This window comes from Sarcophilus harrisii, chromosome 3, assembly GCF_902635505.1.
Source record: "Sarcophilus harrisii chromosome 3, mSarHar1.11, whole genome shotgun sequence".
NCBI lineage: Eukaryota > Metazoa > Chordata > Mammalia > Dasyuromorphia > Dasyuridae > Sarcophilus > Sarcophilus harrisii.
In genome coordinates, this window is record NC_045428.1 from 361,756,232 (window position 1) to 361,900,410 (window position 144,179).

Below are 144,179 nucleotides of genomic sequence, written 5' to 3' on the forward strand. Positions count from 1 at the left end.
AACTGAGTTTGGCTCTTTTGTTTGTTTTTTTGTTTGTTTGGTTTTTTGTTTTTTTTTTTTTGCTGAGGCAATTGGGATTAAGTGACTTGCCCAGGGTCACACAGCTAGGACACCTGAGGCCACATTTGAATTCAGGTCTTCCTGATTTCAGGGCTGGTGCTCTATCCACTACACCAACAAGTTTCTCCCTTTCAACTGAGTTTTATAAGAAACTTCTAATAGGAGAAGGAAAGGAAGGAGTGCATGATAGGCTTGGCAGACAGGTATAAAGGCATGGAGATTCTCAGAATGTGACAGCGAGGTGGTCAAGTGGATAGAATCTCGAATCGAAATCTGGCCAGTCACTTTCTAGCTATGTAAATCTGACCATATTAACATCTCTAAACCTCAATTTCCTCATCTATAAATTGAGGATAATAATAGAATCTACATCACAAGATTCATATGACGATCAAATAAGATCATCTCAGTAAAGTGCTTTGCAAGCTTTAAAGCACTATATAAATGCTTACTATTATTATTAAATAGGGGTGGTTTCATTCTTTGTAATTTGAGTGCCTACTAAATAGTTGGTACTTTTAATAAATGCTTGTTGATTGACTGGAGATGGATTAATTTGTATGAGAAATGACAAGAGGGACATTTTTACTGAATTTTACCTGTCAATTTGTCTAACATGAGAACTGTTATTCTGGATATTCTCACAGGTCAGTGGGGAAATGGCAGGACCCTAAGATGTTAAAAGATCAAACTGCAGCTGAAAATTGACTGTCAAAATAATATGGGTAGGCAGAATGAAGTGTGAGGTAGTATTGATGGAATATTGCTTCTAGGGGAAACAGCAGTAAGGAGCTCCCCCACCTACCTTAGAGTGCTTCTGTTATAACAACCTGTTAATGATTCTAAAGTCTATTGACTTTAGAATCAGTGATCTTGAAGTCACCCTTTATCTTAGAGTGCTATTGTTCTAACAATCTGTCCAACAATGATTGTGAAAACCTTCTGGCCTAGCAATATAATATTTCTTCCCTTAGACTTTAGGGAAAATATATTAGTGCTCCTGAGACCCTCTGACCTTAGAGTGTTATTGTTCTGACAATCTGTCTGTCAATAATTCTAAAGTCTTCTGGTCTTAGAATAGTCCTACAAACATTACTGATGGAAAGGTAATCTGCTGGTGAGTGATAACTAAGTTCCTGAGACAGTAGTAAATAGACCACTCCTCAATTTCACCTCTAGGCCATAAAATTAGCATACCAGTGACAAGAAGAACTGGATACATTTGTCCCCTTGCTCCTGGTTCTTTGCGAAATCCTTTTAGAACTCAGCCTACTTCAATTGGCATTACAATTACAATAAACTTTGCCCTTTGACTTGGATATGAGTTCAAACATACAATTTCTTTTGAGACACCTTACCGACCAACCTTACCCCCAACCTTTTTGGGGTTCCTTCTGAACCCCAATAGTATTTTGCCTTAGCTCCCTCACAGCAACCTAAATGAGAGTGGCAAACTGAACTCTGATCAGAAAAGCAAACAAAATGTCACTATAAGACATTTTTCCAGTCCAGGGCAAATTAGGACGTCAGAAAATGAGGTTTGTAGACACTTAAAAAAGGTGTGGCCAGGAGCCCAACAAGTAAAAAGAACAACAAGCACCAGGCTGTGATGGCACCTGGAGCTATCTAGAGCCCAGGATTGGGAAAGGAACTGACTAAATACCTGGAGGCCTGTACTAGTATTAGTAGCAAACAAATTCCATTTAGCAGTTCTGTTGATCATTACCCAATACCATATGACATTTCTGGGGTGAAGAGGAGTGGTCACAATCACAAGAGAACAGGCTCCATAGCTCTATAAGGACCAGACTTCTTAAACCATACCATATTGGAAGCACCCAAAATTTATAGGCCTCCAAGATGACTCTGTGAAAACATTTATTGTTCAGTTGTGTCTGACTTTTTGTGACCTCCCCTCCCCTTCAAGAACCACAGCACATGAGTATTGGTCATGAGAGAAGCATTCTAGGAAGATGATGGAGAACATCAGGAAATTTCAAACTCTTCAGATTTCTTCCATAAAAAAGATAAAATGGCACCTCTGGGCAAATGTAGAGCAGTTAAAAAAAACTAAGAATTGGAATAGAACAGTGGATTAGAGAAGATTCAAGGAAAGATATCAGACCAGGGGGCGGAGCCAAGATGGCGGAGAAGACACACGCGTCTTTCTAAGCTCTTCTCTTACCCTCTTTATCAATATTATATCGAGCCTCAAAAATAGTCTTGACTGCTACAATTCGTAAAGATAAGAAGTAGAACAACTCACCAGCCGAAAAAATCTGCAGTCTCGCCAAAAGGTTGGTTCGGGGCCAGGGGAGATCGGGCGCAGACTGGGAGAGAAATTAGGTTCCGAGGAGAGTCTCAAACCAAGGGTGAAGGCACAGATCTCAGCACAAGCGCAGCCCCAACCCAGTAAGGGGCTTTTCCTTGGGGCAGTTGTGATCCTGCAGGCAGGAGGCGCCAGCCGGTTAGCCTCCAATCTGCGCGGGGGAGCTGTCTTGGGGCCATAGAGCTTTCAGGGCCGGTTTGCATCAGGCAGAGACACTGGGCAGAGTTTGTGGCTGTCTGCGTTCTGGGGTCTCGCTCAGCTGCTAATACTCACAGTCCCACAAGAGGCTCCGGCCTGGGCGGTGACCTTTCACCACTTAGTCTCTGGCCGAGGGCAATCGATAATCCACTCAGCCCCTACTAAGCAGTTTGATAGCTCGCCAGTGCTGAATCCACTTCCTGTTGGGGAAGGGAAAACTCTCACCCAGAGCACTCCCATACCTCGGAGGCGGAAATCGGTTTACATCTTTCCCTGCTCTGCAGAGGAAGCTGGTAACCCCTTGCCTAGGAGACCTACCCTAAAGGCTTTAAAACATGAATAAAAAGATGAAAAGAACAATCGACAGCTTCTATGCAGAAAAAGAGCAGGTCAGCAAACCTGAAGAGACCTCAAACAGCAAAAATGCATCAGACTGTCCTCCTTTACATAATGCTCTCATAGAAGAGACCATTAAAAAGTCTCAAAAGAGGTTAGAAGATAAATGGGAAAGGAAAGAGAAGCCTTACAAGAGAGCAACAACTTCCTGAAATACGAATTGGAAAAGTTAAAAAATTCTCAGGAAGTGCAGGGAAACAAAATTGGTGAATTGGAAAAAATAAAGAACTCGCAAGAAAAGTAGGATCCGTGAATTGGAAAAGACAAAGAACACGCAAGAAAGTAGGATCTGTGAATTGGAAAAAGAAAATAATTCACTAAAAAAAAAAATTAGTGAAATGGAAAAAAATTCCACAGACCAAAACAATACATTCAAAAACTCAATTGGACATATACAGAAAGAAGTAAAAAAAGCTAATGAAGAAAATAATTCTTTAAAAATTAGAACTGAACAAATTGAAACTAATGATTCATTGAGACAGCAAGAATCAGTCAAGCAAAAACAAAAAAATGACAAACTGGAAAAAACCATGAATTATCTACTTGCAAAAACGACAGACTTGGAAAATAGATCTAGGAGAGATAATCTGAGGATTATTGGACTTTCTGAAAACTATGATGAAAAAAAGAGCCTAGATACTATTTTACAAGAAATCATCAAAGAGAACTGCCCAGATGTAATAGAATCAGAAGGTAAAATAGGCATTGAAAGAATTCATCGAACACCTTCTGAAAGAAACCCTAAAATAAAAACCCCAAGGAATATTGTGGCAAAATTTCAGAACTATCAGATTAAGGAAAAAATTTTACAAGCAGCCAAAAAAAAACCATTTAAATACCGAGGTGCCACAATAAGGATCACCCAAGATCTGGCTGCCTCTACATTAAAGGAAAGAAGGGCCTGGAATATGATATTCCGAAAGGCACAAGAACTTGGGATGCAGCCAAGAATAAACTACCCAGCTAAGCTGAGCATTTTCTTCCAGGGAAGAAGATGGACATTTAATGAAACAAATGAATTCCATTTGTTTCTGAAGAAAAAACCAGAACTAAACAAAAAATTTGATCTCCAAGAATAGAACTCAAGAGATGCAGAAAAGGTAAAAATAACTCTTGAGAATTGTATTTCTGTTGTGGATATACAAAAAGAATACATGTATAATTTGATTGTACTGATATAACATAAAAAAGGGAAGTAGATATGGAAAAGGGATGATGGCAGAATAAGGTGGGAAGGAGGGATAAAAGAGAAACCACATCCCACAAAGAGGCTAAGGAAACTTATCATATCTGAGGAATTTAGAGAGGGGGAGGAACATTGTGTGAATCTTACTCTCATCAGAGTTAGCTCAAAGAAAAATAATTGACATTTGTTTTAGAGAAAATTCTCTCTGCCTCATTAAAAACGGGGAGAGGAAAAGGAAAAGAAAAGAGTAATGAGGGAAGGAAGGGGAAAGACTCAAAGGGGAGGAGGGATTATAAAGAGGATAAGTATCGTGATACAAGAGGGTACATAAGTTTAAAAGGGGAAAGAAGGTTGGGGAGGCAAGAATAAGTAAAAGCACAATCTGGGGTTATTAGGATGGCAGGAAATACAGATTTAGTAATTCTAACCGTAAATGTAAATGGGATGAACTCCCCCATAAAGAGGAGGCAGATAGCAGACTGGATCAAAAGTCAGAACCCTACAATATGTTGTTTACAAGAAACACATTTAAAAGCAGGGATGCATATAGAGTAAAAGTAAAGGCTGGAGCAAAATCTATTATGCTTCAGGTGAAGTCAAAAAACAGGGTAGCCATCCTTATCTCAGATCAAGCAAAAGTAAAAATTGATCTAATTAAAAGAGATAAGGAAGGTAACTACATCCTGCTAAAAGGAGCATAAACAACGAAGCCATATCAATATTAAACATATATGCACCAAGTGGTATGGCACTCAACTTCCTAAAGGAGAAGTTAAGAGAGTTGCAAGAAATAGACAACAAAAGTGTAATAGTAGGAGATCTCAACCTTGCACTCTCAGAATTAGACAAATCAAACCACAAAACAAATAAGAAAGAAATTAAAGAAGTAAATAGAATATTAGAAAAATTAGGTATGTTGGATCTTTGGAGAAAATTGAATGGAGATAGAAGAGAATATACTTTCTTCTCAGCAGTTCATGGAACCTATTCAAAAATTGACCATATATTAGGACATAAAGACCTCAAAATTAAATGCAAGAAAGCAGAAATAGTAAATGCTTTCTTTTCAGATCATGATGCAATAAAAACTACATTCAACAAAAAGTTAGGGGGAAATAGACCAAAAAGTAATTGGAAACTAAACAATCTCATCTTAAAGAAATGATTGGGTGAAGCAGCAAATTATAGATACAATTAATAATTTCACTCAAGATAATGACAATGATGAGACATCATACCAAAATTTGTGGGATGCAGCCAAAAGCGGTAATAAGAGAATTTTATATCCTTAGAGCTACTTGAATAAAACAGAGAAAGAAAAGATTAATGAATTGGGCTTGCAACTAAAAAACTAAAAGACCAAATTTAAAACCCCCAATCAAATACTAAATTGGAAATTCTAAAATTAAAAGGAGAAATTAAAAATATTGAAAGTAAAAAACTATTGAACTAATTAATAAAACTAAGAGTTGGTTCTATGAAAAAGCCAATAAAATAGATAAGCCTTTGGTAAATCTGATTAGAAAAAAGGAGGGAGGAAAATGAAATTAGTAGTCTTAAAAATGAAAAGGGAGAACTTTCCACCAATGAAGAGGAAATTAGAGAAATAATAAGGAGTTATTTTGCTCAACTTTATGCCAATAAATTTGATAACCTAAGTGAAATGGATGACTACCTCCAAAAATACAGACTTCCCAGACTAACAGAGGAAGAAGTAAATTGCTTGAATAGTCCCATTTCAGAAAAAGAAATAGAACAGGCAATTAAACAACTCCCTAAGAAAAAATCCCCAGGACCAGATGGATTTACATGTGAATTTTACCAAACATTTAAAGAACAATTGGCCCCAATGCTATATAAATTATTTGATAAAATAGGGAATGAAGGAGTCCTACCAAATTCCTTCTATGACAACATGGTACTGATACCTAAACCAGGTAGGCTGAAAACAGAGAAAGAAAATTATAGACCAATCTCCCTAATGAATATTGATGCTAAAATCTTAAATAAGATATTAGCAAAAGACTACAGAAAATCATCTCCAAGATAATACACTATGATCAAGTAGGATTTATACCAGGAATGCAGGGGCTGGTTCAATATTAGGAAAACTATCAATATAATTGGCCATGTTAATAACAAATTAACAAAAACCATATGATCATCTCAATAGATGCAGAAAAAGCATTTGATAAAATCCAACATCCATTCCTATTAAAAACACTTGAGGTATAGGAATAAATGGACTTTTCCTTAAAATAATGCAGCATCTATTTAAAACCATCAGTAAGCATCATATGTAATGGAGACAAACTGCAACCATTCCCAATAAGATCTGGAGTGAAACAAGGTTGCCCACTATCACCGTTACTATTTAATATTGTATTAGAAACGCTAGCTATAGCAATAAGAGCTGAGAAAAGATTAAAGGAATAAGAATAGGCAATGAGGAAGCCAAATTATCACTCTTTGCTGATGACATGATGGTATACTTAGAGAACCCCAGAGATTCTGCTAAAAGTTATTAGAAATAATCACAACTTTAGCAAAGTTGCTGGTTATAAAATAAACCCACATAAGTCATCAGCATTCTTATATATCACTAACAAATTCAACAGTCAGAGTTACAAAGAGAAATTCCATTTAAAGTAACTACTGATAATATAAAATATTTAGGAATCTATCTGCCAAGGGAAAATCAGAAACTTTATGAGCAAAATTACAGACCACTTTTCACACAAATTAAGTCTGATCTAACCAATTGGAAAAATATTAAATGCTCTTGGATAAGGCGAGCAAATATAATAAAGATGACAATATTACCTAAACTAATCTATTTATTTAGCGCTATACCAATCAGACTCCCAAAAAACTATTTTAATGACCTAGAAAAAATAACAACAAAGTTCATATGGAAAAAACAAAAGGTCAAGAATTTCAAGGGAATTAATAAAAAAAAATCAAATGATGGTGGCTTAGCTGTACCAGATCTAAAACTATACTATAGAGCAGCAGTTACCAAAACTATTTGGTATTGGCTAAGGAATAGATTAGTTGATCAGTGGAATAGATTAGGTTCAAGGGATAAAACAGTCAACAAATATAGCAACCTAGTCTTTGACAAACCCAAAGATCCCAGCTTTTGGGATAAGAACTTACTGTTTGATAAAAATTGCTGGGAAAATTGGAAACTAATATGGCAGAAACTAGGCATTGATCCATACTAACGCATGTACACCAAGATAAGGTCAAAATGGGTTCAATGACCTGAGGCATAAAGAATGAAATTATTAATAAATTAGAGGAACATAGGATAGTTTACCTCTCAGACCTGTGGAAGGGAAGGTTTTTATGACCAAAGCAGAACTAGAGATCATTACTGATCACAAAATAGAAAAATTTCGATTATACCAAACTGAAAAGTTTTGTACAAACAAAACTAATGCAGACAAGATTAGAAGGGAAGCAATAAACTGGGAAAATATTTTTTACAGTCAAAGGTTCTGATAAAGGCCTCATTTCCAAAATATATGAAATTAACTCTAATTTATAAAAATCAAGCCATTCTCCAATTGAAAAATGGTCAAAGGATATGAACAGACAATTCTCAGATGAAGAAATTGAAACTATTTCTAGTCATATGAAAAGATGCTCCAAGTCATTATTAATCAGAGAAATGCAAATTAAGACAACTCTAAAGATACCACTACACACCTGTCAGATTGGCTAAGATGACAGGAAAAATAATGATGATTGTTGGAGGGATGTGGAAAACTGGGACATTGATTCATTGTTGGTGGAGTTGTGAAGCAATCCAACCATTTTGGAGAAGTAGTTTGGAACTATGCTCAAAAGTTATCAAACTGTGCATACCCTTTGATCCACAGTGTTACTACTGGGATTATATCCCAAAGAGATTATAAAGAAGGGAAAGGGACCTGTATGTGACACGAATGTTTGTGGCAGCCCTTTTGTAGTGGCTAGAAACTGGAAACTGAATGGATGTCCATCAGTTGGAGAATGGCTGAATAAATTGTGGTATATGAAAATTATGGAATATTACTGTTCGTAGAAATGACCAACAGGATGATTTCAGAAAGGCCTGGAGAGACTTAACGAACTGATGCTAAAGTGAAATGAGCAGGACCAGGAGATCATTATATACTTCAACAACAATACTAGATGATGACCAGTCCTGATGGATCAGGCCATCCTCAGCAACGAGATCAACCAAATCATTTCTAATGGAGCAGTAATGAACTGAACTAGCTATACCCAGAAAAAGAACTCTGGGAGATGACTAAAAACCATTACATTGAATTCCCAGTCCCTATATTTATCACACCTGCATCTTTGATTTCCTTCACAAGCTAATTGTACAATAATTCAGAGTCTGATTCTTTTTGTACAGCAAAATAATGTTTTGGTCATGTATACTTATTGTGTATCTAAGTTATATTTTAATATATTTAACATCTACTGGTCATCCTGCCATTTAGGGGGGGGGGGGGGGGGGGGGGTAAGAGGTGAAAAATTGGAACAAGAGGTTTGGCAATTGTTAATGCTGTAAAGTTACCCATGTATATATCCTGTAAATTAAAGGCTATTAAATAAAAATAAAAAAAAATAAAAATAAAAGAAAGATATCAGACCAGAGAGCTGACCCTTGTGAAACAAGAGTAAACATTTCCAGACTAGTTCCTTTGAAACATCAAGCAATAAGCCCTGAGACTAGCTGAGTTGGGAGGTAGCCTCCTACTTAGTCACAGGAATTTTCACCTCCCACACTATGTGCGGAGTTGGGTATATGAATCAGGGAAGATTGAGGGAATCCCTGCTGATAAGGAATGCCAGGGCCAGCTGTGCTGTGGATAAGCAGCCCTGTGCAGGGAACCAGAATACACTCAGTGAGTGAAGAAGCAATGGGATAAGGTAGCTGTTAGCTGCAAGCACTTACAGGAGAATGGAATTCTTGGTTTCAGTACCAGGCCAGAGGGCAGAACCAAAGGAGGATTTGACGCTGGAGGCACCAATGCCCAAGACTAGAAGTGAATACACCAACAAACAAAAAAATTACAATAAACAAGCAAAGGAGAGAAAAATCCAAGCATACAAAATTACTATGAAAACAGGGAAGACCAGGGTTCATCTTCAAAGGAAGATACTTAAGTTTAAAAAGTAATCTGAAATGGTCTTGTCCAAAAAAACAATGCATAGAACTCAAAACAAACAAACAAACAAACCTTCAAAAAATCAAATGAGATTGAGAAAATAACTAAATAGCTAAAAGAAGAAAAAAGAACAATATAAGAAAAATGAGATGATTATGAAAAGAAAGTCAAACCAACTAGAAAAGGAGATCCAGAATCTTAAGAAAATGCCTCCTTGAAAATTAGAATTGGGTAAGATTCTTTTTTTTTTTTTGATCATAGCTTTCAGTTAGTCCAATTATTCTTGTTTTCTCTTCTTGATCTGTCCTTCAAATCAATTGCTTTTCTTATGAAATGTCTCATATTGTTTTCTGTTTTTCCATTCTTTATATTTTGTTTTATTATGTTAGTGATTTTAGAAAATGTTTGTTTTGGTAATTTATATAAGCTAGTGGAGGGCTCATGGTCAGGGTCCAGCATATCCCTTATAGTCTCATAACTTCACTGACTTCCCTTGCCCAATTCATATTTTCATATTTTGTAACTAACCTCTCTTATGTTAAATCATGCACATGGCAATTTTTTTTCTATTTACATTTTAAATAAATTAACTATTTAAAAATAGTTTTTCATTTTTCCAAATACAACAATAGTTTTCAAAACTCATCTTTCCCAAACCTTGTGTTCCAAATTTTTCTCCCTCCCTTTTCCCCTCCCCTAGACAGCAAGCAATCCAATATAAATTAAATATGTGCAATTCTTCTAAACATTAAATTAATTTAAAAAATGTAAGCTTCTTAAGAGCAGAGACCATCTTTCTGTTTGTATTTGCAACACCAATATTTAGCACAATACCTGGCACATGGCAAGCACTTAATAAATTTGAATTTAAAAAAAAAATTGGCCATGAAACTTTCTTGGCAAGATCCAAACTGGTTTGCCATTTCCGTCTCCAGTGGATTAAGGCAGAGATTAAGTGACTTGCCCAAGATCACATAGCTAATACGCATCTGAGGCCAGTTTTGAATTTAGGTCTTCCTGATTCTAGGCCCAGAATTTTATCCACTGAACCCCTTACCTGCCTCTAGAAGGACAAAAAAGACAGAATTTTAGACCAATTGGTTACACTAGAGGTAAGCAGAGCTGAACTTTAAGATAAAGTCCTGGTTCTTTGATAAAGTCCAGAATCAAGAAACAGAATGGAAAAGGAACAAACAAAAATAAAAAAAAAACCCTGACTATATTGAGAAGGAAGCTCAAGGTGCAAACTCACAATGACTTGGAAATATCTTACAAGCAAAACTTCAAAGCAAAATGCAGATTGGACACATGCCCAATTTAAAGAGAATCAGGAAAACTATGTTTTGCTCAAAGATATTATAGAAAACAAATTTATATCTGAGCATATATGCACCAAATGACATAGCATCCAAATTCTTGAAGAAAAAGTTAAATGTGTTACAGAAGGAAACAGACAGTAAAACCCTAAATAGGGTGCTGGGGGGAGGGCCTCAATTTTCCATTATCAGACCTTGGTAAATCTAACCACAAAATAAACTGGAAGTTTAAGGATATGAATAAAATTTTAGAAAATTAGGTATGACTAACCTCTGGAGAAGACGGAATGAGAGGAGTATACCTCATCTACACATATAGCACCAATACAAAAAATGTCCATGTATGTGGCACAAAAGCCTTATCAATAAATACAGAAAAGCATAAGTATTAAATACATCTTTTTCTGACCATAATATAGTAAAATTATATTCAATAAAGGGTCTTTGAAGCATAAATTAAAAGGTTAATTGGAATCTAAATAACCTAATCCTAAAGAATGAGTGGATCAAAGAACAAATCATAAAAATAATCAATTAAAATTCATTAAAGATAATGTCAAAGATAAATCAACATAAGAAAATTTATGTGATGTAATTAAAGCATCCCATAGGCTTAGAGGAACACAAAAGTGCGTAGAAGAAAAGTTATGTCTCTAAGTAGGACAAGCATCAACAAAAGAAAAAGCAGATCCAACAAGATTAGTGGTGATGCAAAGATGTCAATTAACATGAGAAATAATATCTATAGAAATAAGACAAGGAAAAAATTGAATATTCAAGCATTAACAATGAGGAAACAAAACTATCACTTTTTGCAAATGACATGATGGTTTATTTAGAGAACCCTAACAATAAAACCCCAACACTCTAAACATGGAAGTCTATTCCAGAAACAAAGAATATTAGTAACAAACTTTTAATTTAAATTTCCCTAGAGAACTGCTATATAAGCAGTTATTTTTGGATGAGAGAATTCTGTTTACCTGCATTTCCAAAGCCATCATTGCCTTTAAAAGTAGTACTTAAAAAAAAAAAAAAAAAAGTAGTACTTAAATGCTAATTAAGAGGGGGGAACAGGAAGGGAAATGTTCATCCAAGACAATCAAACACTTGCAGCTTTTTTTTTTAGCTATAGCTCAATTTGTTAATTGTATTGCTATGAGAGGTCTTCACTTAGTTTATTTCATACAGAAACTATAGCCCAATTTCCCTAATGAATATCGATACAAAAATCATAAGTAAAATGCAAGCAAGTACAATACAACAATATATCACAAAAAATCACATAGTATAATCAGGCTGCCTCAGAATTGGTTTGATATTAGCAAAATTGTAAGCATAAGCAAAAGAACAAAAAGCAAAAATCATATAAAAATCATATTTCATTAGATGAAGAAAGTTTTTGACAAAGCACAATACCCATTCCTATTAAAAACACTAGAAAAGCATAGAAATAGAGCTTCCCTTAAAATAAGAATCTCCATCTAAAACAAAAAATAACTTATCTATAATGGAAATAAACTTGAAGCCCTTCCAATAAGATTACTGGTGATGCAAGGATGTCAATTAACATGAGAAATACTATCTATAGAAATAAGACAAGAAAAAATTTGAATATTCAAGCATTAACAATGAGGAAATAAACTATCACTTTTTGCAACTGACATAATGGTTTACTTAGAGAACCCTAACAACAAAACCCAGCCAGAAGATATAAATTCCATTTAAAATAACTTCGTTTTTTATAAAATAGTTGGAAGCCTAACTGCCAAGACACATAGAAATTTTCACAAATGTAATTACAAAACATTATTTACCAAATAAAGATTGATCCAAATACCTGGGAAATTATTAGTTGCTGTGGATAATAAGCTGAACCAATAAATTATTTATCTATTCAATGCTGTACTGATCAAACCACCAAAGTATTACTTCATAGAGCTAGAAAAAAAAGTTCAACTACAGAAAGGAACAAAAGGTCAAGAATAAAAAGGAAATCAATGAAAAAAGTATGAGGGAAAGGGTCCTACCAATACTGGATCTCAAAATATATTTATACAAAACTGTAATCTTTTAAACTATTTGATACTGGTAAAGAAATAGAGAGATTGGTCAATATACATACAGATCCAAGTAAATGAGCATAGTAACCTAGAGTCTGTTAAACCAAAGATCCCAGCTATTGTGGCAAGGACTCACCATTTGACAAAAACTACTGTGAAAACTAAAAAATATTCTGGCAGAAAATAGGCATAGACAACATCAAGAACAAAATAAGATCAAACTGAGTATATGATTTAGACATAAAAAATGTTATAACAAAATTAGTGAATCACAGAATTAATTGCCTATCATATTTATGAGTAGAAGAGTTCATGACCAAATGAGAGAGAAAGAGGTTTACAAGAAGTAAAATGAATAATCTAGATTATGTAAATTTTTTCACTCCATTTAAAAAAATTACATGTTAAAAAATATGTTTTTCTAAAATTTGGAATGACAAGTTTTCTTCTTCCCTTCCTTCCCTTCCCCCTCCTCAAGAAGACAAGTAATTGGATATAGATTGCAAATGTGGAGTCATGCAAAATATTTCCATCTTAGCCATGTTGCAAAAGAAAACACAAATCAAAAAAAAAAAAAAAAGAAAAAGAAAAAAATATATATACTTTGATCTCCATTCTGACCCCATCAGATTTTTTTCTGGAGGTCCATCATAATTGTCTTGGATTAGCTACTAAAATAGCTAAATCATTCATAGTTGACCATATGTAATATTGTTATTGCATACAATGTTCTGGTTCTGTTCAAAGAACTGCTATAAATATTTTAGTTCACATAAGTCATTTTCCTTTTTCTTTGATTTCTTGGGAATACAGATCTAGTTACTCAAAGAGTATGCAATTTTATAGCTCTTTGGGCACAGTTCCAAATTGCTTTTCAGAATAGTTGGATCTGTTTACCATTCCATTTGCATCCCAATTTTTCCACATCTCCTTCAGCATTTGGCAATATGAGTTTGGAAAGCCCTACCACAGGTCAGGTACCAATAGTCCATAAGAACATTTGCACTGGAGATGTCTCTAAATTCGAGTTATTGCAGTTCTGATTTGCTCATAGTGAACTGTATCTTCTTTGATGAGGGTACATCATGCTGGATGGTCCTTTGCCAGTATGTCCTATGTCTCACAACTGATTCCAAAATTCTTCACCTTAAGAGTGTCCTTTTGCTGTTTCTTCTGAAAACCATTCTCCATAAAATTGTCTTTTAGGTAAACTTAACATCTGTCATTTGAACATTATATAAGTACTTTATTTCCTATGTATGTAAACAAATATACACACACATGTATGAAATCCTTTTTGTATGTATTGTGTATGTATGTATATATATATATATATATGAAATCTTAATAGGTTGTCTCCCTACATGTATCCAAAATGTAATAATCTTCCAGATCAATTGAAAACATGGTAGGAACATTTGGATGAAGATCAACAGAAATAGAAACCAAAGTTAGAACCCACTATAGACCATCTGAACAAAAAGACAAAATAAAGAAGTAAATAGATCCTAAGTCTGGTAGAACTGTAATGTGGGACTTCAATTATCTGAACACCTGCTAGAGCTTCCTCTTTCAAAAGCAGAACAGCTAATAATTTCACAGAAGGAACTACCATTCTGGATCACACTAAATTGGATAAACTAGTTGCTAGGATGAAAATGATGACAACTCTGAGGGGTAGTGCTCATTCTATCTTAGATTTTGTGAGAGAGGAAAGCCAGGCAGATTTGAAATTGCTGAGAGAAAACTTTGGCAGGATTCTCTTGGACTAAAATTCTACAGGAGGTGCCTATCAGATAATAAAATGCATCTGTGACCTCATATATTCATGAGTTCTTTCTAGTAATACAGATGGCAACCCATTCATGCTTGCCCATCTTGTATGGTTCTCATTCATTACCACAGGATTTTTTACCCAACATGTTGGCATCCTTGTTTCCTCTTGACATCAAGAATATACCAATGGGAGCACTCTGATTATCAATCTGTCATCTCTTACTCCTTAATGACATTCTTTATTTCTGTTATTCAGATTTTTTTTTTTTTGCTTTGGCGGGGATTTTTTGATTATATGTTGTAGCCTGCTCATACCAAACAAATGCCTTTCTATTGCTTGCCCTACGATGCTTATTTTTACTTCTTCAGAAACAATAACATAGCATCTTGTGACCATACAATGGCACAGGTATAATATTTGTTTTGAAAAGGTGAGCTTTTGTTATCATGGGAAACTTAGGAAGCTCTCAGGAATGAAATTCTAAAAACACAGAATCCTGATGAGAACAAAAAAGTGGAATTATTTAAATAGACCACTGTGAATGACCATGGAACTCATCCACCAAGTTATGTTTTAAAAAGATCTTTGTAGAAGGGCTGACACTAGAAAAAGAATGCAAAAACATGTCAGAGTCCTGTAAAATTAGTATCAATACCATTAAAGCTCAAAAAAAGACAAAAATGTCAAGGAAAAATAAGAATAGCAAACTAGATTTATTGTTTTGTTCTTTTTAGCTACTTGGAACAGGGGAAGGAGAATGAAAGAAGGCAAAAGATCATGATGGAGAGAAAATTTAATCTGCTCAGCTCTTATTTTGCTTCTGTTTTCTCCACCAAGGATGAGAAAAAATGGAAGGGAAATGGCTAATAATGAATTGAAACTTAAGACAGAGACAAGAATCAAATGAATTATATTTTTGAGTACTTTCAGAATTGGCAGAAGAGATTACTGAGATATCATGTGAGATCTTTGAAAGAGTATGGAGAGATGAAGAACTATCACAGGGCTAGAGATAGTCAAATTATCTCTAGACTTAAAAAGAGAGCTTATAGAGTCAAGGAAATGTATTCTTCAACCTACAGATCAGGTAGTTTGATTTGGTAAAATTTTAGATTTTAAAATTCAAGGGATGGCATGTACACTAAAAAAGGAAAATATTGGTCACAAACAAGGACAAGTCATGCTAGATTAAACATACTTCCATATATGTATATATGTATTATATATATATGTGTGTGTATATGTATTATATATAAGCACATATATGTAGATTTATCAATTTTCAATTAATAGAATGCTATAGCCATAATTTAAATATTATGTTTAACAAAGCATCTAACAAGCCTCTGATACTATTCTTATAGAACTGATGTGGTTAGATAGCAGATAATTAGATAGCTAAATAACCAGACCCAAAAAACAGTGATGATTCATTGTCAATTAAAGTCTCCAAACCATCTTATTCCCTTCTTCCAGTCACCAAAGTTCCTAACCTTGGAGTCATCTTTGACCTTCCATCATCCTCACCTAAATCCAATTAGTTGCCACGACTTGTACATTCTAATATCACATTACTCATATCCAACCCCTTCTTAATTTAGCCATCATGCTATCTCAAGCCCTCAACACTGTTCACCAGTTGTAGATCTTAAAAGTTTTCCTAGTCTGCAAATTAGTTCCCAAGCCAATCCATCCTTCACAAAAGGACCAAAATAATCTTTATAAGGTAGTAGTTCTCACTGTGTAAAAAATCTTTCAGTGGTTCTTTACCCTTCTTTTAAGACCCTTTGTAATTTATATATGAACTAACTTTCCAGATTCTTTAAAAAACAATTCTCCTTCTACAATGCAGCTAAATTGAACTACTACTACTTCCCTGAAATGAACACACTATCTCCTGCCTTGTATATTCTTGTTGGCTGCAAAACATGCCTGGGATGAACTTTTATTTTCTCATCCTTGCCTCTTAGAATTGATCTTCCTTCAAAGCTCAACCCTAAAACCATCTCCTATATTCTTCCCTATGCTGCTCTAGACTAAAGTTATTATGCATGCTTGCTCCTACTTGAAATTTTCTTATGGCACTTTGTCTGAATCTCTTTTGCATCTATCCCTTCCTACCCATCTGGTTTTAATATTAGCAGTGTACTAGTACTTTACATTTTTTAAAAATTATTATTATTTTTTTATTTAATAGCCTTTTATTTACAGGATATATGCATGGGTAACTTTACAGCATTAACAATTGCCAAACCTCTTGTTCCAGTTTTTCACCTCTTACCCTCCCACCCCCTCCCCTAGATGGCAGGATGACCAGTAGATGTTAAATATATTAAAATATAAATTAGATACACAATAAGTATACATGACCAAATAGTACTTTACATGTAATATATTATCATTTTTTCCATCACGTTCTTAAATCGAGATAATCAATAACACAATAAAGCCCGCATTTGCCCATTTCTAGGTATAAACGTTCCCAATGAAAATTCAACAACTGGGCTCCAAGCCGGTTGGAACTGAGCTATGAGGCACGTAACATAGAAATACAAGCTCTTTGAGGGCAGGGGCTGGGGGAGGCCGATCGTCTTCAGTCTCCTCAGCAACTAGCAGTCACTCAGTCAAGTAGTACTTAACAAGCGCCGGGCACGGTGCAAAAAGAAAGCAGAGAGACATCCCAGCATCTACGTTCGGGAGCTCGGGGTGACAGGAGAGACCGGGTTCCCCGGAAAAACTAAAACCCAAACCTAGGCGCGGACGAGAGGAAGACAGGATAAATTGGGTGTGGCTTCGGAGGGAAGGCATTTATATGGAGGAGGCTTGGGGGAAGTCTCCTGCAGAAGGTAGAACTCTCCGCTGAAAGTTAAAGGGAAGCCAGGAGTCAGGGACAGATAGATGAGTGAGAGAGCTGCGAGCAAGAGTATAGACGCCCTTGCACCAGGAGCAAGGAGGAAGTGGGCTGCTTAGGAAGGACTTAAACTTAAGTCCCAAACCCGGGAGGGTTTTTCCTTCCACTTGTGGAGTTTCCTGGTTGCCTTCCAGAATACCGGGCGCAGAACTATCCAGGCTTAGGGGATGCCGGTTTGACAAGTAAGGAGGGGGACTTAAAATGTAAAACTGCGCTAAAAGGGGAAGGGGCGGGGGAAGCCTAAAGGACGGATGTGCTGTGGCTGGAAGGGATCTCACAGGTAGTTCTTAAAACTTTTGTTCTCCGTATCTTTATACTATTGAAAAATGACCGCGGATCTGCCCCAAAAGGCTTTGTTTAGGTGGGTTCTATTTACCCCATTAGAAATAGAAAGTGATTTTGAGTGTGCAGACTCTCTGAAAGGGTTACGGAGCACACTTTCTAAAAATTCTAGAAATTTTACCTTTCTATGTAAAATGTATTTACATACATTTCTATGTAAATGAAGGAGTTCATTTACATAAGGGGAACCGAGAGACCCTGCGGGAGTAAACTAGGTCACCCAGTTAGGGGGAAGCGCCTGGCATCCAGACGGGAGGACAACTCTGGCGCTCTCCCCCGCCCTCAGAGCAGCGGCGGGGAGAAGGCGGGGTCCGCCACTCACGGCTTTCCCAGGTCAAAGGTGACCGGCGTAGGGAAGTTCTCCCAGCTTTTCCGGCCCAAATTTTGGCTACGTGAGGCCTGGGAGAGGCGGAGAGCGGCGACGGGGAACAGGTCCTCAGGATGGGTACCAAAGGAGCGAGGCTCCGCCCCTTCCATCGCCTGTGCCAACGGCCGGAGAGCCTACGGACGGGGCCCAGGGCGCGAGCGTCACATGACGCCAATAGCCTCCCTCCCAGTGGTCGCGCGATTCGCCGTCATATCAGCCCATGCCCCCTTCCCCTGATTGGCCGGCGCCTCGCTGCCTCCCGCTCCTGGCGCCGCCCCTCTCCTCGCCCTCCTCCCCGGCTCCCGGGTAACCGAGGCTAGTGGGCGGCCTAGCGGCGGGCGACTTGAGCGCGGATGTGCGGCAGCGGCTGCTGACGACGCCCGACTGCGCGAGGGAGGCAGACGAGGTCGGGAGGCGGCGGCGGCGGCGGCGGCCAGGACCCCTCTGGAGGGGGAAGGTGCGGGTTTAGGTGTGTGCCCCTGGCGCAGGGGCGGGGTCGGCGGCCGGGGCGTTGGGAAGGGGGACCTGCAGAAAACTGGGGAACGAGCTGGGGGGGGTTTCCGAGCGGGAGGGGAGAGCCGCTCCTCTGGGGGGGGGAGGGGGGTGACGCCGGGCGGAGGTTCTCCTGATTTAAAGTCCTCCCCGCCCGGACACTGGAGGGAGCGGGGAGCCCCGGCGGTCTCGCCCTCCAGACCTGGCGTGGGGGGTGCTGGGCATTGGAGCCGCCTCCGCTACCTGTCGGGGCGGGATGGAGAAAGGGTTTCCAGAGAGCCCCCGGACCGCTCTCTCCTCCTCCCGGGGTGGGGGCGGGGCCGAGGCGGTTGGTTCCTCTGCTCTCATCTACCCGGGGAAAGCGGGAGAAAAATGACAACCGCCCAGTACCGGCGGCTCAAGTTTGGCTGGGCGCTGCGAGCGTCTGGCGGAGCTGGGTGGAAGACCGCGCCTGGGGAAAGGTTGCCTCAGAAGCCCTCCCCCGCCCCCTCACCCCCTCAGACACCTGGGACCAGAAAACGCTCCGGGGAGTCTTGTGGGCTGGGCTGCCCAGTTTGCTGAGCTTTTCAAAGGAAGACCATTATCATAGTTACATTTGCGTTAAAAATACATAGGTTAAATACCCAATGTCCCTTGTGTGATGTACACGCTCTTTAGAATACCTATATGTATTCGATAACAAAGCTTAACACAGTACCTGGCACGTAATGAGCTCTTAATGTTTATTGGATTGAATTATTAAGTACAAAAAGTAAAAGTAAAAATTGAGGGGGTATTTGCTGGCTTTCTGGAAAAGTTCTGGTCTTAAGGTCCCGAGTAAATCCATAGTCATTAGGAGTTGATGCAAAACTGCAAATAAAAATCACATTTTAACATGAGCAGCTTTTGTTGGTAAAGTTGATTTTTTCCACAAGCACTATTTTATTAAAAGAAAAAGTCGTGAGAAAATATGTGAGAAATAGAAAATGAGCTATCTTTGAAAAAATATATATACATACACGTTTATATGTATGTATATATATATTTATGCTTGTGTGTATGTGTGTGTGTGTGTATATATATATATATATATATATATATATATATATTTATATATACATGGACTAGATTCCTTACTGTAGGGAACTACCCAATGGAGAAATTCCCACTACTCCTGCCAGTGAGCACTTTTATGTTTAAAGGAATTTCTTTAAGCAAAAAGAGCTTAACTGGTTTTCCTTGTATGGGACAAAAAAAGATTTCAACTTCCTGGTTTTGAGGCTAGCTCCCTTATCCATTACAGCTCAGCTGTGTCTCAGTATATTTACATAGTATGTGTGCATATATATTTTTATATACACGTGTATATATTTAGTGTCATTAGAATTGATAGAATGTTAGACTTGGAGCTAGAAAGGAGATAGAGAAGAATACACGTATTATGCTAATCAAGTTAGCTAAAAAATTTTATTTATCGAAGTCTAGCCTTAGCTCTACAGAACATATTTAGATATTTATTGTACAAGCTTGATTTCTTTTTTTTTTTTTTTTTTTTTTTAATGTAACATTTTATTGACAGAACACCTGCCAGGGTAATTTTTTTACAACATTATCCCTGGCATTCACTTCTGTTCCGACTTTTCCCTTTTCTCCCTCCAACCCTTCCCCTAGATGGCAAGCAGTCTTATATCTGTTGAATATGTCCTAGTATATCCTAGATACAATGTATGTGTGCAGATCCAAACAGTTTTCTTGTTGCACAGGGAGAATTGGATTCAGAAGGTAGAAATAACCCGGGAAGAAAAACAAGAATGCAAACAGTTTACATTCATTTCCCAGTGTTTTTTTGTACAAGATTGATTTCAACTCTCCTGAGAGTATAAAAACCCTCTGCAATGAACAGAAAACACTTTCTCCTCTGTTGGACTACGTTTGTTTCAGAGTAGTAGAATTTATGAATGCCTGTAGAAGGCAAGGATTTGTGAACAGGGAATAATTAGCAAAACATTACTTCATTTTAAAAAGCAATAATAGTAGCTAGCGCTTATATTGGGCTCTTAAAACTTGTAAAACCCTTGGCTTAGTTAGGTGGCTCAGTGGATAGAGAGGCAGGCCTGGAGTCAGGAAGTCTCATTCCTCATTAAGACCATATTCTGAGTTCAAATTTGGTCTCAGAAACTTAATAGCTTGGGGACTCTGAGCAAGTCACTTAACTCCATTTACCTCAATTTCCTCATCTGTAAAATGAGCTGGAAAAAAATGGCAAACTACTTCAGTGAAAACCCGAAATGGGGTCGCAAAAAGGCTGAGAGGACTGAATAACAAGATCCTTGCACATTAAGAAAACCAAGTAATGATTTTGTTTTTTAAATATTATTCAGGATATTCTGTAATTCTCTTCTGTAGCTGCTTGTCTTTAAGTTCAGAAGTTTTTTCCTCACTCAGTTTAAATTCATTTGTCCTATCATAAATTACTTTAATTAAAAAAAAATGTTTTAAAAGCCTTGCATATCCATGAATACTTAAGGAAGATTTGTTACCTTACAAGTTTTACAGAATTTTGGTGGGTAACAAGAAGTCTATTATTTCTCTTCAGCTAAAGAGCAGAGGGACTTTTATCAGTGAATCTTGATAACTGGTCCCAAATATCCAGCCAATCTTATTTATTTATTTGTTGGCCATCTCTGCTACTTCAGAAGCCTTTGTAGCCATTCCTGTATTGTTTTCCATCTGTGATACTAACTGTTCTTCTCACATACTTCCCAAAACTACATTAAAAGCTAGTAAGCCCGGTCTTGTGGCTTTTTGGCTGACGGTGAGAAATCGAGACCTCTTTGGTAATTTATTGTTTTACCAATAAATTGAATATGCTTGGAACTTTGTGTCTTGGTTTACCTTAATTTTCAATTATAACAGCATTCATTATTTCACTTGAACCTGATTATCCCCATTTTACAGGTAAGGACATTCTAAGCCTAAGATATCTTAGTTACCAATTTGAGCCTTGAAGGAAGCTCTCAGCCTTTCCTGTTAACTCTTGTTATTAGTGCTTCCTCTCTTCTCCTCAATTTGCATTGCATTATTATCTGTATAATAACACAGTGGAATATAAATTCCTTTAGGGCAGAGATTCTCTCTCTCTCTCTCTCTTTTTTTTTTTTTTTTTTTTTTTTTTTTTTTTTTTTTTTTTTTTTTTTTTTTTTTTTTTTTTTTTTTTTTGTATACCCAGTACTTGATACATTACTTCACACTGCTTAGTTTTAAAACTGTTTGAGGAATTGAATTTTGAAGCAGGTTACTTACTCAATAGGTTTCAATCCAGGTAAATGAATAGATATATGACAAAGGATTAGTTTATCTAATAACCTAATGAGTTTTCTTTTGAAACCTTAAAACTTTGCCTCCTTTGTTACTGGGGGAAAAAATGAAGCTATTCTCAGATATCTCCTTATATCATTCATATTTCTTCTGCTACTATCTCCTCCATCATCCCTTCTTATGTAAACATATGGCTCTACTTTTTGCTAAGACAACAATCCCTTCTTTCTGCACAATCAGTCCAATTCTATCCAAGAGATTGATCCCACTGTCATTCCATTCTTTCACTTATTTCAGTCTCTGTCTGCCGGTTCCTTCCCTGATGTCTGCTAACATATCCATATATCCTCGACCTTTAAGAAACCTTCATTTGATCCTTCCGTCCCAGCTAACTATCATTCTATGTTTCTTGCTCGTTGTGCGTAAAATCCTTTAACAAGTCATCTAAAATAGGGTATCCCCTTTCACTCTTAACTTGTTACAGTCCAGCTTCTGAACATTCAATTGAAATTTCTCTTTCCAAAGTTGCCAGTGATCTCTCCTAATTGACAAATCCAATAGCCATTCCTCAGTCCCTAGTTTTCCTGATCTCTCCATATATAGCCCTTGGCAGTGTCAATTACCTTTTTCTAAATGTTACTCTCTGTTTTGGGGAGATAGCATTCTCTCCTTGTTCTCCGATCTCTTGACTATTCTCAGTCTACTTTTCTGGATCCTCATCCCAGTCATGCCTACTGAGTGTTCCACAGAATTCTTTACTACTTGGTAATTTCATCAGCTCTTGTGGATTTAATTATTTCTTTGCTGATGATTCTTCAATCTTCCTATTCAACGAGTTTTCCATCTAAAGTTGACTTTCAGACATTTTGAACTAGATGTCTTTTTTAAAAAAATGTTATTATAGCTTTTTATTTATAAAACATATGCATGGGTAATTTTTCAACATTGACCCTTGCAAAACCTGTTCCAAATTTTCCCCTCTTTTCCCCTACCTCCTCCCCTAGATGGCAGGTAGTCCAGTATATGTTAAACATGGGAGAAATATGTTAAATCCAATATATGTATAAATATTTATATAGTTATCTTGCCGCACAAGAAAAATCAGATCTAGAAAGAAAGAAAAAACCTGAGAAGGAAAGCAAAAATGCAAGTAAACAATAATAGAAAGAATGAAAATGCTTTGTTGTGGTCCACACTCATTTCCCATAGTTCTCTCAGATGTAGATGACTCTCTTCATCACTGAACAATTAGAACAGGTTTGAATCATCTCATTGTTGAAGAGAACCATGTCCATCAGAACTGATCTTTGTATAGTCTTGTTGCCATGTATAATGATCTCCTGGTTCTGTTCATTTCACTTAGCATTAGTTCGTGTAAGTCTTTTCAGGACTCTCTGAAATCATCCTGCTGGTCATTTCTTACAGAAAATAATATTCCATAACATTCATATGTCACAATTTATTCAGCCATTCTCCAATTGATGGGCATCTACTCAGTTTCCAGTTTCTTGCCACTACAAAGAGGGCTGCCACAAATATTTTTGCACATGTGGGCCCATTTTCCTTCTTTAAGATCTCTTTGGGATATAAGTCCATAATAACACTGCTAGATCAAAGCGTATGCACAGTTTGATAACTTTTTGAGTATAGTTCCAAATTGCTCCAGAATGTTTGGATGCATTCACTATTCCACTAACAATGTATCAGTGCCCCAGTTTTCCCATATCCCCTCCAACATTGGTCATTATTTTTTCCTGTCATCTTAACCAATCTGAGAGGTATCTCAGAGTTTTCTTAATTTGCATTTCTTTTATCAATAGTGATTTGGGGCACCTTTTTATATGACTAGAAATAGTTTCAATTTCTTTATCTGAAAATTGTTCATATCCTTTGACTATCAATTGGAGAATGGCTTGATTTCTTATAAATTTGAGTCAGTTCTCTATTTTGGAAATGAGGCCTTTATCAAATGTTTTCTCTTAAACTAGATGTCTTAACTCAAATATCCAGAAGGGAACTCTTCTAAACCTTTCCAAACTTCCTTATTATAGTCAAGAGCATTACTACCCTCTAGGGTGTCTTTTTCAGTTCCTCACTATCTTTCATTCCCCAGTTCAATCTCTTACCCCAAGGTAGTTTGATTTCACCTTTTTAACATCTCTGAATGTAATCCTCTCCTTTGATATTGTCACCACCCTGGTGCAGGCTCTAATCACCCCTATATCTAAATTATAAAAACCTGCTGGTGGATCTGCTTGCTACAAATCTCCCTACTCCAAAGAAACTTTCTTAAAATGGCAGTCCAATCATGTCAACACTGTATCCCCACCTCAGACTCCAGTGTTTCCCCAGTCATCTACAAGATTAAATACAGAATCTGTACAGAATTCAGTGTCTTAATAACTTGGCCCCTTTCTATTCTAGTTTTCTTACACTTTATCCTTCTCATGACTCATGTATTGTGATCTACTTGACATTGTTGTTTATATTCATCAACACATACTATTTCTTAACTCTGATTTTTTTTCCTCTAGAAGTGCCCCATAACTGGAATGTTTTCTCCTCATCTTTACTTCCTTCAAGAACCAACAAAAATGCTATTTACTCCAGGAAGTCTTTCCTAATCCCTCTTAATTTCATTGTCTTCCCTTTATTAATATTTTCCTGTTTATCCTGCTTTTGGTCTATTTGTATGTTTTTGTTTGCTTAATCATAGATTGTAAACTTTATATTCACAGCACTTGGCACAATACTTTGACACTTTGTAGGTGCTTCGTAAGTGCATGTTGACTGAATAGTAAGGTGCAATCATAGATACTAAATCTTAAGCTTTGCAGCCTACAAGAGGAAATAAAGCATTTATGCAGATAGCTATGTTATAAAACAATTCACTAAGAACAAGGGAAGAGTTCCAAATAAATTGCTATGAAAAATGTGAGGGAAAGATCACTTTCAGTTAGGAAGAATCAGTTGAGATTGATGAGGTGGAACAAGACTTGCAACTTAGCAGTAGATAGAGCACCAGGCCTGAAGTCAAGAGGACCTGAGTTCAAAAGCCTCAGAAACTTAACATTTCCTACTTGTGTGACTCTGGGCAAGTCACTTAATCCCAATTGCCTCAGGGAAAAAAAAAAAAAAGATGTGTAACTTTAAGGAAGAGAGAAATTTTTATATCTCTTTTTAAATCTGGGGAGAGAAAGTGTCTACCCTAGATAAAGGAGATTATTTCAAGGAGAAATTTAAGAGTGTCAGATTAAAAAAATCTGGAAAAGTCTATTGGGCCTAGATTCTGTAGCACCTTGAATATCAAAGATGAGTTTATAATTTCTTCTGTTGATACTAAGATACTGAAGGTTCTGAGTATATGACTAATATAATCAGATGTTCAATAGAAGGATTGCATTAAAGATGATTTGGGAAGAAGAAAGACTGGAACTAGGATTGGCAATCGGGAGACCTATAGCTTATGTGTAACGTGGTGATGGCCTAAACTTGGTGGTAACAGTGGGAATGGAATGGAAAAGAAAGGAGAAGTAGAATATCAGGACTTGAAAGATGATTGAGAAGCAGATCAAAGAATGAAAAATGATTACCAAAGTTTATTATTCAACCTGAAAGTAGAAAATTCTGGATTCTGGCACAAATCCTTAGTTTCCTCTCCCTATCTTGTATCCCCACCTAGCACCACTTCCTCCTTCATGAAACCAGATCCTCACCCCAACTCTTTAGTGGGAAAAGGAACCAGCATGGGTAGAGCTCACTCCCTCAGACATTCAGAAGAACCCTAGAGTTTGTAAGCCCCCCTCTTCCTTTTGGCTTTCTCTCAGACACATTTGTTAAAAGTCAAATGTGAATAAAACTACAAGTTTAATTTGAGAAGGAAAAAAAATGAGTGGTTTGCTATTTCCTGAGTGAGTCCAAATAGAAGTACCATCAAAAGAAACGTGTGATAATGGTAAGGGCAGATTTCATAGATTAATTTTGGGCTGATTAAATTGGGAGTGCTGGCAAGGATATTAAGATGTCCAGTAGATATTTGATGTTAAAGGACTAGAATTTTGGCAAGGACCTTGTGTGTATATAGAGTTGAAAGGAGTCTTCAGCATATATAACTGAAGCTATAAGTGTGTTTTAGGACCAGGGTAGTGTATATTTAGAAAAGGAAGCTAAAGACCAAACCTTAGAAGATACGTTCAAGAAACAGGAGGATGAGGCCAATAATGGAAATCCAACAATTAGTGAAGTTAAAGAAAGGAATTTTATATCTACATGTGGCCCATAACATTCTTGACTGCAGCCCAAACTAGATTAAAATGTAACTAGGAAATATTTAACTAAATCATTAACAGATAATATGTGGTTTTCTAAGCCCATATGCAGCCCACAGAGATTCTTGTGTATACACCATATGTTGGCTTTTGTTTTGAGTTTTGACAACATTTGTCTAGTGTCAATAATTACAGAGAATGTATAAGAACATGAGGAATTTTTTTAATGCCATAGAATTTGGTAGTAAAGAGGTTGTGAATATTAAAAGTAGATTCCAAAGAAACTGTTGGGACAGAAATTGGATTGCAAGACTGAAAGCGGTGAGTTATACAACTTTGGAAGGTTAAGTAATGAGAAGAGGGAATGTGTGTCTACTGAAAGTAAGTGGGAAAAGGTTGGATTTGGGAACTTGAGAAAACTAACTTTGGGGAATAAGATGGAATGGCAGGTTTCCCATGCAATAGCATGGACTGAGTTGAGTTGATATTAACCATTTGTAGTGAATCCAGGCAATATAGTTGTGACTTTATTCTCTAGCAGCACAAAAAGTAATAACAAAGTGGTTCCCTGAAATTGAAGATAAAAAGAGTGTGAATATAAGACAAGTGAACAGTAATGGAGAATAGTGTTTAGTTGACTTGGTTAACTGTAAGGTTAAGACTAAATGGAAGGTAAGATTAGGACAGGAGAAATGGTTCAAAATAGAGTTGGAAGGACTGAAAGTCATTGTGAGGATGAATATTTAAAAGTATGAAACAGAAAGATAAATGATGATACATAGGTATGAGGTAGATCAGGAGATTATGAGCTGATAATGAAGTATCTGATTTAAGATTATAGAGGGGGAACCGTTTTGGCCTATGGCAAAATCCAAAGAGTGATTCTTGAATGTAGCTGAAGTGTAGTAATTAAATTCCTTATATTATTTGAGTTGATAGCTCTGTGACTAAGAAAAAGGTAAGCCTTATCAAGGGTGTAATTAATGCCCAAAGTATGAGGACAAGTGGTAGGGTATAGAACAAGAATGTTTCTGTCAGAAGCCTTTTATGTGGGCTCAAAGATAACTTTACGTGTCTGTTAGATCAGCCAAGCTTAATTTTGGAGAGAGATCCATCGGTGGATTGTTTGCTAGGTGATGAATTTTCTAGCCATAGCAACAAGCAAAGACTATCTCCAAGGTAATAGAGGGGTTTAATCTGTATTAACAAAGCAACCCATGTTACAGATCCTTGAAGTAGAAAGAAAATGGGATATTACTGCTTACTGAATAAATTTGAAGAGAAAGGAAAGAAGCAAAGGTGAGACAGGTTTTTGATCCTGGGTAAATGAATGGATAGTGGTGTTATCAGTGGAAATGAAGAGGAAAAGGAGTTAAGTCAGGTATGGAGGGGGAAGGGAGGTAATGAATTAGTTTTAAACATTTCTTTCCCTGTAAAAAGAACAACTCATAAACTAGCTTTGCATAGCAATAGGAGGTTTATGGTTAAATTTAGTTAACAGCACATTTTCAGGTTTTATCAAGATTGTGAGCCATAAATTTGGCAGCACCTGATTTTCCCAGTTCATTATGAAAATTACCATTATATAATACTTGAGTGACGTTTATGTATGCTGCACTATGGGAGGAGCATTGGGTGTTTGAAATCAATATGAAGATTTATGTTAAGATTGTCATATTTGTGGAAATATGAAGTAACTGACAGATTTTGAATAGTCCAATAACTTTCCCCACACTGACATTTCAATTGATACACAAAGAACTAGGAAAGGGCTGTAGATTAGCATTAGCATTGTGATGGCATATATTGTTTTAAATAAAATCAGTTTTAGAGTCTGGTTATTTTATGCACAGAATCCATGGTTTTGTATTCATTTATATAGTATCAAGTAGAAACTTCTCAAAGGAGTGAATCAAAAGTATCAACAGTCACTAACTTACGAAAAGGTTATTATTCCAAAGTTCTTTTGTGAGTTGAATGTTTAAAATTTAGGTGCCTGTAGTTTGTTTAAAAGCAATTTCTCATAATGTACCTGAATGATAGTACTCTAGTACTACAAAATTTAATATCATTTATAATATTAATTCTCTTAGGAAACATGGGTCACTGCATACATGTCTTTGTTCCTACCCTAGTAAGGAGAGGTGACTTCCCTGCCCCTAGATCTTGTAACTGACTAGCCATAGCACCACTGGGGTCTTTGATCCAAAAGCATTGTTTTTAAAACCACAGCCTTTGCCTTCAGATATTGTGCTTCTAAAATCAGTACCCACCACTGAAGCTTGGGAGACTCCATCATTGGAACTCAGGCTTAGGAAGAGTGTGCTAGCCTAGGAAGAAAGGTCTCTGAATTCAGTGTCATGAATTTAAATTCAATTTCTTGAGCTGCAAAAACTCTAGTACAAATTCTGTGTTTGAGATGTTTATAAAAGTTATCAAGTATTCTAATGATTCTTAAATAAAACACAAACCTTTTTATCTGTGTCATTCAGGTGTCACGATGGATCTTGTACTGAATGTTGCAGATTATTATTTTTTCACGCCATATGTATATCCAAGTACATGGCCAGAGAATGAAATCATCCGACAATCTATCAGTCTTCTAGTTGTAACAAATCTTGGTGCTTACATTTTATATTTCTTTTTTGCAACTCTGAGCTATTATTTTATCTTTGATCACTCATTGAAGAAACATCCACTTTTTTTAGAGGTAAGCAGTTCATGTTTCCTTTATTCTGTATATCATTTAAAGCATGGGAATAGGAATGGGGATTAGATTAAATTGATTGTTTCTTGCCTATGAATGAATATACTTTTATTTTAAACTAGACTAAAACATTGCAGTGGATATGGTCAAAGGATTCTAAAAGCTTAATTAGTAAGGTGTAAACAGAGGTGACTTTCACAAACTAATCATGTTCTTATCCTTAAGCAAAACAGAGGGAATAGACTAATTTTTTTATTACTATTATTATTATTAATAGCCTTATAAGGTGCTTTAAAGTTTGCAGAGTTTGCAGTTATCTCACTTGCTCCTCACTGTAACCTTTGGAAGTAGATATTATTAACCTCATTTACATATGAGGAAGATAGGTCCAGTGACACATAACTAATAAGTGTCCAAGGTCAGATTTGAACTGGTCTTTTTGCCTGGAATAGTGAGGTGGTAAAGTGGGTATAATGCCAGTTCTGAAGTCAAGAAAACCAGCCTCAGATACTAGTCTTGTGACCTTGGGCAAGTCACTTTACCCTGTATGACTCAGTTTCCTCATCTGTAAAATGAGCTAGAGAAGGAAACAGTAAGCTACTCCGGCATGTCTGCTAAGAAACCCCAAATAGAGTCATGAAGAGTCTATACCCAAGTGAAATGACAGAGCAATAACTTCATGACTCCAGGCCTGGTGCTCTGTCTACTCTATTATCAGCTGCCTATAGAATTTGGAATTTTTAGAATGGCTTTTAATCACTTTCCTATTAGCACTTTTTTTGTTCTCATTTACTACAATTAGAATTCCAAATATTAAGGAGTGGTATAGGGAAGCTGGTGGAAGGAAAATTTTGACTGTATCATTCAACATTCCTGAAATGGCAGTGTCTAGTAGAGATATTTTAAGGAAGGGAATGTCTTTGAGAAATTAGAATTAGGAGACACATACATTAAGGAAATGTCCTTTCTTTGGGCGGGGTAACATCTTTCTCTTTCTACCTCTTTGTTTCTCCCACTGTTTCTTCTCCTTTATTTCTCCTTTTCCATTTTCTCTCTCTCTCATACATACACATACACGCGCACATACTCTCTCTCTAACATTAAAGTTTAATATAAAATGGGTTGGGCTAAAAATAAATACAATGATACTAAAAGATGGATACTTAAATCACAAATAGAAGTAATTATATCTGTTTCTTTTTGCCACCAGAAATTTAATGCTTATTATAAAAGGTGGCATTTTCCCACCATTCTCCTTGGTACCATTTATTTTATAGGATTAGATTACTATATTACTTTAGATTATGAACATTGAAAATAATGGGTCCAATTTTGTTATTTAAAATCTAAATTTCAGAACCAAGTATGTCGAGAGATTAAGTATACTGTCCAAGCACTGCCATGGATAAGTATTCCCACAGTTTTATTGTTTCTGGCAGAGGTCAGAGGTTACAGCAAACTGTATGACAACATAGAAGATTCAGCATATGGTAAGTAAACAATTTAAGTGTCCAGGAAAAGAGAATCTGAATATAATGTCTTTTAAAACTTAAATTGCATTCTTAGCATAACATTTATTAATTCCAAAAAAGGTAAAGTTCACCAAATCTGAAATACTTTAAAAGGAAAATATACCCAGGGCAATGCAGATATACTATATAGAATTTTTGCTAAATTTTTATTGTCTTTCTAAATAGTACTGTTTAGAAAGAAAATAAAAATTTAGCAGTTGCATAGTTTAGTTGTTTAAAGAGACATGATTCTTGGGTGAAAGGGTCTAAAAGCACTTCTGTTCAATTAAATTTGAGCAGAGTATGTTAATCTAGATATTTTGCATATAAAATTATGAGAAATAAAAATATTAGCAACAGCACTGGCAAAAAGCAAATCATATATATATTATATGAGATAATGGAAAAAAATTGAGGGACAGTGTCTGCCATGAGAACCTTATAATCTATGTAGTTGGTGAGGGGTACGTAAAAAAAATGGCAAAACTTTTATCAAGGCAGTACTCGATTTAGTTACCAAAATAGAGGTATGGAAAATACTTCCCTTAAAAGTTCAGGGGATGGAGAGATCACAGTAGAATGGAATGATATGAAAAGCTTTGAGCTCTGCTTTGAAGAATGAGTAGGATTTATATAGTGGAGAAGAGAAGCCTTTTTATACAGATGAAAGAGTGTGAGCAAAGGTTTAGTGGCAGAACAGCAAGCAAACTTACCCAGCTACAGCAGGGGCTTAGTGCTATAGAAACATGGAGGCCATATCTTAGGGTGTCCTGAATGTGTTTATATTTTATGAGTTTATATTTTATTGGTATTATCTGAGTTAGAACATATTTCAAAGGTTATCTAATTCAGCCCTTTTCTGGAACTTGAATCTCCTCTTCTTCCAACTGATTTATTCTGCCTTTGCTGTAATACCTCCGCTGATACTTCTTGGTTTCATTCTTGTTTTTTACATCCTCAGTATCAAAGTGCTTGGTAAATGCTTGTTTATTGACTGATTGGTAGAGATCTTACTATTTTAGTGGCAAGGCAATGCAAACTATTGTTTAATACCTCAGTCATTCAGAAGTTCTTTATATTGAACTGGGATTTGCCTCCCCATAACATTTCCCATTGGTTCTAGTTTTGTCTTTTGGAATCAAGTGGACAAGTCGTCCATTTCTTTTATAAAACAAATCTTTAAAGATTTTAAGGCAGTAACTATGTTCACTTTGATCCTCCTTTTCTTCACACATACCACTAGTTACTTTCTTTGTTACTCATGTGGACACAGTTTTTGTTTTTGTTTTTGTTTTTAAACAGTCTGGGTTATCATTCTCTAGAGCCCTTCATTTTCAGTAGCTATTGAAATATAGCACCTAGAACAGAACACATATCACACTCCGAATGTGTTCTGATTAGGGATTGTCACTTTGCCTATTTTGGACATACTGCTTCTCTTTAAGAAGCTAAAAATAAATACCATCTTGTCAGTCATACCATAAAGTATGCATAGGTAAGATTATGACATCAAACTTTGAAAAAAATTGTTAAATCTCTTTTTGTAAATTCTGTTACAGCAATGAGTTCTGATTCATGTTTTCTTGATTCTTCGTGTCATTTGTTTACTTTTTTTTAGGGTGTAGTTTTTTTTTTTTAATTATAGTTTTTTATTTACAAGTTATATGCATGGGTAATTTTACAGCATTGACAATTGCCAGACTTTTTGTTCCAATTGCCAAACCTTTTGTTCCAATTTTTTCCTTCCTTCCCTCCACCCTCTCCCCCAGATGGCAGGTTGACCAATACATGTTAAATATGTTAAAGTATAAATTAAATACAAAATAAGTATACATGCATTAACTTATTTTTAAAAAGGTTCAGGTCTTCCATTTCATTCAGGGCCATCTCCAGTCCTTTTAATCTATTTCTGGCCACTGGACCCAGATGACTCTGGAGAGGAAAGTGAGGCAGGTGACATTGCAGAGCCCTTCCTCACTGAATTCCAATTCACTTGCATGTTATGGCATCCCCTCCCTGATGTCATGGTGCTCTTCGAGTACAAAGGACAAACAGCAAAATTGACTTAGATTGAGCTTAAACTCCATTGAATTCCCTAGGTCTTTTTCATATGAACACAGAGAAGGAGAAAGGCCACTGGGCTCCAGGCTCTTGGGGCCATCTTCAGCACCACCTGAACTCCCAGGTCTTTTTCACCTGGACTTTCAGTGTCTGACTCTTGGTTTCTGCTGGGCCTATGCGGCATCATTCACTTTTTGGTTTCTGTGCCTTATTAGGCCTTTTTATGGCCACTCCAGCAGAAGACTCCTCCTATCTCTCATACAGAGCCTTCTTCAGGGCAAGTTAAACACTACTAGGTCTTGAGGCCTTATTGGACTTTTCTCCATTCACTGATATTCTATACGGAGTCACTCCTCAGTCGTTACTCTTCCCCTTTATAGATTCTGAACTCCCAGTTATTGATGTACCAACCCCATTCTTTGTCCCTAACTGTCCACACTCTTGGTCCCATTCACTACAGCCCTATTCCTCCAGTGTCCCCTCTAGTGTTTCAGATTTGCCCACTCCACTGTATTCCCTGGAACCCCAAGAGGTTTAGCCTATAAGGCTTTTTTTGGAATACAATTTTTGTCTTCCACTTTACAGCTTCAGTTTTTCTATATATTTGATAATTATGTATGCCGTCAAGTCTTCCTCCAAGTCATAGAGAAAAATATTTTATGTATCTGGTTGTCAGTAAGAAAGGGTCCAAAGTTCTTCAGTGAAATGTTGTATTGGTTTTTCCCTTTTTTTTTTTTTTTTCATACTAATCTGACAATATTAGTACACAGGATGACTTATAAAGAAGTTATTATAATAATCTAGGTATGGTGTGATAAGCTCACAGAAAGGAAAAATAAATTGGAAAGACATAAAAGTGACATAAAGATGAGTGAGCACAAGGGAATGGACAAGAATAAATAGCACCCTTAGATCAGTGTCAGATAATTAGGTATTTATCCAAAAGATTTCTACATCTTTGAGTAGATTTGTATGAAATGTCATATATTTCCGTTCCTCCAGAGAAAGGGAATAGCGAAATAAATAAAAGGGAAGAAATAATCATGATTTTTTTAGAAAATTGAAAGGAGACTATTTTATACTATAGTGAGTCAGCTAAACTAGCCAGTTGTCTTATGAGATTTCAATTCTGTATTTTGTTCTGAGATGAACATCTGAAAAGTGATTTCTAATCCTAAACAATGAGCCTAAATTTGATTCTGCTACTTTTCTTTGTCTCCATTATTCTAGGTTGGCTTGGAGTCATTTTTAGTATGGTGTCCTTCCTCTTCTTTACGGATATGGGTATCTACTGGATTCATCGGGGCCTTCATCATAAACTTGTATATAAGGTAGAGTTATTCTAAGCAAAGTGGAAAAATAATACGACATTACTTCACTATTATATAAATAAATATATAATTATTTCCAAAATTTTTCCATAGTGCTAATCCTTCATTGGCCATAGATTCTAACAAACCCCATTTGTTTTTTGGGGGGGGATGAATTTTTGTTGTACTAGAAAAGGATTCTTTTTTCTTTCTTTTTTTTTTTTCTTTTTTTTTTTTTTAATAACTTTTTTTTGACAGAACCCATGCCAGGGTAATTTTTTACAACATTATCCCTTGCACTCACTTCTGTTCGATTTTTCCCCTTCTCTCTTCCTCTATCCCCTCCCCTAGATGGCAAGCAGTCCTATATATGTTAAATATGTCGCAGTATATCCTAGGTAAAATATATGTGTGCAGAACCGAACAATTCTCTTGTTGCACAGGGAGAATTGGATTCAGAAGGTAAAAATAACCCAGGAAGAAAAACAAAAATGCAGAGTTTACATTCATTTCCCAGTGTTCTTTCTTTGGGTGTAGCTGCTTCTGTCCATCATTGATCAATTGAAACTGAGTTAGGTCTCTTTGTCAAAGAAATCCACTTCCATCAGAATACATCTTCATACAGTATCGTTGTTGAAGTATATAATGATCTCCTGGTTCTGCTCATTTCACTTAGCATCAGTTCATGTAAGTCTCTCCAAGCCCCTCTATATTCATCCTGCTGGTCATTTCTTACAGAACAATAATATTCCATAACATTCATATACCACAATTTACCCAACCATTCTCCAATTGATGGGCATCCATTCATTTTCTAGTTTCTAGCCACTATGAACAGGGCTGTCACAAACATTTTGGCACATACAGGTCCCTAGAAAGGGATTCTTTTAAGATAGCCCTTTTTAAGAGTTTATAAAATTTGTTCATTTGAAAGTTTGGGTGTTAAATTTGGATTAATTTTTAAAGTGATTCTCCAGGTAGGCATTATTTTTACCTATACATCTAAATTCATATTATATGGTTTAGGGCAAGTCAGTTAACCCTGGGTTTCATTTTTGTCATATTCTAAAGTACTTTTCATCTGTAAGTATTCAATATGAAAAATTGTATTTTGCAGAATAAAACTGTGTTTTGATAATGATTTCCTTTTCTTTTCTGTAGTTTTTACATAAGCCTCATCACGTTTGGAAGATTACTACTCCATTTGCAAGTCATGCTTTTCACCCAATGGATGGCTTCCTTCAGAGTCTGCCTTATCATATATACCCTTTCATCTTTCCATTACACAAAGTGGTTTATTTAGGCCTGTACATCTTTGTGAATGTCTGGACAATTTCCATTCATGATGGTGACTTCCGAGTTCCAAAATGCTTAGAAGCAGTTATTAATGGCTCAGCCCATCACACAGATCACCACCTGTACTTTGATTATAACTATGGCCAATATTTCACATTGTGGGATAGAATTGGAGGCTCTTTTAAGTATCCTTCTGCTTTTGAAGGCAAGGGACCACTAAATTATTTGAAGACAATAACTGAAGAAAAATTAAATGGCCATGCAGGAAATGGTTGCAAGAATGAACAGTTTTTCAGTGGAGAGAGTTTAAAGACTAAGTAGATTGTTGCCCAATCACTGCTAAATAGCAACATCTGGTAAAGAAAAACCTATTCAACAAGCAGCCAAGGGATATCATCAAGTTGAACTCTTCTGTCATTTAAGAGTTTGTACTTTCAGTGCAACTGTGATATATATGATCATGGTGATGGATTCCAGCAGGATGTTGTGAACACCAAAACATGGACTCCACAGTTCCAACACTAGATATTGGACTAAGGTTTCTCTTAACTATCTGTTTCCTGCTGGAAAAGCTGTGGTATGATCATAGGGCCTCAAAAAATGTACAGAAAGAAAATGATAAAGGGTAGCAGGGTTGATTGTATATAATGTACCTTATGCTGCTGTTCAATGAGGAAGACTAATTTTGTTTAAAAACAAAATTTAGTATCATAACAAAGCTTTTAATCTAAAGGAGGAAAGCCTTATTGTGGCAATATTAATTGGTCTATCAAAAAATGGGGTGATTACATGCAGTGTCTTTGTGAAGTTACATATTCTGGTATTTAAAATTGGCAACTAAATAATGTAAGCTAATTAATAGCCAGTGTAACAAGATTTGTCATCCTCCCATACCAAGGAAATTCATTTTGGAGGATAGTGCCATAAGTAAAGTTAATAGGACTCTGTCTTTTACAGTGAAGTGAATAAACAGAATTTTTTTTTTTCCTAAATTGAAACTACCCAGATTTTATTTATATGACTCATCCAGGCTTAAGATGACATAAATAAAACTTTCAGGTGTTTTTAAAAATTTAAAACAATAATCATTTTGATTTAATGCTTGAATCTGAATGTACTATAAAAAAGTGAAATTTGTTATCCGAATATATATTTGACAGTACTAATTTTATATTAAATTGATGCACTGCACTTTTGATATGTGTCAAAGCTACATACCTGCAATTTTCTATAAAATGGACAAAAATTCTAAATAAATAGCCAATGTGGAAGATTGATTTTGCAATTAAGCCATTCCCCCAAAAAAGTTTTAGGTGAATACTGTGCATGGTAAAATAAATATGGTTTGCAAAAACATTCTATGCAACTATTTGTATAAATGTCAATAAAAATTATACATTGTCATCAAACTCATCTAATTAAATTTTCTCACAACATCAAGGACTTAGGAGTTCTGTGGTTTTTGTGTAAATTTGAAGAATAAGCAGCATGAAATGTTAAAGATGTGCACAGATGCCAAATGTTTAAAATGCATAGGCATTCAATTTTGATTGTATTTTTTTCAATGTTTACTTAGCTATTATTTGAGCAGCAGAATTTGGGATAAATCATAAAATTTTGTGCTTGGTTAGAGAAGCTTTGTTTTGTTTTAATCTTCATGAAATTTATATTCTTTCCTTCAAATCAGAGTTGGGAAATGAGTAAGAGAACTGTGGTGTAGCTGTTATGGTTTCTTCCTCAATATTCTCTAACTATGACTAGATTAAAAAAGATCTTTTCACAGTTAAGGAAAAGTAGTCAAAATTGTGTTAAGTCTGGCACTCTCCAAATTAATAATTGGAATATCATTTCCTCATTAAAGCAAGATCAGTAACCTTAATATTCCTACTGTGCATTCACTAATTTGTGAGGCATCTGCCTTTATTAGACTACATTTTGAGTATGGGTTTAATTCTGGGTATCAAGTTTTAAGAATAGTGATAAACTGCAAAATATCCGGAGACCAACCAGGATGGCAAAGGGCCTGGAAATACTCTATGAGGATTTTAGACATTTATTGAGCACCTGTTATGTACCAGATCAAGCGGCAAGGTGGCATAATGGACAGAGTGCTGAGCCTGGAGTCAGGAAGACTGACCTTCCCGAATTCAAATTTGGCTTTTGACATGTATTTTGACCCTGGATGGCTCACAAAACCTTTACCTCAGCTGCCTCAGCTGGGAAAGGAAATTGCAAAACCACTCCAATGGCTGCCAAGAAAATCCCAGAAAGGGTCGGGAAGAGTCAGATGCTACTGAATGACTGAATAGCCAGTCTACCTGACATACCACTATATGCTAATGATTTGAAATGAAATGGTCTTTGCTCTTAAGAACTTTGTATTCCACTAGAGGAGCAGATATCTGTATAAGGATATACAAGACAAAATAGCAATAAATCATTTTTGAGGGAGGGAGGCTAGGAGCTGTGAGGATCAGGACCTGTAACATAATTGATAATACCTTTTGGGGTCCTATATATAAATATATGCAGAATAAATTCAAGGTAGGGAGAGAAGACACTAGCTATATTTGAAAGAAAAGGAAATACTTGGATAGAAGGAAAAGTTTTGTATGCTGTAGACATAAGCACATACTAAATATGTGGCAGTTTGAGAGCATGGGTCAGGGAGAGAAGGGAAGATGAGGAAAAGCTTTGTGTAAAAGTTTTTTTTTTTTTGGTTTAAACTTTTGAAGTGAATTAGAAATTCTAATACATTAAAGAGACTTGGAATGAATTCTGGATCCAGAGCAAAGATACAGAATCGGGTAATATTTGACATGAACAGCAAATAGGTTAATTTGGCAGAAGCATAGAGTATATGCAATAGTATATGAATTTGATGCTAGAAGTAAGAAGAATTCATTGAAATTGAACAAAATGGGGACATGAGCAAACCTGTACTTGGGGGAAAATCACTTTTGACATATGTGGAAAGGAACAAGACACAACAGGAAGCTACTATAGTCTAAGAAGTAGGCAGGAGTGAGAAGAGAGCAAGCATTTATTTAGTACCTTCTATGTGCCAGACACTGGACTAAAGGCCTTGTAAACATGTCGTTTGATCCTCACAACAACTCTTGGAAGTAGGTGCTGTTAGGCCCATTTTACAATTAAGGAAACTGAGCAAGACAGGCTAAATAAGTTGCTCAGAGTCACACAGATGAAGTGTGTAAGGCCATATTTCAACTCAGTTTTTCCTGACTTAAGGTCCAGCATCTATCCATTACATCCATTGTATTGTAGAGATGATGAGTGTCTTATTTATGTGATTATGTAACAGAAATAAGGGAACAGATGCAAGAGATATGGAAATAAAATCAAGACTTGGCAACTACTTGGATATGTTCAGTGAAGGAGAGTGTGAAGTTGAGTATGATTGAAGTGGAGAACCTAGATGGCTGTAAGAATAGTTACTCTCAATAACAACAATAGGGAAATGGAAGGGAAAAAAGGGAGGTTTGGGGGGAAAGGTTAAGTTTTTCTTTAAATATGTTAAATTTGAAACACCTATGGGACTTTCAATTTGAAATACCCAATAAATAGGTTAATTAATGTTGAATTATAGCTTGTTGAGTAAGACCTATACTTAGGGAAAAAGAAAGCAGAGAATCCAGGTTCTTAAATTTTCCTTTCCCCTCTGCCTTATTTCTTTCCAAATCCATCATCAACGACCCCTAGAGGATCAGAGTTGGAGTCAATGCATTTAGGATCTGTCCAGATATTGATTAAAAGAGAAAAAGAGTCATTTTGTTTTTAGGATCACATAGACCAATGAAAAAGGATGATTCCTTCCCATATAGTCTGTCCCATTAATGATATTGGGAGCCAACTAACTACTTTTATCAATGAAACACATCCTTCTGGAATGTGAATGTTTCATGAGTCACAGGATAAAGATCAGGTAAGAATCTTCCAGTAGGGAAAATGCATTTCTCTTCCAATAGAAATCTTTAAAGATAGTAGGAGCCTTCTTCGAGATAGAATGAATCTGGCCTCCTCTTATTTTTGGCAGTACAGAGGGAAACAAAACACTACTTGAGAACTGCTATTGCCACACACCTATTCATTCTCTTTCTTTGGTTTTAGAAGTTTTTCTATCTGGGGAGAAATATTTCCCCTAAAATCACAGTACTTCATTTCCTCCTCTTCCTTGCCACTACTCTCTTCAGAACTCTTCAGTAGCTACTCATCATCTACAGAAGAAAATAAAATTTCCAGGCTCAGGAAAGTAGTGCCCTCTCCCCCCAATATTTCTACTTTTCTGGATTTACATAAAGTGGTTCCATTCTCAGGGGACTTAGTCCCTAAAGAGAGGACAGTTTTCTCATTTTTGCTGGCTGATTATATCTCCAATTATAATCTTTTAAATAAAACTTAGTTTTGGCTAATGTTTAGGGTGTCCCCCCAAAAAAGATTAACAGGGTACCTTTTAGAAAGATATTTAATGTATAAAGTAGAACAAGCATAGAACAAATATTTATTTCTTCCACTACACAAGAAATGCTTCAACCTTTAAAAAAAATCCTCTTTAGTTTCTCCAGAAATATTAAAAAATACTGCTTCTCCCAGTCTAAAACCCTTTCCAAACTTTTCCCATAGGGAAAAAGCAAAAGGTAGAATCTTGCTTTGAAATCTAGTAAAAATGATAACCAAATGATAATGATACTCTGTTCTAGTAGAAACAGTAGGTTACCATCCACCTAGAGTAATTGGTTGCAGGGACACATCTTCCCAAGGTTCTTGGAAGTCTTGAATTTAAGAAATCTGTTAGAGGGAAAGGACATGTCAACCAGAAGTGACTTGGCATGATAAATGGCTGCTTAGATAGATCAATCCTTATAGATATTTGTGTTTCTGGCAGACTGATGCCTAATGACATAAAAGATTCCTAAGCATATAATGACAAATAATTAAAACACAAAACATAGTCCAAAGTTCTTATTACATTTTCCTGGGACACTGATATATGAAAAGCAAAGTGAAAAGTCCTTTGTGGATTGCTGAACCAATATTACCTTATTTTAGTAGTTCTTTATGTAAGAAATTCATTCAAGTTCAGATATTCTGTCAAATCAGAGCATGGTTTGGGCTCATTCTAACAATGATTATGTCTGGGACCTTCGATCAGGTAGATGGTACAGGGCATACAGTGCAAGGCCTGGAATCAGAAAACCTCATCTTTAGGTGTTCAAATCTGACTCCTATGCTTATTAGCTGTATGGAAAAGTTAATTAACCTTAACTGGCTCAGTTTCCTCATCTGTGAAAAAGATCTGGAGAAGGAAAAGACAAAATACCCTAGTACCTTTGCGAGAAAATCCGAAAAGGGGATCACAAAAGGGTCAGACATGACTGAATAACAACACAGTATGAAATAATTGGTAAGTCTCCCTATGAAGACACATACAGGAACTATGTGAACTACAATTACAAAACAATATTGACACAAATAAGGATAGATCTAAACAACTGGAAAAATGGGTAGGCCAAATCAGTATAAAAATAACATTAACTTGATTTGTTTATTCAGTGCCATACTATTAAAATCGTCAAAGAATTATTTTCTAGAGATAAAAAAATACTAAAATTATTCTTAAAAAATAATAAAATTAAAATGGAGGAACAAAAGATAAAGAATATTAAGGAAAAAATTTTTTAAAAGAGTGAAAGAAAGTGGTCTAGTACTACCAGATCTCAAACTGTACTACAAAGCAATAATCAAAACAAGCTGGTACTGGATATGAAATAGAGTGGTTGATCAATGGAATGGATTAAGCACACAATATATTGAAGTAAATGAAATGACTACAATAACCTAGTGTTTCATAAACCCAAAGTTCCAAACTACTGGGACAAGAACTCATTAACTGACAAAACTGCTGGGGAAAATAGAAAGCAGTCTGGCAGAAACTTGTCATAGAATAACATTTCATGTTATATACTGATATTAGCTCAAAATGGATACATGATTTAAACATAAAGGATAAAGCAAGCAACAAAGGTACATGAAGAATGAAATAAAGGGATCTTGGGGAAAACATTACCTATCAAATCTATGAACAAGGGAAGCATTCATTACTGAACAAGAGATAGACAGATTCACAGAAGGCAAACTGGATAATTTGGATTACTTTAAAACAAATTTTGTGCAAACAAAATCAATGCAGTTAAAATTAGAAGGAAAATAGGAGACTGGAGGGGGAATTTGTATAGGAAGTTTTTCTGATAAAGGTCTCATTTTCTTTTCTTCTTTTTTTTTTTTTTGGTTGTTTTTATTTTACTTTATTTTATATCTTATTTTCCAAATACTTCTAAATAAAACAATCTTTTATTTTCCAAATACATGTAAGGATAGTTTTCAAAATTCATTTCTACAGGACTCTATTGTCTAGAGTTTTCTCTCTCCCTCCCTGATTTTCTCCCTCCCTAAGACAACAAGCAATCCAATATAGTTTAATAGTTTGTAATTCTTTTAAAGATATTTTCATATTTGTCATGTTGTTCAAGAAGAATCAGACAAAAAAAAAAAACACAAGAAAACAAACAAACAAACAAAAAAGGTGAAAGTACTACGCTTTGTCTCTACATTCAGTTTCCATAGTTCTCTTTCTGGATGTGGATAGCATTTTCCATCATGAGGCTACTGGAATTGCCTTTAATCACTATATTGTTGAGAAGAACTAAGTCCATCACAGTTGATCATTACATGATCTTGTTGTTGGTGTGTAAAATGTTCTCTTGGTTCTGCTCATTTCACTCGGCATCAGTTCATGTAAGTCCAGGCTTTTCTGAAACCAGCTTGCTCTTCATTTAATAAGAATAATATTCCATTACATTCATATATCATAACTTATTCAGCCACTCCCCAACTGATGAGCATTTACTCAATTTCCAGTTCTTTGTCACTACAAAGATAGCTGCTACAAACATTTTTTCACATATGGATCCTTTCTTCTCTTTTATGATCTCTTTGGGACCCAGTAATGAGACTTCTGAATCAAAGGGTATGTACAGTTTTATAGCCTTTTGGGTATAGTTCCAAATTGCTCTTTGGAATCATTTCACAACTCCATCAATAATGCATTAATGTCCTGGTTTTTCTACCTTGCCTCCAATGTTTATCATTATATTTTTCTGTCATCTTAGTCAATTTAAGAGGTGTGAAGTGATACCTCAGAATTGTCTTAATTTTCATTTCTCTAATCAATAAGTAATTTTAGAACATTTTTACATATGACTAGAAATAGCTTTGATTTCTTCATCTGAAAATTGTTCACATCCTTTGAAGGTCTCATTTTCTTAACTATAAAGAAAATTAAGCCAAATGAAAAGAAGTCATGTTCCAATTGATAGTTAAAGATGTAAACAAGCATTTTTCAGAAGAATAAATCAAAGCTGTCAATAATCACGTGAAAAATGTTCTAAATTACTAATAATTGTTGTTTAGTCGTATTTGACACTTTGTAACTGCAGATTATAGCATGTCAATACTGTACATGTTGGCAAAGATACTAGATTGGTTTACTATTTATTTCTCTAGTAGATTAAAGCAAAAAGAGATTAAGTGATTTGCCTAGAATTACAAAGGCAATAAATGTCTGAGGCCAAATTGGAACCTGGATGATTTCAGGCCCAGAGCTCTATCCATTGAGCCACATATCTAGAAGATGTAAAAGAGCAGCTCAGCTGAATCATCCCCACTAGGGGTAAGCAGAGCCCGATTTTAACATGAGGTCCAGGGGATTCTGGCCTGAGGAAAGGGATGGAATCAAGACAATATATTATATATTTAGCATGTAAAAATGAGCATCCATGAAATATCTAAAACATTTTTGAGATGAGGAATGAAGGAATTGTTAAAGCATCTTGCTTTCCTCCTACTTATCTGACTGCTCCTTCTCAGTCTCTTTTATAGGATCCTCCTCCAGAGAAAGTCCTCTCATTACAGGTGTCCCTGAGGTCTCTGTTCTGGACTCCCTTCTCCTTTATTACTTCACTTGGTGATCTCATCAGTTCCCACGAATTTAACTACCAACTTTATGCTAATGATTCTCTAATATAACCTTTCTGGTTTCAACCTCTTTTTTGATTTCCAATCTCACATCTTCAACTGCCTTTCAGATATCTGACTGGATGTCCACTAGACATCTTAACTCAGTATGTCCAAAATAGAAATCATTATTTCCCCCTCTCCTTCCTCACCTTTCACCTTCTCTATCACTGGAGGGGTCAACTCCATCTTCCCCGTCCCTCAGGTTCACAATGTAGGAGTCATCCTAGATTCCTCATTATCTTTCATCCCTTATAGCCAAGTGGCTGGCAAGTCCTTCCTATACATTTCACCTTTGTAATATCTCTCAAACACATCTCCTAGTGTCCTTTGACACTATTGTCACTCCAGTGCAAACCCTGTTCACTTTACTATAACTGGACCATTACAAATAGCTGCTGGTGGAGTCTGACTGCCTCAGATCTCTGATTGTGATGGAATACTACTGTGGCATAAGAAATGATCAGCTCAATGATTTTAGAAAAACATGGACATATTTGAACAAAATAAGAGTGAAATGAGCAGAACCAAGAAAACATTATATACAGTAACAGCAATATTGTTTTGAGCATGATCTTGATTGTTATTTTGTCTATACCAATACTCAAAATAAGACATGAAGAAATACTCTCTATATCTAGAGAAAGAATTGCTAAATAGACATATGTAGAGAATACTTTTACATAAATATACCTATTTGTGTTTAATGGCAGGCATTTCTGGGGGAAGGGAGAAGAGAAAAAAGGGAAACAGAAATTTACATGATAATTTTGTTGCATATTTGAAAGGAATAGCAAGTTGTGCATAATGGATTTGTAGTTTCATGTGCAATTATCTTTTTTGTTGTATTATGTTATGGAAATTCCTGTTTTTTTCTATATTTTTTTTTTAAAGGAAGTATGGGATATTCAGGGAATGCTATAACCTCTGATGTGAGAGCTTGCTGAGCTCTTTTCAGGGCTATTCATTCATCTTTGCTATTTACCTCTCATCCAGACTCTTACCAGTGACTCCAAGAAGTTGTAGCATGTGCAGCTGCCACACCTCAGTAAAACTTTCAGTAGAGGTAACTGACAGATCTCAAACCTCTTGGTGACTCAGGGTGACATCTTCCCTAAGTATGTGAAGACTTCCTCCCTTGAAATGGGTGGAGGGGAAAAAGTTGACAGAAGCAGGCTCTGTGGAACTGAAAATTTTGTGCAACTATGACTCACTTAGATCCAGTTCATAAGAAAACCAAGACTGATGTCATAGGTCCTCTATCAAAAGGAAAGACAAACAACTGATTTTCGTAAAGTACAGCTCAGATCACAACACCCCCTTACTCAATAAACTCCCGTGGCTCCCTGTTCTTCCTATTATTCCTGCAAATGAACTCTCCAGTTTAGTTTTATAGAAATTCACATAAATGTAACCTGTAGTTCCAAGCTCATTTGCACAAGACTTTTCCTTGGAGGAGATTCATTTCTAAATGATCTATGTGAGGAGAGTTGGTAAGAGCATGGGAGAAGAGAAGTTATGGTTTTCTGACATCTAATTTCAAAAGAGAAAACATTCTGTTCCAGATTCTATTCTAATAGGAGGCCTCTGAAAGGAGAAAAAGACTTTGGATAGAAGCTATTATATAAAGGGGTCATCACTTTGATCATGTCCTTGTCCCCAGCTTGCAGTATTAGACTTCAGGGAATTTCTCCTTGGGTGAAATCTGGGACATTCTTCATTGAACTGAGCTATCTCATTCCCAGTAGGAGAGCTTGTTCACTCTGCATTGTCTATAACATTTGTGTGTGTGTGTGTGTGTGTGTGTGCGTGTGATATGTGCATAAGTATATTTGTATATGTAGTTATATATGTATATACGTGTGTCTTCTCTGATTTCCGTTTGTCATCATCTTGGATAAATGGGTTTATTTGCTACCTGCTATTCATTATGTAATTGGCATCTTCAGGAAAGCAACCCAAGCCCAGGACATATAGGTTGGAACATATTTCCCTAGCAAAGGATAATTTTCAGGAGCTCAGTTTGAATCTAAAAATTGTTTTCCCTAGAATGATATTTTTGGTGTTGAGGATGGTATATAAATATAATTCTAGTTCTCTAACTTTTTTTCTGAGTATACAGTAGTCTGTATGTAGTCTGATATTTACCTATTTATGCTTTTCTGGAAGTCATATCTAGACCAACTCATTATACATGGGCAAAACATAGTACATAGCATACACACATACGTAACAAAAGGATGGGAACAAAAACCTTTAGATTACATGATTTAAAGCTTGAAGAAGACTTAGAGATCATTTGGTTCAGCATTCTCATTTTTCAGATTCAATTCAGAAAACATTTAATTAATCACCTATTCAAGTACTGCCTCTGATATTTACAGTCTTTGCAAATTTGGGAAAGTGTTTTAACTCTCCAAATTCTAAACAAGTCTGTAAGATATTGAAAATACACTAGATTTATAAGTCAGGGGATCAGAATATATACACATATATACAAATGTATATATGTATAAATACAAAAACATATAATATTATCAATATATTATATGTCATAATTCTAGATAATAGCATATTATATTATTATATTACATATTATAGCTATGTTTTATATATTAAAATATTATTGTGTTATAATTAATATATTAATTAAATATAATATAAATTGGATGTATAATGCAATGTATAAACTATTATATAGCATATAATATCCTATTATATAACTACACATTATATAATAAACAATAATACATTGTATTATGTAAACTATATCAATATATTGTACATATCCTATATATTATATAATATATATGTTGATTATATGTATACTAATAATATAATAATTCCCAGACTTAAAATACAGTGTGTTTTCATTATGCTTGTGTCTCTTTGTAACTGTCTTGAGTCACTATGTAACTTTGAAAGAAAGTGGCGTTCTCTTGCCTGTCAGTGAATGATGGAGAAATACAAGCTATCAAGTGAGGAAGTAAAAAAGTAGAAGGCTAACTATTGAACATTTTAATTCTAAAATAACTCTCCTTACATGAAGCCCTTAACACATGGAGTTTCAGTTTACTTTATTTCATTTTTTTTTTTTTATCTTAGATAACTGAGTTTAGAAGGCTGAGTAGATCAGGCTAAGGACTGGAAAGAGCAGGCAGAGGAACTTTGTAGGACCTGCAGCCAATAGGAAAGTTTGCTAGCAGCCTCCCTAGGTAAGGAAACAGCCTTGAAGACTTAGTTGAGTTAGAAATGACACAACCACAGAGATACCACAACCTAAAAACAAGGAGCCATAGGTAACCTTCTGGGTGTGGCAAACCAGAAGTGAACTTGGTAGGAGAGTGTTTTGGCAACTACTTTGAACCCACGCTCCCCAGAGGACAAAGGAGGCTGGAAGGGGAAGTGTAGCAGCTTGGAGTAGGAGGGGAAAGGGCTGGTATGGCCGTTTTGCTCTTTTGGCTCTTGCTTTCCTTTTTCATTAAAGATCCCCCTATAAAAACTTTAAAAAACAAACAATAATAATACCCCCACAACAAAAGGTGCAGGATCCCTCCGAGTCTCGTTTTCTTTCTATTTCCAAAGATTTCCTGACTCCTTCTAGCTATCAGATGATTGTTTATAAACGGGAACAAGGAACAGTTTGAAAGAATAGCGTTCTGTAAAACACAGGGCATTGTTATGGAAAACAATTATATAATTCTTAGACAATTGCACCAATATTGAAATAGTGATCATTTCACAAAGCTAGACAAAATAAACACCATGCATCCCTACTGCATTGCACATTTACCTTCTTTTCAAGGTAAATATTTGGGTTCCAACACTTATGTGAGCCTATAGGTGGAGCAGTTGAGCTTTGCTAAGGGTTGTATCATTAAGGCCAGGAGGGAGCACAGTCTTGTCTAGACAGAGAACGTGCATGGAATTGTGAGATCCTCAGACTGGAAGGAACCTGTAAAGGTCGCTTAATTCATCTGCTTGTCTCCAGGCAGAATCTGCACCTAAACTGGTCTAGGTAGATAGCTGTTATAGATTTGCAAGAATCACACAGCCTCCCTCTTAATGCTGCTAAATGCAATCTGGAGTTTGTGACATTACATCTACTCAGAAACTCTCTATTTGCTTGGAACCTGGATGGAGTGGGAGGGATGACTAGGAAGAGGGGAGAGAGAGAGGAAAGAGAAAGATGGAGAGAGGTAGAGAGGGAAAGCTACACTAGAAGGGGGAAAGATAAAAGAAAGAGAAAGAAAGGAAGGGACAAAGAAGGAAAAGGGAAGCAGAAAGGGGGAAAAGAAATAGAAAGGGGAAGATAGATTAGAAGGGGTAGAGAGGAAAGAAAAAGGAAAGAGGGGGAGTAGGAAAGGGAAAAAAGATAGAGAGGAGAAGATAGATTAGAAGGGGTAGAGAGGAAAAAAGAAAAGAAGGGACAAAGAAGTAAAGAGGGGGAGTAGAAAGGGGAAGAAACCTAGAGCAGGGTAGAGAGGAAAGAAAGGAGGGAACAAAGAAGGAAAGAGGAAAGTAGGAAGAGAAGAGAAGGGGAAAAGACAAGGAAGAAAGAAAGGAGAAGATGATAGAGAACAAGAATGAGAAGGAGCCCTAAAGATTATTATTAACATAAGGTCTCAAAAATAGCTTTCCAAACTCTAATGAGGGAGTGGTAGGGAAGGAGAGAACAAACATTTATCAAGCACTTACCTGACAGGGGTAAACCCTGAAACTGTCCTTGACTTTTGGGGTGAGCCCTGAAACTCTCCTGACAGGGACCCATCCTTTGGGGCAGTTAAGTGGTTTTATTTAGCTGGCTCTACTTAGTCCCTACTTAGCTCAAACTTAAGTGGTCTCATTTAGCGGAAGATCTGGACCTGATATTTCTATTGAGTGGCTGTACCTTCTATTGAGCTGAAAATTAGTCTAGGACCGCTCCTACTTAGCTCAAACTTAAGTGATCTTATTCAACTGGGAATCTAGTCCTGGGGGCAGTGACAACATTGAAGTAATTTCATTCAATTGAAGCTTCAGTCTCAGATTTCCTATTTAAAGGGCAATTTGGGGGTTCATTGCTTTGCAGAGGCTCAAAAGCAAGACCACACCTTGTCAAAGAACCTCTCTCCTTGGCATAGCTGCCTGTCAGGACCCCTGCCTCTGTGAAGACATTTTCTTCTCAGTGTTAACACTTCTGTTTATCTTTCTGCAAGGATTTCTCTGCTAGGACCTTTATCTCTTGCCAGGATTTTGTCACTCGGAAATCAGTCTTCTTAGCAAAAACTGACTTCTGCAGTACCAACAATAACTTCCTTTTGCCAGTCTAATATTTCAGGTTCGTGAATTCTTTCATGTCGGACCTGTGCTGACTAAAGAGGGATTCCCACAACTCTCTGCACTGCTACTAACCACATCATTTGTTTCCCTAACTACATCACTACTATGTGCCAGACATGTACTAAGTTTACGACTATTATGTCATTTGTTCTAGTAAATGCTGATTTTGTCTCTTGATTCTTATGCAAAATTCTGGCTTGGGTTTCTCCAGGTATTACAGATCCTGGTGTGAAAATACATAAATGTTTTTATGAATACATGAAAGTATTTTCATAGAATGGTTTGTCTGGGTATCATGTCAGAATCTGCTCTTATTTTCCTGTCCACATATTTCTTTTAACAAGGAATAATAATTTTTTCTCAGTCAACTAGCATTTATTAAGTGCCTACAATGTACCAAATATTGTTCTAAGCATTGGAGATAAAAAGAAAGGGGAGGGAAAAGGTCTTGTTTTAAGGAGTTAACAGCCTAATGAGGGAGACAGTCTGCAAACAACTATGTACAAACAAGAAATATACCAAGACAAATTGAGGGCAATGCCAGAGGGAAAGCACAAGATTAAAGAGGCCTTTGAAAGATTTCTTGCAGGTAGGCTTTTAGCTGAGACTTGAAGATGGAGGATCCTGATGAAACAGAAAGGAAGTCAATGACAATAGCTCACATAATATGTTCAGGGGACTAAGGTATAGTAAAGACTAGAAAGGTAGGAAGGGACCAATTCAGAAAAAGCTTTAAAAGCCAAACAGAGGATTTTATATTTAAAATCTGGAGGTAATAGGGAGCTCCTGGGCTTTATTGAATAGGGAATGATGTAGCATTTTAGGAAAGTCAACTTGACAGTTGGCTAGAGTCCTAATTCTTCTCCACTTTTCCCTGCAGACTTATCTCCATAGGGCTTTGCAGAGCAGGTCATTGAAAACTCTTTCTTTATTAAGAAAATTCAGACTGCAAATATTCTGCTCCTTGTGGGTTCCCCTCAGCTTCTGATTATTTGGTTCCTTACCAAGCCTCTAAATTTAAGAAGGACGCCTAGGCCTCTGCATTGCTGACTCATCCCCAAAAGACTTTTTCTATGGAGATCCTGTGCTCAGAATCCTTCCCCATTCTTATTACTTTTCATTTTGCTTTCCCATTAGAATATAAGCTCCCTGAGGAGAGGGATTATCTTTCAGTTTATATTTGTATTCCCAATGTTTAGTCCAGTGTCTGACACATTTGTTGCTGTTCAACTGTTTTTCAGTCCTATCAGATTTTTTGTGATCCCATTTGGGATTTTCTTGGCAAAGACACTAGATAGAGTGGTTGCCAGTTCCTTCTTCAGCTCATTTTACAGACGAAGAAACTGAGGGAAAGAGGGCTGTCCAGGCTCACACATCTGAGTCTAGATTTGAATTTAGAAATATGAGTCTTCCTAATTCTAAGCTTAATGCTCTATCCATTGTACTACCTGGCTGCTCCAGGTTTGACAAATAGTAAGCACATGATTGATAAGATGGATTGGAATGGGGAGAGACTTGAAGCAATGAAACCTACCAACTATTGCCATTGACTTAGGCATGAAGGACTTCAGAAGACTGGTAGCAATATCTGAGGAGAGAATGGGGTATGTGTGAGAGATGCTATGAAAGTAGAAATGATGGGATTGTATCACTGATAGGATCTGATAGGATTGGGTAGAGGAGGGGGAGAGTTATGATGGGATACTTAACTTTGGGATCCCAACCTTACTAAATCTGTAATAAGACAGTCTGCCAAACATTTCTCTGGGTTTGATCTGCTCCTACATTCTCTGAATTACTCAGGACTTCCATTCTTAAACTTATCCCATATCCCTTCAGTTAGGTGACACAGGGGATAGAGCACTGGACTTGGAGACAGAAAGATTCATCTTTCTGAGTTCAAATCTGGTTTCAGACACTTTCTAGCTCCTGAGCAAATCACTTAACCTTGTTTGCCTCAGTTTCCTCATCTGTAAAATGAGCTGGAGAAGGAAATGGCAAACCACTCCAGCATCTTTGTGAAGAAACCCCCAAATGGAGTCATGAAAAGTCAGATACGACAGAACAACAACAATTCTACTCCTTACTCTCCATGGTCTCAGCACTGAAACAATATTTCTTGCCTTTATTTGGGAGAAAAGCAATTTCTAAAAGAGATCTTCTAAACATATGACTTTGACATTGAAGTCAATGTACTCATTTTTCAAACTATCTCAGAGGTCCTAGAAGCTGGAAGACTAAGGATTCAAATCCATGTTTCATGATCTTATCTTGGACTGTACCTCAAAATAAAAACAGATACATACATATGCCCTCATACCCTGCCCCTACTGCCATAAGCAGTTCAACCTTAAATCTTCATGGAATGACTTAGAGATTTATTTCCCTTTTTGGAAAGCGTGAGTTCCTGAAAGGTTAAATATAAAGTGTATTTCTCTGTCTCTAATTCTATCTTTTCATTTTTTCATTATAAAATCAAAAATATATTCATCTAAACAAAGGTTATCTTCAGGAAGTTAAAAAAATTTTTAGAAATACAATAAACTTAAATATCTCTATCTGTGTGCATAAACATATATCATGTATACCAATTACTTTCTAACTACAAACTGATACTTCTAAAAACAAGTTTAAAAAAAAGTAAAAATATAAATGCAAAATAACCAATGGTTCTTAAGGAAGAGACAACAGCATAGCCTAAGTAAAAGGACACTGGAAATAAAAAGTCACCCAAGTTCTATCAAGTAACAAGCATTTACTAAATGCTTATCATGTGCCAGGCACTATATTAGACTTTGAGAACAAAGACAAATATAAAACAGGAGTTTGACATATTACCTAACACATAACAATAAATGCAAATAATAAATAATCTATCCTGTTTTATTATTTTGTTATAGTAAAGCATACCACTTTGTGAAATGTCTAAAAGGATTTGGGGTAGGGGAAATCTCACAGGTTGATTGTTTTATATTCACAATCACTTTGGTACAGTGGATGGAGGACTGAGCTAGAAATTAGCACACTTTGGTTCTAGTCCTAACCACTCACTATGTGATCTTCAGCAGATTACCAAACTTCTAGGTTTCAGTTTCCTCATTTGTAAATCTGGAGGTTTGCAAGAAAAGTAATGTTTTGTAATTAGAGTTGGAGAATGAGAGGCAGTATGAGATAGTGGAGAGAACCTCCTTGATTTTTTTTTTTCTTTTTATGTTTTATTGATGCTTTTTTCTAAGATCACTGTTGCTTCCCAATAATTCCCCCTTCCTTGGAACCCTCTTGTATCAAGTATGACCAAGCAAAACATATCAATATATTCTGGATGTCTGAAAATGTATCCCCCCCAGCCAAGAGGTAGGAGACAGATTTCACAACAGTCCTCAGAAGTCCAGTAATTGAGTTGCTCAGTTCCAAAGTCTTTCATTGTTTTTCTTTTTTTTTACCTTAGTTTAATCATTGAGTCAGTTGCTTTCCTGCTTCTGTTTGCTTTATTTTGCATCAAGTCCTGCAAATCTTCTCAAGTTTCTTAGAATTCTCCATAGCTATGATTTCTTACAGGTACAATAATATTCTATCCCATTCATATATCATAACTTATTTATCCATTTCCTAATCAATGGCCACCCATTTTGTTTCCAATTCTTTGCTATTGCAAAAAAAAAAAAAATGTTGTTTGTATATTTGAGATTTCTGTCTTTGGCATGCTAGAGTCATTTGTTAAATGTCATTGTTTCAAATGTTATGAATTTTTAAAAGTCTTTAAAAGTATAATTCCAAATTATTTTATAGAAAGCCTGGTCAAATCAGAGTTTTGCCAAAGGCATTATTGTGCCTGTCTTTCCATAACACAAGCTATTTCATTTTCTCCTTTCCCAATCAGAGAGGTATGAAGTGAATGCTCCAGGCATTTTCTCTACCTGGCTATACTCCATGCCTGGAATGTTCTCAACCTTCATCTCCTGGCTTCCTTTAAGTTCCAACTAAGATCCCACCTTAACTGATTCCTTTTAATTCTTGTGCTTTCCCTAGGTTAATTATTTTCTTTATATTCAACATTTAGATTGTACATATTTGTTTACATGTTGCCTCCTCTCATTAGATTGGGTGCTCTTTGACAGCAGAGATTGTCTTTTATTTTTCTTTATATCCCCAGAATATAGCAATGACTGGCATAGAGTAGGCCCTTAATAAATTTGTTGGCTAACTGAAACCTTAGAGTTATTTTAAATTTTTATTAGACTATTCTTTCTATGGTAATTTCTTTGTAACTTCATTTCTTTGTAAATTGCCTGTTCGTAACCTTTGATAACTTATCTATTAGGAATTATATATATATATATATATATATATATATATGTAACTATATATTAACAAACTATATATTTTTAAAAGTGTTGGACTTGACAGAATTGCAACAATATTGGAGATAGGTGAAATCTCATCTGGTCAGATGTCTGAACAAGAATCACCTTGTGTACCCAATAAATTGCCATCTGGCTTTTGCTTGAAGACCTCTAATGAAGGGGAACCCATTACCTTCCTAAGACAGAACATTTTATTTCTGATTGCTCAAATTGTTAGGAAGTTTTCACTTAAATCAATTCAAAAATCTGCCTCTCTGCAGCAAATGACATTGATCCTATCAACAGAACAATGTTTAATCTATTCCACATGATAGCTTTTCTAATACCTGAAAATGGACATCATGCTCTTCTCTAAGTTTTTTCTCTTCATGTTAAATTTCTCTAGTTCTTTCAACCAATCCTTATATTGCATAATCATGATTTAGATTTAGATATCCTGTACCTGAAATCCTTACTATCTGATTGGAACATGTGGTTGGGAAGTTCAGTTCTTCTCAAAGGTTTTGTGCTCACACACACCAGGGTAGATCCTAGGGACTGGACTTTAGGTTATTGTCTGTCTTTGGTTTGTTGAATCTACCCCAGAGTTCTACTCTGGGTAAATCTCCAGAATAAAGCTTTCACATGAGGTGCACAAGACAGAAAAGGCATATGGGAACCCAAGAACAGGAAGCCCCTTAATAGCTCAGCGGTAAACAGACTTTTAGGGGCTAATTCACCTGGGACCTGTCTGTTTGAGCTATTCAAAGGAGCAGTGGGGTGGTTTGGTGAGATGCAGATCCTCCTTTCTCCCCACCTCCCCCAATCCCAGCAGCATCTGGTTGAAGTAGCCACATTGATGACCCCAGGGAAACTAGGCCCAACCTCAAATCTGGGAAAAGTCCGGTAGATCTTTTTTTATATGTTTACAGGGGTAAAAACAAGACACAATTAACACTTACAGGATAGTGGCCAGTTCAATTGATATGGACATCATGCATGTTAGGCCCCTTTCAGTTGTAAATACCGTGATCCCTTTAAGAATTCAGGAAGAATGACTACAAGATGACCTCAGAAGGTTCTCATCCTTTCTTCCATTAACCATGGGAGCCAAAGGCCTAATTGAGGGGTCTAGGAACTCTACATATGAATGTTAATTCAGATTACAGAAGAGAGGGGAAATTGATACTAACAAAAGGATTGGGATCTCAATGAATAAAATAGTTAAATTTAAATTGTGTATCACTGGGAAAGTTCTATTGCAAGCAGTACATTGCATTGTTTATTTCCTCAGAATCAGGAAGGATTACATTTACAATTGCAAAATTATGAGAAGCAAACATATCCTTATATACAGCATAAGAAAAGGTCATAGAAACCATGTTCCAGACAATATGAAATGGTGCCATAGTCATGGCAGTCATAGTTGAATCAGTTCTATAAGAGGAAGGGTGAAGCTTCAGACAAAAGTCATTTCCCCCTAAATTCTCAGTTAAAATCTTAGGGGCGTGACTCTGGGCATGTCACTTAACTCCAATTGTCTCAGCAAAAGAAAATCTTAGTGGCAACAGCAGTCACTAGGAACCAACTAGAAGAGTTTCTTATGTTCTCAGTAGGATGATGCCATGTCTAACTTTCCTACAAAGTTTTATCAAGTTTTATTCTCTAATCAACACCTCTACCTTGTATGACCTTGGGCAAACCATTTTTTTTTTCTCTTGGAGATTTGGTAGATTCCTCATCTATAAAATAAGGTTCCCTCTTCTTTGTCTAAGCCCTTTGAATAATTTTAAGGTCCCTTCCATCCCTTAAACTCTAAAATTCTAAAATTTCAAAATCTCTGTTATACAAGAAGTTGGAAAATGGCTTTTCATGAAGTTGCAATAGGGATAAAAACCATTATCTCTCGAAATTGGTATTCTGGAAGCTATTTAGTCTGCTGCAATACACCAAAGCAACAGCGTATGAAAATAAGGGGGTTCCTTATGAAAAGTCTTTTAAAGAAGTTTTATTTTTATGCTGAACCAATTAAAGTAATGGTCAAGCTATATATCTTTGTACATCTTAATCCAATAAACATTTTATGACCATGTAGAATGGTCAAACAAATTAAAACAATTCACCCTGCACATTTGGCTTATTTTTTTTTTTTTTAAAACTAGGCAGCTGAATGCATGTGTGGTCACTAATTGCAGTGTAATTAGATTAAAATCAGATAACTTAAATGATACAACTGAGTGATAATTAGCATGAGGTAGCCTAAACTAATTAGAAACCTTAATAATAAATTAGTGTTTTCACTAATATGAAATTAGATGCCTAAAGATGCTTAAGTGAGTACTACATATTATTTTAGTCTAGTAGGAATTCACACAGATAGATTTAAGGAATTGGGTAGAAATTACATGGCATAACATAAATCATGTTATAATAAGAAACCCATCTTTTGTCCAGGCATTTTAGGAATTACTTGCTATGCACTTTTTAGAAGGCAGCATTGTACACTGAAAAGAGCTTTAGACTTAAACAAACAAACAAACAAAACAACAAGCAAAACAACAAAAAAAAGGACCTGAGTTTGAATTCTGATTCTGCCACTTACTGTTGAAGTGACTTCCACAAGTTATTTTATTCCTGTAGGCTTCAGTTTCTTCCTAGGTAAAAGACCGGATATCTAAGTTCACCTTTAGTTAGGAATGCTATGATCCCTTTTAAGTGTTAACAGCAGGATAAATTTGTAAAATTTTAAAGGCTCAGACTTTAAGTTAAGAGCTAAGATCTTTTTTTCTTTCTTTCTAATGTAGCTAGATCTCCTATCACTCAGAGAAGGTCTTGATAAATTTTACTAGATTTTTCAGACACAGGAGAAACTTTTAGAAAACATAGTCTTATTTGTTATAACCCAGATTAACTTTTTTTTCTATTTCTAACCTATAGCCAGAGGGTAATTTTCTGCCCGAGATAGTTTTTTTTTTTTGGAATTCTTTTGCAATCATTACATTGTTTTTTTAATCAATCTCAGATCTAATCAGCCTTAAGTTCTTCAACTTTCACCCAACTTACTTGTTCATTGCCCTCTGGCAAGAGCCTTATTTGAAAAATTGCAGTAGCATTGGTTTTAGAGCTAGAAGAGGTAAATTCTCAAGCATTGATTCTGACACTAACTGTATATAATTTTGAGAAAATAACTTTTTCTTTCTGAGTCTCAATTTCCTTGCTTGTCAAATGGAGATAATGGTATTCAAACAAGAAGAGTTTTATGCAACTAAAAATGCTATACAAGCATGAGTTTTCAAATAGCAATTTGAAACTCTTAGTACTGAGTCCCATCAATGAGGGAATGACTGCATAGATTTTGGTATATGAATATAATGGAATGATATTTTGCTATAAGAAAGTTTTTTTAATTGCATAATAATAATAACATTTTAAGAGAAACATTTTGACTTATTTAAGAACTTGGATCAAGTAGTGACTAAGCAATGATAAAACAGGATTTAGGAGGACCGAAGAAACATATTACCCACCCTGTCACACAGAGGTCATAAGACTCAAAAACTGAGACCAAAGTGAGGATTCATTTTGCTCAATTGTGCATGTTGTTAGAGTTGTGAGCTAAGAAATATAATTGTTGAATGACAGATCCTTCTATCATCTTCTGTATCATAAAGTCTGTCCAAGTTCATGTTTGTTGTTCCCATGATACTATCTATCTATCCATTTCATCCTCTGCCATCCCTTTTTCCTTTAGCCTTTAATTTTTCCAACATCTGAATCTTGTCAGTTTTTGACCTTCCATTAAGTCTGAATTAATTTCTTAAGTATTGACATTTTGCATCTCCTTCATTTTTTGTTTTCTGTGCATTAAAAATTATTTTATTTTTGTGTAATTATCACTGCCCAGTACCTTACAGTTTTCACCTCACCTTCAAGTAGAAGCCCTAAATAATATGTAATAATACACATACATATATATACATATATACATACACACACATATTCCAGCAAAATAAGTTAAACCATCAACCATGTCTGCAAGTAGATAATTAATTCTGTAATTCTATTCCATTACCTTGTTTACAAGTTGTAGGAGCTATGCTTCATCAGCCTTTGGAAATCATTATTGTTTACTGCTTTAATCCAAGTTTTGAGGTCTTTTGGTGTAGCATTTCTTCTCATTACTATTATCTTACATAAGCTGGGCTCCTGGTTCTATTCAATTCACTCTTCATCAGATAATATGATTCTCTAAAGCTATCATATTCATCATTTTTTAGGCACAATAATATTCTACTACATTCATAAACTACAGTTTTTCAGATGGACACCTATCTTCTTCTTCTTCTTTTTTTTTTTTTATTTTTTTTTTATTTAATAGCCTTTTATTTACAGGATATATACATGGGTAACTTTACAGCATTAACAATTGCCAAACCTCTTGTTCCAATTTTTCACCTCTTAGCCCCCCCCTCCCCTAGATGGCAGGATGACCAGTAGATGTTAAATATATTAAAATATAAATTAGATACACAATAAGTATACATGACCAAAACATTATTTTGCTGTACAAAAAGAATCAGACTCTGAATTATTGTACAATTAGCTTGTGAAGGAAATCAAAAATGCAGGTGTGCATAAATATAAGGATTGGGAATTCAATGTAATGGTTTTTAGTCATCTCCCAGAGTTCTTTTTCTGGGCATAGCTAGTTCAGTTCATTACTGCTCCATTAGAAATGATTTGGTTGATCTCGTTGCTGAGGATGGCCTGATCCATCAGAACTGGTCATCATCTAGTATTGTTGTTGAAGTATATAATGATCTCCTGTGGACACCTATCTTCTTTCCTATTATTTGTTGCTATTAATATTCCTATATGTATCTTTACTTCTAATCTTGATCTTCTTGAATGGTAAATACTAGTATCAATGTATCAGAGAATATATAAGATTTAGTAATTTGTAGGATAGTTTAAAATTATTTTTCAGAAAGATTGAACCAATTTACAACTCTACCAAAAATAAGTGTGAGTGGGTCTCTTCCTCTATAATTCCTCCCAACTGCTGTTTTTTTGTTTTTTTTTTTGCTTATCACCTTTTCCCATATGATAAATTCTAAATGGATACATGAAAGGTTATGATAAAAAAAATAGAGGAAAAAGAGATAGATAAACTGTAAAAGACAAACTGGGCCAATTTCAATTATGTAGCATTGGAAAGATTTTGCACAAACAAAATAAATGTGGTTAGAATTAAAAATAAACATCTGGGGAAAAATTGTATAATAAATTTCTCTAGTATAGCAAGGTACATAAAGAAAAAATGGAATTATATAAGAATAAATTTTTCTACATTCTATAAGTAGTCAAAGAATATAAATAGGTAGTTCTGAAATGAAGAAATGCACAATATTAACAATCAAATAAAAATCCTCTAAATTATCAATTAGAGAAATGCAAATTTTAACAACTATGAGGTTCTATAACTTCCTTTCCCACATATTTATAACTATATCTTTTTTTATGTTCCAGGATTCTAATTTGAGTTCACTGTGTGTGAACCATGTGTCCATTGCTGCTCTGAGCTCTGGGCAGAGACTAGATCAAGTCAGATAAGAGAGACATCTCTGAGAAGAATGTTCTTTTTTTTAAGGTAAAATTTTAATGGTATTGTTTTATGCTGCTAAATTTTCCCCATGTACGTCTTACCTCTTTCTAAAGAGTCTTGTCATATAACAAAGCATTTAAAAAATAAAAAGAGAATGAAGAGGAAAAAAAGCAAAAAAAAAAAAAAATCCATAACCCCTCCCCCAATAATATATGGTATATATGGACACCCTCCCTTCCTAACTTCTGTGAAGGAGTTATGAAAAGTGCCTTTCCTAATTCTTCTTTGGACCTAAACTTGTTCTTTGTAATTTTGCAACACTCACTTTTGCTTGTTTTATGGTTGTCCTTTCCATTTTGTTAATATAGTCATTATACATACATACATATGGATATGTATATATACATATCCATATGTATGTATGTATTCATAAATCTCTCTATTTCTCTCCCTCTTTTTCTTTCTCTATGTGTGTATATAGTTTTCTTGGTTTTGCCTAGTTCATTTTGCATTAGCTCATATAAGTTATTCCTGCTGCTGCTGCTTTTTTAATGTGGAGAAAGGCCTTCCTAGCTGTGTGACCCTGGGCAAGTCATTTAACTCCAATTGCCTCAGCAAAAAAAATCCAAAAATCCAAAAACAAAACAAACACGGAGAATGTCAACAAAGACAGGAAATGCAGCAAGATATGTTTAAATATATTAAATGGAGATGCTTCTGAAGCAATATAATTGTGAAAGTACTGAGGGAATAATAAACAAGATATCTGAAATAGGAGAAGATTCCCAGAAGTCTGTAAAAAACCTTGAAACTTAATATTACCAAAAAAGAGTCTGAGAAAACATTTATAATTGCTGACCTATTTTCCTCCTCTCCCATCTACATAAAATCTCTCTTTTTTTTAATTTCATAAAACTATAAATAATCAAAAATATCGTTGACATGGGCATTAATAGGAAACAAACATGTTTTCATAAGCAATATTCAACTATGGGCCATTTCTTGCCCATTTCTATTTTTTGTTTTAATTTTGACGGGTTTTTTGGTTGGTTTTGACACTGTCTTCCTATCTCCACTGGGCTGGAAGTACAGTGGCCCAATACAAAGCTGATCTATATGAAGGCTTTAACCTGCTGTACATAAGTTACATAAGTTAATTATCTCTTCTCAGAAAGCTGAGTGGCTCTCCAGTTTCAGAGTCTTACCACATTTGTGGCAGACAGTGAAGGCCTACCTCTCAGAGGATTTTAGCTTGCTTTCAGCTCAGCACCCCTACTCCAAGCAATCTATTGGCCTCTGCCTTAATCAGTGTAAATTATAGACCTATGATCACAAATATTTACTATTTCATAATTAACTGAAAGAAGTAAAGAATTTGAGATTCCAGCATGCTTATTGTTTATTGACTTAAAACAATAACAAAACTTACATTAAATAAAACAAAATTCTTTTACAACAAATTTTCTCTCTTCCATGCATCAAGAACATTCAATATTCCTTGAAATACATAACAACAGAAATAACTTTGTTCTGTGGCCTTCTGATCCTAAACATTAAACAAGGCATAAAATAGAGATTTATATATTCACTAAAGTTATTTGCCACTGTGGTAGTATATATATAAATGAGTATATACCACAACATAACATTTCTACTCTTTCTGTTAATGTTTGCTTGCATTTTTGTTTTTTTCTTCTCAGGTTATTTTTTACCTTCTTTCTAAACCCGATCTTTCCTGTGCAACAAGATAATTGTATAAATATGTATACATATATTGTATGTAACATATACTTTAACATATTTAACATGTATGGGCTACCTGCCATCTAGGGGAGGGGATGGGGAGAAGGAGAAGAAAAGTTGGAACAGAAGTTTTGCAAGGGTCAATGTTGAAAAATTACCCATGCATATGTTTTGTATATAAAAAAACTATAATAAAAAATAAAATTTAAAAAAAGAATAGGCTTCAACCTATATCCTTGGAGGGAACTCCTGAATTGGGGAAATCACAGATTCATTAAGTGTTTGAATTGAGAAAGGTAGTGAATGAGTGGTTCTCAAGCCTAAAACAAAGCTGAAGGAATAATTTGGTGGTTGGTAGTCCTTCATAGTCACCTTCATAGTAAAGTACAAGTCTAAGCTTCCTGTTCTACTTGGCTATCTATCCTGAACTATCCTTGATATTTCTCAAATAATGCAGATATAATGGGATCATTGTCTACCTTGCCCTGTCCTATTCCAGAGATCTCCAGAACCCCAACCCTAACATGCCAACCTTGAAGGGGAGGGGCAGAGAAAAAGAGTCTTATTTATTGGGGAAACACTAAGTTTCCTAATCCTAGAAATATTGCTCTTGTCTTGAGGACAAGTAATGGTTTCTGATTTTTATCAGTTTTGAATCCTATCCCTATCCACTGCATTCACTTTTCTTTGTCCTCTCTACTCTCTCTTCCTTATCAGGCTTAACACACACAAACAGAGAGTGGATCTGTGATTTTACTGGGATAGAGAGTTCCCAGTTGGGGAATTTTCCTCTACCCATGCAGATTGGCATCTTCTTATAATTTGCAGTCTTATTGAAAGGTTAAGTGATTTGTCTAGGCTCACACAGCCAGTATGTGTCAGTGGCTGCACTTGAACATAGTTCTTTCTGGCTCTGAAGCCAGCTCTCTATTTGCTACTCCATGATACATTTTCCCTCTCTCAATCTATAGAACTAAAAAATAGATGTGAGGAAAGCACTACTACCTTTCAAAAGTCTTTAAAACAGGATTAGTTCTCTTTTGTCTGGTAAGGTTTAAAAGTAGTCCTGTTAGGAGTCAAGGAAATTGATAAGATGATCTTATGGTCCCCTAGGATTCCAGAATGAATTCAGGTTTTGTTTTTCCATTAAGAAATATGTTGACAGGCAGGAAAATTTTAAAATACTGACATTTCCCCACGCACAATGTATGATCAGTTCTGTTAAATTTGTGCCTTTTTCTTCTTTTTTCCCCTTTTCCTTTTAAAAATAAAGTTGTTATCTCTGGGAAAGAGAGAGAGGTACAAGGGAAAATTTCAATGACATAAAAAAAGTATCAATAAAACCTATTTAATAAATTTTATTTAAAAACAATAAACTATTGAAAAAATTACCAAAAGGGAATCTGCTTTCTAAAAGGTTCACTGTGCTTGCAGTCTTAAAAGATGTGCTTACATCACAAAGTTCTGCTGTACTTGAGTTACTCTTCTCATAATAATTTTATATTTTCCACCTCAATACTCAAATGTTCAAACAAGAAAAGCTAGAGAATCACCTCCTTGGAAGGATATAAAGCAAACAGGAGCTTTTCTAGGATGATTTTTCAAGAGAGCCCTGTTCAAAGACAGGGGTAGGTATTAGATAGATGACCACTTACATTCTCTCTAGCCCTGGGGTTCCAGGATTTATGAGCCACTGAAAGTGTCAGACTTTCCTTCCATAAAATGATGGATGGTTATATCTGAGTATACTTTTCTTTTCCCCTTTCCCCACCCCTAGCTTCTTTTATCTTACTGAAGAACAAAGATTAAATCAGCAGTTGCTGTGAAGGGGAAAAATGTCACCCCAAATCAGGAGGTCTTACTGAGACAAGAGGTGATGTCAGCAGACTCACTGAAAAGGGTAATGTGGCAGCCTCTAAGCAAAAGCCACCAACAAATAATTGGAGAAATCAGGAAAGAAAAAAAAGGAGTTAAATAGGAGGTAATGAAACATCAAACAAGTATTTATTAATTCCTGTAATTGGTCAGGTACTGTGAATGGAATAAAAATGAAATAGAAGAGATTTTTACCATTGAGATGCTCCTAATTTAATTTGATAGAATCCCACCCTTACTCCCCCAAATCTAGTACAAAATGAAAGAGCACAATTTCTTTATAACCATGAAATAAGTAGTAAAATTTAAGCCAAAGGAATTACTCTTTAAAAGGACAGAAAACAAGAAATTCCTAGGGGGAGAAGAAGGAAGCATCAGCTAGTTTTTTTTTTTTTAAACCCTCATATAGTTTCTCCTAAATCTGGTCACAGACCAAGTCTACAATTAGACCACGACAAAGGCTATGTACTTGACCGAACTAATCTATTTTTCTTATTTGGTTGGCATTAGAATATAGTGCTAATGAGTCCAAGGTCATAGATTCAGTTCCCAGATGAACCAATTAGTCTCAGGAAAAAAAAAAAACAATATTCAATAAACATAACTGCAACTCTAATTCTCATCAGCCATTTTATAAATGTGACTCATGATCCTAAAAGGAATAGGGCATGAGAGGATTGATGATTCAACTCAATTTCATCAACATTACAAGAAGACAATTTAATATCCCCACCTAAATGTCTCATGCATCAGCAATTGTCCTTACCATAAACAGAATTCTAGAATGTTAATGTTTGGAGGGATTTTTGAGACTTACTTCTCATTAGACAATTTTTCTATTGATTATTACTGTCCAGGACAGAGGGAAAATGAAAAGATTATTGAACTAAGCACTCTAAATTTTAGGAATCCTGGGCTTTACCCAAATCTGTCCATTAAATAGCCATGAGAACATAAATAAAACCTTTCACTTATCTGGAACTTAAATTAGCTATAAATGGTTGCACACAATTTCTCCCTATCAAGTTTTCATAGACATGTTTTAAAGAAGAGAGAAAGATTTGAAAGGTGTTATCAAGGATTCAGTTGTCACCAATTTAGTGGCACAATTATCATCTCCCCGCTCATTGGTATACTTTTAGGGAAAAGCTGAGGCGACCTTTAGCAAAACTTAAACATGAAAGTCCTTCTCAGGGAACAGACAGGGGAATGCAAAGACATTCAGGGGGAAAGCCAGGCTTGTCCCAGGTCTTCCCAGAGCATCAATTCCATGGCCTGAAAGGAGTCTTGACTCTCTGATTCTCTCTCCAAATACATCAGCTTCACAATCAATATAAGACACAATTTAGGAACATCAACCTGTAATGTCCTGAGTTTTAGATCTTGTTTATGGGCAGCCTAAGGGGTGAAGAGAGTCAAATATTTTCTTCTAGGCTATTGGGAGTAGCTACTTTCTTTCTGATCATACAGGTTAACATCCCTGCTGTTGTGATAACCCATTTGGTTGCAGTTTTCTAGGATTCCATATGAAGAACAGAATTTTCTTTCTTTCTTTCTTTCTTTCTTTTTCTTTCTTTCTTTTTGTATCTTCATTCCAATTCAATATTTGCAAATAATTAGATTTTTCCTAAGGATATGCCCACTGTTTTCATGAATTCTAAAAAGTAACTTTATGACTTGAGGAGACCAACAAGGGACCAGTCTCACTGTAAAACTCAGTCTTTATAATCTGATGTCCTGACTGTCCTGGATGATCTTAAAATGTTCTTTCTAGCCCAAGTATATAAGAGCATTAGAGGAACAGCAAATAACAAAAACAAGAGCAAACATTATATAACACTTAAAGATTTGCAAAGTGATCTATAGATGTCTATCTATAGAGATCTATAGATCCTCACAACTATTTGGGAGATTATTATCTCCATTTAACAGATGAGGGAAATGAGGCTCACAAAAATTAAGTAACTTGAACATGGTCAATAAACTAGCAATTGTTTGAGGTAAGATTTGAATTTAGGTCTTCCTGACGCCAAACCTATTTGTGCTAGTAGAAAAAGTGACAAAAGTTGAAAGTAATCATAGAAGTGCCAACGAAATTACTAGAGGTCATGGACCAATATACTTTTAATAGTCCCCAGACCAATGTGCTTAATGACTAGGGGCTGACTGATTGAACCCCAGGTAGCCATGGGTTTCTGTCAGAAGAAACACAAAGAACCATAGAATATTAAAGAAGGAAGCTTCTCATACAGAGGAGGCTTCCAGCCTTCAGAACACTCTATTAGTGGTTGCATTGACTGGGCCTTATTTGTGGTGGTCACATTTAGGACAATAAGAAGAAGTGAAGCTAGAGAGATTAGAACTGGGTCATTGGGGGAAAATCAGATGAGAAACTTGGGACATCAGGTCTTAGAGAGAGCAGAGATTTTGTGACTTGTTCATTCACTCAGACATGTGAGAGAAACAACTCATTTGAGGCAGCTTGATATACCTTAGACTGCTTAAATTTCAAACTCCTAGACAGCTGGTCCTAAGCATCCATAAACAAGTACCTGCCTGAACCAAATGAAAATGTAATTGAAAAAATGGTTGGCAATATAAATAAAAATAAAATATAGCATAATACAGATAATGCTAATTTGTTGTTTTCTCTGTCAGTATGCGCCCTTCAGGGATCCATTTTTATTTGAGTTTGATAGTAGACTAGAGTATTTTTGAAGTCATTCATTTGTTTCCAGCTCTGAGCTTTTATTATTCTATGGTTTAATGGCAAGAACAGTGGAGCTTGATCCTGAAGACTTATATTCTCTATCAAGTGAACACCGTGAAGCAGAGAGAACATGGGATATTGGATCAGAAATGCTGAGTATGAATTATACTTCCTATTCTTGCTAGTTGCCTATTCTAGGCAAATTCCTTCATCTCTCAGGACTTTAGCTTCTTCATCCATAAAATGAAGAGAATAATTCATGTTCTACCTACCTCAAAGACTTAATTAATCAATTAACTAGCAAAGGTGAAAACCCACTATGTGCTAGGCACTGAGCTACTTTCTGAAGAGGTAAGAATAAAAACCAAAATCATTCCTTTTTGTCCTGGTAGAGAATTACATTCTCCAGGGGGGTTGTTATTATGTTAATTAGTTAATAATCATTTATTAAATATTTGCTATATGCTAGGCACTTTGTTAAGATTAAATGTTACAAATAAAGTTAAATAAAGCATGTTCCCTAACCTCAAGAAGTTTTTTTTTTTTTTTAAACTGGGGAGACATCATATATACATACACATACAGACAACAAAAATACAGAGTAAATGCAGGCAATCTCAGAGGGAAGGCAAGAGAGTAGATGCAGCCACTGAGAAGAGAATGGGAAAGGCCTTTTGCAGAAGGCAGGATTTGAACAGAATCTTGTAAAAAGACAAGGAAACAAGTAGGAAAGCATTCTAGTTAGGGACAGAGAAAATATAGTCAGAAATGTTGTGTGTAAGGGTTCTGAATCTTCAAAAGCTTTCTAGGTTTTGGATCTCCCTTCCCTATCCCCCACCTGTCCCTAACACACTTAAGATGAAAACCAAAGAACAAGCCCTGGGACTCCGATGGGCTATAGGGAGGTGGTTGACAGTAAAATGGATTTCAGAAATAAGGTCACTTTTTGGTTGGCCACACACCACAGAAGAGAGAAATGAGTTAAAAAGCTTTACAGATGAAACAACTTTCCACAAAAATCCACAGCCACATGGGGGCGATCGATCTCATGGCTCACCTACATTCCAGGCGTTTTTATACTCAGTTGGAATTAGGGCCAACCCTGGGAGGAAACAGCAAAATTCTAGAATGAGGGTCAAAAGAGAGAGCTCCAATTATTGAACAACCATGACCCAAGACCACGATTTAGGCCCATGGAATTAGAGCTGTAAGAGACTTTAGAGATCTAGTAGAGCCCTCATTTATCTAACCCAGTGCTTAGCACAGTGCCCGACACATTTATTGTGGTAGTTTAATCATTTTACTCTGTCTGAATCTTTACAAACCACCCACACACACTTTTTTTTGCATGTTTTTTGGCAAGGATACTAGAGTGCCATTTCCTTCTCTGGATCATTTTACAGATGAGGAAACTGAGGCAAGCAAGGTTAAGTGACTCGCATGCTTAGGTGAGGTTTTTCTGACTCCAGTCCTGGAAAGACAATTATCCACTGTGTCACCTGCATAATAAATGTTTACTGAATTTATTGGAGAAGGGACTAACCACAGACCCTCTCTGAGTGCTGCTTTTAAAAAGATCTCACTGCCACCAGCCAAAGATAAGGCAGTATGGCCTAGTAGAGAGGGCATTAAATTTGGAGTCAAAAGGTTTCACTCTCATTTTTGCTACTTGCTACTCATATCATCTTGGGCAAGTCATGTAATATCTTTGAGACTTAGTTTTGTCATCTATAAATTGAGGAGGTTGGATTAGATGGCATCTGAGGTCTCTTACTACTTTCAGTCTATAATTTTATGATTACTAAGCATCATTCATTTCTCTCTTGGGTTTAAAATTCACAGAAGGAAAAAACAAAACCAGAGGTCAGAGTGGCTCAGAAACAATCTTGCAATGATTCAGCCCCATGACTGATATTGGGTATTGGTGTCCTTAGACACCAAACATCCATTCTGCCAAAGATGCATCCCAATTTTGGGAGGACTTTGGTAGAGAAAGAATACTAAAATTGCTGCCTATAGCACTGGAACTTAATTTGAAGCTTTTGGTGTGTGTGTGTGTGTGTGTTGAGGGAGTGGGAATATGGGTGATAAGAAAATAAAAACCTGATTTGCCACTTGTGTTGGATGACGGATGATCATTATCCAGAATTCTTTATGATGGACAATAGCTGTGGCAAAATTGATAACTGACTTCCAAAAGTGAAAAGACAAAAAAAAAAAAAATGGAGATGAGGGATGAGGAGAATAGGAGTGTGAATACAAACTCACCAATAAATTGGGCTGTCTACTTAAATTGAACTCATTCCTCTCAACTTCTAAGTCAATCATCCTTTGTTCTTAGCAGTATGATCACTTCCTGTCCAAGTTAAACCATCTTCTCAGATCACTGTCAACAGTGTCTAGGGAGGAACTTCTGTCAGGCTGCTTCTTGATATCTGCAAGAATTAAATGCCTTGGGTGTTGGCGGGGTTATCTCCCTGATGACAGAATTGTACCTAAGCTGGGGGAAAATGGCTATGGCAGAATTTTTGTTTCTCTTTGTCTGTCATAGATAGAAACTTCCCAAAACATTGTGGCAAGGAAGGTTAAGGTGGCAGAGACCACAGCTGAACTACACATTCTTTGTCCAAGAGATGGAAGTGATCAATCTGAAGTAGAGGAAACTGGAATGGGAGTGGGGTAAGAAAAGGATGTGAGAACTGTCTTCAAGCAAGTGAAGAGCTATCAAGTGGAATAATAAGGCTTGTTTTGCTCAACCACAGAAGACAGAAATAGAAATACTGAATAAAAATTTCAGGGAGGCAAAATTTCACTTTAGGCAAAGGGGAGGGGGGGGGGGGAGGAGAGTAGGAAGAAGGATCTTAACAATTTCCACTGAAATCAAAATAGGCCTGCTGGAAGTTGGGAGGTCCTTGTTATTGATGTGTTCAAGTGAAGTCTAGACAACTATGTTTTGGGGGTGTTGAAAAGGGGCGTCTCTTGTTCAGGTACCACTCAGCCTGGGGGCAGTTCTGAATTTTTGATGATATGGACACCTTGGATGGTACTGTGCATGATGAGACATTCATCAATCGGCATTTGGGGAAAGCTGGTATAATAAGTGGAAGAAGCATTGGCTAAAGGAGCAAGAAATGTGGATTCTTGTCTTGGTTCTATCAAGAAGCATCTATCAGACATTCAAACCTTAACAAATCACTCTCTCTCTGAGACAATTAGTGCTTAGTAGTTGATTAGTGGGGCTTCATTTTCCCCAGCTATAATAGAACTCAGTTTCTTAAACTGTGGGTCACAATCCTATATGAGGGTCTTGTAACTGAATGGGAGGATAGCAAAATTATGATTTATTATGTTTGATTTGTATACCTATTTTATGTAACTATATAACAGAGGTCACATAAAAATTTCTCAGGAGATTTTAAGTGGAAAAAGTTTAAGAAGCCCTGACCCAGAAAACCTAACTGGTGACTCAGTTTATGGAATATAATTTCACAACTTTCCTTTTTAATCTTTAATAGACAAACCTTCACAAACCTGAAGATTGTCATTATGTCTGGATTTCTTTTAGTTTTTTTTTCTCTTTATCCTGTTTTATCTTATAATCATTGTTGGGAAGCTGTCCCTAAAATAACTTGTAAGTTATGATTTAATTCCATTCAAACATTAAAAGCCTCTGTGGCAGAGAATCATAAATCTAGAACTAGAAAGGACCTTAGAGACCTAGTTTAATCCTATCATATGACAATTAAGGAAAATGAGTCCTGGGTAGGTGACACAGAAAGATTTAACTTCAAATCCATCCTCGGATATTCACTACCTATGTGATCTTGCTCAAGTCACAATCTCTTACTCCTTCTGTTTCTTCAGCTGTAAAATGGGAACCTTAATAGTACCTACTTCTCAGGGTAGTTGTAAGGATCAAATGAAATGATCTTTTCTCTGTACCATGTAAGGCCCTTAGGAAAGATTTAGATAATGCATAGTCTCTCTCCAAACCATCATCATCATCACTAACATTTACATAAGGCTTTGAGGTCTGCAAAGAACTTCTCCTATAGTGTCTCATTTATTTGTCACAGCTAAAACTTACTACGTACTGATAGTGCTTAATAAATGCTTACTGACTAACTGGCTAACTTCATAATGACTTCATTTTCCCCATTACTCCTAATGAATGCTTGAGGAATTTAATGGACTGAAGTGGAATTCCCAAGATCACACAACTAGCAAGTACCAAATGAGATTTGAACCTGTCTGCTTGATAAGTAGCCAGATAACATGCTGGACCTAGATAGTCATCAGAAACATCTTAGTTCAAATTTGACTTCAGATATTTGCTAGCTGCTTGATCTTGGTGTCCTACCTGTAAAAATGGCAATAATAACACCTGGCTCTTGGGCTTGTTGTGAGAGTAAAATAAGATAATATTTCTAAAGCATTTTGCATACTTTAGAACACTGTATAAGTGTTCTGTATAAGCCTTTCATTAGATTGTGAACTCCTTGAGGTCCAGGGATTTATAGCTTTTTATTTACAAGATATATGCCTGGGTAATTTTTCAGCCTCGACAATTGCCAAACCTTTTGTTCCAATTTTTCCCCTCCTTCCCCCCACCCCTTCCCCCAGATGGCAGGTTGACCAATACATGTTAAATAAGTTAAAGTATATGTTAAATACAATATATGTATACATTTCCATACAGTTATTTTGCTGTACAAAAAGAATCAAACTTTGAAATAGTGTACAATTAACCTGTGAAGGAAAATTTGATTGCTATTATTATTATTACTACTAGTAGTCATAGTAGTAATAGCAGTGCAAAGTCCAGGATTTTATCCACGGTGCTACAATATTTCTCATAAAACTTGTTGTCTTGTAGACTTATTAACTTTTATTTTTTCACATACATGCAAAGATAGCTTTCAACATTCACCTTTGCAAAACTTTGTATTCATATTTTTCTCCCTCCCTCCCTCCTACCTTTTCCAATAGACAGCAGGCAATACAACATAGGTTAATCACATACAATTCTTCTAAACATATTTCCATATTCATAGTAGATTTTAAAAGACATTAATAAATCTTATAAATTAAAAATGTCTTATAGACACACACATATATATCACTTAAAATATGAAATATACAAAATAGTAATGATGACTGTCATTCATACAGTATTCTAAGGTTTGAAAATCACTTTACATGCATGATTTTATTTAATTCTTATATCAGTGACACAAGGTAGGTATTAAATATATTACTATGGAGAGGAAATACTCACCTAATTCAAATATAAATGTTTATATATTAAAGATGAATGAGGAAGATGAAAAAAATCTCCAGAAACATTATTCACCTATTAGATTATAGGATCATAGACAGAATTAGAGGAGACCTTAGAGTTTAAGTAGTTCATGACCACCATTTTATAGATGAGTAATATGAATCTCACATATTTTGAGTAATTTGAATAAGGTCACAGAAGCTATAAATAGCAGAGACAGAATTTGAATCCAGGTCCTTTGACTTCATAAGTCAGTGTTTATTGTACTGTGTAGGCCTTATCTGAGTGCATTTTATATATGAGATAATTGAGGCTCAAAGAAATGAAATAATTTGTTCCATATCATATAAGTACTTAATAAAAGAAAGACCTTGATTCAATTCTCAATTGCAATGCTAACATGTTTCTACCAAACCACTGAAAGTAGAGGGTGGGCAGAAATCATAACAAGCTTTCTGGAAGAGGTAGATTTGGATCTAAGCTTTAAAGAATGGGTAGGAATTCAGCTTATCAAAGGGGTGGGAAGGTAATTGCAGGCAAAGGGAACATCATAAGTAAAATATCCAGGACTTGTATTGGTAATGCTGAATAGTCCAGTTAGTCTAGAGCATAAAGTATGTGTTGGGATATTATGTGAAAGAAGGCTGAAAAATAGAAATGATTTTGGATTATGGAGACCTTTGAATATGAGATTAAGGACTTGGATCTATAAAGCCAGAATGTTCTGTTTTACGGTATCAAAGTTGCTAAGGAAATTCTTTCAAAAAGCAAGACAAGTGTATACCCTTTGACTCAGCAATGTCATCATTAGGTCTGTATCCCAAAGAGACCATAGAAAAGAGGAAAGAATCTAAATGTGCAAAAATATAGCAGGTCTTTTTATAGAGGCAAAATATTGGAAAGTAAAGGGATGCCTAACAATAGGACAATGACTCAACAAGCTGTGGTATGTGAATGTAATGGAATATTACTATGTAATAAGACATGATGAACAGGAAGAGTACAGAAAAACCTAGGAAGACTTGTACGAATTGTTGCAAAGTGAAATGAGCAGATCCAGGAAAACACTGTTCACAGTTTCAGCAACAATGTGATGATCAACTATGTTTGACTCATCTCTTCTCATCAATACAATAATGCAAGACAAATACAAAGGACTCAAAGGAAAATGCTATCCATAACTAGATAAAGAACTGATGGACTTTGAATGCAGATTGAAGTATATATAATTTTTCATTTACTTAATTCTTTTTGTGGTTTTTCTTTCCTTTGATCTGTTTCTTCTTTCACAATATGACTGATATGGAAATATATTTTACATGATAGCACATTATAAATTATATCAAACTGCTTACTATGTTCCAAAGAGGAGAAGGGAAGGAGGTAGGGAGGAAGAAAAATCTGGAACTCAAAATCTTGTAAAAATGAATGCTAAAACTTTTCTTCACATGTAACTGGGGGAAAATAAAATACTATTAAAAAAAAAAAAAAAAGCAAGACAAAAGGGTCCTCAGCTTGTGGTACAGGAAGCTCCTTAACTCTTTTTTGGCTCCATTCACACATCTCTCATCTTGTGTTAGTATCACTGGCTTTGTCTCTACTAAAAATGCTACCATGTCTGAGCACCAATCTGTTGGTATCCCTGACTGTGGCTTCACTTTTATAAAAGCGTTGGAACAACACATGCAACCCCAATCAGCAGCAGCCCTGGATTTATAGATCTGTGAGGTTATTATCTCTAGAAAGTAATGAGAACTCATGTCTGCGGGGGCTGGGGAGTCAGAGTAATGATTTCAAAGCTGGGTATCAGCAGAAAAATTAACGAGATGATGTTAAAACTCGTGCTTCTGTGGGCTGGCTGCATGGGAAATTAATGATCCTGTGCTAGCTGAACCACAAGCGCTCTCTGGGGGCCAAAGTGGAAGTCATTTAAAGGACTGGCACTTTGTAACCATGTGTCACCCATTAATGTCATCCAGGGAGAGCTCAGATGCATCTTGGAATTGATACTGTATATCAGCATTCCTCTATATCACTGTACATGGCTGTTTGGAATGGTTGTGGGGAGATGTTTGGCACCTACTGGATCCTGCTCTTGGGCTATCTCATCTCCTCCCTGGTTAGGTATTGCACTCCTTCCCAATCACTTTTTCTGTCTCACTGTCTACTGGTAAAGTATTGTAAGCATATCTTTCTCTCTCTCTCTCTTTCTAAAGAAAGACAGGATATTTCAATAACAACAACAACAAAGACATTTTTATGGTCCTTTAAAGCCTGCAGATCACTTTACATAGTTGCTCATATTTGACTATGCTGATGACCCTGTGATATAGTTACGATGGTTATTATTATCCTCATTTTACAAATGAGGAAATGAAGGTACAAAGGATGAATAATTTTCCTGGGATCTTATAACTAGCAAGTTTCAGAGATGCTATAAGATTACAGCTCAAGACAATGGAATTTCCCAACTAGCCAATAAGACTCTGTTCTCTTGGCTTATAGGATTTGGAAACATTTGTATTTGGGTTGACCCATGCAAGTCTACACCAAGTCTACTCCAGGAAGTGCAATCATTCCCTGAGCTCATTGCTAAGACAGTACTGTATAGCATAAGGTTAAAATCATGGATTTGAAGTAAAACAAAACCTGTGTTCAAATCCTGCATTAGACACTTAACTAACTGTGTGATTCTAGGCAAGTCATATAAATGCTTTGTGCCTCAATTTCTGCTTCTAGAAAATGGAGATTATAAGATTCAATTTCCATTATATTTTTCTATGAGCCAATGAACCTATGAGAAGCCATTCAAGTAGAAATATGGCTATTCAACCAATCAACAAACATTTATTAAACCATTCTATCTTTCAGGTACTGACAACACCAGGAATACAAAGAAAAAAGTGTAACATTTTCTATGCTCAATTATTTTACAATCTATTTGGAGACCCTATAGGGTAGGATTTCTAAAGAAAGAGTTGTTTACTACTAGCACTTTCTGGGCTATTCTGGGGTAGAGAAGAAATAGCTGTGAGCAGAGCCTAAAGACATAGCATCAGTGGAAGGAAATGACCTAGCCAACTTTTGGGGGGGCTATCCAATAAATTTGCCTGAACAAAAATCATTTGCAAAGAATAATGTTTCTTTATTAGCCTAATAATGCTATATAACTCAACATCCCTAGAGAAGATGGTCAAGAAGGAATCTGCTGGGCCAGGTATGTTTTTCAGGAAGCCCCAGAACTTAGCCTAGAACTGATACAGGGCATTAGGAGAGAGATGTTCCTTTCCTGGAGCCATGATTCTTCCCATGTTGAAAGCTTTTTCAGAAGTTCTGTTAATGTCATCAAGAAATCAAACCCTGCTGTTTAAATGGGGAAGTAAGAAAGAGTCAGTGGAAAGGAAGGAAATCTTTTGCCAAAAATAAAGTCCCCCCCCCCCCCCCCCCCCCCCCCCCCCCCCCCCCCCCCCCCCCCCCCCCCCCGCGATTCTGGGATAGAATATCAAGAAGGACAGGCTGAAAAAAAATCAGTCATTCCTGGTTCTGCATTCTACTTTCTCCCAGAGGCTCCTCTGGCTGACTTTTCAGTCCAGCTGGAAATTTTACCACACACTCAACAGGCAGAAAGCTTGCAGAAAGGAGGCAGGCATCCATGCCTTTATCATAGTCCTTCCTATTGGCCCTCAAAACTTTCAAAACTCCCTTAGATTGCACTAGCAGATTCCCCAGTGGACATAATCACTCTTTACAGATAATTGGAGAGGTAGGGAGGAAATGGTTGTGGTGAAATGTGTAGGAGAAACAATCAGTATGGGAACAGTGGCAAAAGCACTGATGTTAGACTCAGGGCTTGGGTTCAAATTCTACCTCTAGCACTCACTATCTTACGTAAATCTTTTAACTTCTCTGGTTATTTCATCTGGAAAATTGAGGGGGTTAAATGGTTCCTAGGATTTCTTCTAGCTCTAGACCTAAGATCCATGGGTTCCTGAGCTAAAGTCTGTTGCATTGGCAGGAACACTGAGCCCAGTGTTTAGAAATCTAAGCCCAACAAATCAGTTATCTATACAAAGAGTGGACGGGGCACTATGAAATGCTCAGATTTTCAGCAATTTAATGGCTTTTACTATCATTAATCAATGTCAGGTCACTGGATAATGTTCTTGGGAATTGAAGGTTCTATTGCTCCCTCCTCTCTCTAAAGTGCAGAAAATGCAAGTGATATCCACATACCACCAGGCATATGCCCCATTACCCTCTGGGGTTATTTCAAGGAAGATACAAAGACTTCAGCCCAGAACCATAGCATAACTCAGAATTACAGTCTACTTTGTATTCTCTGTTCCTAGCACATGCATTTCCTTTTGTGTTCTTACATGTTTGCTCTTGCTTCTGTCTAGCACACTGTATGAATCTCACTTCTGTCTAGCACAGTGTGTGAATCTCCTGGTCTCTGAATCAATCAGGAGTTACTGATAGAAAAATGAGAAGATGACTGTGTCAGCTTGGAATTCAAAGCAGCAAAGAAAAGGAATATTAGTACATCTACCAGATGTGCATCCTCAGAGATGAGATCCAAGAGAAAAGATGGGTATGATTAGAAAGGCAGATTGGTACCATGGAAAGAACACCAGATTTAGAAAGGAATCCAAGAGAGACCTGTATTCAAATCATAGCTGGGCACTAGCTGCATCAACATGGGTTTTCAGTGTTGGTGAGTTTTAGTTTCCTTATAAATAACAGAGGGACAATAATGCCTATAATATTTAATTTGTGAGGTTATTGCGAGGTTCAAATGAGATACAAGCAAAGTGCTTTAGACTGATATGGAACTTTGTTTATTACAATTAAATAAGTGTTGTCTACCTTATTCTTAGCATCATTGCCATTTCATAATGGTCAACATAAAGATTATTTCAATTTCACCGACAGGTCAGAGACTGAGATTGGGTAAGAAGTTAGACTGTTCTTAATAATGAGACTCTAAACCTAGGTCCTCTGATTGTTCTATCTCTTACCCCACATACACTTTCACTTGCCACTATTTGACATCTTCCTCATGAGATATAGTTCCATAGGGGCAGGGATTTTTGCTTATTATTTTATGCTTAGTAGAAGTATCCACGAGTTTGTGCTCAATAAATGTTTGATGAAGGAATCAATCACATATCATGTCAAGAAAGCATTAACCCAGATCAAGACATCAGGTTAATGAGCATGGAAAGATGGTCCATGAATAAGCTTCACTATGAATAATTTGTCTAGAGATAATTGAAAGTTAAGAATGAGACTGCACAGAAGAAAACTTGATGGAGGTGGATACTGGCACTTCCTACAGTACAAGACAATTTTTTTTTCAGGACAGTGGCAGCTGGGGAGGGGAGGTGGCACTGTTTACCAAATGCTTCTGTTCTGCTCCTTAGTCATCCTGGGCTCTGTGCCCATCACTGACTGGTCTCTTAGCAGCCCCAGACACCCTCCTCTCTGTCTGGTCTACAGACCAGACACAACATTAATCACCACATTCAGAAACTGTTCCATTTTAAATGTCAGATGTCCCCTTAAGTAAGGGTTTGTAGAAAAATAATTCCCTTCTTAGTTATTCTTTCCCATAAAGATAAATGTCCTAAGTCCCCAAAATTCTTATGTACCCCCTTGATAGGAAGACTAGGAATACAGGATTAAGATGCTTTTAAAAAGCAAAGAAAAAAAGCAAAATATTATCAACACTGATAAATCAATCACAGATGGTCTTCAAAAATTAACTGAAAAGCAAAGTGCTCATTTTCAGTAAGTGCCTAGTTTCTTGAAAAAATTGGGAAAATTCCCAAAATGGCCTCCTGTATAGGTGATCTAGTATTCACTGGCTTCAGCTGCAAATTTCATGACTAAAAAAAATCCTGTTTCCACCTTTTTGTTTGTTTGTTTCTCTTCTCCTAGATGAAATGAGTAAAGTGTTAAATTATTAGCAGGAAGGGCATGGCCAAAATGAATCAGAAGGCCTGTATTTTGATATGTTGGTTCTAACTCTCCTGATTTTATATCTCTTGGGCACATCATTTCCCTCCACTGGGACTCAGTTACTTTTTCAGATAATAAAATGCAACACTATTATTCAGTCATGTCCAACTCTTTATGATCCCATGTGGGATTTTCTTGACAAAGATACTGGAGTAGTTTGACATTTCCTTCTCTCCCCCCAAAAAAAATTGAAAGATAGGACAAACATTAAATACTTAATGAGTGCACTATATTAGGTACTATGCAAAATTTAATTACCTATTAAATTCCCTAGAATTTTTTTAGAGCTTAAATTTAATAGGGATTGTATAGATCCAGAGCAAAACTGAAAGTATGTTTCATCTGCTTCCTGCATTTAGGAAACTGAGGTTCTCTCTAGGCCATATAGCTAGTACATGACAGAGATGGGATGTGATTTCTGTTCTGATTCTGAGCCAGTGTTAGTTCCACTATAGGAAGACTGGGACAATATAGATTACTACAATACACGCTATTACATGATATGTAGATTAGACAAGTACAAAACAAATGTCTTCAGAAGGTCACTTGGGAAAGATCAATACCAACTAGAAGGTCAAGGAAAACTTCCTGGAAAAAACTATATTTGAGTTGGGATCTCTTAAATCAGGTGGGTCAACTAGACTTGCAATGACAGGTTGGACTTAGACTTTCTAAGGTCTCTTATAGCTATGATCTTCCATAAGAATGAGCTCCTATGTTCTGGATTCATGCATTGCAACCTGTCCTTTCTCCAGGACTGAGATGTTAGTCAGTAGAATAACTCAGTTTAATGAATTAAAACAGTATTGAAAAAGTGCCTCATCATATCATGGGCTTTGGAGCTGGGGAGGGACCTTAGAGGTCACTTAATGGGCATTTAATTTAACTCCCTTCTTTTGCAGATAAGAAAACAAGGGCCTAGAGAGATGAAGTCCAAGGTGACAAAGAGAGGAAATAGTAAAGCAAGTATTTAAGCTTGGCCATCCTGATTCCAAATTCAGCTCATTCTGTCTCCTTTACAGACCAGATTCCAGTAAGGATGGTATCTAGATCACTGTGTTATACTGGGGGAAAGATTCAACTTGACATAGCTCCAGTCCTTAGAAGACTTCCCTACATGAGAGATTAACAAGGATAAAGTAGGTCAAGTACTGATGAGGCAGGCAGGCACAGTGAACTAGTTATACAAGGTAAGAGGAAGAAAGCACAGTTTTTGACCTGAGGGTGGTTATGTGTGGGAGGGAAGTTGATTTTGGTCAAAAATGGTATTAGAGGTAACTTCACAGAGAAAGTGGCATTTGTCCAGGATATGAGAGAGAACAGAATTTCAATTCACAGAGACTATTAAGAAGGGAAAGTAATAAAAGTATAAGACAAAGGACTTTTTAGTTTCTTAAAACCAAGATGTGAACACCACCAAATAATAATAATAATAATACAATAGCTAGCATTTACATAATAATTCAATGTTTGTAAAGCATTTTATGTTTTAATTTCATTTTATCCTTAAAACAACAAAATATATATGACCTCTGAGGTATATCACCCCCATTTTTGTAGATAAAGAAACAGGCTGAGAGGGGATTAAATTGCAATTCAGGGTCTTGTAGTTTCAAAGAGTGGAAGGCAGGATATAAATATAGTCCTTCTTGACTCAAGTCTCAGACTTTACCCACTGTGCCAGCTAGCTGAAGCACCTAGGTTGCACCCCAAAAGGAAACTAGGAAGCTTTCTCTCCAGAAAATACATTTCCTATCCAGCTTTTAAACTCCCTACTCTCCTCTCTCTTTTCTACTACACCACCAATGTATCTAATCTTGCAAAAATTTTTCATGAGTCCTTTGACCACTGGATTTGGTCAATGATATCTGCAATGGAACAAACTCTTCCCTGACCCCTTTTGATTTCCAGCACAGTGAGACTGGAAAGTAGAAAAGAGGAAATTATTTGCTCTAAAATCCACTTCTTTGGAGTCTTCTGGCTTACATAATCTTCCCCTTACCAGAAAAATGCCAAGCCCAATTTCTTCCTATTCCCAACCACCCTAGCTAGCCTTCCCTTTCTCCCCTACTCTTCAGCTTCCCAGCTGTGATATGGTTAAAAATCATAGGGAATGCTTCTTGAAGATAAATATTTCAAAATCTTGCTCACAGGCTTGCCAGATGGCTACATTTTACACTTCCAACTGTGTTAGACTTCTGACACACTCTGAAACTTCCATCTTGTAGTCTTTTATGCCATTCTCAAATAGGGTTTTGGGGTGGAAGGTCCAAACAATTCCAATGGTTAACTGGAACCAACGTAGCTCAGACCATTCCATCCAGAAATGACACAACTGCAAATGTTCTAATTAGACCACACAATTCTCACTACTCTCCCCCATACCTTGACTTTTTCAAGCCCTAAGTAGAAAACACTTGTTGTAATTCTGTATACTTACAAAGTCCTATCTCTACCTTCTGAATTCCTACTGATTGGTTGTTTAAAGCTCATTTCAAATATCACCTGCTCTAGAAAGCCTTCCTTGATACCAAAGTCGATAATCATTTGTATCTTCAGGATTCACATACCTTTTTTATTGTATTTCTCTTATTCTTCTTTGTGTTATATTGTGTCAGTTATTCTTCATAAGTCACAGAAGAAAGATTTAGAGCAGGCCTGTTATATTGTAGGGCAGTTGATTGTACAGTAGACAGAGCACTAGGTTCACAATCAGGAAAACAAATCTGATCTTACACACTAACTGTGGGACCTGGGCAAGTCACTTTAACTCTGTTTGCCTCAGTTTTTTCATCTGTAAGAAAAGCTGGAGAAGAAAATGGTAAAGAATTCTAGTTTTGTTCTTTCTTGAAGAGGATCACAGCATCAGGGAGGTGACACCATGATGTGCAAGTGAGTTGGATTTAAGTGAGGGATAAAGTCACCAACCTTACTTTCTCCTCCAGAGCCAAATGGGTTCAGTGGCAAGACATAGATCAGACTATTGGAGATATAGTGGGAGATCTTGGTCTTTCCCAAGTCTCAGTTTGACTGAGGCAACACCCATTCAGTGATTAAGGGCAGGTGAGAAATGAGGCAGAGAATGGCCTCTTTTATCTAATTAAAAAAATCAATATGAGAGGGGAAAATCCTCAGGATTTCTGGCCCAAACAAAAGCAATTGCCATTTGCATGCACTCTGAGCCAATTAGGACCCAAGTGAGGCTTGGTCTGGGATCTATTGTTGTTGATCAGTGGCAGAGTGATTTGGATTTAAGCAAGGTCCTTAAAGGAAAAAAAAATCTAGCCTATAAACTTGAAAATATATTTTGATGTTTCAGCAATCAAAATTTTTATCTCTTTGGGCAAAGCACCTTGAACAGAGGGAAGGGAAAGGAAAGAAGAAAGAAAAAGAAAAAAGAGCTATGTTGGACAACTGATTTGTTGCCATCTAGTCCCAGTGGGACAGCTCCTAAAACTACTCACAGAAGTTTTGTTTGTCCTTTGTCTATTACATGCCAGGCACTGTGTTAAATGAAATCCACTGTGATCCTTCCTGTGAAAGGCACAATTATTATGGCTATTTTATAGTCGAGGAAGCTGAGGAAGGTGATTTGCCCAGGATCACATAGCTAATAAGTGTCCGAGGACAGATTTGAACTGAGAATGAAGGGCAGCAGCTTCTCTGGCAAGAGAAAGATTTTATAAGCTACTTTTCTTGACTCCAATCCCAGCACTCTATATACTACACCATCTAGCTATTTCATAGAAGATTTATACCCTTATAAAATACAAACAAGAAATCAAGCCAACCCACTCCCACCACAATGTTTGTTTTCCCAAATCTTTAGCTAGTTTAGGAAAGGGGTAATAGAATTTTCTGACCTACTCTGCCATCTTTCCAGAATTCTCCTTTACTTCTGTAACTTTCACTCATTCTAAGTCCTCCAGATTTCCCCCACAAACAAAACAAAATTGTACCTCAAGGGGAATGTGGCCTGGTGAATAACAAATAAGAGTTGGGGCAGAACTGGGTCTTCCTGGGACAAGCAAAGAAGACCAGAAGAAAGACCCCAGGATGGAGATTTAATCAATGTGAAGTGGCTAAATCTGCTGAAATCAAGCAGGGACCCTTAGGGCTAGCTGGGTTTAGAGGTAGCTTTAGCCTCAGTTACAGAAACTTTCACCTCCCAGACAATGTGGTAAGTGGATGTCTGAATCCAGGAAGAAGCAGGGAACCTCTGCTAATAAGGAACACCGGCACCAGATGTTTTGCTGAGGTGAGGCCCTGGGTGAGAAGAAGCCAGCACACTAGGGGAGTGCAGAAACAGTGGGACAGGGAAGCTGCTGATTTTAAGCATTTCCAGGAGGGTGGAGTTTTTTGTTTTGGGTTCCAAGTTAAAGGGGAGAACTGAAGTGAAGCCAGAGGTACCATCCTCCTCATCACAGATTTAGAGGTGATTATACTAACATGAGCAGATAAAGGAGAAAGAACTCAACTATGCTCTTTGAAAACTAGAATTGGGTAAAGAGAAACCAGAGAAGTTACAAGAGACCAAGACATAATAAAACAAAATATAAGGAAGAAAAAATAAAAGAAAATGTGAGATATCTCATAAGAAAAAATGATCTGGAGAATAGAACAGAAAGAGAAAACATAAGAATAATTGTACCAGCTGAAAGATCTGACAAAAAAAGAATTTTGATATAACAATGTAAGAAAAAACCAGAGAAAATATCCTGAAGTGATAGAACAAGAGGGGAAAGTAGAAATAGGAAAAAACCCACCAATCACCACCTGAAAGAGATCCTAGCAGGAAAAAATACAGGAACATCATTTCTAAATTATGAAACCCCTAGATGAAAAAGAAAGTTTCATAAGCAACAACCAAAAAAAAAAAAAAAAAAAAAAAAAAAACAATTCAAATATGCTGGAGCTACAGTTACACAAGACCGATCAGCAGTCATAATAAAGGACTGAAAGTCCTAGAACATTACATAGTGAGAACCAACAAGATTGTGGCCAAAAATCTTATATCCAGCAAAATTAAGTATATTATTGAATGAAAAAAAAAATGGACATTTAATGAATTGTTAGAAAGTCTGAGGTTTAGATTTGAACTCAGGAAAAAGATTCTTCCGCTGTCAGTCCTAGCACTCTAGCACCACCTAGCTGTCCCATCTTAACAATCAGAACTGTCCAAAAATGTAATAGAATGTCTTGTGGATGATGAGTCCTTCATAACTGCAATTGTTTAAGCAGAAAATGGATGACCATTTGTCCAGGATATTGTTCACTTCTACAAGCTGTCCTCCACATAGGTGCCAAATTAATATGCCTAAGGCACAGGTCTAACAGAGTCAGAAAAAGTTACAGAGGAAAAGTAGAATTCTGGAAAGATGGCACAGTAGGTCAGAAAATTCTAAGTCCTCCAGATTTCCTCCACAAACAAAACAAAATTGTTCATTCTCTCTTCAAAACTTTCCAGAATCAAATATAAATCCCCCGGTTTATCATTTAAATCCATTAACAATATAACTTCAGCCTCCCTTTCCAGGCTTGTCAAAATTAATCTTCTCACATGCTATTGTCCAGTCAAACTAGTTTATGAGGTCTTTGAACATGCTTGGGATGTGCTCCTCCCTCACATCAGTTTCTTAAAACTCCTTTCAGTTCCTTTTCAGCTCTACATCGATTACCTTACTTTTCAGTTCAAGGTTCACCTTCACTGACCTGTTCAGTTGGAGGTGCTCCCTCTCCTCCTCCCCAATATTACTTTGCACTCACTTTTTTATACTTCATATTCATTTGTCATTTTCTTTCACTCAAATAGAGTATAAGCTCTGTGGGGGCATAAATTGTCTTGTTTTATATCTGTGCACTCCCAGCATCTAACACAATTCCTGGTACATGTTGGTGCTTAATAAATGCTTACTAAATGAATAAGTAAATGTTATAGAGGGAAATTACAATTTGGATAAGAGTTAGATTAAATGACTTTTCAGCTCTAAGTCTTTGTACAGTTCTGTGGGTTTGGGGATCAATGTCTGGCCAGCTTCTGATATGAGCAATAGATTTCAAAGGCAAGAAAAGTGAGCATGTGAAATTATTTACCAAGATAGAGTGATTAGGGACTGAAATTAGGCACTGATGTTGCAAAGAGGCTGGGCAGATTGAGGAGATAGATTCCAGGAGAAATCTCCTTATTTTTACCTGCAGAGAAAGTAGAAGAGATTCAGGAGAGCCATGAATACTCAGCACCTTCCTAATTAGCATGAGAAATGTCATGTCCTTGGCAGGATCTCCTGTTTTCCTTTAGTGCATTGCAGTTAGTTGTTAGTTGTTAGGGCATTAACAGAGCAGGAGCTTTCTGCTAGCCTTGCCAATGAGCCTCATATGAGACCCAGGAGGAATTGTTACCATCTTCCTGCTGTCTGCTAAAGAGGCTGGCAAAGAAGCCACTTTTTGTCACTTTGTACATATATATATATATAGAGATATAGATATATATAATATATACTTATACATATATGTGTATATATATGTATGTCTGTGTGCATATACACATGTATATGCTTATATACATGCACACACCTACACACATACATATATGCTTGTGTATACACACACCCTTCCTTTATAACATGTATCCTGAGTAGGACTTCAGAGAGTATCTATCTAGTCCAACCAACAAGTGAATATAAAACCTTTCCTTGAAGATCAAATGACAATATACATATATATATATATATACACACACACAGTATATATACATACTGGTTTGCTTGCTTTGGAGTACTATATAAATGCCAGTTATTATTATTATTAATAATCTCCAGTATAAGGAAGCCTGTATTCACTTGAGTCAGCTAATCATAGACAGAAAATCCTCTTCTTAGAGACCTACCTGTTCTTGGGACAGGCTATATTCTTCTTGTTCTTGTTCATGCTTGGTGCGCTCCTTCTCTCCCTCTCTCTTTCTACTCAAAGCACACACTTTAGCTTTTCTCTTCCTTACTTGAGATATACAACTTTTGAGTAATTGGAGCCTATGTGCCTATGCTACTAGAGGGAGTTTTAAAAAAAAAAAAAAAAGAAGAGGTAGGGAACTAATCCGACTTGTCTGTTATCATCATCTCTCCAGGCAGCCCGTTCTGTTTTTGATGTAGTTCCACTTGTTAGGAAGTAATTCCTTCCATCAAGTCTAAATCTATGTCTTTGTAACTTTTACCATTGCTATTGGCTATGCCTTCTGGAGCCTAAATCTTCCAAATGACAATGGACAGAGACTATGCTTGTGATCCACTTTATCCCAAAAGCTGGTTGGTATTTTTTTTTTTTCAACTTATATTCTTAGAAGGTGCCTAGAGCACTGAGAGGTTAAGGGACTTGCCTAGGAACACGTAGCTCTGTACATTAGAGGCAGAGATCTGAACCCTTCAAATACATGAATGCAGACAGCTATCATGCTCTTTCCTTCAGGCTAAATATCTTCATTTCTTCAACCAGTCCTCGGATGAATTGGACTCGAGCCTCTTTGTCATCTTGGTTGTCCTCTGGTCACTGTCTAGTTTGTTAGTATCTTGGGTAAACAGTGGTACCCAGAATAGAACAGAATAGCTTAATGTGGTCTGACCAGAGACAGAGCAGAGGGGAACAATCACCTCTTTATGCTGGGAAATTATGCCTCTCTTAAAGCAGCACAAGATGGCGCTGACTCTCTTGGCTGTTGTATCTTACATTGAAACATTGTTGACTCATATTGAGCTTTCATGCAGTCCAATTATGGCGCAAATCACGGACACTCTGTACTGTTTTCATCTTCTATCACTATGCTTGGTAAACAAGTGTTTTGTTTTTTGTTTTTGTTTTTGTTTTGTTTTGTTTTGTTTTGTTTTGTTTTGTTTTGTTTTGTTTTGTTTTTACTATACCAGGCACTACACCAGGGTCATACAGTAGGAAATAGAACTTGATTCTTTCTCTATCTAGGATTTTAGCCTCCTCTCTCCAATGGAATGTTAGAAACTTCCTACTGCTCTATCAGCACATGGAAAGATCACTACCCTTGAATTCAGAAGATTTCCTTTGTTCAACTCCAAGTTGTGACGACCGCGCTAGCACCCACAACACCCCAGAATCAGCCAGAGTCAGGATAAGCAAAAGTCCATCTTTATTCTTGGTCTTTAGGGGTAGAAGTGAAGGGGATGGAAGAGAATCTCTGCAATTGCCTTCTCCCTCAGCTACCACCGAGAGTATGTCCCTGGCTAGCTTTTACTCCACCCCCTAGTCCCTCCTACAATCCTCTATACACCAACCATTGAGCCAGTACAGATAGTGGAAAGGACCATTTTCCAAGCATATGCCCATAGAGTATCGTCCAATCACCATCTCATACAACCTAATCATCAATCAACATAATCCTCATACAACCTCGTGAACTAAGTTTTTGTTATCATCCCAATTTTCCAAATAAAGTAAGTCTCAGAGACTTTACGTGACTTGTATAGGATCACATAGCTAATAAGTATCAGAGATGAGATTCGAACTCTGGGAAGCTCTATGCTATAAACAAAAGCTCTATTGTGAAGGGGTCTGAATTTGAATGCTAATTTCTCCTCTTAACTACCCATGTAACTCTGGACAAACCATTTAACCTTACTGGGCCTTAGTTTCTTTATCTGTAAAATGAGGGGATTAAGACTTAAGAGTTCTAAAATCTATAAGAAACAAGAAATCAGCCATTTATCACTATACGCCTTGAAATATGGAAACATTGGAATTGAGTTGGGAGTGACATCTTTAGTCAAATCAGTTTGGCAGTTGTATGGAACATGCATTAGTATTGAGAGAAGCTTGATAGAGAGGGACTAAATAGGAGGCAATTCTAATGCTTCAAACACAGAGTGATGAGGGTTTTAATTAGTGGTAACTGTGAGTGATAGAAAAAAGACATTTGTGAGCACTCCTATAGAGATGGAAAAGTTATACAAGACTTGCTCACCAGTTATTTATATAAGATGAATAAGAGTAAGGAGTTCTTGGTTACACCTGAATAGGAGAGAACCAGGGAAGAGTAATGTCATGTAAAAACTTAGGAAGCAGACAGGACCCCGAAGGGGAGTGCCATGAACAGTGACATATACTACAGAGATATCAAAATGGATTAGACTTTGGAAAGGCCATTTGATGAGTAAATAATAGATCACTGACCATTTGGAAAGCAATTCCATTTGGGTGATGAGGTCCAAAGTCAGATTATGTAGCTGACAGGAGAGGAAATGAGAGGCAGAGTATGGCTTTTTTCAGGGAGTTTTGCTGAGAAAGAAAGAAAAAATATAAGATATTGGAACTAGTTGGTTGGAACTAGTAAGGATTTTTTTTTCACTTAATAGATTTTTTTTTCAATTACATGTAAAAATAGTTTCAACATTCAATTTTGTAAGTTTTAAGTTCCTCCTTTCCTTCCTTCCCTCCCCAAGACAGTAAGCAATCTGATATAGGTTGGTTATACATGTACAATAATTTAAAATATATTTCCACTTTAGTCATGTTATAAAAGAAAAAACAGAACAAAAAGGAAAGACTATGAGAAAGAAAACATAACAAAAAAGGTGAAAATAGTATATTTCAACACACATTCAGTCTTTTTTTGGGGGGTGTGGATGGCATTTTCTATCCCAAGTCTATTGGAAATGCTTTGGATCACTGTATTGCTGAGAAGAGTTAAATCTAGCATAGTTGATCATCACACAGTCTTGCTGTTATTCTGTACAATGTTCTTATGGTAATGTTCATTTCCTTGTCAGGATTTTTTTAAGAATGAAGAAAACTTGGTTGTGTTTATGGTGACAGAGAAGAACCAGTAGATAAGGAAAGATCTAAATTTAGAGTAGGACAGGGAAGAGAAATTGGTTGAAGAAGGCAGAGAATAGGAAGATGTAAAGGGAGTAAGCTTTAACGAGAGGCTCTTAATAATAAATATAGCTAATATTTATATAGTATCTACTATATGCCAGGCTTTATACTAAGCATTTGATTCTCACAACAACTCTGGGAGGTAGGTACTATTTTTATTCCCATTTTACAGATGAGGAAAGTGAAGGGGAAAGAGCTTAAGTGACACCAAGTGACACTCAAGACACTTAGCTGCTAAGTGGCTGGATTTGAACTCCAGTCCTATTAGATTATAAGCTCCTTAAGGACAAGAACTATTTTTTTTTTTTTTTTGCATCCTCAGTACTTAGCACAGTGTCTGGAACCTAGTAGGTACTTAATAAACATTCATTAATTATTGATTAGGTCTTCCTTATCCATTGTATCAGCTTTTCATCACTGAGCGAAATAAAGGAAGAAATAGTGGGGGTTGACTTCAAGGGATTTTGAGATATTGGAGGATGATTGTGAGATGAGGAGGAAATGTAGAAGGAGAATTCTGTACAGATGGACTCAAATTTTTTTCAGTAAAGTATAAATCAAGAACCTCAGCTGCTGGTTAGAATAAGGAATGAGATGGAAGGCTTGAAGAGAGAAGTTGTGAAACAATTATTGTGTAGCATGGAATACAGAAATAGGGAAGAGTGAAAGGGTGGTTTTGCCACATTGAGGGCTCTGCTAGTGGACCTAGTGATTTCTTCCAATTTCATTCATCATCACATGAGTAGTAAAAGAGATAGATGGTGCCAATAATTCAGGACTAAGGCTTCATCAAAGTGAGCAATGGGACAAAAGATAAACCCAATGTAGTGTTGATCTGGTTCTCTTAGTTTGAAATTGGAAAGAGAAGAGAATACAGTCAGAGCAGGGGTGATGTCCTGGCAAATTTCTGAGATTTGCAGGGATTACAGATCATTCCAAGGATGAAGAATAAATTTAGGAGTAGTAGAGGATAAGGAAAGATAAATAGTAGGAGATTATGATATAATAGAGAAATTTCATTGTTTTTGGTCATGGAAGTTGAAAACATGTGTAATGGCAAGATAAAAAATGTGACGATCCTTGTCTTTAGCTAACATAGACTAGATAGGAGATCTGTGAGTTTATATGAGAGAGCATTAAAATGTATGTTTGAAGTCCACTTATATGAGACAAGAATTGAATTAGAGAGAGAATAATTGAGAGAAATTGCCTAGGATTCAGTAGATAATGTCTAGCAGAATTCAAATATGTGGATTAGAGTGAATTTCAAAATAATAGGAGAGTTTACTGAGGATTGGTGGTAGAGGGAGGATCTCTTAGTGGCAATAGAGGGGAAAGTAGTAGTCTGATTCCTCTCCTTGACTAATTCGTAGAGGGCAGGGCATTTGAGAAAAGCTGCAACTAGCAGTTGTAAGGGAAGTCAATACTGTAGTATAATTGGAGGTTTAGGATTCAATTTCTGGGGCAAGATTTGAACTCAGAATTTTCTAATCCCAAGTCTGGTCCCCTGTCCTTTATATAATATGTCCTCTCTAGCTAGAAACCAAAGGTGACCAGACAGAGCAGGAGCTTCTGGAGCTGAACTCTTTTGAATGGCTAGAGAACAATGATGATATGCATTAAAGGAGTAATCTTAGACCAGGTGTGAGTTAAGGATCTAGAGAGATTGAGTCAATGAGGAAAATTTAAAAAAACACACCTTTTTTTATTAAATAAAAACACACCACAAAGATATAAATTGACAGGTGCCACTCTCCAGGAACCTACTGTTAGTAAATAACAGTGGCCCTTAGGGGAATAAACACTCTAACAGATCCAAAGAGCTATACATTTTCTTCAATATAGGCTTAGTCATCAAAAATTACAATTCCGTACAATTACAATTTAACTAATTCCTCTTCTCTGTCTTTGTAAATAGGAACCACGGATTCTCTATAAATAATCAATGATCTTCAGCCTTAGGGCTGCAGTTCTTTAGCGCTCCAAGTCAGAGCAGAGTGAAGAAATCAGAAATTATTGATAAATAATGTGGGGCAACATTACAAGAAATTTGCCAATATTTGAATAAGCAAATTACAATTGGCACTAGATACCAAAGAATTTCACTCAAGCTGTGCAAATAAACAAGGAGGCAACCACAGATCCAAAGAATCATTTTCTGGGGTGTACTATGTAAAAAGCACTATCATGCATGCCCACCCAGAGGGCTCACTCACCACAAGGAGCACAGTCTCTGAGCCCCAAAGAACTATTATAAGTGATAGCTTTGGACTCAGGAAAAGAATCAATGATGTAATTCACATAAGATAGTGCCTTATCTGGGAATTTTGACACTCAGGGAAAAGCCAATTGAGTGGGGGAGGGAGGACTTTAAGAAGACAGAGATAGGTGATGTGGTTTTCAGATCAAAGGTTCTGTAGGTAGTGCAGCTTAGTCAGGTATATCAACACCAGGGGAGGGAGGTGGGTCCAAGAAGAGGCATAAAAAAATAAAGATGGGACCATTAAGGGGCAGCTTCCTGGGACTAGCTAAGAAAGAGAATATACTTCTTCACAGTTACTCTTCACCAGTTCCATATCATATAGCATGACTGCCCCGAGTCTCATTGGGAATAAGTAGTCTGGGGCAAAATCCTGGTTGCCTCATACTAGTTATACCTCCGACATATGTTAAATGCAGCCATAGAGCTCAAGCAAAAATGCTTATCTTGAATTGGCATTTTCTTGACAAAGTTTTATAAACAACCATTTATTTCTATCCTGATTTCCCATTCTACTGAAGGTATGCACCACAAAAATTATCAAGATGGTTGGAATCAACTAAGGGAAAGACAACAAAGTTAGCACAAGTTTTCCTTAGTAAAAATCCCTCTGGGCATATGTTCTTGAAAAATAAGATCAACTCTCTGTGTGTCTGTCAATATTCAGGCATGCACTCTCCTTGAAGAGCAATGACTCATACAAAATGAGCTAAAGTTTTGAAAGGTATATTGTTATCAGATGGAGCAAGAAACTCTTTAGGATGCATGGTCATTCCTGCTAAAGGTAAGAAAGACTGAAGCTTTAGGAGTGGCCTCCAAATTAGCAATTTCCTCAAATGTACTAAAAAGGCAATTAACTGCTGGTGCTACCCAGGACATAGGCTTCCATCACAATCTGAAGGATACATATTACCTCCATTTATAGAACATAAGTTCTTTGAAGGCAACTCATTTTGGTTTTATACTTTGTATTCTCAATGCCTAGAAAATGTCTGGCATGTATTAAGCATTTGATAAATTTTTGTTGATTGACTATTTCTTTTTATTTCTAAATTAAATTGTCATCTCCTTCGTACAGGTGAAGACTGTGAAGAAGAGAAAGATGAATAATAATAATTTGCATCTATATAGTACTCTATATAGTACAATTTATATGAATTGCCTGATTTGATCTTCGCATCCAACCTGGGAAGTAAGTGTTACTATTGTTCCCTTTTTGCAGATGAGGAAACTGAGGCTGAATGAATGACTTGCCCAAGATTATAGAGATAATAGGTCTCTGAGGAAGGATTTAGCTGAGGTCCTGCCAACTCTTCAGTACTTCAGTTACCATACCACCTCTGGAAATAACTCACCCATGCAAATCGTCTGTCTCAGACTTCAGCACATGTCTTTGATTTCAAGCCAAACTGTCTTCATCTTGGTGAAGAAAGTGATATCTGACATTTAGCTCAGAATCCTACAACTGAATGTAGGGGGGAACCATATCACAAATGGGTGTATTAAAAACACTGCCTGTCATTCAAAACCCCTAAGTTTTTACGAATGTTTTAGACTTGACCTTGGCAAGTCTTACCCATTTGAACAAGAATGGAAAACTCTGATAAGGATAATGAAAATGAAATATCTATTGTCTCAGAAATTTTTTCCTGATCCTCCCCCCAGCTTTTGTAATAAGAGTGGAGAGCACTGACAGGGAAAATGAAAATGGAAATAAATTTGAATTATGTCTCATAAAAGCTTTCCCTATCTCTTGAGTTTCTAATATCCCATCCCTGAAAAATTTAGCTTCTATTTGTTGCATTTATTTTGTATAAACTTAATTACATATGAATTATCTTTATAGAACATAAACATTTTGTTTTGTTTTTCTGTTATGCTCAGTGCCAGGCAAAATGTCAGGCATGTGTTAGACACTTAATAAGTTCTTGGTGATTAACTAAGTCTTTTTATTTTTTAATTAAATTTTATTTTATTTTTAGATCCTCATTTTCTTCACTACCCTTCCCCCTTTTCTTCTCTTCAATTGAGAAGGTAAATAAAATAAAACTCCTATTACAAACAGAGCTAATCAGAACAAGTTCTCACATTGGCCATGACCAGAAAAAAAAAAGCATCTTAGTCTGTACTCAGAGATCACCAGAAGTTGGATAGTATATTTTGTCTTAGATTCTCTGGCTTTGTGGTTAGTTATTATGTTGATCAGTCTGTAATAGATTTGAAACTTTTTGATATTCTTATTTCTATGAAGAACTATAATTAGAACCAATAAATCAACAAACATTTATTAAGTACCTACTACTTTCCAGGTACTGAAGCTTTAAATACAAAAAAATTTTCTCAAGGAGCTTACATTTAATCAAGAATATTTTATTCTGTGGAAATATGTATAGAAGAATTGTACATGTTAATATATATTGAATTATTTGCTGTCTAGGGGAAGGGGAAGGAAGGGAGAAAAATTTGAACACAAGATTTTGCAAGGGTTTGCATGTATTTAGAAAATAGAAAGTTATAATAATAATAACTTTAAAAGAATATTAATTAACTACTATATGCTAACTACTATCCAAACTGGGTGCTGAACATACAAATTTGCCTAAAGAGATATAACACATTCACCAGAAAAGCAAATACAGGATCTATCTGTATATATGTATATTATATATTATTCAAGGTGGAAGAGGAGCCCTGACAACTTTTATCATCCAGAACACATATCACAATCAAATGACTGAACAATTAATCTTTAATTAAATAAATATTTGTTAAACACCTACTCATATAATCAAGAACTTAAAACAACAACAAAAAATCTATTACCCCATTTCCCTTAATCCCAGCATGTTACAGATGAAGAAAATAAGAGCCAGAGAAAAAGAAATTTGTCTGAATTCATGCAGCATATAAATAGCAGAGTTAGGATTCAATACTTCTGACTCCAAATTAAATGCTTTTCTCCATAAGTCAGAGTTCTGTAGTGCAGTAGAAAGACTTGGAATAAAGAAAACCTGAGTTCTAATCTTACCTCTGACACAAATTAGACAAGTCACCTAATTCCTTAGCCTCAGTTTCCTCTTCTGTAAAATGGAGATTACCTTTTGTGTCCAACTTACAGAATTGTTCTCAGGTTCAAGTGAAAGAATGTGTTTTGTAAATCTTAACTAAATGTTGACTATTAGCTAAATGTCAGCTATTATTTTCACTTTCTTGTTCAGTCTTATTCAACCTTTGGTGGCCCCATTTGGAGTTTTCATGGCAAAGATATTAGAGTGATTTTCCATGGCCTTCTTCAGCTCATTTTACAGATAAGGAAACTGAGACAAACAGGATTAAGTGACTTGCCCAGGGTTGCTGTATGACTAAATATCTGAGACCATATTTGAACTCAAGAAGAGTCTTCCTGATTCCACTCCTACTGAGCCACCTAGCTTTCCTTTGAGCCATTTCTGTTAATCTTACTCTGAGAGGGCGATTAGGCTTCCCAGTTAGGGGTTTTTAAGCTTTCACAGGTTTCTTTGTTAAGTGGGTAGGGGAAACTAATATGTTGCCTACATCCACCTCAAAATACTTTGTATCTCCTTTGCATGTTTTAAACTTATATTTTTGGTGTATATGTAATTTCTTCACAGTAGGATCTTTGAACTAAAAGACTGTTTAGTTTTTTTTTTGGGGGGGGGTCTTTACAACCTTAATTTCTAGCACAGTATTTGGCACATAGTAGGCCCTTAATAAAAAAATGTTAATGGAAGGAAGGAATGGCCAAGGAGAATTCTCTCCTTAGGAAATTTGCATTTGAAAATAAAATACTCATTGACCCAAATAAATCTTCTACTTCATGAGATGTTGTGGGAGCAAAAGAAGTAAAATATTTCAGGGAGGAGAGGGAGATATTTTGATAACAGAGAGAGCAGTGTGTTGTTATTAGTTCTCTTAAATAATATCACATGATTTACATTCACATAGATAGCTATTTCTTTTACCCCTTCAGAGTTGGTCTTGCCATAGGAAAAGCTAGTTTACTTAATGACTTCTTTTTTCATTATACAAAACAGAATACAATTATCCCTTACATATTGTGACTTTCCCCATCATGGTTTTGATATATTGCAGATGAGTAGAAGAAATTAAATGGGAATTTGGGGAGAGTTTTTAGAAGTCATAGATAACATGCAAGGACCAAGAGATGACACAGAAGTTTAGAAACTTAGAAATGCATAAAATAAAATGCATATGTATTGTATTATATAATATCAACTTATTTTATCTTTTAATATCATAATAATTCAGACTTCTCTGATGTGAAGGAAAGGCCAAAAAAATTTTACATGGATTTTCTATATTCTGGGGATGCCGCATTCCTCACTCTTTTAATGTGGAAGGCATAATTATATAACAACCTTTTGAAAGATTGGAGCAAAGTTCCTAGAAGTAACACAACTCAGTCTTCCTTTCAGGATCAGCATTCACTTAAGGTCAAAAAAAAGTAAAACACTACATATTAGGATATTAGTAAATGAGTATATGAAACTTCATTGTCTGGATAAGTTAGAAAATTTCTCATATTAATTCACTAATAGTGACCAAGTACTTCCCAACTACAATTACTAGGATTACCTCATAATATTTAACTAAGTACATTAAACTTTGTCCTAAGGGACATAGTACAAAACATACATTGTTTGTTGCTTTATTCAAAGAAGAGAGAAAATCAATACTTTTTGTTAGGTACCAAAAGCAGTGACAGCACTCAACCAGAAGGATTTCAACACCAAGAAATCATACCTTAGTCCAGAAGCCTCCAGCCTGTTTCTGGTAGGGAGTGTGCTTGGACTGACAAATCTTACTGTCTACCAGTACAGACAAGAAGGAGCAGGAAGTAGAAGGCATCCACTTGTCCCCCTTGCCCACCTCTTCATAAGGCAGTCAGTGTTTCACTGACTATCCCAGACTATGTGTATGTGTGGGTCTTCTCTTAATCCAGCAATAGAAAGAGAAAGGAGAAGGGAGAGGAATAGAAGAAAAGAAAGGAGGGATACAAGATGATATAGGAAGAAAGGAAAGAGAAGATAGAAGAGGGAGAACATCTTCCTTTCTCTACTCTTCCCACTTATTGTAGGGACCCTCCTGCGAATGACAAAACAATTCTTTGCCCATCTACAGATGATAATACATGATTATATGGCAATGACCCAGAGAGGTTCTCCCCAACTTCTACATGATGAGATGTCTTAGGTACAAATAGTATCTCTCTCTCTCCAGCCATGCTGCTGCTGCTGCACCTTTCTAATGTCGTAAAAAATGCCTTTGACCTTTATTCCTCCTCACTTACCAGCAAAAAAAAGCAAAACTGTGCTTTTTACTCCCCTCTACTTCCTAACTTCCACAATGCCAAATTCTACAGATTGTGACAGCTTTAAAAAGTTCTGCTAATTCAGAATGTTTGGAAATCTGATGATTGATTGATCTATGACTCAATCCATAAGTTGGGGATAACTGTCCTGGGCAGACAACCAAAAAGATCCTAGAAGGAAATTTCTCAAGAAGTTATTTCATAATATTTTGAGAATTTTAATTCTCAAATGGTTAGGAAACTGATTTTATGGTTTAAAGCTTAGGATTCCAGCCTCCCAGCTTCACACCCTCTAGGGAAGCAGGGTTTTAAAAGTCAAAAGGAAAGGAAATTCCACAATCTCTCTCCTACATACATTTTCCTATTTCAATATGTATACTCCCCAAAAGCTCTTCTTTTTTAAAATTTTACTTTTTAAGCCTTTCTTAACTGTTATTTGACTTCAGTTCCAAATGCATGCACAAAGCAGCTACAAAAGCATAGGTGCTTACCACTTCAGATAGATACAGTACTTGAGAACTGTGTGAAAACAGTAGAGGTTAACTGTAGTTTTGATTTTAGGTAGAATCTTCTGTTAAAATTATTTCTCTCTCTCCAGGAACTGAGGAGGAAAGTAATAAACTGTTTTAGTCAAAGGCCATAGATTCTAAGGTTAGATTTTAATTTTTCATAATTTCTTCATTTACAAAAAGGGCACATGATCTCAATCTGTTGTTCTGTGGCTAGAAATATAATACATTGTTTGCATGTAAAGTCTTCTCCCATATGAAAGCTTTTACTGTACCTCAGTTCTTGAAGTCTGAAGAGAGGAGGACAACTAACAAAGCAGATTGATCTTTTTTTCCTCTTCAGGAATCAGTGCATTGTAAGTGGCACAAAAGCAACCATTTATTTTCCATAAATCTATTTCAAGGATCTGGTAAACCAGGTAGAATCTGTCTCATTTCAGGAGTTTCAGGAGACTCACCTTGAGTGTCAGGTTCCAGTGGGTTGTGAATGATGTGGTCCATTTGTGATGGGTCCCTCCTTAGGGTCTGGGGAAGAAAGGCTTCATGAACAATAGGCTTTATATTAGTGAAGGTAAATTTGCAATCTGTCCAGTAGAATTTCTTACCCCTTCAATCATTCTCCTCCACCTCCTTATGTCGCTTAGCTATCAGTGTCTCTTTCAAGCTATGTCCATTAAGATGGCTATGATTCCAATGCTCTTGTCTTCAGCAAATTACCAAAATAGGATTTATGATTCATTGACCCAAATTACATTCCCACTGGCAGGATCTGTTTAAACCCTGCTCAGCATCAGCATTCTCATTTCTGCAGAAAGCTTGCTTCTCTCTTCTAGAGTTCTAGAATTCTCCAGTCCCAACACAAAGGACACATGAAAAGCTTATCTCTACAGAAGTCCTTGACCAGAGAACATCCCAGACTTGGCAATTTTGTGAATTCTTTTTTCAAGCTTTGCAAAAGAAAAGTGATTTGTGTTTTCTGTGGGAGACAATTAGATTACTTGTACAGTAGAGAAAAGCATCAGAAGGCCTGGATTTAAGTCCAAATTATGCTTGGGGGATTCTTCTGATTCTCAGTTTCCTTATTTATAAAAATGGGGATAACAAGCAATGGTTTATTTCACGAAGAATCTGGCAAACCTTTAAGCTGAACGTTCTGTGAATGTGAGTGAAAATTAAGATAATTTTCTTTTCAAAGAGAAGAAACACTTTTATTTTTAAATTTACTTCTGTGAGGTGACAGAGCTATAGCCATTCTGTGCTTTTTGGCGTTGTCAGAGTTACAAATCTTTTCCACAACAGGCTCTCTGTGATTGCAATGCCTACTTGACAGTTTGTGACTGCGAATGGAAGCCAAAGTACCACTGAGGCAAAGAAGGCAAAAGGATGCACAACCTCTGTGGGTTTCTTTATGGACTAAATGTCCTATTATTTTCTTGCCTCAGAAATGAAGTGAGAACCTTGAATCAGAAGTGTCCTTTTACAGTTCCTGGAAGCAAAGTTATTTGGCCTTTATGGACAAGGAGACCTTTGTGGTGCAGTGGGAAGAACACTGGCTCCAAAGCCAGACGGCTTAGATTCAAATCCTGCTTCTCATATTTATTATCTATATGAACTTGTTCAAATTAATTAACCTCTGTGAATCTCAATTTCCTCCTTTCAAAAAGAAGGAATTGGAATACACACAAACACACATATACATATATAGACATAGATATCTTCAGTTATACACACACCCACAACCCATATATATATATGTGTGTGTGGGTGTGTATATATAAGACTGTATTGTTTGTTTGCCCTTTTTCTCTGAAGTAGATAGCATCTTCTTTCATAAGTCCAAGTCTTCATATTTTTCTAAATCTACCAATTCATCATTTCCTACATCAACAGCAATATTCAAACCTTATCCTCTCTAGTTATTTTAAATAGTCATTAATTAATTATTCATTAATATGGCTGACATTAATTTCCTTATTTTTTTTCATTTGGTTAATCTATTTTGGTTGTAACTTTGTCTGAGATCATGATTACTATTCTGCTTTTTAAAAAAACATAATAAATTCTGTTTCTGATATTTATTTTATGTTTGTCTGTAGCTTTTATTTCTATTCCTCCTGACTTCTTTGCTTTACTTCTACCTGCTATGTTGGCCTCCTATTACTTAATCCCTTACTTAATTACTTAATTATTTAATACCTTACTTAATTACTTAATCCAGACTCCCTCCCTCATCCTCCCCCTCCCCCTCCTTTCTCCTTGTCCTTTTGTTTCTATCTGAATTTAGAAGACTTTCATGGATTTCCAAATATATAGGTTGTTCCCTCTTTATTCCATTCCCATTAATCTATACAACCTTCTATACCCTCACTATCCTATTTCCTCTCTCACCTATTTATATATTTAAAAGACTTTTATTCTCTTCTAAGTGCATATATTGTTCTCTCTTTAACCCAGATATGATCTGAGTAGGATTTCCTCTAAAAATCCCTCCCTTATCTTCTCCCCCTTTCCTCTCCCCTCAGCCTCTGATTTTTTTCTGAATTTAGAAGACTTTTATACCCTTCTAAATGTTTATGTACCGTTCCCTCTTAATTAACTATTTCCAAAGAGAGTGGGGATCCAAAATGACCATCCCTCTTCCCTCATCAAATTCCTCTGTGTCAGTTCTTCCTTTTACAACTCATTTGTATAAGATATTTATTCTTTTTACCTTTTCTTATACACTTTTTTTTGGGGGGGAATTGGGGAAGATTGATTTTCATTTATTTGATTGCACCCAGTCAATATGTGATAATTTCAGTATACACAGCTGTTTTACATTTATCAAAATATGATGTAATTTTTTTTATCATCCTGAGTGATGAAAACCCCATTGTTACAGCCCACACTGATATAATAAAATAGATAAGCCCTAATTCTCCCCTTTAACCAGCATCATGAAAGACCTTTGGAATCTTTCCATCATCCTAGAGAGTTCTGTAAACTAATGAGTGTTCTTGTTAGAACATGATTTTACTTCAATATGTGGAACTATCCATCTTTTATTTCACCGGTGAGGGTTCTGTCCAACTGACAAATCTCATAAGCCCTCTATGCTTTACTAAATGTTTCCATAACAACAACAACAACAACAACAACAGCAATAATCATGATAATTAATTCCCTGGTAGCTAGTGTTGAGATAATAATCTCTCTTAAATTAGTTTTTTAGGTCCTCAGACAATAGTCAGACAACCCTTAATTGGGCCAGTTTTGGAAGCCCGGCTCATATGATAAAATCTGACAAAGTTTGTGTTCTCTTACAAAATTTACCCTTTGAGAACACAAGGTCATCTCCATTTTGCTATCAGAGGAAGATTTATGTGGAAGAAGCATTAGGATCAATTACTATCACTTAGGTCCCATTTAATAAGTTTTTTTTTTTTTTAATGTCTTTTGCCTTCTCATAACAATGGGGGGAAAAAAGTAAAACCAGCTGACAATGATTCTGACATAGCATATGTCAGCATTTCTGTACCTATAATCTCACATCTTTGAAACAAAAAGTGGGAGGTATATTTTCTTATCCTTTATCAAAGATTATAATCATTGTATCTATTATTCACTAAAGTTAGCCGAATGCACAATATATAAAAGTGTTGGGCTTGGAGTCAAAAAGTTTTGATTTCAAGTCCAGCCTTACACTTCTGCAATTCATTTAACCTTGCTTTAATTTCCTAATTTGTAAAATGGAAATAAAAATGGTGTCTACTTTTTAGGTTTGTTGTAAGGACAAAATGAGATAGTTTTAAAAAATTATTATCATTTTTTAAAGTTTTCAGCACTTATTTTTATAAGATTTTGATTTCCATTTTTTCCCTTCCTCCTTCCCCCTTTCCCTCTCCAAGATGGCAATCTGATACAGGTTATACATGTACAATCATATTAAACATATTTCCACATTAATCAGGTTGTAAAAGAAGAATCAAAATGAGGGAAAATATGAAATAATATTTTAAAACATCTTGTAATCCTTAAAGTGCTTTAGAAATGCCAATTACCATTATTATTATCATTTCTTCACTCTTCACCAGTTTATTCAAATCTTCCTAATTTTTTGTGTATTTCAAATTGTTTCTTATAGTGTAATATTGCTCATTCTTATGAGCACATTCTTATGCCACGATTTGCTCATCCATTCCTAAATCCATGGACATATTTCCTTTCAATGGAAAAATTAAATGTCATTCTTCCAAGTGTTGTATATCTGCCTCCCAAGGCCATCTTTGGAGATAGAAAACTGGCAGGAATGAAACAGAGTTGGTTGGTTTAGATGAGCTATGGAGCAGAAAAGCACTATTAAATAAACTGGCAATACCCCTTGGCAATTCTCACCAGCTATTTAAAAATGCCCCAATGTCCCACAGCCAATTATGTGCCTAATAACATTATTCCCCTCACCCCCTTACTTCCCATATGCTTTGTTCTAGAGGGAGAAAATATAAGATATAAGGTTTGGAAAATGCTGGGTATGGGACCAACAGATTTGACCAATATTTTCACTTGAATAAACAGAGATTTGGATGTTTTATAGTCCTAACCTAAAGACTATTTTTCTAGATGCATCATTCAGCCACCTAGAGTTCCCTCAGGATTTGTGCTCATATAACTAGATCTCAATTATCTGCACCAATGAAGAGGAGAACAGAAAACCCAGAATGGTGACTAAGCAAAAAAAAATTATTATACATAGTTTGTGTTTATATTTTTTCTTTCTCCCATCCCACCACAGATTTTCTTTCTTAATTATGTTTTGCAGGGCCCAATACTAATAGAATTCTGGGCAGTGGTGAAGAACAGAAGAATAAAGACATGGGGAGTAGGATGGGACAAGGGGTAGGCAAGGAAAAGACAGGCAGGGTTAAAATATTTCCTGCAATTCTGTTAAGAAAAAGATTGTCTGATTTAAATTTGGGAGGTGACCTGTGTATTGAGTTGGATTTTTTGATCTCTGAGGTAGTGAAAATACTGTAGTTATTTAATATTTCCTTAATTGTATTCTTATATTTTTCCTATATCTATTTCCTTGGGAAATAGATATTAGTGAGCTTAATGATAAAAACGGGAATATGGGCAGGACTACTAAAAACCCATCAGGAAGCCAAAGGTCTTGTTGGATGATTGCGAATCCAATTGGTATTATAGAATCATACAGTGAGTCCAATCTATCATACCATTGTGAACAAGTTCCAAATTCAGACTGGGGATATTTTGGAAGGGAAGTTACCAGTTTTGTTGAGGAACTATGATGCAAACAGAGAAGTTAACCTACTTATAGGGGAATAAATACGGTACAGTTCAAAGAGTTGGAAGGTTTGAATTCACATCCTAGCTTTACCACTTACTATGTAGGTAACTTTGGGCTTGTTGTTTAATTTTTCTGGGTCTCAAGTTTATCATTAATAAAATGAAGTGGGAAGGGTAGAAACCAGGGGATTTCTAAAGCTTTCTTCAGATCCAAATAAAGATCCTATAATAATTGTCTACATTATTCTCACAATAGTCATGAAAAATGTCAGTGGTCAGACCCATCTTTTAATTTCTCTTTACATCAAAAAGTTTCTAATTCAAATGTTTCTTGCTATAATTTAAGCCTCTAAAATTCTATCTTACATAAAAATGAAGAATGGGTAATCAAAAATATCATTATTACAACTGTATTTAAGACTCTATTTCAACCTCCCTTCTCTCCAAATTAAATATCACCTCAGTGGCCTTGAACTCATGGTAACTTTGTATTCATTTTTAGAGAACCATCTGAGTCTACAATGGGGAATTTGGTAAATATGATTAATATTTGTCTAATAACATTGGACTGAGTTAGAAAAACTATTTTTTCCTTGGCTTTGATGTTGATGGACTTAGACAGGGGTATGCTGATAGATATCTAACAACCAACTCTCTGGGAAAAAGTGTACGTAGGAGAAACTTTTAAGTTTCTTCTACATTATTAAGATTTTCTCTGCTATTTTCTTTTTAGTCTAGAAATCAACAGAACCATAAATCAAAGCCCTGATTTGTAGCATTTGCCAACTTCATATATAAAAACACTAACTCACTAACAAACTAACTAACTCTTCTTAGATTTGAGCTGATTCCATCACACACCTTTGAATCTGGGCCTCTCTTGGGGGGATTGGACTAAATGGCTTGCAATATAGAATCATAGATTTAGAGCTAGAAAAGAGACCTTAAAGACCATCTAGTCCAATCTCTTATTTTATAAATGAGTAAATTGAGTTCCAGAGATATGATAATAACTTTCCAGTGCCATTTTATATTATATACACATCTTAATTTCCTATAAACATATATATGTATATACATTTCATAATACTTCTTAATTGATACTTTCAAAAATATCAAATAAACTCTACCCTCATTCCTGGATGGGATGTGACAAACTACCTCTATACACTCTCAATTACCAAACTCATAATTTTCTTGACCAAAGTATTCTATCTGACCACCACTCCTATTTGTGTTTTGTCTTTTCCATTAGAACGTAGATTTCTTAAGAACAAGGATTGTCTTTGCTTTTGGATGTGTGCTCTCAGCTTTTAGCACAGTACTCAGCACATAGTGTGGGCTTAAAATATGCTTTCTTAATTATTCAGTAATATGCATTTCTAAACATATTGTTCTATATTGTTCCCTATATTCCTCTACCCAGTCTTCTCATGTTACAATAACTGAATAAGGGGAATGGAAAAAAAATAAGTTAATTAAAAACAGACAATGTGTCAACTACATTTGAAAGTATATACAATATTCCACACCTACTGTCCCTTTTACTTCTGCAGTATAAGTGGGGGGTGGGGGGGGGAGGTGTCCTTTTCCAGTCTGCATCCCTTTATTTGCAAGAATGTATGTGTCTCTTTTACATGCTTGCACATCTTTGTGTGGTTGGGCTTCCTGAAGGCAGGAGCTACATCATTTCCTTCCAAAAAAAAGTCCCTCTATTACACTGAATTAAATTCCTGACTACAAAGTAGCCTGGTAGGTTTGGACCACTAATCCCTCTCAAGGTAATCCTTTCTCTAGATATAACAGGCTACCATCAGGACAGAATACCTTCTTCAGAATGCAGGCCCTTGCTTGCTCTCACTAACACATTCCCTTTGCTCCTTGAGAATTCTCAAGGCATTTGAGAGGGTTGGAAATGTCTGGGTTTGATGACACTATTTGCAAAGTAAAGAGTCTATTTATGAAGATAATAACAATGTCCAGGCCAATCCTACTGTGAGAGAATCTTGACTCCTAATTAGCAAAAGCAATGTGTTTTAACAAGGGAGCTCAGCTGACAGTTCATTCCTGCTCTGAATGCCAAGGAATCTGGGACAGAGAGAGGGCTGGCAGAGAGAACATACAGCAGGTGAGGAGAACAATGTCAACAGATGCGTTCATCCACTGGAGGCATTAAACCTTGGAATCATTTGATTTGCCTTTACTCTGGCTGGCATCCCAAAGTCCTTTTCCTCCTGCAATGAATGGATCTGTGAAGAAAGGCTAGACTTTAGATTAGCTAGGGTGAGCAGATGCCCCAGTTTTGGCAGAATCAGGGTCCCTGCTGCTAGTGAATGAGGGCGAAGGTCCAATGGGGACAGAACCTTGTGGACTTGTTCCTTTAATGTCGCAGAGTTAAAGCTTGTCCCTGAGGAAAAATAGGGATCTGTCTAGTGCCCTGAAAGGAAAAATTCCCTTTTTGTACATGGGGGGAGGTAAAAAACGAGGGAAGGAGGGGCTGAACAATGGAGAGGGAGGTGGCAGTTTAAACTTGTATTTGAAGGAATGAGAACCATTTATGAAATACTTACTATGTTCCAAGCACTGTTAAGAGCCAGGGATGTAAGATGGTACTGGTCCTCAAAGAACTTATAATCTAATAGAGGAAGACAATATTCAGGTGAGTTAGAGAGGAATGATAAATGAAACCATGGGAAAGTTCCAGGTCAGCTTTGTAAAAGTTGTCTTCATCTGTCATTTTTACTGTTCCATCAATCTGCCAGTGTATCCCACATGGTGCAGTTAGGTGAAACAGTGGATAAAGTGCTAGACCTGGCCTCAGACACTTATTAGTGGTGTGATGCTGGGCAAGTCGCTTAAACCTGCTTGCCTCCGTTCCTGAAGAAGGACAGGGCAAAGCTTTCTCTATCATGAAAATATCTCTGCCAAAAAAAACCTCAAATGAGTTCATGGGGGGCTGGACATGACTGAAAAAATGCCTGAACAACTTCTCCCATATACATAGCTCAGTGTTTAAGCACTGTGGTAATCCAGATCATAAAACAGAATAAAAGGATCATAGGATTTCTGAAATGGAAAGGACTTCATTCCAACCCTTACTTGAATAGTAATCAGGTCAATGTCCTCAGTTCTTGTATCCCCAGCTGCTAGGAAAGAACTTTGCACACAGTAAGCACTTTTAAACTGAATTGAATCTCCTTGGTGAGATGAGATATGCATAGAGAAAATTGCCAAAGAAATTTTAATCACAATGGAAAGCAGCTTATGAGAATGATTTACATTTGTGTGTGCTTTATAGTTTACCAATTACAAGAAAATAAAGCTAGCAAGTGGGGGAGTTGGCACAAACCAAGTCCTTCCAATTTCCAATCCAAAGCCTGGTCCAGTGAATACACTGGGATTCTCTAAGTGGCATTAAGTGACAAATGAATCTGGACAAAAACTGTTCTCTGAAATAAAGTCAGAGAAGAAAGAGATACAGGCTGAAGAAGTCAGTAAAGGCTTAAAGGGGATGATGGTGCTGATGGATCCTTGAAGAATAGATGAGATTTAGATAAATGGAAAACAGGCATTCCAAGTGATAGTAAACAAGACCAATGGATTCAGAGTTTAAAGGTACCTTAAAATCAGTGAGTTCAACTCCCTCATTTTATAGATGAAGAAATTGAGCTCATGTGACTTGAACTAGATCACACAGGGAGAAAGAAATAGAAAAAGTTTTGGAACACAGATCTTCTACCAATATATCTAGTGATAATTATATTCCACTAGACTTATATGAGTTATTTGACTATTGGTTTCTTATCTTTAGTTACTGACATAATGCAATGCTTAGCATTTTCATTCATTCACCATTGTATTATGCATATGCATAATGGGTTACCAAAAGAAACTGTAGGTCCATCTTATAAATAAAAGCAATGTCATTTTAATATTGTAGGTTAGTAGTAATCTTACCCAGAAGCAGGGAATGAAGGAGATGAATCCTACGCATCCTTTCTAAACCAAGAAAACATCTTTAAAAACAAACAAAAATTGATTTTAGATCGCATTTCATGATAACGAATGTTTGCTTCAAATTAGCATAATATTACAGTCTAGAGGGGGTAAAACTGGAGGGAGGAGAAAGTTTAAATCCAGTTGGTAGATGTGAAGCTGGAGTGGAAAATCTTTACAATATAGTGAAAGCTAAATCCCCTTCATGGTTTACCAGAGCTTCTGGGGTCAAAAAGCTAATGTTATTCTCCTTTCTTGTGTTAAGAAAGTAGGAGAATTGCCACATTTCTTCATTAGGCTATTGGGAATCTACCTGATTGTCCTTTGGGTCTCCATGGAATCTGCTCCCCAAAAGATTAGAATTTTAAAGAATCTCACAGCAATTTCCTTTGCCTTTTAAAAATCTCCATCCTAAGGACATGCTGCTGCTCCCACTACCTGAAATAGGTTTTTGCCTTTCTTTCCCTCATCAACTCTCTAACTTCTTTCTCCCTCCAGGCTGTTACTTAGGTCTCTAAGATTGCAGCCTTTGAGAAGAGCCAGCTACTAAATAGTGCAATCCTGCAATTTGGTTCAAAATAAATACCCATTAGAAACAATCAAAAAAATAATTTATGGGCCCAAAAATGATGGTATCCACCTTGATTCCATGCTCATGGTGCTGTTTGTTTGCTTAGTTGATAGGACTTCAGGGATAAATGATAGAATGGCCTATAGACTCTTACTGGCAACTTCAGCTTGGAGAAGTCTGTGCCAGCAAATGATGCTGAATTTGCAAGTTTTGAGAAACTGAGGGAACTCTCCAATCAAGTTCAAATCTGACCATTTTATTGGGAAGCATTCAAAGGATTTTGAAGAAAATGTCCTTGGGTAAATGTCATCAAACACAATTCTCTTGTTCTACAAACAAAGGGTCCTATGAGAAAGAGATGTGGAAAAGTTACTTTGAATTTGAATGTGTTTGAATGTGTTTATAAACTGGGTAAGCGTTCTCCTCAGGAAACAGTTATCTGAGTGATAAGCTCTATGCTTCAGCCTCCAGAAGTCCATCTAATTCAAAAAGTACAGTACTGTCTGTACTAGGAGGACTATAAAACTTATCACTAAAGGAAGCAACGTTTCTAAGGGAAAATGTATCCAGAATCTTAACTTGGAATGACAAAATCCTGTCTCCTCTCAGTCAAAACAAGTCATTGGTTATGACTTCTGGAACATAGAGCCAAGACCCTAGAAATAATAGCAGCTTAAAATGATGTGACCTTTTAAGGGTTGCAAAGTATTTTCCTCATATAATCCTTGACCCAGATCAAGAACAGAAGACAGTTCAATTTTGAAGCTGTCTTTCAAACCACTCTTTGATCACTTTTTTCCCTTGTCAAATTTTGTTGGAAACATCAGGAATCAAATCACATCTAGATTTCTGCTAACGTAAATTAAGAAGTCTCTAATTCCTATGTAATTACTCAGGAAAATAATGCATAGCAAAGAATGTAAAAGTTTGAAAGAATTTTAATGGCTATCTAGTCCATCTCATCCACAAAAGGAATCTTCTCTATACCATACCCAATAAATTATCACCCCACTTCTGTTTGAAAACCTTAAAGGAAGAGGAATTTACCAGTTCTCTAGGTAGTTTATTGCACTTTGGGGTAGCTCTAATGTTAGGAAGTTTCTTCTTACAACTAACCTAAATTTACCTCCTTATAAATTCTACCCATTATTCTCAGTTCTGTCTTCTTGTGCCAAGGAGTTATCCATTCATTCTGGTAACTTGTTGGTAGAATATCTTCACTATAATCACATTCTTGCCAGATATTTATAAATGTATTTAATCTATCTTTCACATGACAGCTCTTCAAATATTTGAAGACAACTGGAGACAAATAATTCAAGACAATTATACACAGGCTAAATGTGTATAATTCCTTCAACCAGTCCTCATATGACATGGACTTAAAGCCCTTCACAATCCTGGTTGCCTTCCTCTGGAAACTCTCCAATCTATAAGTACAATGCCCAGAACTGGGCAAGTTACTCCAGATGAGATCTGACAAGGTCAGAATACAGTGGAAGTTATTGGTGTCAGTGCAGTCCAAGATTGCATTAGTGTTTTTTTGGCTGCCATAGAAATAGTGTAACCATATTTTTGTCACATTACTATCTTAACTAGAGCTTGCAATCTATTAAGACTCTCCAAACTTTTTCAAAACAACTGCTTTCTCACCATACCTCCCCTATATTGTCCTTGTGAAGATGATTGCTTATACACATGAGTAAAATATTACACTTATTCCTATTGAACCTCATCTTATTAAACTGCTCTACAGCCAAATGCTCTAGCCTGACAAAATCTTTTTTGGTCTATCATACAGTGTGTTAGCTATCTCTCTCAGCATTAAGCCATTTGCAAGTTGATAAATATTCCATCTATGAATTTATCCAAGTCATTGATAAAATGCCAAACATAGATCCCTGGGATACTATATTGGAGACTTATTGTCATACTGATGTTGAATGGTATTATTATTGTTATTATTATCTGAGTCCAGCCATCTAACCACTTCTGAATACAATTAATTGCTTTATCATCTCTATATTATCTTCACACAAATAACACAAGATGTACTGCTAAAATCAAGTTAAATTATAGCCATTGCGTTACCTTTATCTACTAGTTAATTATCTTAAAAAACAAAGAATTGGGGTCAATCTGGCATAATAATATTGTATATGTAGGTGATTGGGGTTAAGATTTGTTCAGAATCATACAACTAGTAAGTGTTAGGAGTCTGATACCAGATCTGAGCTCAGTTTCTCCTGACTTTAGTGCTGGTGCTCCATCCACTGCACCATCTGGCTTAGCTGTCCCAGGCATGATAATTCTTGATAAAGCCATGAAAGGTCTTTATAATCATCCTTTTCCTTTCCAAATGTTCACCTATCATCTCTTCAATGAACCAGCTAGAATTTTTCCTGGAATCAAAATCAAGTTCATAAGTAAATTGTTTACAGACTGTTTTCTTCCCTTTTTTGAAAATTGGGAAATTTGCCCTTCTCCAGTCATATGCTACTTCTGCAAGTGCTCCTGACATTTCCAATATCACTGACAGTGGCTCAACAACCACACCTGCCAAGTCTTTCAGTCTCTGAGTATATATATTTGATCTGCACCAGGTGACTTGAAATCATCAAGGACATGTGGATACTCTCTTACTCTCTCAGTCATCGAATTCATGTTAGTCATTTTTGTTGTTTCATTTCTGTTGCAAAGATAATAACTCTTAAACAACACCCAGTGCAAAGTGTAGAAGTGAAATGTGAATGAGGACCAGAGAGAAAGCATTTTGACTGGATCACCATGTTCAGGAAGAAGAAGTTAGGTTAGGACCAGACTATAAAGAGCTTTAAAAGCTAAGACAAAAAGCTTATATTTTATCCTAGAGGCAATGATGACTGAATCACATAGTTAGGTATGATCTTAAGAAAAGCTACTTTGGCAGTAGAGTAGTGTTTAAAATAAATGGGAGCAGGGAAAGATTTGAGACAGGGAGACTAGTTGGCAGGTTGTTAGGATAATCTGAACTGGAAGTAATGAGGACATGAGCAAAGGTTTTAATTGAGAGGAGAAAAAAGGAAATGGGTATAAAGGTTGAAATGGCAAGATTTTGATTGGATATATAAAGTAAAAAAAAATGTAAGAAATCAAGAACAATGCTGAGATCGAGAATCTGAAAGATTGGAGGAAATGATAATAATTTAATGAGAAATGGGAAAGTTTGAAAGAAGTGAAAGTTTGAGGACAAAAATAATGAGGACTGATTTAGACTTACTGAATTGAGATGTCTCTGGGACATCCAGTTGGTAATGTTCAGTTGATGATGTAGGCCAGAAAAGACTGGACATGTATGTATGTGAATGTGTGTATACATAAATCTTTGTGCTTGTATACACACATGTATATGTATATATTTTAAAAAGGAAACATTTATTAAGTACCTACTATGTGTCATGCATTGTACTAAGTATTGCAAAAATATGATTTCATTTTATCCTTAGAACAACCATGGGAGTTGGATTCTATCATTATTTCCATTTTACAGATGAGGAAGCTGGAGAAGTTAAATGATTTGCCTAGTTTTAACCAGTTAGTGAGTATCTGTGAGGGAATTTGAACTCAAGCCTTCCTGACTCCAGGCCCATTCTCTGTATATTATACTATCTAGTTGCCTTTCCATATGTACATAGCTATATGTATGTATGTGGCTATAGAAATATATATTTATATACATTTATACCTACATTTATTTATGTGTATATATATATATATGTATATATATGAAGTATATGTCATCTTTATAGACATGATAGTTGGGACCATCAGAATTGATGAAATTATCAAGAGGAAATATATAGAGAGAAGAAGATTAAGGACAAAATTCTGAAAAATAGATATAGATAAGAAAGACTATCTTATGGATAATGAACTAGAAAAGGAGATATGAGAAGAAGCAATTCAATAGATAGGAAGAGAATTAGGAGAAAACAGCATAAAAAGGAGTATATATGTGGTCAGCAATTTCAAATGCAGTCAATAGATCAATAAAAAATGAATATTGAAAAAAAGATCATCAGAATTAGCAATTAAGAGATCACTAGAAATTTTGGAAAGAGTAGTTTTAGTTGAGTGATGAAGTTGAAAGATCAGATTGCAAATGATTGGAGAGTGAGAAGAAAGAAACTAAAAGGGTAAGGATGGAAAACTTGTAATAGTTTCTGTGAGGAATGAGATAGGGAATCAAGTAGGAAGGAATACAAGGACTAACTTGCTTTGGTGGAGTCCAGTTGAAGTTAGATAACATGAATTTGTAATATATCCCCATGAATTTGTAATGTACCCTTTCTCTATCACAAACTTTATGAGTGAGGCATTACTTTTCCTCTGGGTTATTTTTCATCCCAACAACCAGTTTTTTCTTACTTTTTAGTGAGAATCAAATACAGAACACATTTTGGTATCTTCATACTGATGAATGAAATTACCCCTGAGAAAAATCAAGAAGCTATTAGCTGCTCTGCTTTAAAAGAGAGGGAACGCTAGCAGAAATCTGGATAAATAAAGTCTCCTAACATTACTATAACATTTCTCTCTCTCCTGCTTGTGATATGTTTCTTAAATTCACCCATTATCTCTTCTGGCCAGGTGGTCTATAATATATATCATTTATAAAAATATTATTTTTTTCCCTTCCACTGGCTCTCACTAAATACTTTTCTTCATGTTCTTCATTATGGTTTCTAGATTTCTTCACACCAATATACTTTCTTAATGTATAATGCTAGCTTACTTTCCAGTCTGCTTTTAAATATGATATACACATGCATAGCTATGCTTACTTCATAGATTTTACCCCACCAAATCTCAATAATATCAATGAGGTTGAAATTTGTCTTTTTTATGTTTGTACCTATTGACATTATTATTTATTACCCAAACTGTAACATTTGTGTATACATGTTAGAAGCATGGATTTTGTTTTGTTGTTATTGTTTTTTACTGGCTTCTATATTGGATTTTGTCTCCTGTAAATTTCTTGGTGCCTTAACCTCCATTCTTTTTTGTAACTACTCTTTTATGGTATCTAACTTGGGGAATAAATGTAGGTAGTCTCATTCCTCCCTATCCTTTTTAGTCTAAATCATTTTTTATTAGATTTGCAAGATACTGGGAAAAATACATTCTTACTAGTCTTTCTCTGGTGCACATCATTTGCCAGAAATCTGTCAAATTTATATTTTAAGCTATGGTCCAGAACTCCAAATTCCATTCTCAGATACCACCTTCACAACCAACTGTTCACTTCCCAAATTATTTTTTCTCTTCTGCATTTTTCTTCTATCAATGGGCAACAGTGAGAAAAAACACAGCTTTGTGCCCTTTGCTCTTTGATTTCATGCCCAAGCTTTCATAATCATTGGAAGTACTTTTAAGGATCCTTTTGGTGTATTATTTTTGCCCCAATGAATCACCAGAAGTAAATGTTTGTCATACATTTGGGTGTTCTCATCCCCAAGAATACAATAGACCTTTCTGTTATTATCAGGTTGACAAAGGGTGATCTCTGAATCCCTAAGCAGGGAATCACCAATTGCTCCTGCTGATGATGTCTTACTGGAGAGCTTCTGTGGTCCTATTCTAACATTCTTTGGAGAATAAGAAGTTTCTTTCTCCTCAGAGCATCCTGCTTTCACCTCTTCAGGAAGACTCTCAAAACTGTTTTGGTGCTCTAATTGAGCAAATATACTTTTCCTTCCCTTTCTCTTTTATGTAATACTCTTCTACTCCCTAAAATTATGACACAGGTCTAATCTCTTCATTTTAGATCTTCTCTTCCCCTCCTACCCACACCAGCAAAATGGTGTTTCTCTCTCTTTTTAGGAATATTTCATTTTCCTTAACAATCTGGATAGTGGAAAGTTATTCTTTGAGTTCTTTCACTTTTTCTTCCAGGAGAGAAATCAGGCTGTCCTTGGGATATAGAATACAGTGATTCTACTGTGGTAAAAATGCAAACATGTCGCCTAAAACACAAACCACTAGACATTTTCCCCAACACTTTATTCTGATCGAGATTTTCTAGCCTAATATGGAAATAGAACATTTCGATGTTCAAATGGATCTAATCTCATTAATTCAGGTATTCCCTTCAGTGGTGTAGATTCCAACTCATTTGTGCCTGTCCATCCCATATAATTCTTGTCCATGTCTTCCCAAAAGGTCACCAAAGGAATTCTGCCCAATGGACTAGATATCTCCTCCAATTCATCTCAATATTGCAAGAGCATTCTTATGGTCTCCCTGTCACTCTTTGCTCTTGCCATATGACCAACTCCTCCCCTTCCTGTCATATTATTCTTTGATTTTTTTGGGGGGGATTTTTGCTCCTTTTCTTCTTTGAAATTCCTATGTGATTTTATATTAAAGTTTACTCATACTCATTATGCACATCTCTATTACCCTCTATGTAACAAGACATTTTTAATTCTTTGGATGCAGCTTTCATTTGACCTAATAGAAAAATGCAGAATAGCCTATAGGATTCAATAGCCCACAAAAAGTTAATGTGATTTTTCTCCTCAGAGTCTCACCTTTCCATCCTAAGGTTCCACACTTACTTCTGCCCTTTTTTGGACCCATCTCAGAAGAGAAACGTTACTTTTTTTCCTGAAGCAATTGGGGTTAAGTGACTTTCCCAGGGCCACACAGCTAGGAAGTGTTAAGTGTCTGAGGGGTAGATTTGAACTCAGGTCCTCTTGACCTCAGGGCTGGTGCTCTATCCACTGTACCACCTAGCTACTCCAAGAAACAATAGTTGAGAGACAGCCCCTCACCTTCCTGTGACCAAACTTTCCACCTAGGATTCTATACAGACTTCCAGGGCTAACTTAAGGGTTTTAACTCCCTGTGGAAGGAAAATCAATCAATCAATCAGTAAACATTTGTTAAGTGTCTACTATGTACCAGACACTGTGGTAATTGCTGGAAATGAGCTTCAAGTTCCTAGAAAGTGAAATTTTGGTGAATCCTGCTTTCTATCCCAAGCACTCTTATAGGCTTTCAGTCACAATGCTACCCTAAAGGTTAGGAAGCCAATAGATAATGAATGAAACTCTTTGATCAGGGCAGTGACTATTGAAACTATAGGAATATTAATATAGCCAGTGTATGGAGGATGGATTTGAGAAAGAAAAAGTCCAGTAGGGAAACCATTTAGGAGGTTAGATCATTGGTTTAGGTGAGTGGTAATTAGGGCTTAAACTAGGGTAGTAAGTGGAGTAGAGAGGAGAGTGGAGAGAATAGAAAAGATAGAGAAATATAATTTAGATAGAATTGGCAAGATTTGGCATTGGATTGGGTATAGGAATGAGTGTATGAAACAAAGAGAAAAGTCGAGGATAAACCCAAGTTTGACCACAGGTAACTGGAAGAGTAGTGTTTTGAACACTATATAGAAAAAATTGTAGGAGAAGCAGGGTTAATAAATATGTTGGAAAGAGAACACTGAACCTCTTTCAGTTAAACTTTTACTAAGTGCCTACTACATGTAAGAAAAACACTGCTTTGGGTACTGTTTGGAATTATGTTTCTGACATTTTCTTGCTGTGGGACCTTAACAATTTGATTCAACAAGTACTTATTGAGTACCTTCTATATGACGAGCACTATGCTATGACAAAAAGTGAAACATTCTCTGATCTTAAGGAGATGACATGTTGATGTAAAGTTCTATTTACATAGATCATTTTACCTCTCAGGTTTTGTTTCCTCTCTCCCTTCTATTGTTTCCCTCCCTTCTTCTCTCCTTTATCCCTCTCTAGCTTCTCTATTTTATAAGAAGATGTACATATTTATTGTTGTAGTGGTTCTGCCTTCATTTTAAAAGAGGATCAATGACATCACAAGCAATCCTTAATTGGGAAAATAAGGCTCAGGTTGGAAGTTCTGGAGATGAAAGGGTTAAAGCCTATAGAGCATAGTTTATGGTTGGAAAGGAGAAGATTTCTGGGAGACTGTCAGAATAAAAAAATCTGAGATTGGGAGTGAAGTTCAGTATGGACAAGGTCTTGAAATTAGAGGGCAGCTGAAGCAATCACTGATGACTAAAATGTCTATATCCTTTGACCTAGAAATTTCATTTCTATGCATATACATCAAGCAGGTGAAAGATGAAAAACCAAATATTTGTATCAGCACTTTTTGTAGTAGCAAAGACCAAAAAAAGGAGATTGGGGAATAGTTAAACAAATTATGGCATAGGAATGTAATGGAATATTATTATTCCTGTATGAAATTATGAATGTAATGACATTCATTGGACAGATGACAAGAAGATGATTGGAGAGGGAAATGAAAGGATGACTAAATATACTGGGCCATGTGAGTTTGTGGTCAAATCCTTATCAATCTGGGTCAAAGACCCAAGGTGTCTGTATGGATTAAGTACCTACAAACATTGTCATGGAGGTGTCTGTTGCTCCAGAGTGGCTACTAATCGGACAAAAGGCAAGAAGATGGGCCAATCTTTTAAGCACATAAATATGAAATAGTTGCCTGACATGGAATAGTTATTTGAACTCCTTAAGATAAAGCATTCTCATCTGCAAAGTGAAGGATTTCAGTCCAGATGATCTATCTCTAAGACCTCTCTCTTCTAGCTTTAACATTTATAATTCTTTAAATGCCACTGCAGCTAAGCAGCAGTGAATAAATGTCAGAGCTGAACACAGGTCTTTTTTAACCTGAGCATAGTGTTCTGATATCATCAGCCTGTTCAGTAAGAGCCAGAAAGGGTTTAGGAAGAACAAGTCATTCCAAACTAATCTCATCTTTTTTGACAGAATTACTGGAATGGTAGATGTAAGGCTTTAGACACAAATTGTATAAGATTTCAGCAAGACTTTTGATAGTCTTCTGACATAGTTGGGGCCAAAATAGAGAGGTGTGTGAGCTGGGTAATAATATGGTTAGATATGATAATTTAAATGCCATGCAGCACAAACAGGAATCCTGAATTCAGTAAGCTGAAACTAGGTATCTTTTAACTAGATAGTGTTCTAATATCATAGCCTGTTCAGTAAGAGCAGAAAGGTTAGAACGATCATCCTTCAATAATCCTTAGCTACTCTTTTCTAAATTACTGAATGGAGATGAAGCTTTTAATAATTATAATTCGAAGACTTCCTGATTAGTTGTGAGGATTAGAATGAAAATAGAAGTGTGAGCTTATTCTGTTAGAGAGACTACATGAAATATCATAATAATAGAACGGTTTTGAGTAAGAACCTAGTGTATCTCATTAGACTATTTTCTAAACTGTGTAGTCATAGTAGTTCATTCACTTGTTTATCTTATTAGCATCTCTAAAAAATGCAGGATGGAATTTAATATCTGTAATCCCCTCTTGTTAGAGTGAGGTTAATGTAGAATAATAGTTTCTCAGACATTTTAAATATCTACATAAGAAGGTTTAAGACACAGTACTCATGGACTGTCATGTTATCTGAAATTTCATCATGTTTATTTAAATTGAGGAGTTTAGAGAGAAAGGTGTTCTAGATGAAGACTGAGCTAATTGCTTTGTAATGGTGAAGGTTAGTAATATGGTCTATTTTAAACTGATCAATAGCTAAGCCAATCAGGTCATTGATAAGGTCACAATCTAGGATATAAATAGGAGAAAACTGAGTGTCTAAAAGGACTACTAATTAAGTACTAGAAATGTGAGTGAAAGCTGATAGCACTTTGATCAAAGTATCAGGCATGGATAAGGTCATCTAACTGAAGGAAAATAAAATAGTTCTAACAAACTAACATTTGAACCAGAAATTTTGCAAGAGATAGCACTATCAAATCTTATGGTATCATGAGAAAATAACATGGTCATTTGAACAAAAATTTAGATATCATAAACTTCACATTATACATGACCTATGGTTTTGTTATGATGAGATATGGAAACTGATATCAAAACCTGTCTGTGATTAATTATCAACGAGGTGTATGAAGCAAAATGAGATGAAATAATTTGCCCAAGGTGAGAGTGTCAAAAACTGGATTTGAACCCTTTGAACCCAGGTATTCTTTTATTCAGAATCAATGTTCTGTTTCTAAATGTGTATGAAATATATCAATGTATTTAACAAAATATGAATTAATAAGGATAAATATAAATTCTTGAATTAAGGCACAAAAGAAATCCAAAACTTGAGTGCAAAATGGCTTGATGGCAATTCATGTGAAAAGAGTTTAGTGATTTTCATCAAAAGTATAAGCCCACTACCAAAAACCTAATATGATTAGCTATGTCATCAACGATTAATCAACTAATTATTAATAATTAGTATTAATAGTTATTATCCTGAAAATGAAGGTGATAGTTCCAGTGTACTCTATGCATGTATACACATATGTGTATATACATATATATATATTCTGAATGTACTCCTCTGTGAGCATGTTTTATCCTCCTAGTAGAATGTAAGCTTCTTGAGGGGCAGGTACTGTCCCACTTTTATAAGATGTAGATATAGCATGTCTACATGGATTGTACAAATGCTTAGAGTTGGCTTGTGGGTAACATAGATATCTTGGGAATCTGACCTATGCTTCTGCCAAAGAAATTGTACTTTATACCAGGGAAGCAGGAGAAATGTAGTGGCTGGGTGTTTCTTTTCACTAAGGGTGGTAACCAGCTTAACTCCTTATTACCAAATGATAATGATATCAAAGACCATCCCAAATAGCAAATTGAAAGTAAACTTAGACATCCAGTCAAGTAAACATAAATTGAAAGAGTTTTACAGATAAAATCATAGCAAGGAATACATAAGGTGGAATGAACTCTTACCTGTGAGCAAAATAAGATCTCCACATCAAAAGAAGAAAGAGGACTCAATCTCATCCAAGGATATCCATTCCAGCAGATTCTAGGGATACAAGCTGGAAATCAGGGACATGATGAAAATCTAGTTTCCTCTGTGTGTTGGTTGGTTTATTCTTCATGTATATTTCTCAAAATATCTCTGGGGCCCACAAGTATCTCTCACCCAAAAATCTCTGGAACCAAATATATAAATTCCTTTTATGCCAGACATAGTATTATCATTCTTTGAATTCTCTCTGCCATCACACATAGGTAGGAACTGTTACATTAGTATTTGTATTTTTAGTGCCTGGCAAGTAGTAAAAACTTAATATATGATTGAAAGATTAACTCTCATTTAAGGAGTTCCATGAGGAGACTAGAATCCAGATCTGATTCTTACCAAGCCTCAACTTTTTCTATTTCATCATACCTTATGGGATGAGATGACTGAGATAGAAGAATTCAGCAGGATACCCTAGGAAGCATCTCCAAGTCACAAAAACTGCATTCTCAGTCCCTCCAGCTTTCCATAATTCCAGGGAGAAGAACGTAATACACACTTAATTCTGCATTTTAGAGGTCAACTTGCATTAGCTAACTGAACAATTAACAGGCTTGATTTCTAAAAGGGTCAGTTCTCACAGTATGATGCAGAATTGGTCCTACAAGTCCCTAATCCTCTCATTTCTCCAGTGCCAAGATTCTCTGGCAAGGAATCAATTGCAGTAAGTTACTTTCCACAGGTTTTGGAAGGCACTATCCAGAGAGAATTAGGAAAAAGCAATCCAGGAGTATATGTTGGGAAAGGAAAGGGAGAAAAAGTGTTATAACCCAGAACTTGTTAAGACACTAGAATTGATAGAAACAATGCTTAAGTTTACACTTTTGAGAGTTCACATATTAGAGTTCACAAGTTCGGGAGATTCACAAGTCAGAAACCCACAATTCCACTCTCTGAGAGGAGGAGTCAACCTTTGGGTTTATACCTCTAAAAGAGCATAAAAGGGGCAGTCAGTGGAGGAGTCAGTTGAAGAGATTCAAAGCCAGAAGTCAGTCAATTGAGGGGATTGAGAAGCCAGGAGTCAGAGTTGAGTTAGAGGCAGAAGCTGGCAGAGGCAAAAGACTAGCAACGAGAGCTCTTGGAACCAAAGAAAGCTAACTGGGCTATTTTGGAAGAGACAATAAAGAACTACTTTAACAGCTGGCTGCATTTGAAGTGATTATTGATTGAAACTGAAACAAAGGCTGCCTCTAGAAAACCTCCCCAAGAAACCTGCTCACAGAGAACCATCATATTTTAGACAAGAAGAACTTTACAAAAAAGGAAGAGAAAGGTGTCACAGAGGGAAATCCCATCAGTGATTTACAGTATCCGTTTGAGTTCTGAGGTTCTCCCCACCATGTTACAGATATAAGCCCTTGAATTTACCATTTCTCCATTTGGGATGAAAATTCTACCTAGAAACCATATACTATTTAGCAAATCTAGCAAAGCTGTGAAGAAGAGCACCAGTCAATCCATTGGTCCACAATCAGTGACTGAATGAATGACCACTTAGTGCAGAAAGTAATATGTGATATTGTGGAGAAATATCAAAGTTGATGAAAACATGATCCATTGAAGATTTCACAGCCAAAGGGCAGAAACCTAAAATATTATGTAATCTGTGGCCTAAAATTGAAGCTGAAGTTTCTACCAATAGGGCTCAATCTTGACTTAATGCTCATTTATTGACTTATCAATTGGTCGGAATTATCCCTCAAAAATCTTTCTGTTTATCTCATATTTCTGCCCAGAATTTTCCTTGAGAACATGAGAATTTGGCTGATTTGATCCCTCCCCAGAATATCCCCTGTAAACATCAGAATATAGGGCATGTCTGGCCCTCTGTACAAACTATTTCTATGCAGACACTCAGGCTAATATTACATCAAATATAGGACAAGATTTATTCTGTCAGAAAATGCAAACCACAAAGCATCCACACTCAAGTGCACAAATAATTAAGGAAATTCTCATTTCCACATGGGATATCTATTGTCCTCTAGACTTATGATACTATTGTGTAGTTGAACCACTCCCTCATCCCTCCAAAGTGAGTCAATAACTCTGCAGCATACAAAGCTCACAGTAGTAGGCGGGGGGAGTGTCCAAGTTTGCTCCTTCATCTTATGGTTTTGTTCCTTACTGCTCTTCCTTGCCAACTTCTGCTTAAATTTGGAAGTCTTCCTATTGGTCTAGGAACTTGGTGTTATACAGAAATTCTTCCTCTTTTCTCTAAAAGCCTGTATCTAATAGTTTGGAGTTGTCTACAATTTTTTCCTTCTTTCTCTAAGAGATCCAGATGTTCAAATTCCATTATTGCTTTTAGCTGCTACTATCTCTCCTGACATCAATTAATTAATCGATAGACATTATTAAGTACCTCCTATGAGTTAATACTATTCTAGGTATTGGAGACATACATACACACACAAATAATCATCACAAGGACTTTGCATTTTCATGGTTCCCATTTTCTAGGCTTGATATGATTTTCTCACCAAGAGCTTTTTTTTTTTTTTTAAACATTTTGTCCCTGTCTCTCCATTAGTGCCATCCCATGTTCCCTGAGACAGAATTCTAGGATAAACAGTCTTCTGTGTCCTTTTTTTCTTTCAAGGGTCAAATCCACCTCTCTGTGTAGTTCTCTCATACGAGCCTCTGGGCTTTAGGTTCTGGGTTCTAATTATTTTTCTAGATCTCTGTTTGCTCTCCCCATTCAGAGGACAAGTCTAAACTATGGTTCAGACATATAGTAACCATTACTCATTCAATAAACTTTAACCGGACATCATTAGACATGCTGATGCCCTCCATGGAAAGAAAATTTTCAACCAACTCATTTCTTGACATGGGACCTTCTGCCATGCCCCTTCCTAAGAAAATATTGAAATATTTAAGTCTCCATATAAACAAGACTGAGAATACTCTCAGAGAAAATGTGTTTTACTTGAGAATGATAGAATCATGGAGCAACTACTTAATCCATTTTGCCTCAGTTTCCTTATCTATAAAATTATCAGGAAAAGGAAATTGAAAACTACTTCAGCATCCTTGCCAAGAAAATCCCAAATGAAGTCATGGTGAGTAGGATATGACTAAAACAACTAAAGAACAAAAATATGATTGTAGATCTACAATTTAAAGGTACCTAAAAACCATTGAGTCCAACTCCACCATTTTACAAATGAGGAAATGGAGACCTTGGGAAATTAAGCAATTTGCCCAAGATGACATAGGTCAGTAAGTACTCAGGTTCTCTGACCTCAGAGAGTCACTGACCCACTTTGGAGGATAATAAAATGTATGATAAAGAGGAGCAGAGAGGCTATTAGAGGTAAAAACAAAGATATGAGAAAAATCTTAGTAGGGGACAAGAATACATACAGTTAACATTCTATCTTCCTCTAAAACCTTGAATGTGGAACAGATGAATCTGAGAATGAAAAAGCTAAAGGAGCAATTATCATCCAAATTCAGCCTCTTCCAATAGGACTATAGAATCAGCTTTCTTTTTCCTATTCTTTCAAAGGTAAGAGAACAAGATTAAGCAAAGTCCTGGAGGAAAGGGACCATAAAGCCTAAGTATTGTACATAATATTTGGGCTCTCATACAATATAGGCAGGAATTCTTTATTTCCCAATGGTGTTCCCTGTGCTAGGTGTGGAACATCTAATAGTTTTTGCTAAAATTTATAAATTTCCTAGGAAGTTAGACTGTGGTGTACTAGTAAATGTTTAACAATCAGCTTTCTTTTTTTTTAAATTTAATAGCCTTTTATTTACAGGTTATGTGTATGGGTAACTTTACAGCATTAACAATTGCCAAACCTCTTGTTCCAATTTTTCACCTCTTATCCCCCCACCCCCTCCCCCAGATGGCAGGATGACCAGTAGATGTTAAATATATTAAAATATAAATTAGATACACAATAAGTATACATGACCAAACCGTTATTTTGCTGTACAAAAAGAATCAGACTCTGAAATACTGTACAATTAGCTTGTGAAGGAAATCAAAAATGCAGGTGGGAATAAATATAGGGATTGGGAATTCAATGTAATGGTTTTTAGTCATCACCCAGAGTTCTTTCTCTGGGCATAGCTGGTTCAGTTCATTACTGCTCCATTGGAAATGATTTGGTTGATCTCGTTGCTGAGGATGGCCTGGTCCATCAGAACTGGTCATCATATAGTATTGTTGTTGAAGTATATAATGATCTCCTGGTCCTGCTCATTTCACTCAGCATCAGTTCGTGTAAGTCTCTCCAGGCCTTTCTGAAATCTTCCTGTTGGTCATTTCTTACAGAACAGTAATATTCCATAATATTCATATACCACAATTTATTCAGCCATTCTCCAACTGATGGACATCCATTCAGTTTCCAGTTTTTAGCCACTACAAAAAGGGCTGCCACAAACATTCGTGCACATACAGGTCCCTTTCCCTTCTTTATAATCTCTTTGGGATATAAGCCCAGTAGTAACACTGCTGGATCAAAGGGTATGCACAGTTTGATAACTTTTTGAGCATAGTTCCAAACTACTCTCCAGAATGGTTGGATTCATTCACAACTCCACCAACAATGCATCAATGTCCCAATTTTCCTGCATCCCCTCCAATAATCATCATTATTTTTTCCTGTCATCTTAGCCAATCTGACAGGTGTGTAGTGGTATCTTAGAGTTGCCTTAATTTGCATTTCTCTGATTAATAATGACTTGGAGCATCTTTTCATATGACTAGAAATAGTTTCAATTTCTTCATCTGAGAATTGTCTGTTCATATTCTTTGACCATTTTTCAATTGGAGAATGGCTTGAACAATTGGCTTTCTAAGGGGAAAATGTACATATAACATACTTTAAAATTTATCTGCATTATGAACATTTTTTCTCTATCACTTTCTTAAGTCTAGAAAATCAGAAAGAGTATAAAGCAAACCCTGATTTATAGTCTTTGTCCATTTCTGAGGTAAAAATGTTCACATCGAAAATTCAACAATTGGTTCTCTTGAACTAGTAAGAACTGGTTTCAGTACATTCTTGGAGGTAGAATAATTCTACCATGTCATTGCTAAAGGGACCTTAAAAATATTTTTATGTCTTTTTAGGAAAAAAAAACATTATTGTGACTTCCTAATGATTCATTCTCCTCTTTTATATCTAATAATACAGTTGAACAAAAGAAATAGATACATTGACTCTGAAAATATATGCCTCATTTTCAGGGTTGTTGCCAATTGCCTTGCCTTTTGTCTTGCCATGGACTCTGATAACTGGAAGAGAGAGTGAGGCTGAAGAATTTTCATAGTCTTACTTTACTTAAGTCCTTTAAGAACAAAGGATGATCAACAATCTGTAAGTAGTAGTAATAGTAGTAGTTACCCTCTGGGAACCTGATGCCAGTTCAGTTTGGGCAATAGAACTATTTCTTCTTGTTGTTCTTCTCCTCCTCTTTGTTCTTGTCCTCCTCATTCCACTCTCCTTCTCCTTCTTTTCCTCCTCCTCCTCCTCCTCCTCCTTCTTCTTCCCTATCTTTTTTCAAAAAGCTAGAAAAATTATCTCTTGTATTGTGAAGTTTCCATTTTATGATGCCTTAAAATACAGTTCTGAAAAAACTGGCTTTAAAAAATCCATTTTGATTAGAATGGAGCTAATTGACTATGACTTTAAATCCAAATCCCTCTGTTTTTCATTTAATGACCAATAATGCGTCTCAACCCAAGCTTCCCTTATTCATTGTTTGGATTTTGATGGCTCAGAGTATAAATAGCAATTATTTTCTGTTCTGGCTAGAAACTCTTCCCAAAGGATTCTTTTGTGATAGCAAACTAGACCATATTTTGTCTCATTTCTTACTTAATCCCTAATCACCGAATGTACATTGACACAAACAAATTGAAACCTGGAAAAGAACTAATTTTAAAAAGCCTACGGCCACTCATTGCATCAAGGGCCACTGAAGCTCTGGACTTTTTTCTTGCCACTGATCTGAAGGAAAGAGTGAGTCTGATGATTTTGCCATTCAGGGAAAGGACAAAAACAACTCCTCATTTCACACTTTTAGTTACCTTTTCTAAGGCTAAGCAAGAATAGAAGTATGCTTGCACCTTGGACTCTGATATAACAGTTGATCATTGCATTGATCAGAGTTCTGAAGTCTTTTAAATGTTCTTTCCCTTTATATTATTATATATTTTTACATGGTTTTGCTTACTTTGCTCTGCATCAGTTCATATTGATACATATATCTAGTTTCCATGAATTCTTTGTATTTATTATTTCTTGATTGTGCAATAATCTTCCATTTGGAATTTGTTGTGGCTTATTGTTATGGGCCAGAACTTGAAACAAGGTGCTAAGTCAGTGGAATTGATAGAGACAATGGTTATTTAGCATGGGGCTTAACAGTTCTTTAGTTCAGTACATGTACTTAGTACTTACTATAATTCCACAAGATTCACACCTTTGATAAGAGACCATATAAGCTCTGACAAACTCAGCCAGAATCAGAACTGTAAGACAAAGACTGTGGTGGTGGTCCTCCTGCCTCCCCCACAGAAACCAAGACACATTCAAGAGGATCTCAAGAAGCTGGCAGAAGCAGAGAAGACAAAGGACTGGAGTCAGGAGCTTAAGCTCTCGGAACCAAGGAGAGAGATAGGCCTCTAAGAAAGATAACTGGGCCCCAGGAAAGGAGACAAGACTTGGAAAGAGACAATAAAGGATTTGGATCGTAATCCCTGCTGCACTTGTGGAGATTACTGAACTGAAACGAAGGCTGCCCCCAGAAACCCCAAGAAAAATTCAACAGAGAACATTACATTTTAGAGAGAATATTACATTTTGGCGTCCAGTGTGGGGCCAAGAACCTTCATCTGTGACCCAGAAATTAGGATGAGTACAAAAATAGACAAGGAGACTTTGTTAAAGGGCTATAGTAGTACTTCAGCAAAAATGGGACAGATGTTAGAAAATAGCCTTCTTTTCCAATTCAAGGAAAATGTGTAAAGAGCACTGTCAGACCTATGAAAAGCCAAGGTTTGATTATAATTTAGACAGATCACTGAACTTTTAGAAACTGTACAGTACACATCTCCTTGGTTCTCTAAAGAAAAATAATTGGATCTAGAGGAGTGGAAATTAGTAGGAAAGCAACTATGTCAATTTTACAATGAAAATGGACTTTACTCAATTTCCAAAGATACACTTTATACATACAATTTAATACAACTGCCTTTAGGAAATTATATAAGTTATAGAATAAGGAAAAAGAAGAAAGAGCAGGAGGGGGAGGATCCAAATAAACTAAATGAAAAGGATGAAAAATCAGATAAGAATGGAGTTAAGTACAATTCTAAGTATAGTACTTCACAGCAGAAGCCATTAGGGCATTCCCCATCCCCTGACCTACTTTCCTCAATTAACCCTTCATGGGTGGAGGGAGAAGAAAGAGGCAGAGAGACAGTAACACAATCAGCACCACCTATGAAGCAGCCTATGACAAGATTACAAAAAGCATTGTTGAAGGCAAAAAATGAAAGACAGGATATATCTGATTAATAAATGCAAACCCTGTGATTGAAGAGCTTGACTCCTCAGGTCAACAAAGGGGAAGATACATTCTTTTTGAACTGGAAAAAATTAAGGAGTTGAAAAAGGGTTGCATTCTTTATGGGGCTACATCATCTTATATTAAGAAATTACTAGATAATTTGGCTTATGAAATCTTAACCTCTAGTTATTGGAAATCCATAGCAACAACATGTTTAGAACTTGGACAAACCTTGTTGTGGCTTTTGTAGTATCATGAATTATGTAGGATTCAAGCCCAATGCAATAAGCAAACTGGAGTTAATGTACAAATCACCTTTGATCAACTAGCAGATGAAGGTTAGTATGCAGAGAATTCAGCACAGATTAATTACTCCATAGGATCGTATGAGCAAATTGCTACTGCTGCTATAAAGCTTGGGGTACCTTCCCAGGGAAAGATCAAGGGAAAACCTTCACAAAAATAGAGCAAGATCTGGATGAACTCTTTGCAGATTTTGTGGGATGTTTGCAAACAGCTGTCACAAGAACCATTGGAGAAAATGTAGCTGCAGAAATTACAATCAGAGAACTGGCTAAGAAAAATGCTAATGAGATTTGCAGAAGAATTATATGAGGACTACACAAAGATATTCCTTTAGAGGAGATCATAAGATGCCGTGCCACAGTGGGTACAAATGCTTATTATACCCAGACTATAAGAACATAGGAAGACAGGGTCCCTCTTGGCAAGGGACTTCTAGAGAAAATCGTTGATGTTTTCAGTGTGGAAAAATAGGACATCTGAGAGCCCAATGTAGGCAAAAAGATAGAGTGAGAAGACAGGCTGAGAGAAGACATAAAACCCCATGTCCAAAATGCCACAAGGGCTTCCACTGGGCCTCAGAATGCAGACTGACCCAGGGAAATGAGAGGCGGGGCCCAGCTTCAGGGCCCTAGGTAGGGCATGATGGCAGCCTAGGTTACACCCAGAGAGTCTTTAGAAGTTCAGGACACTGATGTGATCAATCAGGAAAAAAGCCATCAGATGGGAGAAAGGGATTACATGATCTCTCAGTCAAAAAGCAATCAGACAGCAGAAAGGGATTACAATTGGGGAGAATACAGGCTTTTTAACCCAAAAGAAGAGCAGTGTTCAGTGTGAGCAGCTCCAGTGTAATTGCCAGGTGATGAGAAGAAATCCAGAAAGTAGTAAATGGAAGGTACTAGATCGGTTAACTACTTGGGAGAAAGGGTTTTCTTGTATCTCTACATGGAAAAGATGGAGAAGGAATCTGATGGGTGCCAACGAGCACCTGGAGAGAGACAGAAAAAGAGGAAAACTTCAGGAGAAGACCTAAGAACAAAATCTGCAGGAATCATTGGATTCCCTAACACAAGATGAGACTATTGCAGGACTTCAGAAGTTGCAGGAATTATTGGATTCCTGGCACATGAAGTAATGGACAATAGATTACTTTTGGACTATTTCTAGGACTTATGAACATGTATAATTCCTCATGTTGATTCATGTTATTTGTTACATCACTATTAGCCTGTGTTACTATGTGCTTATGCAACTTATGTAATTATGTATAATACCTCCCATATTTATAGATTTGTGTATACCTGTTTTAAGAGTGAGACCCTTCAGAAACTCACTAATCTGATTTGATTTCCCACTTCCTTTGGTGTTTTCATCTCCCTTCCTGAGATGTCAGGGAGGGCATGATCACTTCCTTTTATGGTGTTTTCACCCCTTTTTTGAGCAGTCAGGGAAGGCATGATCACCTCCTTTTTGGGGGTTCTCACCTCCTTGAGAAGTCAGGGAGGTCATGACTACCTATGTTCTAAAAACAAAAGAAAGTGGGAGATGTTATGGGCCAGAACTTGAAACAAGGTGCTAAGTTAGTAGAATTGATAGAGACAATGGCTGTTTAGCATGGTGCTTAACGGTTCTCTAGCTCAGTACATGTACTTAGTACTTATGATGGTTCTACAAGATTCACACCTTTGATAAGAGACCATATAAGCTCTGACAAACTCAGCCAGAATCAGAACTGGAAGACAAAGACTGTGGTGGTGGTCCTCCTGCCTCCCCCACAGAAACCAAGACACATTCAGGAGGACCTCAAGAAGCTGGCAGAAGCAGAGAAGACAAAGGACTGGAGTTAGGAGCTTAAGCTCTCAGAATCAAGGAGAGAGATAGGTCTCTAAGAAAGGTAACTGGGCTCCAGGAAAGGAGACAAAACTTGGAAAAAGACAATAAAGAATTTGGACCTTAATCCCTGGCTGCACTTGTGGTGATTACTGAACTGAAATGAAGGCTACTTCCAGAGACCCCAAGAAAACCTCAACAGAGAATATTACATTTTAGAGAGATATTATAGTTTATGTTATAAGATTTTGTTCTATGCCTATTTTCTATCAGATTGTTTTTCATTTTCCACAAGTTTTTACCTAATATTAATATCTAATAGGATATCCTTACCTCAAAAGTTGATATTCTTAGATCTATTGAAGATATATTTACCCACAGCTTCTCTGTAAAGTATCTAAGGCTACATTAATCAAAACTTCTAGTTTAATGATAGGGCAGAGACAAGAAACTCAGGTTTTTTGATTGACTTGTAGGCCAGCATTCTTTACTTACTTTTAGTAATGTTGATGGAGTGTATAGGAGGTTCAAGAGTATGTAGAATAGAGAGATAGGGTGAAGAACTTACAAGAATGTATGCATTCTTTTCCTGTATTTTATTTTCATCATTTCTGTGTTTCCCCTATGACCTGTATAATATGTGCAGGCCCATGTTTACTTGAGCCTTGGCCAGCTATAAACATATTTACTTAACCAGAGATGATGACATTTATCCTTATTCAATGTTATCAATATTTAGACTATTAGATTAAATAATGTCAGCTCAGTAATCTGAAGTTTGAAGGTCTGATTGATGATTCCTCTAGGAATCAGGGAAACAAAGCATTCTATTCTAATCTGCCTTTGGCACCGATGTTTAACATTCAATTAGGGAAGAGGTCACCTATTTCTCAATGTTCCCCAACTTGGGATGTAATCCTTTGTAACAGAACCTATAAAAGCTGTATATCTTTACAAATTCTTTAACCCTCCTACCACAAGCTTTCTTTTTCTTATCTCATGATGGGACAGCTCATCCTCCGGGCATTTTTAATAAACAACTTTTCTGCCTTCTACTGAGTGATCTTTGAGTAGTCATTTTGGGTAAAGGTCTTTTACATCCCTCACAGGAGGACTAGCACCTCTGATGTGAGGGCTTGCAGAGCCCCTTTAAGGGCTGTTTATCTGCCTTTAGTGTCCATTTTACCTGTATCTTGCCCAGTGGCCACACTCCAGTAAACCATCTGAACAGATGAGCTAACCCAGGTTGAGGGTAACAGACCTCAAACCCATTGGTGAGTTGGAGGAATGTATACCCCAAGCATGTGAGGACTTCCCTATGCCAAATGAAAATAACTTGTTTCAACGACCTTGAAGACATCTGAAACAGGCTCTGTGGAACTCTTAGAGCTTAGTCAGGTATTAAAGGTGCCAAGATCATTTTCTGCATCTCAGGCCAGTTATTTTGACTTTTGTCCTGCCACTGGACTTAGGTGACTCTGGAAGAGAACTTTGCCTCACTTAAATCCAATTCACACTCAAGTCAGGTCATTACTCCATAATGTCATTGGTCCTCTTAGAAAACTAAGGATGAACAACAAAAAGGAATCAATCATCCTATCCTACTTAAAGTAACTAACAAAATACTTTATAGCCCTGCTACTTTTGTTCCACTGCATTCATAAGACCCTACTATTGTGCTTCTACCCGTTGAATTTCAGTTGATCCTCAGTTAGTCAGTAAGTCCCTGTCCTGAGCTGCTCACTATGATCCTTGAAGAATACAATATTCAACACTTGAGAAAGAAGCAGCAAACTTTTAGTAAATCTTAGGTGATCTGCTCTGGGGCACAGGTCTTCCTGGAGTTTCAAATCTCCAAACTCAGGTTTGAGTCCAAGTAATTTCAGACTTTTCCAAGTAATTTCAGACTTTTCCATTTGGAGAGTTCCAGCTTATAGTTGCTGATTCTATCATTTATCTGGGAAGCTCTGCAGGTTCAGAAAGACAGAGCCTACCCTTAATTTGAGCTTGGGGAATGAATCCATAGACTCATCCATTAGTCAGAATGACAAAGCTACAAGCCTGCCCCAATTTCACAGTCTCTGTCCTGCAACAAGTTAATGATCTTGGGCTGGAAAACTGACCTACTGTCATTTCTCGGATTTCTCCAACACTACTTGTTTGATGCTCTTTTTAGATCTTTTGTGGGAATAATTATGGGACTGCTTCCTGTAATATTGAACAACTTCTCCTACTCTGCTATCTTTGCTGGTTCTGGTCCAGAACCTATATGTACTACACAATCAAAATGTTTCTGGCACTCCTCTCTAAGAATTGCTTTTAGAACCAATTTCTTGAGACCTACTAAAGAAAAATTATGATAGTCATACTTTATGTATTAACCAGAATGAATAAAGCTTATGTTACTCTCTTATTCAACATACCATAACAATTTCCATAATGATTTCTAAAGAAAAAAGATTTGGGGGATTTCTTTAGTAGGGTTATGTCCCTTTATCACTCAGTTGACTCTCTTAGGTCCAAATAGCTTGTGATAAACAATCACAAAAAAATCAAATCAGCAAAGAATGAAGAATTTCCATAAGAGTGATACTCAAAAGCCAGTTTTTCAAGACAAAGCTTGACATGTTTCAAACACAGCATCAGTAGTTGGGTTCATCAGGTGACTTCTTTGAAGCAGACAGCACTTGTTCGGATTGTGAGTTCTAGTTTGTATATCAGTGTCATTTCATAGATATAGAATCTGAGGCCTAGAGAGGTTTTTATATATTCAGGATATAATAATTAATAATTACAACTTGTGTAGTGTCTACTATGTTCCAGGCTAGTAAGTGAAAATATTCCAGGTCTTCCTGGCTAAAAGTTCAATGCTTAATTCATTATATTACACTGCTTCATTTCTTAATTGATTGATTTTCATACCATTTCGAGAGAAATACCCAAAGGGTCCAGTATTTAAATAGTTCTGATTACATTTAGTGTAAACAACTGTGTCTTCTCAATCAAGAGAACAAGACAAGATATTTAAAGAAATCCAAATCCCTACTCTCTCTCAGGCAGTTTTATTGATTTTCCTTTAATTATAGACCCTAATTAAATACATGATTCTTTGGATTAGGAGGAGGTAACATCCATATTTAACCAGGGGATCACTTGATGCTTGGGAGCATTTGTCTCCGGGAGAAACAGTCAGAGGAGGTGTTTTCTTTTGGCAAGGATTGGCTTCCTCCCAGTGACACGTTCTTAAAAGTTGTTTGGCCTGAGTCCAGTAGAGTCTATCCAACTCTCACCTGACTGGGTTTCCCACCAGCTACTGTCCTATTGCTTTCTCTTCTGACATTCTGGTGTATCCCAGGACTGTGTGGTCTAAGCCTGGGATGCTCACTCAGCTGGCTCAAACCACAAGGGAACAAGAAATGTTCTGTGGTTCCCTTTGTTGACATTTTAGCTGGCTGGTTAGCTTTGTGGGCCCCCTAATGCATGAGTGTGTGGTCTGTGGGCTCTAGGGTAGCACTTGAATGGCCAAATAAAGTGCTGCCATCAGATTTCCTAAAGTTCAAGGAACCAAGGGTATTAAAAATGAAGTGTCTGCCATCAGATTTCCTAAAATTCAAGGAACCAAGGGTATTAAAAATGCAGCATGAGTGCCAGCCCACAACATAAGCCTGCCAAGCACCACTTCCTTCAGGGAAACTGCCAGGGACTAGGAGAAAGGCACTGTATTCTTGCCCAGTCTTTGCTGTCTTTACCTTACCTCCCATACTAAATTCTAGGGGGCTGGCCTGTGGGACCCTCTTTTTGAATTGGAATTAAAAAGCAAAGCAACTTCTTTTTTTATTATTAAAGCTTTTTTATTTTCAAAACACATGCACAGATCATTTTTAATATTCACCTTTGAAAAACCTTGTGTTTCAAATTTTTTCCTCCCTTTTCCCCCTTCTTCCCCATGATGGCAAGTAATCCAATATATATTAAACATGTGCAATTCTTCTATACGTGTTTCCACAATTATCATGCTGTACAAGAAAAATCAGATCAAAAAGAAAGAAAATCAGAAAGAGAACAAAAAGCAAGTAAACAACAACAAAAAGGATGAAAATACTATGTTGTGATCCACACTAAGTCCCCATGATCCTCTCTCTGGGTACAGATGACTCTCTTCATCACAAGACCATTGGGACTGGCCTAAATTATCTCACTGTTGAAAAGAGTCACGTCCACCAGAATTGATCATCATATAATCTTGTTGGCATATAGAATGTTCTCTTGGTTTTACTCACTTCACTTAGCATCAGTTCATGTAAGTCTCTCCAGGACTCTCTGAAATCATCCTGCTGATCATTTAGTATAGAACAATAATATTCCATTACATCCATAAACCATAACTTATTCAGCTATTCTCCAACTGATGGGCATCCACTCAGTTTCCATTTCACCAAAACAACTTCTTAAAACATTTTCATATTTCTTATTCCATCTAATCAGTCTAGGTAGTTTTTGGTTTTATAAAAGGTATCAATGTTTAATAAATACACGTCCGTGATTCTTTCTTTTCCTATCACCACATCTTCTTGGTGATAGAAAAAGTTTCCATAGATATTGTACATCGAGTCAATAAAACAGAACTTAAATTGTTCACTTCCACTGATTTAAATTTCATCATTTATATAATGTGGGTTTTTTTCCTGCCTAAACTTGATTCTTTTTCACACACATAGCCTTAAGCATGTCTACCATCCTAGAGAAACTTTATTCTAAAAATTGTAATTTTGTCTTTTTACAGAATTTCAAGTAAGGAAGGATCTTAGAAGTCATGTAACTCAGCAAGCACCTAAAAAGGAATCTTCTCTAGATATTCCCAACAGGGAGTTCTACTCTCCTGCCTCTATTCAGCGCTGAAGTCCAGCAGTAACTAGAATTCTTTTTTTTCCTCCTGGGCAGGCAACATAATGCATGAATTTATTTAGCTGGGCAAAAGGGAGAGAGGATTAAGTAGATCCCACTGCATTATAGAAATGCTAAAATCCTAGGACATGAATTCAAGTACACCACTGGGGAGATTTAAGTAGAAGAGAAGAAAGATAAAAGAGTAGAGTAATTCATCTGAGTCTGCCTTCTAGTAGTTTCTTATTTTAACCAATTATTCTTCAAACTATCATCTATATCTTTTCCCATTTCAAGTGGTATAGATGCTTTGAAACAAATCTTTGGATGACTTGCCTTAATTTTGGCTCCAGATTGAAGACATTTTTCCTTTGAATAACATTCAATAAATTACCTTTTTGTAACAACAACTTGCTCATACTATTCTATTCCCATAGGACCAACTAGCTTCAGAAGTTATTTACTGTCATGCATTTAGGAACTGAGACTATATAATCTTTTTTCCTTTTCACACTCTACACCAAAATAGATGCTAGTGTATATAGACTTTAATTTACCACTGATTATGTAAAAGATTCTTCATTATTTCTTTCATTTGCCTTAGCTCTCCAATCTTTGACATTTTAAGTGATTGTTTTCATGTGCTCAAGAGCTCCTGCTGAGAAAAGAGACTAGAATTAAGAAGGAAGCTACAAATAGTATCCTATGAGGACTGGCCCAAGGAACTGAGGATAACTAGCATGGAGAAGAGACAGCTAGCAATAGGGTTAAAGGTAGAGGTGGCTATTAAAATGATAAATGCCAGAGAAGACAGAGTAAGATCTGGAGTAAGAAAAACATGAATTCCTATTTCACCTTTGTCACTTACTAGTGCTTAAGATGACAGTGGACAGAAGAATCAGTTAACCTTGTGAACTTGAGTTTCCATAACTGTAAAATATAAATTAATCCACAAACATTTATTAAACACTTTTTATGTGCAAGGTACTATGCTAGATGCTGAAGACACAAGAAAAGATTTGAAATAGTCCCAGCTTTCAAAGAGCATATATTCTATCAGGGAACACAACATGTCCATATATAATTATATATAAAATAAATACAAAGCAAATTTATTTGATAGAGGATAGTGGCTGGGGGATTAGTCAAGACCTTGTGTAAAACAGTTAATACTTGAAGGAAATCAGAGATTCAAAAAAGCAGAGATGATGAGGGAGAGCCAATCCAAAGGGGGAAAGGAAGAAGTTTAAGAAGAAGCATTTCTATAGTGCCCACCATATGTCAGGCACCTGTGCTAAACTCTTTTTATCTCAGTTGAGAATTCAGAGTCATGGGTGAAGAGCAGTAAGCAAGCCAGTATGACTGGACCACAAAGCTAGGATGATAATATCTATACTAACTCCCTCAAAAGGGATATTGAGAGACACAAATTATATATATATATATATATATATATATATATATATATATATATATATATATATATTGCCAAATAAAAGATTTGGCTCAATATTAAGATGAAAATTCTGATAAGAATTGTCCAAAACTGGAATGCTAATATTAGCTAGTACTTTAAAGTTTATCGAGTACCTTCAAATATTATTCCATTTGATCTTTACAACAGTCTTGGAGAATAGATGAGGAAACTGAGGTAAACAGGGTTAAGTGACTTGCCTAGAGTCATATAACAAGTATGTATTTGAAGCCAGATTTGAACTCAGGAAGATGAGTCTTGACTTCAGGCTCAGCAGTCTCCACTGCACTCCGAGCTATTTCCAACACATACTGGTGGTTAATAAAAATTTATCGCCTGACTATCCACTACCAAATTGCCTCATGTAGTGGTGAGTGAGTACCAAGGGACAGATTTTAACAGAGTTTTGATCTGTCAAGGATGCTATACAAAAAATGCCTAGACTGGGATAAGGCCGAATCTCTTGAAGCTCATTTAATTCTGTGACATCAGAGTGAAAGTTGCAAAGTTACTGGAAATCAGGAAAGGACTAAAGTAGGGAGTCCTGGACAGGCAAGGACAACTTATGGGGATTGCCAGAGTGGGGATGATGAGCACCCATGGGCAGCATGAGGGCAAGGGATACCTTGCAGGAGGCTGGGAAGGAATATTGAAAGAACTAGTAGGGGGCATCTAGGTGGTGCAGTGGATGGAACACTGAAGTCAGGAGGACCTGCATCTGGTCTCAGACCCCACTTCCTAGCTGTGTGACCCTGGGCAAGTCATTTAGCCCCAATTGCTTCAGAAAAAAAGCCTATTAGAAGGATAGGTGTGAAGAATATCAAATCAAGACTCATTTTACTTCACTATTTTCCCTTCACAATGAATTCTCAGCTTCTGCATATTTAACTTTGGCCACTTCAAGCATTCACATGATTTTATTAGAAACCTCATTTTCACTTTCACATTGGCAACTCACACATTCACTACCATGTGCAATAGAGAAAAAATAACTGCGCCACTCACAGTTTCTAACTTTGAAGGTGGCTTGGAACAATCAACCAGCTGGCTAGGGATGTAGAAGCTGCCAATCTCATCATTGATCACAGCTGCAAAGTTAAATGTCAAATCACCTCTGCTATGTTCCCATATGCCTAAACCCTTAAGGACCTCAAACAGTACCTAAAGCAGATGTTGATGAGAGATTATTTCAAATTGATTCGTCCTTCATGATCTCTGCCATCCACTGGCTACAAAAGACAGGATGTTGGAAGTGATTTTGAGACCTCACTGTCTTCTGACAGCAGTGACTAAAGTCCCAGCAATCTCTCCCTTGGTTTTCAGAGGGTAGCCAATGTAGAGAAATTTACAGCAATCTAATATATAATACCATGCCTTCATACCACCATCTAACATGTGGAAGGTAAGATTCAGGTTAAAAATGTTTTAATTTTTAAGAATTTTATTTATGATACCGTGTTTACGGTACCATAGATTTCATGGATAATGAAAAGTGGATATTGTATAAAATTGCTGAGTTTTCTTTATTGGGATGTTGACACAAAAGGTCACAGAATTGTATGGAATTAATACACAGAAAATATGTTTTGCATGTTACCAATTTTATTTTATGTACTTCATTTTAGGCATTGCTAGATATCACAGTGGATAGAGTGTTGAGGCTGAAGACAGGGAGGTTCTTCTTCCTGAGTTCAAATCCAACCTCAAGACACTTACTAGCTATGTGATCTTGGACAAGTCACTTATCCTTAGTTTCCTCAGTTTCCTCATCTGTAAAATGGGCTGGAAAAGGAATGGCCAAATCAAATTTGCCTTCTGAATGGGGACTGTGGTTCTGTGAGAATGAAGGAAAAGTGAGATATGATTATTCTGCTTTTCATCAAATTTTGTCAATTTTTTAAAGCTACATACTCTTACTAACTACTGTTACATTTAAAAATAAAAATATGTAGCAATTTTGATGCCCCAAGCCATTTAGTTTTAGGTGTAAAAAGAGGAGGATCCTGGTACAACACGTGGTGGGAAGAGAGATCCCCATGATTGGGATACTGTGATTACACTTAGGAAGAAGTGAAACAGGAATAGACATGGAAAGGACTGACTTCACCTGAGTTGAATCTGTTAGTTGGTGGAGGAAGCATGTTAATGGATAAATATTCTTGCTAACTAGATACTAAATTATATTATTTATATGCTGAAAAAGTGGAAGTACAGTCAGAATCCTCTAAGTTTTAGCACTCATAGTCAAACCCATAGATCGCATTCTACTTATGAGACTAGGGATAATTGTCCAGAAGTTTCCCTTTGTTCTTCTCCACTGAGTGGTCCATTCATTCTCTTATCTTCTATCAACAGAGACTTTTTTTAAATAGGTATTGTAACTTTTGTTCTTTGATAACTAGGCTTAGAAATGAGCCCTATAATTTCTGTACTTTAGAAACGGGGCTATATTTGGAGGCTGATCTAACCAGCTCAGGAAAGCCTATTGTTAAATTTTTAGCATTTATAGCTCAGAAATCAGCAAATCTACAAATCAGATTTTGATTTATTATTTTGTGAATTGCCCAGATTTAAGGAGCTATTGGAAAAAATGTTAATGATGCATACTGAATTGCCTAATGTTTGGAATGTACATTTGTTACTGGGGCTTTCTAACATTTATTAGTACATCCTTATTTAGATTGCACCAAGGTATAGCTAGGTGAAGCAATGGATAGAGTTCTAGAATTGAATTCAAGTCTTGTCTCTGATACTGTTTGATTCCAAGCAAGTCATTTAACCTCTTTTAGCCTCAGTTTATCCACGAAATGGTATCACAGCACTAACCTCACAGGGTGTTGTGAGGATCAAATGAGATCCATGTAAAGTGCTTTAGAGTCAAATATCAGGAGCTACTGGCTTGTGATTGGGCAGAATACTTAGGGGAAAGTATGAAATGAGCAGAATTCAAAATATTGAGAGTGAAGAAACACAGAAAGACAGAGAAGACCTTTAGCATAGCTTGTGTAGGCTGTAGTGCTGTAGTGCTTACTTCTTATTTTGAGTTGTTAGGTGCCTAAAATAAAGCCCTTCAAAATTCTACTCTCAATGAATCATAGTTTCACAGAACTACACATGGGAAAACTGAGATTGAGGGATGGTATACAGCCTTACTCAAGGCATCACAGATAAGAAGTATCAGAGACAGATTTAAACTTAGATTATCTGACTTCAGAGCCTGCCTTCTTTCTACTGTATTTGTTGTTCAGTCATTTTTCAACTCCTTGTGACCCCATTTAGGTTTTCTTGGCAAAGATATACTGGAGTGATTTGCCATTTCCTTCTCCAACTCATTTTTCAGATGAGGATTCTGAAGCAAACAGGGTTAATGATTTATCCAAGGTCACACAGGTAGCAAGTATCTGAGCTGGATTTGAACTCAGGTTTTTTTTTTTGACTCCAACCCTAACACTATATGTACTGTGGAAACCAGGTACCCTATTGTACTGCACTACCTCAAACTATTGTTGATAGGATCTTAAAAATTAAAGGTGAGATTAATAAAATCTAATGTAAAAAGCACTGAATTATCAAACAAAGGTAGGAGTTGGCTTTATGAGGAAAAAAACTAAACCATTGGTTAATATGATTTTTAAAAAGAAAGAAGAAAATCAAATCACTAGTATCAAAAACAAAAAGGGTGAATATACCAGTAATGAAGATGAAATCAAAGTAATTATTATTTTTTTTGCCCAATTGCATACTAACAAATTTAAGAATTTAAGTGAAATGGGAGAATACTTATAAAAACATAAATGTAGATTAATAGAAAAGGAAATAGAATATCTAAATGGAGAATTCTGCTCATTTCACACTTTCCTCTAAGGATTCAGTCCAATAATAAGCAAGCAAGAATCTAATTTAGAAAAAGAGATTGAGCACGGCATAACCAAGCTTCTTAAGAGAAATGCATTAGGAGTAGATGGATTTACAAGTGAATTCTACCAAACATTTAAAGATAAACTAATTCCAATAAATAATTTGGGATAATAGATCAAGAAGTAATTCTAACAAATTCCTTTTTTGAAACAAATATGGTGCTAATACCTAAACCAGAAAAAGCAAAAACAGAGAAAGAAAATTATAGACCAATTTCACTAATGAATGTGGATTTTAAAATCCTAAATAAAATACTAGCTAGAAGACTACAACAATATATCACTAAAATTATATATTGAGACCAAGTGGGATTTATACTAGGAATGTAGAGTTAGTTTAACATAAGAGAAATTATTAACATAATTGATTGTATCAATAACTAATGTAACAACAGTCTTATGACCAGACCAATAGATGCAGACAAAGTACAACACTCTAAACAACCTATTAAAAACAATTGGATTTTTTCTTAAAATATTAAGCATCTACCTAAAACATCATCAAACATTATTTACAATAGACATAAGCAAAAAGCTTCCCAATAAGATCAGGAATAAAACAAGGATGTCCATTATCACCAGTATTATTCAACATTGTATTAGAAATGCTAATAAGAACAAGAGAAGAAAAAGAAATTGAAAGAATCAGAATGGGCAAAGAATTAATAAAACTATATATTTTTGCAGACAATATGATAACACTTGGAAAATCCTAGAAATTTAACTAAAAAGCTAGTTAAAACAATGTAAAATTTTAGCAAAGGAGAAGAATGTAAAATAAACCTCCATAAATCATCAGTATTTATTTTAATCAACAAAAAAATCCCCAAACCCTTGCAAGAAGAGATTCGTAAGAGATAACCTCATTTAAAATAGAGACAGCAAAAAATACATGGAAGTCTCCTGCCAAGACAAACTCATGAACATAATTATAAAACAATTTTAATACATATAAAGTCAGATTTAAATAATTAGAGAATTATTATTTTTATGATCGGCAGGGCCAATATAATAAAAATAACAATTTTACCCAAACTAATTTACTTATTCAATACCATCTCATTAACCAAAAAATTATTTTATACACCCAGAAAAATAATAACCTAGAATACTGGTACATTGTTGTTGGTGTAAACTGGTTCATTAATTCTGGAGAACAATTTGGAGTTATATCTAAAAGGCTATAGAACTGTGCATACCTTTTAATCCAGCAGGATCTTTACTGGGTCTGTATCCCATAAAAGAGGGAAAAGGACCCACATATGCAAAAATGTTTATAGCATCTATTTTTGTAATGGCAAGGAATTAATTGAGTAAATGCTCATCAATTGAGAAATGGCTGAATAAATTGTGGTATATGAATGTGATGGAATATTATTATTCTATTAAATGATGAGCAGGCTGATTTCAGAAAAGCCTGGAAATACTTACATGAACTGATGCTAAGTGAAGTGAATTGAACCAGAACATTGTACACAGTAACAGCAAGATTTCATATAATCATGATAGATTTAGCTCTTCTTAGCAATGTAGTGATCCAAGACAATTTCAAGCACCTTGGTACAAGCACCTTGTACCAAATACTGCGCTCAGTTCTAGGGATAGGATACAAGGGAGAAAGACCTTCTGGGTGCTCAGAGTAACTTGCTTGTGTCCTAAGGAGGGAAGACAGTGAATGGTGGATGAGTGAGGAGAAGAATTCAGAAACATGTGAGAAGGGGCCAGCTTGGCCCAGGGAGACTCCAGGAGGAACAGCCAGCTTGTCATGGTGGGCAGGTTGAACATCAGGAGCACAGTCACAGGAGTGAGCTGAAGGAGAGGGAGGAGGACCTGCAGGCAGGAGGAACATCTGTAATTTTTCTCACATTCTCCAGTCTCCTATTCACCTTGTTTTCCCTTCACTTCCCTGGTGGAAAAACCGTTGCCCCTTATCTAGGATAATAAGGAATCTATTTCTGGGGAAAGAGAAAGAACTGTGGCTTTAGCTCTAGTTTTGTCACTACTTAGAGGAATAAATGGAGGATAGAGACTTCTCATCTTTTGGCCTCAGTTTTCTTATGTATATAAAAGAGGGAAATAATATTTGCACTGTAGTGCTGGAGAAACTGAGGCAAGATAGAGATGAGAGGTTTTTAATATTTTATTAGAGGGAGAGTTTGGACTGGGGGCAAAACAGGATCCATGTTGACCTAGCCGGCTGGATCAGACTCTTGTCTCAAAGTATCCAGCAGGGAGCTAGGGATTCCAGAGACTCTTATAGGGCTCCAGTGATCAGGGAAACAAAGGCAGAAGGGGGGTAAAGCCCTGGTGAACGGGAACTTCCAGGAAAGGACCGTAAATTCAGTTCTGACAGGTTGGGGGTAAGGAAGGATCATGAATTCTGATAAGTTGGGAAGAGGCTAGAAGCCACTAACTCTGGCTCAGAGGGTCCCATCTAGGTACCTGAGATAAACCATCTGTAGTTCTGTAACTTCTTGGAATGCTTGTGGTCAGGGCTCCCAGTTCTAATTATCTCAGTCCTAATGGCCGGATAGGGGGGTTGCCACCAGGGAGACTGAGGCAGAATAATTCAAGGAAATTGAAGGAGAACAATTCAGGGAAACTAATGCAGGGAAACTGAGGTATAACAGCACTACTTAACTCATGAGGGAGTCTCTGTAAATTGTGAAGTACTTTTTCCAGTCTGTGATGATAGTTATGGAACAAGAAGCAGATTAAAAATAAATTAAACAATGAGATTTTTATTATTAAGAAATGAAAACTCTTTATATGTATGTATATGTGTATGTGAGAAGAGAGAGAGAGACAGAGACAGAGAGATATAGTGAGACAGAGAGAAAAACACACAGAGAGGAAGAGACACATACACACAGAGATACACAGAGAGAAACAGAGGGAGAAAAAATCAGAGAGACAGAGACAGAAAGACAGAGAGAGATAGAAACAGAGAGAGAGAGAGACAGAGAGACAGAGAGAGACAGACATGGAGAGAGACAGAGAAAGAGACAGAGAGAGACAGAGACAGAGAGACAGAGAGATTCATATTAAGCTCACAGTTAAGCCTAGGGCTATTTGTTCTTCTCAAAAGTGTGGTCTGTTTTTCCTATATTCAATAGCTCCCTAATTATTATCTCCACTATTTTCAGCAAGCATTCCCACATTCTCCCTTCTTAAAAACTCCTTACGTGATCCTCCCACGTCTTTCTTGGGACTTTCTTGGTTTAGCTCCTTGAAAAAGCCTTGGTGTCCACTTCCTCACCTCCCACTCTCTTCACAACTCTTTTCATTGAGTTCGAATGGCTCCCAGTTACCTCCAGGATTAAACATATAGTTCTTTGTTTGACATTTAAAGCTCTTTATAACCTGGATCCTTACTACCTTTCCAGTCTTCCTATTTTTACTCCTCTATATTGTTCTACTTGCAGTTCCTATAATAAACATTCATTTCCTGCCCACATACCTCCGATTTGGTTGTCCTCATGCTTGAAAAACTCTGTCCCTTTACCTCTACCTCTTAATTTTTCTGACTTATTTCAAGACTCAGTTTATAACCCAAAAGGCAAGAAGCCTTTCTCAATCTCTACCTCCTTAACTTCTCCCCTTTCATATTACCTTCCATTTACTGTGTATGTATCTTGTGTTTATTTAGTCATTTATAAATAGTTCCTCCATTAGACTGGCTGCTCTTTGACAAATCTATTATTTAACTTTTAGTTTATCTCTAGCACTTAGTAGATTGTCTGGAACTTGGTATCTTCTTAAATAGTTGTTGAGAAATTTGTTTTTCTCGTTCTTTTTTTCCTTTTCAATGGGGCAGGGAAATAGGATGGAGAGAAAATGCATTTCTGTTTATTTGAAAAGACAAAGAGAGAGGTACAAGTTATGGTTCAACTGTGAATAACTGCATGCACTTTCAGATGAGGTCATTGTGTCACTCAGTTTATGTGACTGTGATTTTGTTATAAGAGACCTTTCACCTAATAAGAGTAATGTATAAATGTGTAATGTAAAAACAAAACACATCATTAAAAAGAGGGAAAGAAAGAGTGTACATTCCATGGGAACAATCACTGTTTAATTTTGTGTATCTCTCGTTCCTTAACACAGCTTGAAACATAGTAAATGCTTAATAAATTCTGAATTAGTTGAATTAAACTTTAGTATAGAATCAATATTCTTAAATATATTTATTACTGGGGCAGCAAGGTGGTGCAGTGGATAGAGCACCAGCCCTGAAGTCAAGAGGACCTGAGTTCAAATTTGATCTCAGACACTTAATGTTTCCTAGCTGTGTGACCCTATTTTCCTCAGGGGGAAAAATATTTATTCCTTTATCCATTGTCAATTCTTAATTTTGAGACTATATAATGTAACAATTCCTAAAAAAAATATGGATCTATTGAAACAAATTCTTGTTGACTGTTGGCTGATTTGTTCAGAATGAAATAAAAGTCACTTGATATTTATCTGCAGAACTGCAAGGTGACTCCACGGATTGAGCACCCGGCTTAGAACCAGTAAGACACAACTTTATAAGTTCAAATCTGGGCTCAGACACTTACTAGGTATATCCTGGATATGTCACTTAACCCTGTTAGCTTCAGTTTCTCAACTGTAAAGTGAAGTGGAGAAAGAAAGGACAAAAAAGCACTCCAGTATCTTTTCCTACAAAATCCCCAAATGGGGTCACAGAAAGTTGGACATGACTGAACAACAATATTTATCTGAAATATTGTAAAAGATATTATAAAAGTATAGACAGAATATAAATCAAATTTATGGATAAGCAATGCTAATTCATGAGGCAGGGGAGAAGAAGGATGCTAGAAGGGATGAATTCCCCATGTCCCAGGAGCAGTAGAACCACAGAATTTTGGCTTAGCTGATCGTTTCTTAATCAGGTTAGTAAGCCAGACAATATTCTGACTGCTCGTGATTATAGGCAGTTCAGAGTAGCAGCACCATTCCCTTCAACTGACTGGGACTGATACCAGCCTGCATCCCTACTCTGCCCTTCCTCTTTGGAGTTCCTTATTCTTGGACTTTTCTTCCATTGGCCACAGATTCCATTTCTTACTGTACTTTCCTTCCATCTGGGAGAACTACTTGCTGACATAACTCAATAAATATTTATTACATACCTACTATGTGCTTTGGCAGCTATCTGGCACAATGAGCCTAGAGTCAAGAAGACCTGAATTCAAATCTGGTTTTACATAAGTAACTTACCTTGTTTTTCAGTTTCCTTATTTGTAAAACTAGCTGGGGAAAGAAATGGGAAAATCACTCCAGTATCTTTGCCAAGAAAACCCCAAAGAAAGTCACAAAGATGTGGACATGACTGAAAAAAATGACTAAACAACAACTATATGTTGGTTCTCTAGGTGTACTAAAATAGGGACTATCCTGTGTCAATTCAAAAAAGTTGAAGAAAAAGCTTTAAGGCAAAACATCAGGGGTAGCATTAAGGATAAAAAAGGGTAATAAGGGAAGAAAAATTTAGGGCAAAGAATTTAAATGACTCAACACTATGAAAAAGTGCAGAAAACTAGGTCAGTGAAGTGGGAATGGATAAATACAGTATGATCTCACATGCTAGAGGAGTCAAAGAGTTAAAGCCTCAGATGAGATAGTTCAGGCCACAACAGGAGGAAAAAGGGGGTCAGGACAGTCTTTTATATACATTACTCTTGGACTTGTCACATATAGTTCTGTCAAACTCTGACATTTCTCTCCATTGCTGCATAGATTCCTGTCTCACAAGCATCATCTTCACACCAGGGAATCTTCTTGTGGAAAATAAAGGTCGTGAGCATTATGGGGAAAAAAGCATGTTTTCACTTAGGTGAGTCTGGTTAGTTTTTTATCTCCAAAGTCATAGGCAGAAGATGCTAGACATTGGCTGGCAAGCTCAATATGGAACACAAGCATGGGGTTATCTCACTATTTCCTTACTTATAAACAACAATTCAATTCAGCAATTATTTTTTTTTCTTTTAAATTTTTTTTTATTATAGCTTTTTTATTTACAAATTATATGCTTGGGTAATTTTACAGCATTGACAATTGCCAAACCTTTTGTTCCAATTTTTCCCCTCCTTCTCCCCACCCCCTCCCCAGATGGTAGAATGACCAGTACATGTTAAATATATTAAAGGATACATTAAATACAAAATAAGTTTACATGTCCAAACCATTATTTTGCTGTACAAAAAGAATTGGACTCTGAAATATTGTACAATTAGCCTGTGAAGGAAATTTTTTAAAAATATGCAGGCAGGCAAAAATATAGGGATTGGGAATTCAAGATGCAAAGTAAAAATGGAAATAATTCCTGACCCTTAAAAAGTGCATTCCAGGAGCAGAGCCAAATGATAGAATAAGACAGAAACTCTTGAAGTATCCTCCAAACAACTCTAAAGAAATTCCTCAAAATGAATTCTGGAACAGTAGAACCACAAAAAGATGGAGCAAAACCATTTTCTAGCCCAAAACAACATAGAAAAGTAACATGAGAGGTCTGTCACATGGAGGAAAAGGGCAGAGCAGTCAAGCACAGGCAGTGTCCAGACAAGCTAGCAGTCCCATTCCATCACTAAAAGAAACTTAGCACAGTTACACTTCCATTATGGGAGGAAAGCCCAACTTTAATATAGAGTTAAAAATCCAAATAGGCTGAAAAAAATAAGCAAAAACCAAAACAGAATAAAAAAGATCCCAAATCATAGCAAGTTTATATGATGACAAAGAAGATCAAAACACAACCCCAGAAGAGGACAAAAAAGTCAAAACTGTGATGTGAAACTTCAAAGTAAAATCAGCTTTAAAAAAGAACTCCCAAAAGAGCTCAAAAAATAAACAAGAAAGAAATTAAGAAGATGAATAGAATTTTAGAAAAGTTAGATAGGATAGATTTCTGGAGAAAACTGAATGAGAATAGAAAAAATATACCTTTTTCTCAGTGGATGGCCCCTTACATAAAGTGACTGTTTCAGGGCATAAAAAGTTTACAGCAAAATTTACAAAAGCAAAAAATATTAAACACATCTGTTTCAAATCATGATGCAATAAAACATATTCAAAAAAGGACCATGGAAAATTCACTGAAGACTAAGTAATCTAATCTTAAAGAATGAATGGATCAAAAAACAAACTAATAATCAATTGATAATTTCATTAAAGAGAATGACAATTAGATAACATACTAAAATTTGTAGGATGTAGCCAAAGCAGAAGTTAGGGAAATGTGTATATCTTTAAAGGCTTACATCAATAAAATAGAGAAAGGGCAAAACAATGAATTGGACATGCAACTAAAAAAAATAGAAAAAGAACAAATTAAAATACCCAATTAAACACCAAATTAGAAATCCTAAAACTCAAAGAAGAGATTAATAAAATTAAAAGTAAGAAAAACATTGAACTAACAAATAAAATTAGGATCTGGTTTTATGGGAAAAAACATAAATCATTAGTTAATTTGAATTTTTACAAAGAAAGAAGAAAAATAGAGGAAATTAAAACAATCATTAGGGACTATTTTGCTCAGTTATATGACAATAAATATGATATATCCATGCAAAATTAATGAATTAATATGTAAAAAAGAAAATGCCCAGATTAATAGAAGGGGAAATAGAGTATTTAAAAAACTCCATTATAGAAAAAGAAATCAAGCCATTAATGAACTCCCTAAGAAAAAAATCTCCAGGGCCAAGTGGGTTCACAAGTGAATTCAACCAAACATTTAAAAAAAACCAATCAATTTTTTTAAATTTAATAGCCTTTTATTTACAGGTTATATGCATGGGTAACTTTACAGCATTAACAACTGCCAAAGCTCTTGTTCCAATTTTTCACCTCTTACCCTCCCACCCCCTCCCCTAGATGGCAGGATGACTAGTAGATGTTAAATACATTAAAATATAAATTAGATACACAATAAGTATACATGACCAAACCGTTATTTTGCTGTACAAAAAGAATCAGACTCTGAAATATTGTACAATTAGCTTGTGAAGGAAATCAAAAATGCAGGTGGGCATAAATATAGGGATTGGGAATTCAATGTAATGGTTTTTAGTCATCTAGAGTTCTTTCTCTGGGCGTAGCTGGTTCAGTTCATTACTGCTCCATTGGAAATGATTTGGTTGATCTCGTTGCTGAGGATGGCCAGGTCCATCAGAACTGGTCATCATATAGTATTGTTGTTGAAGTATATAATGATCTCCTGGTTCTGCTCATTTCACTCAGCATCAGTTCGTGTAAGTCTCTCCAGGCCTTTCTGAAATCATCCTGTTAAAACCAATCAATTTTAATACTATATAAACTATTGGAAAAGATAGGCAAAGATAGAGTTCTAACCAATTTTTTTTACCACACAAATATACTGCTAATATTTAAAATAGAAAGAGCCAAAACAGAGAAAGATAACTATCGACCAATTTCCCTAATGAATATTGATGCAAAATTGTTAAATAAAATACAAGCAAGGAGATTACAGCAACATATCACAAGAATCGTACATTATGACCATGTGAGATTTATATCAGGAATGCAGGACTGGTTTTATACTAGGAAAGCTGTCATCATAATTTAACATATCAATAACAAAATGAACAGAATTCATACAATTATCTCAATAAACACAGAAAAGGATTTTGACAAAGTACAACACTCATTCCTATGAAAAACACTAGAGAACGTAGGAATAAATGGAATCTTTTAAAAAATGATATGTAGTATCTATCTAAAATCATAAGCAAACATTATCTTTAAAAGGGAAAAGCTAGAAGCCTTTCCAGTAAGATCAGGGGTGAAGCAAAGATGTCCATTATGACAATTATTCAATATTGTGCTAAAGTTATTAGCTATAGCAATGAGAAGAAAAAGAAATTGAAAAAATTAGGATAGGCAATGAGGAAACAAAACTATTATTCTTTTCAGATGACATAATGGTATACTTAAACAGTTCTAGAGAATCAACTAAAAATCACTTGAAATAATTAATAAATTTAGTAAAATTGCAAGATAAAAAATGAATCCATATAAATCATCAGCATTTCTATTATTATCATCAAGTCCAGTAGTAAGAGATACAAAGAAAAATTTCATTTAAAATGATGACAAACAAAACAAAATACTTGGGAGTTTACCTGCCAAAACAAACACTCAGGTACTATTTGGAAATAATTACAAAATACTGTTCATCCAAATAAAAAAAGATCTAAATAACTAGAAAAATATTAACTGTTTATGGGTAAGCTGAGCTAATGTAATAAAATGACAATTCTACCTAAGTTAATTTATTTGTGCCATACCAATAAAACAAAGAACTATTTTATCAGGCTAGAATAAATAATAATAAAATTCATCTGGAAGAACTAAAGCTCAAGAAT

The 144,179-nt window shown here is 36.1% G+C and overlaps 1 protein-coding gene and 1 long non-coding RNA gene across 3 annotated transcripts; one reads left to right on the forward strand and one right to left on the reverse strand.

Moving 5' to 3' along the window:
• Nucleotides 1-17,287: 17,287 nt before the first annotated feature.
• On the forward strand, nucleotides 17,288-36,712 carry SC5D (sterol-C5-desaturase). 2 transcript variants are annotated; one of them, XM_031960172.1, is made up of 5 exons: nucleotides 17,288-17,589; nucleotides 28,666-28,883; nucleotides 30,238-30,370; nucleotides 33,683-33,783; nucleotides 34,924-36,712. In XM_031960172.1, exons 2-5 carry the CDS (start codon nucleotides 28,674-28,676, stop codon nucleotides 35,377-35,379), a joined length of 900 nt encoding a protein of 299 aa, XP_031816032.1. In that variant the 5' UTR covers nucleotides 17,288-17,589; nucleotides 28,666-28,673; the 3' UTR covers nucleotides 35,380-36,712. The 2 variants fall into 2 exon arrangements, with proteins under 2 accessions (XP_031816032.1, XP_031816031.1); XM_031960171.1 differs by lacking the exon at nucleotides 17,288-17,589 and adding an exon at nucleotides 18,496-18,573 and having other exon boundaries at nucleotides 34,924-36,513.
• Nucleotides 19,126-94,915, reverse strand: LOC116422427. The gene is made up of 4 exons (XR_004233055.1): nucleotides 94,671-94,915; nucleotides 94,524-94,590; nucleotides 94,048-94,157; nucleotides 19,126-19,457 (listed from the first exon to the last, which is right to left on the reverse strand). It is a non-coding gene; the product is annotated as an uncharacterized LOC116422427 (long non-coding RNA).
• Nucleotides 94,916-144,179: the final 49,264 nt, after the last annotated feature.

Coding starts and splice junctions, on each gene's coding strand:
- SC5D (XM_031960172.1), top strand. CDS start 28,674: ATGGATCTTGTACTGAATGTTGCAGATTATTATTTTTTCACGCCATAT. Junction 28,884..30,237: donor AACATCCACTTTTTTTAGAG/GTAAGCAGTTCA, acceptor TCTAAATTTCAG/AACCAAGTATGTCGAGAGAT. Junction 30,371..33,682: donor CATAGAAGATTCAGCATATG/GTAAGTAAACAA, acceptor CCATTATTCTAG/GTTGGCTTGGAGTCATTTTT.